At 38.7% G+C, this 144,179-nt stretch overlaps 2 protein-coding genes across 4 annotated transcripts; one reads left to right on the top strand and one right to left on the bottom strand.

Annotated features, from left to right (window-relative positions):
- Nucleotides 1–40,360: 40,360 nt before the first annotated feature.
- CCDC122 (coiled-coil domain containing 122) lies at nt 40,361–78,750 on the bottom strand. Of its 3 annotated transcripts, none has more exons than XM_082602154.1 (5): nt 78,667–78,750; nt 78,036–78,151; nt 68,671–69,069; nt 67,798–67,914; nt 40,361–40,382 (listed from the first exon to the last, which is right to left on the bottom strand). In XM_082602154.1, exons 1-5 carry the CDS (start codon nt 78,710–78,712, stop codon nt 40,368–40,370), a joined length of 693 nt encoding a protein of 230 aa, XP_082458280.1. In that variant the 5' UTR covers nt 78,713–78,750; the 3' UTR covers nt 40,361–40,367. The 3 variants fall into 3 exon arrangements, with proteins under 3 accessions (XP_082458280.1, XP_082458279.1, XP_082458278.1); XM_082602153.1 differs by lacking the exon at nt 40,361–40,382 and adding an exon at nt 43,339–43,419; XM_082602152.1 differs by lacking the exon at nt 40,361–40,382 and adding an exon at nt 53,270–53,747.
- Nucleotides 78,751–88,134: 9,384 nt separating this feature from the next.
- Nucleotides 88,135–101,029, top strand: LACC1 (laccase domain containing 1). Its single transcript, XM_082602501.1, has 7 exons — nt 88,135–88,834; nt 90,008–90,612; nt 91,211–91,389; nt 92,518–92,683; nt 95,443–95,668; nt 96,779–96,939; nt 98,196–101,029. Exons 2-6 carry the CDS (start codon nt 90,063–90,065, stop codon nt 96,936–96,938), a joined length of 1,281 nt encoding a protein of 426 aa, XP_082458627.1. The 5' UTR covers nt 88,135–88,834; nt 90,008–90,062; the 3' UTR covers nt 96,939; nt 98,196–101,029.
- Nucleotides 101,030–144,179: the final 43,150 nt, after the last annotated feature.

The following is a 144,179-nucleotide window of genomic DNA, read 5'->3' as shown; positions in this document are numbered from 1 at the left end:
GCTCACAGCTACTCACGGCGACTGCCAAATAGGGCAGGCCACAACTGCCTGGAGCCAAGGAGAGAAGAGTCTGGGCTACACGCTTCAGGAAGTTTTTAATGATCAGTGCAACTGGGCAATGGAGTTGATTCCCAGGAAAGATGACAAAGGAGCTACTCCAGCAGATATTCTATAATGGCTTCATTAGAGCATCAGTGGGAAAGGATGCGCTCAGCTCCCACCAAAGCACTAACGATGAGTGGGGTCTACCACGTACAGCTGGGCACTCGCCAAAGCCTTGCACACTCCCCCGTGGCTCTGAATCACCTTGTCCACTGGCAGACATCACAGACATGGGCTGTGCTCGGCAGCAGACAGGAGCCTGAGGACAGCAATTCGCTGGTTCCCAGTCGCAAGAGGAGACTTGCTGGGGCCACTCAACCTGCTGGTGCTCCCCGGCTCCATGTGGTATTATTTGACAGTGAGTTGGGGGGCATCAGGCAGAGACTCAGAGAGCTGGAGCCCTCCTTCTGACCCCCGATCAAAACAACTCTGCCTTATTCTAAATGTGAGAAGAACTGACCCTGTCTTATGTAATTCCATTCCTGTGAGTTTAAGCCATTACTTTTCTCCACGAAGCATGCTATACCCTAACGTTCTCTTTCCCGTATAAATGTGTTTGCACCCTGATACCGCTGTGCTTCATTTGTAAGTTGCCCTTTTTCTTCTTCTTCTTGATGAGGATATTATTTGACTTCATCGAGCCATATCCTTCTAGTGTTCTGAACCCAAATCAACAACATAGCAGCCAAGTTCACACATCTCCCAAACTCCGCCACTTCTCTACTTGGTGATAAAATGCTGTCCTGGAAATATGTTTCTGTGACAAACATATCTAATTTAACAATAATAATTTATATTTCTTTAGCCTATGCATAGCTTTGGAACATGCTCACGTATTTCATATGTTTTATCTTACCCACTTTTTTCCATTTGGCCCCTTTCTACACGTCTCATGCTCATGAAACTCCCACCTTGCAGTCAGTTCCTACAGGGAAGCCTGTCCTCTTTGTCACTGTTGATGCAACTCCTTTGCTTTCTGGGTCACACACCTCATTTGGGCCATTCGCACTTTCAGTCCCTTTTATCATTTACAATTCTCAGGTGAATCTCTTCGATGCCATATCTTAATACTAGACATTATATTCCTTCTTTTGCATCATCAGAAAAAACAAAGCATGTCGCTACTAATCATTTCTACTGGGAAGAGAAGGAGCATCACAGAACACAATGTGGTGGAGGACAGGGTTCAAAATTCCTACCTCTTCCACTTACCAGCTATGACAGTGGACCAGTTGCTCAATCTTTTTGAGCCTTGGTTTCCTCTTATTATTGGCATAACAAAAGGTTGCCATGAGGATCAAACAGGATGGCATCTGAAACTGTGCCTGAAAATACTCCAAAGATGCTAACTGTAATTCTCCTGCTAGGTTTCCACTCACGCACCATTCTCATTCACACTAACAAATGCTATCCCGGCAAATAGCATCTCACTGCCACTGGGTCCCTGAAAGTGTGTCTTCCCGTGAGCTTCCCCACTCACTTCCTCCAAAGGATGACCAAGTGTACGTACACAAGGTCCTACCATCCGAGAGATCACTGATTTCCAAGTTAGCTTTTTCCTACTAAATTCAACTGCAAGAAGTTCAGATGTACTACAGTTGAAAGTGCAGGGTATATGTATGAATGACCATCCTCTCCCAGCATTTCCAATCATGTCTGGCCTGTCTTCATATCACACTGAGATGTGAGATAGACAGTGACGGGGTGAATGCAGAGCACGTGCCAATGGCAGCCAAACAGCCCATCGCTGAGCCATTGCCCATCAAGCACTAGACTTGCAGCTGGTAGAATGCATTCTTCTCCATCCTTTTCTCTTTGCCTTCCTGGTGAAACATTTTACACCACAGAAGCTTTGATTAACCTTAAATTCTGTCACGTCAAATTTGTCTTGCTCAGAGAAACTGTGACATCTGAAAGTCTGCTGTAAGTCTGAAGTCTCTACTTAAAGATTCAAAAGCTAAAAAGTAAAAAAATAAAAACTCCCAACAGGCAGTTGAAAAATTTCAATGTATAATTGGCAAAAGGGTGGTCTTATAGCTTAGATGGCTTATGGCTATTAACTGTAAAATAGGCATGCCCTTTGAACCAGCAATTCTTCTAATAAGAATTTACCCAAAGGAGATTAGTGCACAAGTGTAAAATGATGTACCTACAAGCATACTTAGAGCAGTAATGATGTCTAGACTGAAAAACTGGAGACAAGTGTCTATCAGTAAGCCTAGAATAAAATCTAACAGACAGCCTGTTCAGCAAGCTGTTTCCCTTCTTTTCTACCAGTACTCTGAGTTTCCTACACACGAAGTTCAGAAGGATTAGCATGAACTTCTACCCAAATCTGAAGCAATCAGAACATTGCCCTGGTCACTTTTTTTTAACTAATTAATTGATTGATTTGGCTGTGACATGTGGGATATTTAGCTGCAGCATGCATGTGGAATCTAGTTCCCTGACCAGGGATCGAACCCGGGCCCCTTACACTGGGAGCATGGAGTCTTAACCACTGGACCACCAGGGAAGTCCCTGCCCTGGTCATTTTACCTAAAATGGTCCAAGTAGAAGGAAGCCAGGATTTTTTTTTTAATGATTTTTTTGTTTGATGATTAAGTGAAGCTCTCTTTCTCTGGACAGTGAATGGGCCCCTAGAACCACAGCTATTTTGCCACCATGAGGAGCATGAAAAAGAGCAGGAAAGAGAAAATTATAAAGAAAGAAATCCTAAATCCCAATTAAATCATGCCTGAAGACCCTACCTACTGGATTTTTCAGTATGTTCCTATTATCTAACCTAGTTTGCCCTGGGATTTGCATTACTTACAATGAAAAGCATCTAATACAACTATTCAGTCCTTAAAAAGATGAGATATAGGGCTTCCCTGGTGGCGCAGTGGTTGAGAGTCCACCTGCCGATGCAGGGGACATGGCTTCGTGCCCTGGTCCGGGAAGATCCCACATGCCGCGGAGCGGCTGGGCCCATGAGCCATGGCTGCTGAGCCTGCACGTCTGGAGCCTGTGCTCCGCAACGGGAGAGGCCACAGCAGTGAGAGGCCCGCGTACCGCAAAAAAAAAAAAAAAAAAAAAAAAGAGATATATTTGTTGACATGGAAAGATGCCCAACACATGTCATTAGAACAACATAGCAGATTACAGAATAGCATGTACAGCAAAATTCCATTTATTTAGAATTTTATCTGTATCTTGTGTGTGTATGTATATGTGTGTATGTACATGTGTATATGTAATATATATATGTGTGTGTCTAAATATACACACACACACACACACAGAGAGAGAGAGACAAAGACAGACAGAGACAGAGAGATATTCCTGGAAGAATTTTACTAAAATGTCAGCAATGGTTAACTGGATTATTTCTGAAGAATTTTCCTTTTCTTTTTGTATTCTTCTATAGTGTTTGCTCTTGTACAACAACATGCATTTTGGGGGGAGGGGGCACAGAAAAATCAAGCTTTAAAAAAAGCTGGCTATTTACTGATTCTGTTTCCCTTTAGTGTAAAATAAGTGGACGGCTTTGCCTCATATCCCTCTCCAAACTGAAGTGTTCCGAGGGGGGAAAAAAAATTGAAGATGCTACCCAGGCACTCAAAATATTATTTCATTATAAAATTCCATGACAAAGCAATGAAACTGCTTTAAGATCTGAATTTGTACATGCTGAAAAAGAAACACAGCCAGAGGTGCCTAAGTGTCTTTCTAGAAGAGTGGAAATAATATTAATCAAAAGGAAACATCTTAAAGAAGCTGAGCACTTCATTTTCCAAAAAGGGAAAGTGGCAGTGGCGGGAGGGCGGGAGGTAGAGAGAGGGTAACACACGGGACAATGAGCACAAAAAGTACCCAGGGGAGCTTCCCTGGTGGCGCAGTGGTTGGGAGTCCGCCTGCTGATGCAGGGGACACGGGTTCGTGCCCTGGTCCGGGAAGATCCCACATGCCACAGAGAGGCTGGGCCCGTGAGCCATGGCCGCTGAGCCTGCGCGTCCGGAGCCTGTGCTCCGCAACGGGAGAGGCCACAGCAGTGAGAGGCCTGTGTACCGCAAAAAAAAAAAAAAAAAAAAACCTCTCTCCTTGTGCCACTGCACATCGCTGAGTAATAAGGAAAGAAACGGAGGCTGTACCTTTGCAGAAAGATGCAACTGAACTGGGTAAAAGACCAGGCTTCAGATGGATGTCAGGAGAAACCGCAGGCTGCCCTCACATGGGCACCACTTTCTTGAAGGAAAGTGCATGGAGTCCAACCCAGGAAGAAAGGACCTTCAACTCAGTCTGTTCTGAGGGATTTTTTTTAAAGGGAAATAGAGGAGAAGCTCACATAAGAGCAGGCATAATTGATATTTTGTTACTAAACAAACTGTTCTTCAATGATTATAGGTGTGCAAGTGATTTATTCTTTCCAATCTTGCATTTGTATTAACTAGAACCCTAATTTGTCCAAGAGGCTGAAGTGTGTCTTAATTACTTGCCTTCAAAGCTTATGCCCATTTAAAATAAGCTTATTTCACTGTCAGCTAACCCAGAGCCACCTAATCCACAGTCCTCCCACCCAGCTCTCAACACTTGGGATTACCGTGCAGAGCAGAGGCCAGTGAGCGGCCCAGCTCCAAGGAGACCCATCTGTGCAAAATTCTGTGCACCAGCCCACAGAACATTCTCCAGCCCTGTTCCTCCTGCAAGGGCAGGAGAACGTCAAGACCTGAGCACATTTACTACCCATGCCATAGGCTATTTTTCAATACTTAAACTCTTCTTTAGCCGAAGCTTTGGGCTTTCCCAAGCCCCAGTCCTTAGACCTGGTGGTGGATTTAGAGTAACCCCATGTGTGCTGCAATGCCTGAAGGCACTGCTCCTGACATCTGAGGATGGGGCACCTACAACTGGGCTGTCTGTGCGACCTCTTGGCATCTTAGTCGGAGAGAGCTCGAAAGCCTTCTCCTTGCTCCAACTCCCAGCTCTCTGTGCTCGGCTGGGGACCCCCCGGAGAAGGGACAAAGCTGCCCAATGCGGCCAACTATGGGACCAATATGGGAGCAACCAACAAGACTACTCTCCGACAGGGGGAGGAGCCCGAGCACGGTCCTTAATGCAGTGCGCGAGGCCACCACACCAGCTGGCCACCAGCTCAGCTTCCTCTGACGTGGCTTCTAAATTAATTTGCTTTAGCCTCGAAGATGCTACTTGAGTCCTTGTTAACGCTCTTACCAATGATTTTGTTAGAGAACCACGTACACGTGTATTGCAGATGAGGTGGAGAAGCCTGATAACACATTTAGAAAGCACACTTGTGCAGGAAAGTGAAGTGCCAGCAAAACCAAATCCTTAGGTAGCAGAGGTATAACCTGTAAACCAGAGGACATTCAGGAGTGACTCATGAGACCCACATGTTAATACGGGCCTAAGGATATTACACACGGAGGTAAGGTCAGTAAGAACCACTGGCAGGAGATCAGGTAGAGATGGTTAGTAAAAGAGGAGCTCAAGGACACACTAACAAGGCCACCAGGAGAGGCTGCCCAAATGCCAAATACATTTGACAAAGGGAAATCAGCGCTTGGAAAACCAGAGACTAGGAGGGGATGAACAGTCAGTAAAAGGATGGAGGCTCCTGGTGGGAGGGGTGACATTCTAACTGCAGGTACTTTCTGCCACGACTGGAGCTGGCCAGACTTTTGCAGCGGAAGAAGCCAGAATGTCAGAAAGAGGGAAACGTCATCAGAGTGACACCATGCCCATGCTTTCAGGACCTGGGGACTGTCTAACTAGGAACATGGGAATCTCTTCAAGTATTTTTCACAGAGGAAATTTACGAGAGAGAATTGGTTACTCAGGTGATGGGGGAGCAGAGAGCCTACACGTGACGGTGAGATAATCCGGAGATCAGCAAGAGCAGGTAGCTGCCGCCTTGCCTAGGCTGGTAACAGACGACGGAAGGAGGGGCTGCTGCTGGAGTCCACGGGCCAAGGTCACTGGTGAGCAGCCAGAACCAGAGAAGGTCTGTCAAGCATGAGTGGTGCTACCGGGGAGGGATTCCCTCCGCCCGGGATGCCGCGCGAAGCTGGAGGAAAGAAACAACTACCCTCCCTTCCACGGGCTGAACACAGCAAGCCAGCTGACTCGGAAACCTGGGTGAACAGCCTGCAGGGGTGAGCCTCCGGCACACGGAGGGGAAGGCGGGGGAAGGCCAGGAAGCCTGGGGCGAGGACCAGGAGTCACAGCGAGCTGGAATAAGCAAGTCTCTTTCCCAACAGATACACTTTTAAAAGGTTTGTTTACTGCCATATCATGGTCACACAGGAATAAATTAAGTGGAAGCCATACCTGCCGGACTGGCCTATTGACCTTCCTGCTGCGTGCAGGTGACCCTGATCTATTCTGCACAGTCCCCGAGTTGCACGGGTTGGAGGATTTATTCTATAGTAATAGCCTTTCTTCAGTTACAATTAATCCAGGACTAGTCTTAAAAAGTGCATTTTTTCCCCAAAATCCTAGGGGGAAAAAAGGTGCTTTGAAAAAATTTTAAAATATAAATATTTAATAGGAGAAAATATACGCATGCACGCCTGGGCCCACACACCCACAAATGAGTACAGGTGAAACTGGGGAAACCTGACCAAGACTGGTGGACCGCAGCAATCCATGTCCTGGTTGTGATGTTGCCCTATAGGTCTGCAAGACATTACCACAGGGGGGAAATGGGTAAAGGGTACACAGGCTCTGACCATGTTATTTCTGACAACTGCACATGAATCTGTAATGATCTCCAAATAAAAAATTTAATTAAAAAATCTCATAAATATGTGCCTACTCTTCTAAATTAATAAGACCTCCTCCTTGCCACTGTATTTCACCCATGGTGTCTCCGGTCTGTACACTCACAAGCGCAGTGTTTCTACCGTCAGGACTCTGATCTCCCGGTGAAGCAAGGCCCAGTAAACTCTGTGTTGGCCCCCTCTACAACTTCTCAGAATTCCGTCTTCTCTTTGTCATTGGCTCAGTGCTACTTCTGCAGAAATATGATGGTGCTAGGTTGCTCTTGTTTGATTATTCAGCCTTTGCCTTTCTGACTGCAGACAGAGCCAGGACCTTAGTCTTCATGCACGGGACAATTAGGAGACTGCCTGATCTTATTTCAGATCAGCTAACAAGCCTTAACCTGCTCATTTCATGATTAAGAATTCACTTCAAAACCACTCTCTTTCTGGATGCATGCTTCCCTTCTCCCACCCTCCACGCCCTTTGATCTCCTTTGGGAGCTGGTGGCCTAAGAACCGGCAGGAGAAACGGCAGAAAAAAGCCTGGCACTTTGACAGACCAAGAGGAAAGAGCCAGCCCACTCCCAGCTACCGCTCATTCACTTAGCTAAAATATAGGCTACGGGAGAAGCGGGGAAAGCAATAGATAGAAGTGCCTGCTAGGTCTTCCAGAAACTGATGCTGGATGAAAATCCCTTCTTAGCCAAGAGTATGACAGGAAAAAAATCACTATTCATCGCAAAATGGACACGTGCCACAGACGTCTCTCCAACTCTCCTCTACCACTCCACGAATCCCGCCTGTAAAATATAACTTTCTTCCTTTAATGATCTGGTGGTAAATTATTTATATGCTTCAATTTATCTTTCTGTCTTCTTTTATTTATGCCCAGAACTGTACTACTTAACTCTAGAGAGCCTGACCACGATTACAGGCAAGGCAGAGGCGTCTCAGCCCTTTAGGGCGTATCGAGCTGGAGGAACAGCAGGCCGAGCCGCGGGTGGAGGACTGATGTCTCCGACTTGGGATGAGCTAAGTGAGCACGTGTCTCAGGCCTCTTGGTCCTGCTGACTTTTCCAGCCAGCTTTCCACCCAAATCATTCTTGCATCCTTTCCCCATCTCCAGCCTCCCAGCCACTATCTTCTCGGTTTGTCTAGGCACCGCCACCTCCTAGCTGGTCTCCATGCCCCCAACTCTTCCTCTATCAAGCCATTCCCCACACACCTGCCGGCAAGGTCGTTCTCAGCTGCAAATCACGAGTAACGATGCCCTCACCTTAATTCTTCAGTAGCTCTCTATCACCTGAGGCCAGAGTGCCCAAATTTGCCTCATGAAGAAAACCAGTGGGGGCATTATTTTAAAAATAAATGAAGCAGATTCTTCAGTATCTTACGTTGGGTTTCTCCAGAAACAGACCCTGAGACAGAATTTATTTACTTTTTTCCTTTTTTTTTTTTCTTTTGGCCATACTGCGTGGCATGCGGAACTTCCCTGACCAGGGATGGAACCCGTGCCCCCTGCAGTGGAAGCATGGAGTCTTAACTACTGGACCACCAGAGAAGTCCATGAAAGAATTTCAATGCAAGTTATTCATCTGGGAGGGGATCCTAGGAAGGACTAGTATGGGAAAGGAAGGCAGCCAACAAAGCCCAGATTATCTAGCAGACAGCCACCATGGGCAACATCATCAGTCTCACTAGGGGATCCTGGGACACAGCATAGGACACAGATCAGTCTCTGCACCTGATGGGCCAAGATGCTAGGGTACTGCCACCCAGCTCTCTTCAATCATTGGATGAGGTCCACTCCTGGGGCCATCTAACTTTGCTGCCCTACAGGTGACAGAGAAAGCCCTCAGGTGGAGAACGGTAGGTGCTTGCAGAAGAATTCTGCAGATGTGCAAGGGAGTGGTGAGCATCCGGGCATATGAATGTGTCTACTCGACTTGGCGTGTCCCTGAAGAGTCTGATTCGGGGGGCCAGGGTTGGGACCCAGGAATCAGTACTGTGGCAAGAACGGGGAGATTGTGAAACACTGACCCATATCATAAAGTTCAAAATCTGTGATGGGTCTTACTAGTTCTTCCATGGTCTGCCCCCTGCCCTGCTCTCCAAACCTCCTCCCCCTTCCCCCCCGCCCCGGCACAGTCACTTGTAAACCACACTGAATTTGTGTACTTCCTGCAAGTCTTCCCTGTAGGCAGCATATTCTCTGCTACAAGCAGGAACTGTGCCTTAATAATCTCTATGATCCCCAAAGCCAGATACTATGCCAGTCATATAGTAAGTGCTCAATAAATGTTTGTTAAAGAAATCATCCTAAAAGGAGATAGTATGGTATTACTTACATAGGTTATGTGGACATAACTATCTTCCCTATCTCTCAAAATAGTAGTAAAATGAAACAAATATCTATTGAGCACCTAATATACGGAAGACACTCAGGAATCCCTCCAGAAAAGCTCTATAACCTTTGATCAGCATACACCTTAACAGACACTTGCTGCTACAAAACTGTGAATTAAACCCTACAAGCGAGACAAACAACGGAGGTAGTGGTGGAAAGGTGAAAGATGCTTTACGGGGAATTGGAAGCCTGTCAGGCTTTACCCTACCTGGTGATTCTGCCAGGGCTGTCCCCACAGACACGGTCGCCCTTCACATACTTCACAAAGATGGAGCAGGATGAAGAAGAAAGTCTTATTTCAATGCCACTGATCTCTCAGGATTACGACTTCTTCCAATCACCAGAAAGTTGGTACCTGGGACCTCGATGGTAACTCTGGGCTCTATCCCTTAAATGCACAACAGCTTCTGTGGTTTTCAAGCTATTTAAGGTGCTCTCTTACAAACCAAAGCAGAGGTCTGGACAGTCGGAGTCACTGAAGACCTCATGGGCGGCTTTTCTCCCCGTCTGGGTTGTTAACCACAGTGCCCTGGCCACAGTCCAGTCTGGATAAGTACACTGGGGCGAACAGATTTCACCCTCCAGCTCCAGCTAAATGAAGTATTCCTTCGGCCCAGCTGCCGTTACCTTTGTTATGCTGCTGTGGGCTACTAAAGAGCTCTTCTGTACTTAGGATGGCTGTATTTGTGAAAAATCAATACCCTTGGTATAACTTTCTACACCGACAAGAAGTATATTCCAAAATATCACTGCTAAGTTAGTCGTTTTGACATGTTTTTACACAGGGCCAGAAACAATTAGAAAAGTACAGTCATTTCTCCTCCATTTCCCCAACATTTGCTATTCATGCAGATACAGACTGAAATATTTGCAGCATCACATAAAGGAGGCGGCAGGTGCATACTCCACAAAATACACACTAAGTGTCTACCACGTGGCAGGCTCTGTTGCGGGTACTGTTGTAAGGGCCATGGGTTATGTTCTCAGCATAAACTTGAAATGTTTCCAAAGGGAATAATTCAATTTAATTCTTCCTATGCTGCTACGTTTCTGAGAATCTGAATACATCAGCTTTACTTTAAATCTATCATACACAGGTCTCCCAATCAAATACTATTTCCGTCTACTCTTTAAAAAAAAAAGAATCTACAGGACCTTAAACTCAATGTGTATGTGGGTGGGTGTGGAAGTACATGTGTGTCTAAGAATGAGAAAATATGCTTTCTTGGCCAGCCTGGAGGGCAGCAAATGGGATGCTGCTTGGATAAATATTTGTTTGCTTGTTTAGCAATCATCCTATTTGTGTGGGTGAGAGTTTACAGGTTATAATAGCAGAAGCTGACATAAGGGAATGGAAAACGCAAATATCTCTTGTTTAAACCTTCTCTTTACTGTATGAAAAAAATACAAATCATGCCCTTTGGTACTCTATCATTAGGATGAAAACCATGAAAAGGAAAAGAATGCAAACACATATGCATACACACATTCTCTTGAACATGAAGATAGGAGAGGGAAGTTAATTAAATTTCAAGATTCCAGTGGAATAAATTAAATGTATGAACTACAGGACATTTAACATCATGCCACGCAAAGAGAAATGGTTCTGAATTTTTTAAAATAATAATAACCTTAAAATTCAGATTAATCCTAGAGGATCCAAAGCAAGCACTTGTCCTGAACCAACTACAACCAGACTGTGAAAAATGACTTTAAAAATCAGTGACGTTCACTTGAAATCTGCGAAATTATTATTCTGCTTGGAAATCCTTCTAGCTAGAACAGGTTAATAGCAGACTTCTAAAACTAGGTTAAACATGCTGTAAATCAATTTATTCCCCCCTACAAATCTGCTACAGTGCATGCTTTTCTGGTGAAAATGGCTCTGCAATGGTACTTAATACTGTCACTACACTGTTTCTCCAACCAGTCCAATCCCAGTTTTTCTTCCAGTTAAGGTGTATTAAAGTTAAACGACTACCTTTGTCATAAATAATAAATAACAGAATACAGATTCTTTAAAATAGCATAAAGAACCTCAAAATGTCTCACACATGCAACACATTGCCTCAGTTTAGAAAAAAGCCTTAATCACACACATGTGATCCAAGTTCGCCATCCAGTACTCCACTCATTATCATTTCAGAGTTCAGAAGCAATCTGCACTATTGCCATCTCTCACAGATAGATGAGTTGTCCTCCACAAGCAGGCTTCAGGTAATACCTTTGGCAAGACAGCTTTGATAAAAGACTGAAACGAAGATTATGCAGCTACACAGTCTGTCCCATGTACTCTATTTTTTTTATTTTATATTGGAGCATAGGTGATTAACGATGTTGTGTTAGTTTCAGGTGTACAGCCAAGTGATTCATTTATACATACACACGTATCTATTCTTTTTCAAATTCGTTTCCTATTTAGGTTATTACAAAATATTGAGCAGCGTTCCCTGTGCTATACAGTAGGTCCTTGTTGGTTATCTGCTTTAAATATAGCAGTGTGTACCTGTCAATCCCAAACTCCCAATCTATCCACCCTGCCACCCTTCACCCCTGGTAACCATAAATTCGTTCTCTGTGAGTCTGTTTCTGTTTTGTAAATAAGTTCGTTTGTATCTTTTTTTTTTTTTTTTGAGCCCAGATCACTAGATCAACAGTACGTCTATCACGTTGCAGACAGACCACAACACGTGCTTAATTAACTGCAATGGTTAAACTCTTGCAGGTATACAAGCTGACCAACACAATCCTCAATCTCATCCCCGTTTAAAATTCAGTTAGATAATAATAGATCATTAAAGGCCGTCCAAAGATGTAAACAATTACCAAAGCAAGGGACTGGGCTTCCCCAGTTTGAGGAAAGAGGTGGAGAGTCACAGGGCTTTCCGCGACTGAGGGCTGAATACACGATGCATATAAAACCACAATGTAGCCTGGTGTCAACACTGAATTTTGACTCCCAAATGTTACTGTATTTTCTAAGTATCTTTATTAGGATAAAAATCTTGGTTACAAATTCTGTGTAAAGAACAAAGAAAGAATAATTTGAGGGAGGAAACAGGAGAAAATTTTTCAAGTGTGACCCAAGGCAAGACATCCTGGAGATGACTCTGTAACCAGGCTCAAATCACACCTAACTGTGCCTCAGTGTCCCTTAAAACTAAAGGGTTAGGCGAAAGCATCAGTCTCTAACTCCCTTCTGGAAGTAAAATCCAGTCACCTATTTAGGTATCAGAGAGAACTCAAGTTTTTGTAAAATCCTAAGAGCATCTGACGGCGGCAGAAAATGTGCTTACGGTGCTTAACGACTATGAAGGGAAGAATGGGAAAGGTCTAAACAATCCTCCCAGTCTTGCATTTTTCAGTTTATACCAGGCTTAGGAGGGCAATTGAAATTAGATGCTTCATTTCATCCCACAATACCAATATAATTCTTATTATAATAAAAATTTTTAATGTACATTTTAAAAACATCCCCAAAAGGAAACCGCTTCAGCTTCCTCAAAGGAAAGTTAGTAGATCTGTCTCATTTGGAGGGTTGCGATGCTTGAGCTACAGTTATGAGTGTCAGGATGTGGAAGCAGCTGTCACTGCTTTGTTTTTCATTCACAGTAGGTGGTTGCCAAGCAACAAAATACTATTGTCTGTTTCCATGATCTATTGGCCAATTTTACTGGTGATAATGCTTTCCACAGTTTAAAACAGGGCCACCATTTGGACAAGGAGAAATGAGAAAAAATTCTAAGGATGACAATAACATATATATAACTAAACACACTGAATGTACCCCCAAATTATGTGTATAAATATATAGCTGTGTGCTGATATACATACATACATTTTGCGTGTGTGTGTGTGTGACTATATACATTTTTGTTCTAAGTACCTCCAACCCATCTCAATTTGATAGGCCAAAAACTAGAATCTAAATCCCTGAGGGCAAATCAAAGCATGACCTGGAGATATGAAAACATAGTAAGAATTATTTTCTCAACAATAGCAATAATTACCAATTTGCCAGATGTATCCAATTCTGTCCTTTGAATACAAAGTTCTTCAGTCAGAAAAGTAATTCTACTTATATAAAAATAATAAATGGAAAGCCTTTACTATCTAATTTGGAATCATCAAACATATTTAATATGTTGTTTTACTTCAAATCATCTGCTACCACTGCGTACAAAGATAATAATTCAAGTGGGAATATCCTGCTTTTCTTTACACCCAAGAATCTTAACATATATTCATTTTTTAAATAATTGAATTGTGCTCCCTGGAATAGCCTCATGTGATTCCCCACTTTGTTTTGATATTGGTCCCTAGGGAATAATAGCCATGTATGTTACTCTTGCATATTTCACTAGTTTACAAATAAAATAATGCACAGTGTACTCACTATAAAGTTTTCAACATTAGCTTGCATCAGTTGCTGTTTGTTTTCCACTGACAAGGCTTTTAAAGATAAGAATTACAATATTCTTAGATGTACAGACACAACATCAAAACAACCTGAAGGAATTAAAGCTGGAAAGTCCTAGAGGCAATCATGCTTTGAAATGAAGAGAAATCAGTGTCACTTACGCACACACATATATTTCTGCAAAGACCCTAAATAATGCCAGAACAGTCTTTGGATTTTATGCAATGCTCATCCGTCTCCCTTCACAATACTCCAAAGCACTTTAACTATTTAGTGCATTCCTCTAAAGGAGCCTTTGAAATTCACTTTTTGAAATTCATTACCACTTGCAAATCGATATATCTCAAGAAACTGGAATAAGCAAAACCCATTACGTGGATTGACATTATTACTATAAAATATATCAAAAGGGCAACGTTAGCAAAACAGAAACAAAGTGTGTTAAATAATGAACTGAATACTAGTCAAAATTACTTTTCCAGACAGAGCCATCTTCAGCAAAACGCTCCCGGGAGCGCCCATCCGGGTTTCTCCTTCACGTCTCAGCCCACACATGACCCACTTCCTTCTCCCTCAGCTTCTCAAGGTTGCTCACCTGTGTCTGGCCCTCACCAAGAAACAATTTCTTCTCACTTTCTCCACCCTCTTCATAACCATTAGGCACCCATTACTTTCTCCAAACTACCGGACTCAAATCTGCAGCCCAGTTTGCCAAGAACCTCCCCATAAGCACTTGTTTCCCTCATCTTTCTAGATCTGCTTTAAAAATCTCCACCACCGAGCAAATACAATATTAATAAAAATAAGGTTACAAGCCAGTTTTTTCTTTTAATGTCACAGCAGAAAAATGTTGAGAAAAAAACAGAAAAGGAGAAAAGCAGGAGCACATTTGGAGGAAGGCGGGTGAGAGTGTAGCTATACACAATGGGACGCCAGGATCCAACCGAGCCCCGCTTCCCCACCTGTCGACCCCACTTCCCCCATGTGCGCGCCGCGGGATGACAACCACAACACTCCAAACCGCCCACCCCCGGAAAGGAGGCGGGGTTACGCCTTCAGCCAATCAGGACCCGCAAGCCCCAGGTGTCCAACCTATGGGGTGGCCGTGGCAGTGCAGGGGGAGGACGTGGGGTGGTCGGGGAGGGGCGGCGTCCGTGGGAGGCGCGCACGTGTGGAGTCCGGAGAAGAGGGGAGGCGGCAGGCGTCCGGCTACCGAGGCGTAGGCTCTGCACCTGGCAGCCGCCGAGTCCTGCTGCCCAATGCCTCTTTTGCCTCGGGCTGGACCGGGCCTCCCGCCAAGGAAGACCGTTCCACTGTGTCTGAGTTCCCCGAGTACGGGGACAGTCACAAATAACAACAATAGTACCTAGTTCAGACAAGGCGGGGAGGAAAGTTTCCGGCCCGCACCCAGAGGAGTCCGCCAGGGCTGGAAGGAGAAGGGATGCAGGGCGGGAGGGTGTCAACCGGGAAAGAAGAGAGCAGTGGGAGGGCTGCGCGAGCAGGACGCGGACCCGGGTGCGGTTCAGGGGGCGGCGGGCAGCGGGGTGCGCTGTCCAAGGTGCACGGGAGGTGGGAGGCGCGCGGCGGTCTTGGAGCCCGCAGCCAACACTGGCTGGAGGCGCGGGGGAGAGCTGAGAATAGCTGGCTGGGGCCCCAGGCGCCCCCAGGCTCGTAAAAGTCACCCGGCTGGAGCTGAGGTAGGGAGGGGAAGGGCGCGGGGGTCTGCGGTGAAGCCCCCACGCTCCCCTGCCCCCCTCCCTACCGGCCTCACCTCTAGCTCCATTCCCCTCCCCCCGAGCCCACTCCCCTCCGAGCCTCTGTCCTGGTGCCGCGGCGGCGGCGGCGGGACCGTGGAACCCTCGCTCCGAACCTGGACGCCCCGGGGATGCTGCGGGCCCCGGAGCAGCTTACCTGGGGCTGCGGTACCGGTAGCGGAGGCAGCCAGCCGCGCGGACCCGGGCGCGGCGCGGCTCCTCCTCGCCTCGCCTCGGCGTCCTCCTCCTCCGCTTCTCCCCGGAGTCGGTCCAGGGCACGGAGCTCTGAGACCGCGCCGGGCTGCAGCTACCTTTCCCACCGCCGCCTCGGCCGCGCTACCGCAGACAGAGGACGCCCAGTGGCGGCTGGAAGCCTGTGTGAGTAGCGGCGCCGGAGAGAGTGGGATCTGCTGAGAGGCGCTGGAGACTCCGCGGCTCAGGGCGCGCGACCGTGCGCACGCGCGCCGGCGAGTGTGAGTGTGTGTGTGTGAGCGTGCGCGCGCGCCCACGGGAAGGGGGAGTCGCGAGGGGAGAGGGAGAGAGGCCGAGAGACACTCGCAGGGACCGAGGCGAAATTCTTCGCCCTCGGAAATCCGTAAACCAGGGAAAGGAGGATCGAACGTGCGTGTGGCCCGGGGGAGCTGCCCGCGGGGCGGTGGCAGAGGAGGAGGGGAAGGCAGCGCGGCGCGCGCGGGCTCCACATCCGAGCTGGGCTGGGCCGAGCGGAACGCGCAGCCACCGATGCAGCAGAGGCGGCGCCCGCAGCCCACTGTCGCGCTGCTCCCTCTAGGGAGGGGCCGGGCCGCTCGCTCCCGCCACCGCCGCTGTCCGGACTTCTCGGCTGGGCGCGAGGGGACGGGGATCGAGCCCCCACCGTGGCCACCGCAACCTTGGAGGCGCTCGGCCCGCTGAGGGGCCGAGCGGGGAACCCGGCGCACGTGTCCGATTACCGGCTGGAGCCGGCGCGTGCAAGAGCTGCGGGCGTGGAGTGGGCGGTGGAGCGCGGCCTGCCGCCTAGACTGGGTAGAGGAAGCCGGGCGGGGGGGCGAGGGTGAGGCCGGTCAAGGGTGCGGTCAGCAGGCACAGTCGAGGGTTGTGAGGGCTTCCACTCCGGGCGGAATGTTGCCTTTTTTCCTCCTCGGAGTCCACTTTTCCTCGAAGTTATCCACTTCCCAGGTAAAAGTGCCGGCTTCCTCTTTGTTCGGATTCAGCTAACTGTGCAGGCATCCGACTTCTTTGAAGTCCGGCTTCTCCAAGAACGGCCAGCCTGGCGCCGCTCTTGGCCCTTTAAACCTCTACTCTCTCATTCAGCCAAGCTACATTGTATACCATAGAAATAAAATTTTCAGGCACATTTACGTGCCCTTTCTCCTAAAAGACTTATTGTCCTAGCGGTATTCTTTTCTGTGCTTGTTTTAAATTCTGAATGCACTTTTATTCCCTCAAGGATTTCTTCAAGGGTCATAAGGTCTGGTTGATACTTGAAATACCCTTCCTGGCAAGAATCCTCGGGCAGGGGTGGGGGCAGGGTTTGTGTTTCGTACACTTTTGCATGACCTCCAGTACTGAGCCCAGTACCGTGTACTTTGTGCGTTCTCTATAAATGCTGAATGAATGACATTGTTTTCTAGCTTCACATGTCCTGAAGGCGAAGACTTGGATGCTGGGAAAGTCATTACCACCCCACCAGACTTGCTTGGTTTTAACTTATACCATTTCCCTGTGTGTGACTATTTTCCCCTCTGTCGGCCAGAGCCCCAGTGCAAAGAGAGTACTGACCCATTGTGCAGTCTCACCAACGTGCTGGCAGAGATCACTCTGCAGGGAACCCGATGGGGCACCTGGGTGTGAGAAGGCTAAAGCGTGCTTCATTTCAGTCCTGGGGGAATCCAGTTTCTCAACATGAAAGTCACATTTCATTAGCAGTTTATAATGTCTCTTCTAGAGTAGAAGGGCAGGAAAAGAGGTTTAAGAGAAATGCACGTTTCTAATAGCTTGTCGGGTACAAGATTTTCTCTTGTAAAGAGCATTACTTAATGGCTACTTGCCAATACATGCAGGGTCACCCCAGACTACTAATTCTGCTGTAGCACCAAGCCCACATCCTTCAACCTTGGTATTTCTACAGTCATCCTCTTAGAAGCAGAAGTCCTCGATTTTACATTCCATGCTAAATTTCAGTTCCTTTGAACTCAGGCTCTTCCTTGAGCTGCTTCTCTCTCCACTCATGATATCACAGCTTTGAAATAGAACTGAAATAAAGTGAAAATTAAAATGGATTTATTTGGGTGCTGCCGTCTGTTCTCTAGTGGGAGTCCCTTTAAATGATTCCTCTTCTGTCACTCAATTTACAATCTTCTGAGAAGCCACTTGTTGTGATACGGAATTCACGTGCTTTTTTGTTAGGTTGAAAGATTAGATATTTTAAATTTTTACTTGAAAGGAAGCTCTAGAACTTGCAGAAGGAGCAGAAAAACTCTTGACTCCCAAAATGGACTCTTGACAGCCAAACTTTAAAATGGCTATTAGAGTCTTCCAAAATAATTTTAAATAATTTTGTTTTGCTTAAAAAGTTGCCTTTATGGTTTCATTCAACAGCTTCCCAAGTGCTTGCTTACTTGGTGGGATGGAAGAATGGAAAAAAGCCATAACCTCTCTGATGAGCACCAAAGGGATTAGACTTGTGTTTGTAAAAACAAATACATTTACAAGAAGCCAACATTTAAAAATAAGAAGGTAGGCTTGGAGCAATCTTAATGTATGTTAATTTAAAAGATAAACCATAGAAAGAAAGACTAACAACATAAGAGAGAAAGTGTTTCTGACCCACTTAAAAGTTGAGAAGACTAGCTAGGATTAAAATGCTATAAACCATAGCTCTTCATGCTAGCTAAACACTAAATAATAATAAAATGTTCTACCGAGAAATTCATTTTCATATGTTATTATCAGTTGAACTGAGAATTAATAGCATAATTATAAAGGTTCTATTTTTCTTCCTAAAAAGGGAATGCTCCTTAGCATAACTGCTTTTTTCAATTTGAAGCAGTGCAATGAACTTGTCAAACATTAACTTCCTTAAAAATACTGGATTGGGAAAGGGTGGGGTGTGTAGAGAAACATTTTAAACTGATTTGACCACAATTAACTAATCTGCCCATCTAAAGTTATAACAAAAGCTTTCTGCCTCTGAAGACTGGTAAATTTAGGCTGTGAGATGTACCGTGAATTCCAAAGTCAACTGCTCACGCTGGGAGCAGATTGCTCCAAATTCTCTCAAGTGAGAAGGCAGGGACCGTTAGCTGAAATGCTGCTGTTGAGTTTAGTGGTTGTGAGCACGCATAAGGATACAGGTAATTTCCCCCATAATTAGGTCACAGATCACTTAGTGCGTTAGAGTTTTAAATGATAAAAAAAACACCTTGATTTGCACCTGGGCCCAAATGCCAGCTCAGTACAGAGTGTAGCATGGGAACAAGAAGAACTTTCAAGTTATCCTGTTTCTCTTCATGCTCTTATACATTGTTTTATTCCAGATATTACTTAGGGCAATTTAATTCTAACTGGAGATCAGGCATGTTTAGGGAAGTCAAAAATCAGAGGAAAAAGGTTACAGTGTATTCCAAGCAAATGTAGGTGGGCCTCCAGAGTTATCAGTGCTGACATTCCGGAGACAGGTGAAAATATTAAAGACCACAGGTTCTTAATAGTTTATGGAATGATGGATTTCCTGGAAGGTGAAGAAAGCTCTAGATCCTCTCCTCTGGAAAGTGAGCATATGAACACAAAAAAAATTTGAATAAAATTTCAGGAAGTTAAGGGAACACCCTCTGAAGCTCAGGTTAAGAACCCCTGTCTAACATAGATCCTTTGCACATTGATATTTATGGCTAAAGGGAAATGAATTGGTAGATATACTACTATCCTTACTTATGTTTTTAATCCAATAAGTTATTTGGTTGTCAATACCAAGAAGATGCATAAGCAAATCAGTAAACCCCACAAGTATTTATTGAGTACCTACTTCATAATCAGTACTATTCCTAATGCCATGATTGTTACAAATAAAGTATAAAGTGCAATCTATCTCTGCCTTTAAGGAGCCTACAATCTAGCTATCATTATTCTTGGGAACAAAAAAGTGAACATAAGCATAATTTATCACTTGACCAGGTACAAAAAACTTCAACTTGAATTACCAATGTGACTTAACGAGCCATTTGTTAAGTAAATAAACCATTCCATTGAAAATTGATTAGTGGCCAAGGTATATATGCATATTTTCATATTCATATTCCCTAGTAGTAATAACTTAAATTACCACACGATGTATAAGGTAAAAAGCTAGTCTGTTGCTGAATTCTGAATTTTAGATTGGGGATAAGAAGAAAATTACTGACAAGAAAAAAATCAGCCATATTGGCAATGGCAGCTGTGGATTAAGTATCCCTGGAGATTCCTGGGCAGAGTGGAGTTGATTAGAATATGCTAATCAATTTTATATAGTTTATATTTCAACTGATCCACAAATTAGTAGGACCACCCATGTATTTTGAAATTTCTGTATCTACAAAGACCCTTCCGTCTATTCTTGGATAATTTTAGTGTAATGTTTTATTATGACTCTCCTTAAAATTTCTTAATTTTTGCCCTCTGTTCTTTTCACTTATTAACGTTATTTATTTTTGGTTAATAGAACTTTTGAAACTACAACTCCTTCACTCAATTCATGACAAACTTATAAGAAGGAAAAGCAATAATCCAAGGAAACAAGAGGTTTTAGGGTAAAGGAAGTGTTACCATGAACTCCTCTCCCACTTATAGGGTGGCATGAACATAAAGCCAGTCACATAATTAGAGCTGTGGAAAGCTCAACCATCCATGTATTGACCACTTACATAGCCTGCCTCTCCAAGGGCCCCAGAGGCTTCATGTGGGGATACCGGGACTATCAGTCACATCTTTTTACTTCTCCAGAGGCAGTCTTAGTGTCATATAAAAATGGCACTGGACATCAAGTTGTAAGATCTGAGTTCAATCCCAGCCTGGCAAACAAGTTGCTATGAGACCTTGGGCAAGTCACTTTCTGAGCTTCAGTTGACCCTCCTGTGTAATGTGGACAATAATAACTACCTCATTGATTAAGAAAATTATAATGTGAGAAAGGGTTTCGAATGTTGTGGGAGCTAAGTAAGTCTACGCAATCTTGGATTTAAATCAAGTGTGTGGCAGAAAATTGGAACACGTACACAAATGGGAAGCTCCTGTAGAAATGCTGGAGCCTTTGTTAGACTATAACTTAAAGAACATTGAACTGATTTGATGATTTCTTGGAGTCCCTTCCAAGGATATTTTAAGAAAGCCACAGACAACCAGAAGTTGGCAGAAACAGGCACATGCAGGAAACTGTGGGTTCCATAATTCTAGAGGTGTTGTAATTCTGTAAATTCTGCTGCTCTCGCAAAACCCAAGCTTTTGTGTTCATTTGTTTTTAATTAGTCTCTGTTTTTCCTGTCACACAGATCCTGCTTCCCCAATGGTGTTTTGAGCTGCTAACTTAACTATAGGAACATTTATTTTACAGATTAAGACCAACTGTAAAATTTATTTTTTTTAAACAAAACTAATTCACTGTTTATTCTTCCTTAATTGTGAAAGCAGTGTGTGTACTCATTGGGGGAAAACAAGCAACACAGAAATGTATAAAAAAGAAAAAAAATGCTGTAACATCACCTCTCAGAGACCAACCAACATTCCTACTTTGGTGTATACCTTTCCAGACATTTTCTTTGCATCAGTTTATTGTTTTAAAATGTCATCCAAGTCAACGTATCAGCCATTTAAATACATACTAGCATTTTAGCAAAAACAGTTAAACTCTTTCACAAAAATTCAAAAGTGGTTTTGGGTTTTTTTTTCCTTTCATACTCTTCCTTTTCAGGATGGATTCTTTGCTCAGCAAGTCCTTTAAACAGGATTTTACCAAGTCATCCTTGAAACCTTCCCTTTTTACTTCCCCACTTTCACCACTTCTAACAGTGTGTACTTCTTAATGACCCTTTAAAAACTTAATCTCACCTTGAGCTGCCATGTTCTGGAGTCACAAGCCCTGCTCCTTGGCCTCTAGCCATTCTGTGGATGCTTTGCATTACTTAACCTCCACCCCCAAGATGAGGTCCGGCTCTGACCTTGGATCTGGTACTGAATTCCCTGATGGAGCAGGAAAGATTTTTGATTTCAATAAGTAACCAGAATGTTCACTGGAGTGACCATCTACCGGTTATACAGAAGGTTGGCCTGGAGGTGAATTATTTGCGTTCATGTTTTGTGTCAATTGCTGCAGGCAAAATTTGGGAAGTATGTTTTATTTTGTTTTAAGAGGCTATAAACAGTCCTTCAAGACGAAAATGCTGACTATAATTCCAAAAGAATCTCCTGCTTTTGCAATTGAGCATGCTCACTATTTCACCCAGGAAGCTATAATTATTAATGAAACATAATAACAATGTTTATAATTTTGTTGATTTGTTAGTTGTACAGAGCACAAGTTCCCAGAGTAAAACAACCCCAATCCAGGCTATCCCATTCTGCAAATCCAGAAGACCAGGACCTCTGGCATCACTCTTAAAATGAAAGCTAAAGAATTGACAGTAGGAAGGAAGGAAACAAAGAAAACAAGGTAGATTAATTATCTATAGGAGTTCTCTGAAGAATATACACCCTACCTTGTGAATTATGAAAGTTTTAAGGAAATAAGTTACCACCTTGTATGTGCAACTCATCTAAGAAAAGAATGAGATAAAATGCAACATATGATACAAGCTATAATCTTGGACATTGTATACATAGCATAGCAATATGCATTAAAAAGTTTTGGAGAATTGATAGCACGTCTCTAGCATTCATCAAAGAGAGCCATCATGTTTAGCAAATCAGAGAATTTCAGCAACTAGAAAGATGTACTTTTGTTGCACAGGATCATTTATCTTGATTCTTTCCTGTCCTAGATGCTGCAAGTTTATGTCTATAGGTCCACCTTGGGCTAAGAAGTGGCCTTGGGCAGGAAGAGGTACCAAGTTTATAGCATGGAATCTGAAAGGTGAGGTGAAAGAAGAAAGTCTGAAACTGGGAGACAGGATGAGGCCACTGCTCCAGAACCAAGTCCATGAGAGTTGAGTAGCCATGGAATGCCCCTCATATGTGGTACTTGGCTTGGCTGAAGCTCAGAGATGGATGTGTTCCACTTTTATTTCTTTTGACCCCATTATCAAAAGTCAGCCTTTATTTCAATTCATATAATAAGGCCATATTTGACCAGAATAATTAAGAAAAGGTAAGTACCAAAATATTTTTAAATTTTAATTACTTTGTGGCAGTTCTGCTAAAATATAGTATGTTGTATATCCTTTAATCGTCACAAATTAAAATCACTGGAATGAATATAATATTTAATAGTAAATAGAGAGCATAGAAAAGTAAAAATATTATGGGATTTAAGATCAGATTGACCTAAATTTAAACCATGGGTCTGTCACTCTCTGGGTGAACATAGGTAAGTTTCTCTTTTTTGTTTTAGAGATAAATAAAATTAACTATTAAAAAACCTGAAGTATAGTTGATTTACAATGTTGTGTTACTTTCAAGTGTACAGCAAAGTGATTCAGATATATATACACATATATATACATATACACACATATATATACATATATGTCTATGTATGTGTGTGTATATATATATTCTACCTCTCTGGTGAACCTGGACTAATACACCATCCTCCACCAACAAATGGACCTTTGAGTGCACATGTCTGCTTTCTCTGTATTCCTTCAAGGTGTCAGCCATCTCTTCTTGTTTCTTCAGTGTGACTGATTGTAGATTCTTCTCTGCTCAAAACAGAACTCCATTGCATAGACTTGGGGACACCTATTTTTCATTACAAACGGTCTCTTTTTACTTATTTCCCATGTCTAGGCTATGTTCTGAATACATAAAGTATTGATATCTTTAAAAAAAATGCCCAGCAGAAAAGGCATGCATCTGCCTACCCTCCTTCATGTTCAGCTCCCCACCCCTCATATCATACTACATGTTCACCCTTGTAAACCAGTTTCTTGTGATTTCAGCTAGCATGAATCATTTGCTCAGGACCAGACCAGTCACCAATTTTTTGAAACTGCAAAACTGGGGACCAAGCCTCACACCATGAAGATTTCGTTAAGGGTTACATCCTGTGTGACCCAGCCTGAACATTCAGTGATTTTCATATCATAACAATCACAAGTTTTTGGAAATACATGAACTCAAGTTTTTTTCCATATTTAAGACAGTCCAAGGGTCAAGTTTTCAAATGCAAAGATCCAGTCTGTATATTTATATTTATATTTCTTAATCTGTGATGTATAAGGGATTTAATCAAAGTATAAAGAAGAGTTTCCAGACAAAGAAAGTGATTACATCCAAACTGAGATAAGAAAGATGATGGGATTGTCCTCTCTGAAGATCTTTATAAATAGGTCTAAATAAAAGTATTTATACATAGTATTTCCTAAAGGCAGACATTGATAATCAATCAAGTACTCTTCTAGTCAGATGATTCTCCGATACTGTAACTTTCTATTCTCTGAATAGAAAATTCAGATTGGGATAATGTATTTTGATAGTTTTATTCCATTACAATTATAGAAGGAAAAATGAAAAGAAATGGAAGTTGGCCTTTAGCAGCCGTTTTAATGAGACAATCTTCATTTCAGATTGCTGGAAGGGAGACAACAGTCTGGGAGAGAAAAACAAGATTTTGTTCTTATTGTGGTAAAAGATATTTTGTTAAAGATCTTGTTCTTATTGTGTGCATGTGTGTGTCTGTGTGAGAGAGAGAGAGAGAGAGAGAGGGAGGGAGAGAGGGAGAGAGATCTAAGCTACCTGCTATGGACTGAATGTGTCCCCCCAAAATTCGTTATGTGGAAGACTGATCCCCAGTGATGGTATTGGTATTAGGCAGTGGGGCCTTTGGAGGTAATTAGGCCATGAGGGTGGAGCCCTCATGAATGGGATTAGTGGCCTTACAAGCCTTACAAGAAGCGACATGAGAGCTTGCTCTCTACCATGTGAGGATAAGACAAGAAGATGGCCATCTGCAAGCCAGGAAGAGAGTCTTCACCAGACCCTGGATCCGCCAACACCTTGATCTTGGACTTCCCAGCCTTCAGAACTGTGAGAGAGAAATACTGTTTAAGCTACCCAGTCTGTGGTATTCTCTTATATGAGCCTCAACTAAGGCACTACCCCAACTTATTGTAGTAGTTGTTGTCTTTTACCCTAACTTTGGCAAAGGGGCCATGTAGTAATCTGTTCTTGGACTAGAAGACTATTAGAATTTCCAGGAAATCAGTAAAGTTTTGCTAACAACCATACATAATTATGTGATTGTGTATGTGTTTTACTCATATAGGCTTCTCATTAATTAGACTTCTCATTAATTAGTTAACTAGAATCTTATTTCATTCTTAAAAAAGAAATGTCAATTATGACTTTGCATTTGGCTTATATTTCTTTAAAGCTATTTTCACTCTCTTTTTAGATTTCATGTTACACATGATTACCTATAACTAATGAAAATAAAATAAATGCTTTAAACTTTTCAGTGAATCTCACATCAGGTCTCCTTTTCTTTTTTTGAGCATTCTAACAATCTTATGAAAGAAATATATCCCATACCTATGCAGAACCACAATCCACAATTAAATCTTCACAGTGACAGTGACTTCCCTGGTGGCACAGTTGTTAAGAATCTGCCTACCAATGCAGGGGAAACAGGTTTGAGCCCTGGTGTGGGAAGGTCCCACATGCTGTGGAGCAACTAAGCCCATGCGCCACAACTACTGAAGCCCGTGTGCCTAGAGCCTGTGCTCCGCAACAAGAGAAACCAATGCTTCTTGCACCGCAACGAAGGGTAGCCCCCACTCGCTGCAACTAGAGAAAGCCCATGCGCAGCAACGAAGACCCAACGCAGCCAAAAATAAAATAAATAAATAAATATTTTAAAAAAAACAACTTCACAGTGACATTCCTTAAGAAGGCAGTGTTTGCCCCAAACAACCATTTCACGAAATTCTTCTAATAACTGCATTACTCTGGAAACCAATGGAATTGACTTGTAAATTCTACAAATGGAATAAGATGACAGTAAGGGCACAGTGCATCCAAATTCAGGCTTCATAGTGCTTTATTTTAGACTGTTGACTTATGTGACATGAAGATGGAAAACACATCTTAGAGTCAGAAAACCTGGGTCAAGCCATGGGTCTCCCAATTACTGTCTTACTTTCAGTAAGTTATTTTACCAACGCCTGCCCAACTTTTTCATCTGTAAATTAGAGATAATGGTGATGCCCATCTCACAAAATTATTATGAGGATTACATTAGATTGTTCACATAAAAATTTTGTAAAATCTAAGGCATTATATAGATGCTAAAATATCTGAGGGTATTACTACAATTGTTACTACTTAAAAATATTAATAATTTCAAAACTATAGGATCGCAGTCAACCATGAGTTGAACTACTTGGCATAGTTTCTAGAGCAAAATAAAGAACATGCTTGTTCACCTCATGCCAACATCAATGTTTCCCCCATCAAGGACACAGCATAGTATAAAGCATATAGTAAGGTGTTCAGTACATCTTGTTGGACTTAATTGCCCCACGTTATTTATTCCCTTCTTGTTTTTTTAATTGAAGTATAGTTGATTTACAAAGTTTCAGGTGTACAGCAAAGTGATTCAGTTATACGTACATATATATACATATGTATATTCTTTTTCAGATTCTTTTCCATTTTAGTTTATTACAAGATATTGAAAATAGTTCCCTGTGCTATACAGTAGATCCTTGTTGTTTATCTGTTTTGTATATTGTAGTATGTATCTGTTAATCCCAAGCTCTTAATTTATCCCTCCTCCTATCCTTTCCCCTTTGGTAACCATACGTTTGTTTTCTGTTTTGTAAATAAGTTCATTTGTATCATATTTTTATTATTTTTTAAATAAATTTATTTATTTTTATTTTATTATTTATTTATTTTTGGCTGCATTGGGTCTTCGTTGCTGCACGCAGGCTTTCTCTAGTTGTGGTGAGCGGGGGCTACTCTTTGTTGTGGTGCACAGGCTTCTCATTGTGGTGGCTTTTGTTGCAGAGCACAGGCTCTAGGCACGCAGGTTTCAGTAGTTGTGGTGCGCTGGCTCAGTAGTTGTGGCTCGTGGGCTCTAGAGTGCAGACTCAGTAGTTGTGGCGCACGGGCTTAGTTGCTCCACGGCATGTGGGATCTTCCCGGACCAGGGCTCAAACCCATGACCCCCGCATTGGCAGGCTGATTCTTAACCACTGTGCCACCAGGGAAGTCCTGTATCATATTTTTATTTTTATTTTTTTTTGCTGTACGCGGGCCTCTCACTGCTGTGGCCTCTCCCGTTGCGGAGCACAGGCTCCGGACACACAGGCTCCGCGGCCATGGCTCGCGGGCCCAGCCGCTCCGCAGCATGTGGGATCCTCCGGGATCGGGGCACGAACCCGTGTCCCCTGCATCGGCAGGCGGACTCTCAACCACTGCGCCACCAGGGAAGCCCCTATCATATTTTTAGATTCCACATATAAGTGATATCATATTTGTCTTTCTGTCTGACTTATTTCCTTCTTTTTACTCAACTTCTTTTCTTTTCAATCCTCCTGTAGCTTTCTTTTTATTTTACATTAGGTTAAAAAATATGTATTTTACATTATTTCACAAGAAGCAAACATCCTAAGGACTATGAAAAATGTCCATAGCACTTTCCATCTAAGAAATTCGTAGGCCTTTTATAAACACATTAATGTCTACCACAATACTGTCTACCTTGAATGTTTTCTCATCAGTTTATCATGCATGTCTGCCTAGTTTAAAACCACAGGGCAGGAACTCTGTCTAATTCTGTTTATAAATCAGGGAGTGAGCATTGTTGTTCAATACATGCCAAGAAGCAGCAGCTTGCATGTGAGGTGAATAGGTGGAAATTATTATTTCTGTCTATTGCAAGGTGAAAATAAAATGGGTACTTTACAGTTTTCAAAGCATCCTCATATCGATTATCTGGTTTGTCCATCACACCACCACTGCGAGGAAGTTTCACTAACTGCCCTATCTAGGCCCTATCTAGGCTAACTGTTGTTAGCCTCCTTGTATGAAAGCAGAGAGTGAGACTGCAAGGTTAAATGCCCTCGCTAATATCCCTCGGCAAGTCAGCAGCACAGCTAGGGAGGAATCCAAGCCTGCAGAATCTCTGCCCATGCTCTTCTTAACTGATACCCCAGGAACTTCATAGCCATAACCAGGACTGGTCTGTGAACATGTCAGGAAGCATATCTATTTTCTTTCCTTTGAATATGTGCACTTAACTCTGACTGGGGTCCACAGCAAGTGTTTAGTAAATAGTTGTTTAATTAATTAATTAATATGGATATCCTATCGGCAGGATTCAAGAAATAATCATTGAATTCATGGCAAGGCCTGACACCCCTGCCATCTAGGCTGCTGCTCAACCCATGGAAACCCGTTATATATTGAAAATTTTCTGTTTCATTAGCAAAACTTGTGATGCCAGCTTTCAGTCCTACTTTCCAATCACATCATTTGCCCAACAAGTTGCTATCCCTGATCAGTAGCTCAGGCACATAGCCAATTCTCTAATAGACTCAACTATAACTTGCAAAATACAGGAGAAGAGCCCTTAAAAGTTTAACTTTTCATTTCATTAAGAAAATGTGTGATGTGTTTATTGCCAGAATCTTCTGTGTTGTCCGGAAGTCAGGCCCTGATACCAGGACACACGTGACTTGTGATTGAGAGACTGCTATTAAGGTCCCCTATTTGTGCTAATGGCATATGAGAGTTCTGAGACATTGGTGTGCTTACATTGAGCTTTGAAAAGTGTTGGTCACACAAGCTGGATTGTGCAATAGGGGAGTTGGGAATTGTAGAGAGTAGGGAAGGGGAGGGTATGAGAATGGCTGTGCATTTCTCAGCGGCTGCTTTTCTTAGATGTGGCCAGAAATAGTGAGTAATCCTCTCACCTAGACTAGACTGAGCTGAAGGAACTGCTCGCTCACATATTAGTTGCTAGAGTCATCTTCAACCCTTGATGGTGCCAGAATCAAATGACAATGCACATGTTGGAATGTGCACTAGTTTAGGGACAAAATCGACATCCTCCACAGCCTTTATATATATATATATATATATATGCTTTCATTTTGCAGATGCATCTTAGTCTTTTAGTAGCATTTTGCCTAATTAGCTTTTCAAAATGGGTTCATCAAGGAAGTCAGTGGTTGAACTTACTGTCTTATTTCTCCAAATCATAATCAATTCTGATTATGAACCAAGAGACTACCAACCCTTTCTCAGCCATGCAGCCTCTGTTAGACACACATATTTGGTAAATTCAGCTAACTTTGTGTCCTCAGTTCAGTTTTTCAATTTCTAGTAAACTGACAAAACATCCATCAAACTATTTCTCTTGGAAGAAAATCTTATGTAAAATGAAGACTGTATGATAGAATGTTGTAATAACATTTTGAGAAATTGTAGAATATACAACCCTGGATTCATGACTGCATCCAATATCAACATGTGGTAGTTCAATTTTATTATCCTTTCAATAAAACCATCTGAGATTTTCAGTACTTTTCCAACTTTTCATATCAAATGAGAGATCTGAGAGACATGCAGAGAAAAGGACAGAAGATAGTGGGTCCCAACTCCCTACCCCATGACCCTTATGTCTTCTTTATGTTTATTTTGCTTAACCTTTAATTTCCATATCCTGATCAGGCATATATTAACTAATATTTATGAACAGCACAAAATAATATATACACACATACATGACACTAGCTAAATTAACAAACCTAAACATCTAAATATCAACTAGTCCTATTTAAAGTAAAACATAGACAAATACTTGTTAGGTGTTACTCAAGTAAGGAAGTTAATTTTCATCAATAGGAGTCAACAAATGAATGGCTCAGAAACAACATAATGTCTTCCTTTTGGTGTTCTGTTAATTCTACAGTTTATTTCATTGTACTTAATGTTTTGTACAGTGTTATTCTTGTTAAACTTTAAATGCACTAATAGAGGCTTTTAAAAATGGTTCTATTTTTATTTCTCTTAAAATTATGTTAAAAAATTATCAACAACTAATTTTTTGTAGTTGTAAATCCAGATTTTCATATATAAAGTTGTTTAAGGGCCCACCTATGTTCTGAGTTAATTTTTAAGGGAATATTGAGCTATTCCTATTTTTCAGGCACTGTGATAAAATACACCAGTCACTTCCTATAGGGCATGTATTATTATCCTCATTTTTTATAGATGACAAAGTTCTGCTTCAGAAAGTTTAAATAAGTTCCCAAGGTAAGAAAACAAATAAATGCTGGTATCTATCTAAGAATCCACATCCGTCTTTCTCCAAGGCCTATGCACTTTTCAGTATATCATGTGGCCTCTCAAATTTTAGAACCATCAAGGTTTATATAGATATAGCATGCAAACATACACACAGCACAGTAGGATTCTTTCCTTTTTAAAAATAGTCTTGGCATCCAGAAAACAATTGCATTGGAGAGACATGAGTATCAGTAGTGAACTTCTGACAGTTTGGTATATACCTGCCTTGGCTTTAACCTTTACAAAATCTTAAATAGCATTGGACCAACCTTGAGGAATCAACCTTGCACTTAGTAAATATGATTTGTGAAGGAGACAGTTTCTCATTTTCTGCACTTCTAAACAGTTGTGTCACCAGGTATAAAAACTAACAGTAGATTTAATAAGCTATTTATTTCAACAAAGAGAGAAACTCTTATTATTCACCAAGAATAGACTGCATTTTAGGGACACTATAATAGATGGCGGAAATAACAATTGAAATTCTGAATACATTAGAACCCCAGCATGCTGCAGACCAATTAAAATTGACAACCAAGTGGAGCAAATACACACAGATAAATATAGAAAATTCAAGTTGCTTTTAGGGTGATTTCCCCCCCTTTTCTCTTTACTAGTTGGTATTTTTCTTCCTTCTGAATATTCCAGTTCATTTTGTTAATCTTTTTCTGCTTGGCTTCTGAATTTTTATCAAATTGAATACCGACAGACATCAAATTTTAATTCGTAGTAGAATACCTTGGCACTTTGATGTCTTTAGTGCTCTGATGTTGGGAAACTATCACTAACTAGAAATACTAGCTTTTGTAGACAATATATAATTTTCATAATCTTAAACTGAGATGGCCAAAATAGACACTACACTAAATGTTTCAGCCATGTGTTCACCTCTCTGTATTAAATTAGTATTGGCAGCTGAGTAGGAGATTACAGGGTATGACTGCCTTAACCTTCAATTGTAAATGATGCTTGCTGAATTGCCTCTGTGTGCCTCTAAAGCCCAAGAAGCTTAAAAATATAGGTTTGATGCTAATGATGAGAAAACACAGTAAATTAGCATCCCATAGGTTGGGGGAGGGTTACGACTAAATATATTGCTAATGGAGATTATGGAATTTATTTTTCTGAAGTCTTTAGAAAGTTTTGTGTCAGGCATGACTGACTCTAGGAGATTGTTTGATATAACACCATAAACAACAGATACCACTACTTGAGTACCTCTTATGGATCATGCACTGTACTGGATGCTTCTACTATCAAGTTTCATTTTCATAATATTCCTATGGCATAGGCATTGTTATCACAATTATACACATGGTAAAAATGATGTTCAGACAAGTTAAATACTGGACCCAGGGTCCTATGATTAGACCTGGGACTGGAACCCCAGAGCTCACACCAGTGCCCCTTCTGATCTCAGTGACCTACACATATGGGTCACACATTAGTTCCTTCTCATGTCAAAAGACAAAATGAAGGGTTTTTTCATATATGTATTATAGCGTTTGAAAAAAAATGATGTTAGAGAACAGCTATAGGTATAATCCCAATACAAACATAATTTCATTTAAACACAAGTGCAGTTCTGGCCTGAAATTGATTTTTAACCTACATCTTTTTTGAAGAGGGAGCATCTGTAGAGTGTATGGGGGTGGGTGGAGGAGGGGAAATACAGCTGTCTCAGCAGCACTGAAGGAAAAGGAGCAAGTTAAATGCATTCTACACTCAAGATTAATAATCCTCAAGTACTTTTCTATTTAATAAATTGTGACAGAGTTACTCAGTGTAGGTCCAGAAAAGGACAGAATGATTGGGCTTCTTGTAAGAAATCCTTTTTAAAAATGGAGGTTGGATTTATATTATTGTAAAAACAAATAGATTTGGGGGTGAGGGGAATGTTTCCTTGCTGAATTACCTTGTAAAAAAGTAGCAAACAGTGCCATCTACTGGGCTTTAATTTTCTCTTTGTTAGAAGTTTTGCAGACAGAACAGTTGTGTATATTCAATACATATACACAACATAAATAACAAAACACATTAAATAAGAAAAACGTTTGTTACCCGTCATGAAGATTCCAAAATATTTTAAAGTGGCTGTTTGTTTCTTTAGGAATTCATTTAAAGTCACTTTACTCTTGGTATTAAAAGAAATAGTCAATAAAAACAAAATAATTGCCTTCACAATTATTGAATATTAAAAAAAATCTTTCTCGAAAGAAAGTTAAATTACCCTACATGGAAGCATCATCAAGTAAAAACTGAGCGAAATCTCCCCAGGTTTGCGAAATAACCCATCTGATCTGCTCAGCTGACAACTCTCCAACCTCAGTCTGATCCACCTCAGAGGCTAACACATTTCCTTCTTCACAAAGAAGAGGAGGAGAAAAGAAACACATAACGTAGGAAGGAGGCCAGGGCCTATGTAGTGTGAACAATGCTCATTCTATGAAGCCCACATGGTGTAAGAGAGCTGGGCTGGATGTGTTGTCCCCAACTCTTCCCAGGAGGACTCAAGGAGCTAGGTCACCTGGCTTCTCCACTGGTCAGTGTGCAAGGTGGTTCGTGATCCACGTCCTGGCAACACCCAGCACAGTGTTTCTCAAATTGAGGTCCTCGAACCACCTGCATCAGTATCATCTGGGGAGTTTGTTAAAGACTTCTGTTCCTGGCCTGAGTCGTAAGATGTGCTGAATCATAAACCTCTGGTCTGTCACCCAGACATCTTCATTTAACAGGCTATTCCTATGCACACTGGGGTTTGATATCTGTTGTTCAGCACCTTGGGATTGTTTACTCTGTAGCCTCTCTGGTGCCTAAGATCACACTGCAGGTGGACGAGCCTCCAATGATCCATCCCAGGCCTTTCCTGCCAGGTCTGTTCTAGAACACTGTGTGCCTGCACATCAGCACCATCTGTGGCATTTTAAAAGTTGTACATTACTCAGCCATGAAAAGGAATGAAATAATGCCATTTGCAGCAACACAGATGGACCTAGAGTTTATCATACAAAGTGAAGTAAGTCAGACAAAGACAAATATTATATGATATCACTTATGTGTGCACTCTAAAAAAATGATACAAATGAACTTACTTACAAAACAGAAATAGACTCACAGACATAGAAAACAAACTTATGGTTACCAAAGGGGGAAGCGGGGAGAGAGAAATTGGGAATTTGGGATTAACAGATACTACTATATATAAAATAGATAAACAACAAAGACCTACTGTATAGCACAGGGAACTATATTCAATATCTTGTAACAACTTATAATGGAAAAGAATCTGAAAAAGTATATATATATATATATATATATATATATATATATATATATATATGTACAAGTGAATCACTGCTGTACACCTGATATATTGTAAATCAACTATATTTCAATTTAAAAAATTGCTGATGGCATACCAAAAAAAAAAGAAAGAAAGAAAGAATAAAGCTTTCCACAACATTGATTTACTTAAAATAAAAATAAAAAATAAAAATTGTCCGTTCCTGGGTCCCATCTCAGTGATTCTGATTCACTGGGTAGGTCCCCAGGCCACACCAATGTACAGCCAGTCTTGGGAAGCTGCAGCTCTGGGGAAACTCCAGGACTACCCCGACAAAGACTGCCTTCAGGAAAACTATGGAGTGGACAGTGTTTGTTGGCTGTCTCCCACTGCCTTTTAAGTGTCCCCTCCTTCCTCTTGGCACCCTGCCTCTCCCTGTGGGCCGCTCCTCTCTCTCTATTCCCCATACTCGGATACCTTTCATTTATCCCATTCTTGATTAGTCTTGTTAATGGCAACTAACCTCTCCCAGAACTTTAGCTTTTAATGAACTTAAGTGACCATGAGGTGGCCTATAAAGTCTAGAAACATAAAATATGATTTTGTCATATATTGTAATATAATATCAATAAATCATTTATTTATTCTTTTTCCAACTATGCTCTCAGATTTGGTGCTCCTTCTTTAGATAAAATGCCAATTGCTTTGGCCTGGTAAAGGCTCCCGGGTGTGATGGTGATGCGTGTGTGTGGTTCACAGAGTGTGTGAATGGTGTGGCAGTGTGGACCGAGGTTCAGTTACGCAGCCTTTTGTGGAAGCTGGCTCGTGTGTGGTGTCACCTCTCCTGGAGATGCTGGTGCAGTGAGGCCGCCTGACTGTCAGCAAACCAAACCTGTCTCTGACTCCCCCAAAGGACAACAGTGACAGCAGGGAAACGCATCCCCAAGACCAACAACAGCCTCCTGTCACTTAACTACAGCCAGTTCAGCCTCAAACCCAGCTCGGGTATAAGCCCCCTGTGAAGCCTTCTCCTAGGTCAGCCCTGTCCACAGTGATCTCTTCTTGTTTAAAACCATAGCACGTACAATCTGACCCACTCCCTGACAACTAGTCACTGACTGTTTTTAAATAGTTCTTAAGTCGTGTTGAAGAAGTAAGGCGTGAAGAAAGATGATTTGAAAGTGAACATTTGCTATAATATGGAACATTTGCTATAATATGGAACATGAGATCAGTGCTACAGTTTCTTCCAACTCACTGGAAATATGCTCATAAGAGGCAGAGACCATGTATTTATTTATATCTTCCATAGTGTCTCATGCAGAGCTAATGCCCAATAAATAGTGGCTCATTTAATGCAAACTTTTCTTTCCTAACTGTCTTCAGGGCTAAGACATGAATAGCAATTTTTGGATTGCTCAAAAGTTCCTTTAATGCAGGATTTGTTGACTATTCTGCAGATTGGTGATTACAGTCAACAGAATAGGATTATATCTGAGATTGAGACCCTCTGAACATCACTGTCGTGAAATTTTGATTCAGCCTCTTCCCAGACCAAGTCCTTCTTCACGTGGTGATCGTAAAAGCCTACCTGCTTTATTCCATCAAGCCCTAATTGGCTCTCCAGCTCCTTTCTTCATGCAGAACTGCTCCCAGGGCAATTCCGTTATGCTCTAAGCAGTTTTTGCCCTACTCCCCAGCCTCCACCACAGCTAGAAGACACCTCCTCTTCTTACTGGTTGTCGGTTGACCTTTTCCAGCGGGTCTCAACTTCAGCTACATATCAGAAACATGTGAATAAGTTTGTAAGATCCTGATGCCCAGGTCTCTTAAGCAAGTCTGATTTAATTGCTTTGGAGTGGATCCAAGGATTCAGTATTTTTAAAAATCTCTCAGGTGATTTTAATATGAAAATTGGGAACACTTCGCTTTTCTTGTGCTCAAGCTAAGAAGTTCCTATTTTGCCTTTCTCCTCAAATTTAAGTCAAAATTCCTGACTTAAGATGTAACTATTAAAAATTAATATATGCAAATATTGACATTTACAAAAAGTAGGCAGATAGTGATATAGACTTATAAATCCTATTATAATTATATAAATACAATGTATTTGTATTCAGAGTGTTATATTCTACCTTACTTCCATCACCTTATGGAGGTAACAAAAATCCTCAGATATTTTAAAGGTTTTAAGGCTAGGGATTCCCCTAATGTGTTTAAGAACCACTTAGTTAATATATGAATTATAAATGGGTGTGAAATGGAAAGCTCTCATAAAACAAGACCTTGGGAATCCTCACCAATGTTCTCTCTTCCCAAGCATTTCTCCCAACCTTTAATGCTGGAGGAATTAAGGAGTTGAGAGATGTAATTTGCGTTCAGGAGAGGATGGCCTTGAATGGAATTCAGAAGCAATGTGCTGCCCAGTAGATGATGTTGCCAGCCGTCATATCTAAACCGGTTTACTGCCCACTCAGTGCACCGTTTCCAGGATTTAGATGTTAATTACCTTTGGGTACAATAGCATGGGATACTTCTCAGCCCATCACTATGTTTTGCATGGCTCATCAGTGCCTAGGAGATATGTGAATGGCTAATAAATATACGCGTGTAGTAGGTTTCACTAAAACAAGATGATTCGCATTAGGACAAAATGCCCTCCTCCATCCATTTGAAAGTGTTTAATTTAATTGTATTCCACACTATTGGATCGCTACTAATTCTGTCAGTAATCAATGGAGATGATGATGGGATAAAATCTGCACATCTAACATGTATTTTATCAGCAAAAATTAGCTGGTCTGAAATACATAATTAGTTTATAAAATGCATTTTTGAACACATTTAAAGAATGAGAGTTTTTAATCTGCCAATTTTGCTGAATAGGCATTTATGGGTTTACAGGGAACTCTGAGGACAATTATAAAAGAACTCATAACCAATTAAGGGATGAGCCTTAGAAGAGTAATATGAACTATTGACCTGAAATTGTTATGAAACCACGTCATCCTTCCAAAAACGTATTCTGTTTTGTGAGCTGAAAACAGCCATTTCTGTTTCTGTTCCACTTTCCTTGCTTTTTGTTTCTTTTTAAAGAATTTTAACAGATTTTCTAGGCTTAGGTATTGTTACCTTTCTAAGGATCCAGAGATGTGTAATTGAAAAATCAAAAGATTTGACAAGTCAGAAAGCCAGAGTGAGAAGCATTATACATAGGTGTGATTCTTGAGAGACCCCCCCAACCATGCTGCCTCCTTTTTTTAACTGCAGACCCATTATGTAGGTCTATTTTCTTTGTTCTCTTTTTCGCATTAACTAAGCATGTCAAAGTTGACCCAGCAGCATCTGGGTCTTTAGAGATAAAGTGGAATCCAGTGACACAGTAACATCACATATTTTTAAGTACGGAATTTTGTCCTTTTAGAATGGCTATTAATATTGGATAAACGCCCAGGTAATGGATATTTTTGCTAACTATTTTGTAAATTAACAGAGAAGATCAATAGAATAGCAAATTATCAAAACATGATGGTCCCCTGCTGCCACAACAAGGACAAGCTAAAATCTAGAAAGTAGAGGGTGAACAGAAGCCAACTTTGTGACAATTAGCAATTAGCAGTGACTGGTGGATGTTGAGCTACTATTGATCAACTGACAAAAGAAGAAAGAGGGAGGGTGAAGGGGAGGAGAGGAGGGGAAGGAAGCTCTTTCTTCACATTGTTCTATTAAAGAAGACTGTTGTTAAATCTTGAATGAGAAACCAGAAGGCACTCCTCATTGGATACCATGATTTACATGGTTACAAACTGATTAGAGAGTAACTCATTCCTCCGCCTCCTATAAGATAACGGCAACTGACAACTCCCTCTTCAACCATTCCTAGAAAGTCCAAGAAAATTTATTGCAATGCGCAAAAACTTGGCCTACGTTAATAGATGATTAGGGCCATGTGTTACACAGTTCCAGGGACAACGTTCTAGAGGAGACTTACTGTTTTAGCAGGTATGACTCTCAAACCACAAACATAACTGTGCAAAAAAAATATATCCATTTACTTTCTAAAACTCACCTTAATTTCTGACTCCGGACTTCCCATTACGCCTGCTTGGAGGAAATTTTAACTTCTGCTTCTTTTGGAAACTTCCTCCATGCTCAAAATGTGCCATTTTTCCAGGATTTTGCACATCACAAGTGGACACTGAGAGGAGCCAGGTTTGAGCCAGCTCAGGAGGCTGCCGGTTGAAGTGAAAGGACCCCAGCAGAAGGAGACTGTGGGTGCACCCCTAGAGGGCGGGCACTGCAGGGGACAGTAAGAGGTCATTTGGAAGGTATCCTACTAGAGAACAGTGCAGACTAGAGTGCCCTGACTAGGAGATATTTAAATCATCTGCACATACAACTTGGGAGAGAAAGAGAGTCTACATTTGACAGACTAGGAACGGCAAAGCTAAGTAAGTCGGGCTTTGCTCTTTGCTCTCGGCCCTCCTCCTTCACCTTGGGGGTGGGGAGAGGAGGTCATGGTATTGGGAGTTGGAGTTTAGAAGAAGACCGCAGTAGAAGCAGCCTGCACTTCCTAATCCTGGTACCCAAACAAAGGCAGGAGTCAGACCTCAGCTGAGAGAAGAGAAGTCTTATTGTAAGCAGGAAATTAGAGTTACATTTATGCTTACCTAAAGATGAGACTGTAGACATGGTTTGAAAATGACCAGAAATTCTATGGGATTTCTTGGAGATGTTGCCAAGTTGTAGAAAGGATACACCGACCAGGACATGGATGAAGACAGTGGTTTCCTGATGGTGTCCCACTGAATTCACACTCATTGTCTCTTTCCACATTCTTTGTCCCTCCAGGCTGGCGGCACTCTGATACTTCCATGTTGTCCTTCCTCCACAGTCACAGCCAGTGTTGGAAGCCGTCCTGCACTGGGTTCTTCTGCCTCCCCAGATATTTCCTGAAAGCTGCATCTGACTCCTGCCCCAGGACCTCCTTCCCTGCCGAAAGCCTTTTTCTTCCTCCTACTTTTTTCAAACTTGGTTTGCTCCTGCAAACATGTTCTCCCTTATGCATCCTCCATAAGGAATGTAAGTTCTTCTATGGGCTTAGTTTTATTTTTAGAAAGAAAAGCCAGAAAGGATAGGGGCTATTTTTACTTTCTACACCTGAAGTAGTAGAGCACAGAGGGCTACTGGCTTGAATATGGAAAAGAATAAGAGGAAAAATTAGGTGAGAGAAAATAAAAATTATATGTCAAAATATTACTCAGCTCCACTTTGATTTCTGGTGGAATTTAGTAATCCTTGATCTGACTGAATTTTCTACTGGATGCAGAAGACATATGTACTTAAGCTAATCTCAGTATATTTTATACCTTGGTGCACTTGCTTCTTCCCCTCTGCTATATGTGGGCTGAGAAGCAGCACAGTTTGGTGACTCAGATCACCAGGGTTCAAATCCCAGCTAAGCCATGATGTCACTATGGGACCAGGTACAACTTACTTCACCGCTCTGTGTCTCAATTTCTCCATATGCAAAATGGGAATGACGGTCATAATAGCACCTACCTCATGGGGAAATTATGAGGATAGAATTAATGTTTATAAAGTGCTTATGAGAAAATAAGAGACATAGCAATGCAAAAGAGGTGCTTGCTGATGATAATTTGCTTGTTCTTTTACATTCTAGAATCTCCATGGGGTGATAAATTTGCTACATGCATAGCATTCCTTAGCTAGACAGTCTTTCTTGAGACCACCCCCCAGGCTGGGTCATTCTCTCAAGAGTTCCCTGTATTACATCTTCAGAGCACTTACTATCTCTACAATTCAATAAATAACCTCATAATAATTTAACATCTGTCTTCCCTGCTCAGTTATGAGCTCTATAACTAAGTTGACTCCTGAGATCCCTTATAATTCATGCAACTGTCTGGGGCTTTCTGATTAGGAGTCAGCCTGGTATTATATCAGATCTGCTGTAAGTTTGGGGGTTATAGAATATATTCTAGCAGGTTTCGTTCAAGCATTTAAAAAAATTTTTTTACTTTCATTTTTTTAATCCAAGTATAGTTGATTTACAATATCGTGTTAGTTTCAAGTGTTAGATTCAGTTATACATAAATATGTATTTTTTCTGATTCTTTTCCATTATAGGTTATTATAAGATATTGAATATAGCTCCCTGTGCTATACAGTAAATCCTGGCTGTTTATCTATTTTATATATAGTGGTGTGTAACTGTTAATCCCATACTCCTAATGTATCCCTCCCCTGCCTCTTTCCCCTTTGGTAACCTAAATTTGTTTTCTATGTTAAGTCTTTTCCTGTTTTGTAAACATGTTCATTTGTATTATTTTTTAGATTCCACATATAAGTGATATATAAAAATTTTACTTTCCAGGGGAAGGGTAAAATGGCATCAACCCATTAGCTGCTTTTAGAGCTATAACCAATAAAAACATCTGGACTTAGTTTTTGGCTTTAAGAGAGAAATTTAAATTGCTACCTCTTCATATTTATTCTGCATATTTTAAGACTTTAAAAAGAAAAAAGTATAGGTTCCTTAAAGGCCTTGTGGCATGCTCCAAAATTGTTAGTTTCCAGTTTAACTTAGACTAATGGGTTGGTTGGCTGAGGATTGCTTGTGGGAGAGGGACTTACTTAATGATTACAGAGAACACTGATACGTGTAGACTTCATGTTTTGAAAACCATTAGAAAGGAATTATTATAAATAATAATATTCATAGAACACCATGTGGAAAAGCACACCATAGTTATGACTTCATAGCCAAAGCAACCTAGAAGAGTTAGATCCAGCAGATAAACCAATAATGTAGATACTCAGAGATGGGGTTCCCTTCTCTCCCTCCATGAAGCAGCCCTCCCAACCCCACCCGGCCTCAGTCTCAGTATATCTGATTCATTCTCCTTTACTCTTTCCCAAAAGTAATTAGACCTGCGTGCTGTGGGCATTCCAGCACATGATGGCTATAGTTTGAAATATCCAATTTTTTCCTTTCCTTTTCATCCAAATCCTGTCCATCATCCCCAGAATAGCTCATATTGTTCATTCCTTTGAAAACCTGTAAAATATGTTGGTACTTCATTATAATTGCTCTTTCAGTGTCGCTGAACTGATTCATCTGTTTCACATCTTACTGGAGGAACAACTGGGTATAAGATAAAGGAGAAAAAAAGACTATATATTGCACTTTATATTATGCTGCTGAGAGATGCAGTTAGTAGATGTACAACTAATAAATGATCCAGAACCCTGGAATACTTAATTAAATCAAGTTACATATTTGTGTGGTGCCCTAGCAAATGTCTAGCATGGGCATTTACGCTTCCATAAATATTAGCACTTCACTTGTGATCTGAGATGTTGAATTTAGTTTTAAAATAGACCAACAAGCCACACAAACTACTTCCCAGGTATGTTTTGAGTTCAACATTCTTTTTTACAACTTCTATATTTACCACTATACCACCAAATAGAGAGAATAGACACTTAAAATGGTAAAATTCCATAATTTAATTCCTATGGTAAAATTCCATAATTTAAAAAAAATATTTATTTACTTATTTATTTGGTTGCACCAGGTCTTGGTTGCAGCAGACAGGGTCCTTAGTTGTGGCATGCAAACTCTTAGTTGCGGCATGCATGTGGGATCTAGTTCCCTGACCAGGGAGCGAACCCGGGCCCCCTGCGTTGGCAGCACAGAGTCTCAGCCACTGCGCCACGAGGGGAGTCCCCATAATTTTTTTTAGGAAAGAAAAGGTAAAAAGTGTTTGACCTACTGAGTTTATTTAATCCAACTTCCATCCCACCTTTTGCTGTGCCTCCTGATCGTGGAAACAGAACACTGCTGAATAAACACTGCAAAGCTGAACTTAGTAGGTTCACCATGGATTTACACTAACCGCGGATTTACTCTAATTGGTTTCATTTAGATCATTAAAGCTCATCCCTTTTTTTAAGGCTTTATGGCAGTTCACACCATTTTCATTTTCCTCAAATGACTCACTCACACTACTAACGCTACACTGTCACCTTCAGCTGTTTTTCTTACACTCTATCTAATCAAGAACTCCTTTGATTTCCCTTTTCTTTAAATTGTCCTTTTCCTTTATTCAGTCTCTATTTTTTTCATCCTGACTCAGGAGTGCTCTTTCTTTTGAAGGTTACTCCCTTCCTCTCTGCCCTGAAGCCTGTCCCCTCCTGGGCTTCCAGGATGCACTCCATGAATAGCTCCCACTCTCTTGTATCTTCAATGCTGCCTTTTTCATGAGCCCTGCAAGCATGGTCAGATTTCCCAGGCCCTAGGAAATCCTTCTCTTAACCCTTCTAGCTACCCTACAAGTTATCTTGCATTTCTAGCCTTTCATTTACTATCTCATTTCTCAAAAGTGCAGTCAATATATGTTATCTCAATTTATCCACTTTTTTGTTTGGATGTACTGCATCCCACCAGTCCTCATACTGAAGGCCACAAATTCCAGTCCTAAGGGGTAAGCTTGTGCTTAGATTCTAGGACAAAACTACTCACAAGGAAGCAACTATCACCCCTTAGATTCAGTTTTGAATCTCTGTAGCTAGTGCTCCCACCTGGAACTAGATTCTGCCTATGTCACTGCTACTAGAACTTACTGAAGCTAACCACCTACCAGCTACATTTTCTGCCTACCACTAACCCCCATTGCACTCCTTTTTTCTCCCTTCACGTTTGGACAGATAGATATCAGAACATTAACTTTACTATTGATGAAGCTGATTGGTAAATGTTTCTTTACATGTTTGGCTGAATAATTTTATTAAATTGAACCTTCTCCTATAACAGCAGCCCAGAATGTGCCCTCTCTGCACTTGATTTGCAGTCTGGCTTACAAGAAAAAGAGTCGGGGGCTAAGCCTTCTTCCAAATCAACAAAAGGTAAGTCACTCATCTATTGGGACAAGTGGAAGTTCGGAGATTAGCTGAAAACATTCCTACCATAATTTTCCATTCCTGGAGAGTAGACTGGACATTCTCTTCCCTTTATGGAAATATGAGCCATGGGGAATAAATGTTTGGCACTATCCATCCTCTGCCTCCTTGCTAGGGCTTCCCCTAACTCCTGCACCAGAAAGCCTATCTAGTCTTAGCCACCAAGCCAACCCTGCTGCTGCTGGAATACACTCACTCCTTAACCTTACACACTGGTTTCTGGCTCAAAAATCAACCATAAGATCTTAACTACTCAATCCAGTGACACATTCCCAGTCCTAATCTTCTCTCACTTCTCAGCTCTAAAATTTGGATCACTTCCCATTTGACTGTGGAAAAAGAGGCAAAGATCATGGGGTCATACACTACAGTTTTGTACATTGTTTCTTATATGATTACCATTGTTTCCAATCAGAAGAGAGTTCTCTTAACAACAAGGTCCCTCTACTCTAGGCTTTTGTAAAATGAACATTCATGTTAAAATGACTTCCTACTGATGTCGTAGGGGAATAGGAGCTTTGAAGTAAATTCAGATCAGAGGTTAGGTTTGAGTCCAAATTCTGACACATACTAGTTATATGACTTTAACTTTCCACTGCTTCAGTAATTTCAATTATAAATTGAGAATTTTGTGAACTAATTAATACTAATTGTATTAATAGTAGTTAATATGCATGGAATATTTAATTCTAATCACTAAGGACTTTATCTGCATTATCTTATTTAATCTACAACTCCATGAAGTAAATCATATGATTATTCCCATTCTACAGATTTTAAAATGGAGACTTAATGAATGTAAGAAACTTGCCCCAAATCACACCACGAGTGAGCGATAGTTTGGAATGAATCTAGTGAAACAGGTATTAGAACTCAAGTTTATATAACTCTAAAGTTAAAGCTCTTGTGTTTTTCTTCTTTCCCTATACTTACTGTATGCAAAGACCTCGTATGGTGTATTGTACAGAAAATGAAGTCATTAGATAGTCAGCATTGTCATCATCATCATCATGATTGTCATCATTACTATTACACAAAAGATTACATTCTAACTTGGCCAGTGGTCTTTGTGTAGTCATTTCTCAATTTAGTTTATTATCATGTATTTGCTAAAAAGGGGTCTACTCTCTCTTTTTCTCTGAAAACCTTATAGTGTTACTCATGTACTAGAAGAAAACACGGGCATGTTCCTTTATAAGTTAGGTACAGGGAAAAGTTCCCTGTGACACAAAATACAGAAGCAATAAAGAAAAACATTGATAAATTTAACTACATAAAAATAAAACAACTTTGCATGGCAAAAGAAGTACTATAAACAAAGTAAAAAGACAAATGACAAACTGGAATAAATATGTGCTACTTTTATCACAAACAAAAGATTATTCTGGCATCAAGATAGATGTATTGACCAATGAAATAGAATACAGAGCCCCAAAATAAACCATCCCATATATGGTCAAATGATTTTTGACAAGGGTGCCAAGACCATCCAATGGGGAGAGGACAGTCTTTTCAACAAATAGTGCTAGAAAACTGGATGTCCACCTGCAAAGGAATGAAGTTGGACTCTTACCTTATGTCATACACAAAATTAACACAAAATGGATTAAAGACCTAAGTGTAAGAACCCAAACAATAAAACTCTTAGAAAAAAACATAGAGGAAAAGTTTCATGACATTGGATTTGGCAGGAATTTTTTGGATATGATACCAAAAGCACAGTCAAAAAGAAAAAATAAATAAACCGGATTTCATCAAAATTAAAATTTTCTGCACATCAAAGGACGCAATCAACAGAGTGAAGAGGAAATCCATGGAGTGGGGAAAATATTTGTAAATAACATATTTGATAAAGGATTAATATCTATAATATATCAAGAACTTCTACAGCTCAACAACAAAAATAAAAACAACCGAATTAAAAAATGGACAAAGGACTTGTCTCCAAAGAAGATATACAAATGGCCAATAAGCACATGAAATGATTCTCTACATCACTAAGGAAACATGGCTCAAAACCAAAGTGAGATATCACTTTATATCCATAAGGATGGTTATTATAAAAATAAAATAAGTGTTGGCGAAGATGTTGAGAAATTGGAACGCTTGTACATTGCTAGTATGCTAACATAATCTCTCAGGTTTGGGGAGTGAGCTCAACATGAGTGATCAACATGATATGGCTACCGTAAAAGCCTCTGTAAACTTAGGTTGCATTAATAGAAAACTGAGTCCCAAGTATGGAATGAAATAAGACTCTTCTACAGGTGGTTGATCAGACTAATACCTTAAGTGTTGTTTTCTGTTCTGCATCTTTCATAGGACAATACCAAGGCAGAACACATCCAGAGGGATGTGACTAGGATGGTGGAGGGATATGAACTAAAGTCACATGAGTTGTTATAAACTGGGAATATTTAGCTCAGAGAAAACAGTTCTTGGGCTGGACATGGGCTATATATTTCCGGCGCTTTGAAACAGAGTTCATAGTCACTTAAAAATATATATATAATTAAAATATACTGCTCCTAATGTTTTGCAACCTACTTTTCCTCTTAATTCATTCAACAAATTTATACTCTCAGTAATATGCATATTAATAAGGTCTTTTTTCTCATTATTTTTAATAAGGTATATTTGGCTTTTCTTTTTTTTTTAACACCTTTATTGGAGTATAATTGCTTTACAATGGCATGTTAGTTTCTGCTTTATAACAAAGTGAATCAGTTATACATATACATATGTCCCCATATCTCTTCCTTCTTGCATCTCCCTCCCTCCCACCCCTCTAGGTGGTCACAAAGCACCGAGCTGATGTCCCTGTGCTATGCGGCTGCTTCCCACTAGACCTACTAGAGAATGGACTTGAGGATATGGGGAGGGGGAAGGGTAAGCTGTGACAAAGTGAGAGAGTGGCATGGACATATATACACTACCAAACGTAAAATAGATGGCTTTTCATTTTTTTATTCACTCCACTCCAGGGCCCGCCATATTAAATAGTGCTGCAATTTTTATTCAGACTCAAAGAATGCTTACAATTTCAAGAACTTGGGCATTCTTTGAACTTATTTGCCTAAATTGTGATGCATTAGCAATTACAATAGTTAATATCACAGAATACACATTTTCCCTTTGGTATATGGGATGTTAAACTATGTTACAATGGTCATTTATTTATCAGCTACTCAGTGCTTTTTCTCAAATGGCCCTGGTTAAAGCAGCCATAATTATACTAAACTATATCTGAAATTAAAGCATTTGGGAAACATCCTAACGGAAGCTCAAAACTCCCTTTCTACCAGAAAATTAACACTCTCCAAGGCCTAATAAGCATGGTTAAGGAAACTTCTGATGCCAAAACTCTGAAAAGCACTTAAAACCCTTGTGCCATCAGCTAATGGAATATTGCCATTCTAGGGGAAAAAAGTAAAGAATATTTGAAAATGATTAAAAGAGAGGGCATTTTTAGTGGTGTAAAGAATAATATAATAATAGACATAGGAAGTTGGTTTCCTAAAAATGATTTTGCTACAGATGTAATTAGGAAAGATATAAAGTGTGTCACTGGAAAAAATTATATTAGAATTATAGTTAAACTCCACAATTATGCATAAACCATATAGAAACAACAAAAACAAAGTGAAATTGCCCTAAATTATCCTGAATAGGCATTACATTTATGATTAATGTACAATATTCTATTCAGAGAAATGTTATAGTTTCCATTTTTAATATTTTCTTTCTATTTCCATACAGTCCTCCTTGTTTAGTTGTATTTTCATGAAGCTTTCACAGCTTTCTTCCTTAAAAGATGGAATATTTTACATAATTTTTCAATATATAAAACTCTTTTAAAAGCATGGTTCAAACTGTTTATAATTGAAGAACACAAGAGCATATTTCTTTTGGCTTGTTAAACATGTTTACTTTCATTATAGTTACATAAAAGTTTCATTTCATTTTCTAAAAAACATTTAAAGAAAAGTTTTGGTCTTTATAAATATTCACATATTTTGGTTTAAAATCATAAAAGTAAATTTTGGAAGTAATTTTCATGTTCTTTTATAAATAATAAATGAATTGTCTGTTATTTGGTATCATCCTATGTCAATCAAATGATCCCATACCAGACTATCCATAATTAATCCCAATATATAAAAGCTTAAAGTTATTTTAACCTATTTTAAACAAGGAACTCTACATAAGTTCTCTAAATTGCAGCCAATATTTATTTTGATTCAGAAATCCTGGTATAGACTTCTTAGTACTTCTAAGCTACAGCATTGCAGAGAAACTGAGGCATTTTAAATGTAGTTCAGCTTTATAGTAGTTGTAACTGTTGAACTTGGTTCTGAGGCTGTGTTAGAGTTGACTCCTGAATGTAGGAGAGAGAACTTGAAGCAAATTTGTGAAAATACATGCCTACAGAAGAACTAGAATTTTGTTTTGGCTGGTGGAAAGGGTTTATTGTTAAATCGAACAGGAAAAAAATGGAAAAAAAGGCAGTGTTTACTGTTTAGTCCTGAAATGGATTTTGTGTCTTTGGAAAGTTTTTCTTTTTTCTTTTTTTCCCAGAAAAGGCATTTCATGCTCAGTTTTTACTCAAAGAAGATAACTCAAGAAATAGTATTAATAATAAAATTAGAGGTAGGAGAGACTGACGACAGGGATGTTGGGAGATATTGACAAGAAGAGCAATGGTTATCTTATTCACTAATTCATTCAACATACACCAGAGCACCTATTATGTATGCCAGGTATCTGCTTGCTGATGGCAATGCAAAAGGGAATATAATAGAAATTTTCAGAGTCTGATGAGTGAAAACAATCATGAGAAAATAATTGCTTTGCAGCCCACCTCAAATGTCACCTCTTCTTTTAAACTCTCTTCCACCCTCGTCTGGAATTAATTGCACCTTATTTTGTGTTTCCACAGGGTTTGGTTTATGCTTCTATTACAGGATGTTTTATGTTGTATTTGAACCTATTATATACGTGTCTCTCTTGCCAACTAAATTAATCTCCTGAATGGAAAGAACCATGACATGTTTATTTTTGCAATTACCTAACAAAGAAGGTAGAACGTGAAATTTGTTTCTTTGCCATCATCAGCTCACTGTGTTGGGCTTTAATGCATACCAGTCAGCTTCCTTTTTAGATTATGTTACAAAATGAAAGCGGATATTCAAATTTTGTTCCTATTGCTGGGCCCTACTTCCATAAATGTAGGACATTTTGCAGAATTTTAACTTATTTATTTATCAGCTTGAAGTTTTGAGGACTAGCAACACTAATGTTTTCAAGTGTTTGGAGGCCAAGAGCAAGAAGTCTTAATAACTTTAGCCTAGGTTAAAACCATTTTCACAACACTAATAATTTTTTATAACTGTTACCAATTTTATATTTTTTGATGCTGTTAATGTAAAAAATCACAAAGATATTATAAAATACCCTTAGCAATACTTTTAAAGTGACTGTAGATTTTCTGAAACCATGATGACAGATGCTATGATTTTGATGTTTTACAATGTTCTGTCTTCTAGATCCACATTTCTTTGTAATATTCTGAGTTAATTACTCTTGATCTGCAACAGACTGTTACTCTAGGGTTTTGAGTTGTAGGTGGAATAATGAATGATTAAAAGGGAGAATTGCTAATTTAAAAAAAATGGAAAAGATGGGAAAGGATGGTTTGAAAGAAGCAGGATGATTTTATGAGGCCATAGGATCTGAGGATGTGCACACATGATTTTTTCCCGTCCCTGTCTTTGCCATTTAGTTGGAATGAGAGCAACCAAAATGTTTTCCTTAAATATCACCCTTTTTGTCTGGTTGCATGAGTCTTTTAATAAGCCTGTCTAAAAATCACATGACCTCAGCACAGTCGAAAAAATTTTAAATTAAAAAATTGTTAAATTCAAAATCAAGATTTATTTAACAAATTTATAGTATGTAGCAACATGGTAGTTCCTAAGAATACTAATGTCAAAAAAAGATTAATACAAAATAGTGATTGATTTATTATACTTGAAAGCTCATAGTGTACTTTTATTGTTGTACTAAATAAATGGAATAAAGTTTGTGTCTTTTGGCTTGCCTTTTTAACTTAAAGCAAATAAAAATATCAAAATTATACTAAATGGGATAGTAATTAGATTTCAAAGGTGCTAAGTTTCTTGCTTTTTTTTTTTTTTTTTTTTTTCCCTGTTGCTGCTGCTGCTGGAAGCAGAATTGATCTGGAATGAGGAACCAGAGTAGAGTAAGTCATATCTTGAAAATAGAGATTTCAATGTGTAATTATTTTTGCAAGGTGACTTGGTTTGGGATTCCCAGAAGCAGACTCCGAGCAAGTGATTTATTAGTGAAGTCCTCCCAGGAGAAACTGGTGAGGGAAGCAAGACTGGAAAGAAAAAAAAAGCCAAGCAAGGCTGTAATAGCAGGTAAAGTCCTTCTGAGGGTAGCAGGACTCCCACAGACAGTGTTGGTGAGAGCCAGTGGAGGTGAAAGCATAGCTCACTTGGGAGAGGGGTGCTCAAAAAGGATAAAAAAGAGATCTGAGAGGGTCTGGGCAGAGCACTGACTGTGTCAGTGTTTCTGAGAAAGTTTATCTCTGGGATGCAGTTCAAAATAAAGATGGAGTCTCTTGCATAAGACAGTTATAAATGAAGAGATTGTTTTCAATGTTCGGGATCTAAATTTAGGCAAGTGAATTAAACTTTGGAGTTACACCAAAAATGAGAATTGGAGTCTGAAGATGATACAACTGGGGCTCTGCAGAGACTGAGAAAAGGAAAGCTCTGAAGAGGAAGTGGTATTTTTTGCTGGAAAGAAATGGAAGAAAAATGAGAGAATTAGACTAATTATTAGGAAACTGTGCCTGAGTAAATTACATTGACAGATTAATTGAGATTGAAAGGCTTAGAAGATGAATAATCTAAATTAGTGAAAGATTAGAAAAAGAATGGACTCTTCTGAGAATTGAGTGCTTTGTACAAATTTGTATGAACCACAAATTAAAATAATATCAACATTATCTAACTTCCCAGCCAAGTCAATATTACATCCAAGGGATGGAGGTGTCCTCAAAACAGTCTCCCTCTAAGGAATGACAGACACTTGACAATGGCTGTACACAGTCTCTGTGGGAAAGGTGGATGAGGAGAAAACTGTGTAATATTTTCAGCCAAGTATATGTGCTGACATCTGGCTGGCTAACTGGGCATGAATTAGTTAACACTAGTCATTGAAGACAAAACAACTCATTTTTGCAGGATTGTTATATTTTTCCCATATCACATACATAAAGAAGCACTAAGGAATCAAGGAGAAATAGTTTTGAAAGCACCTTGAGGAAGCTTCTCCAACACAAGCACGGGGATTACAAATTTCTATTCTATGTAAAATACTGTCATGGGGAGTAATAAGTAATACATAATAGATAAGGTGGATGATATGTCTTGACTTAAACGTTTTGGACAAAAAAGAAATTTGAAGGTCTATTTAGACTGGTAGTGTATTACCATTGCCTCTAAATTACCTTGTGCTATGTGACTGAGCAACACTGGCAAATATCTGTAACTTAAGTGTTTTATTCTAATTCTGACATGATTGTTATGCCAGAGAGCTTTTTAAGTAAGGAGCCTTTTAAAACTATTTATCACATGAACTCTGGTTTTGCTTTTGGAATACATCATCTCATTAATTAAAAGACTGAAGTTTCATTATTTCATGTCTGTCTTTACTGGGTTATGTAAACAGCAACTCTGTCATTACTAAATCATATGCTATTTTAATTTTTCTAAAAATGTAGACCTCATAGCCATCACTGAAATAGAACATTACAGAAGAGAAAAAGCAATTTGGAGCATCCCATTCTTAGATATGTATTGAATAAATCTATTCTGTTATTAGTATCTGTTTCAATTTATTTTTCCTGGTTTCGGTCATAGTTCAGTAACATTCAGGAGAAAGTGCTATATGGTAGCTAATGTGATATAGAAGACCCATTACTTATACTGCCAAATTTATCAGGAAAGTAAAAGAACAAAAACCATTCCCTTAGAAATACATTATAAATTCAAGTAAACAAATATAGCATAGGTTATTTGTGACAGGCACACAACTTTTAGCTACTGATCATTAGCTTTACTAATCATTAGCTTAGTTAATGAAAAGTAAAATATAATATTGAAAATATGAGCAACTAGTAAATCAAATAGTTTTTAGTTGAAAAACCGTAAGTTCTTCTTAGCCTACTGACTCCCCACCAAAAAATAGTCCTAAATTTCCACATTATTGATATAGGCCTTAATGATTTGTATGGATGAACAAGGGATTCCATGTTCAATGCAAGATGATACAGGAACTTCAAGTATTAATTGTAATCACCTATGTGAACTTTACAAGGTTCCAAAGCAATTTTTATAAGCACAATTTCACTTTCCTTAGCCAAAATGTTTTACTAATACTGACTTTCATGTACTGATGTCATACAGAGTGAAGCAAGTCAGAAAGAGAAAAACAAATACCATATGCTAACACATATATATGGAATCTAAAAAAAAAAAATTGTTCTGATGAACCTAGGGGCAGGACAGGAATAAAGATCAGTTGTAGAGAATGGACTTGAGGACACAGGGAGGGGGAAGGGTAAGCTGGGACGAAGTGAGAGAGTAGCATTGACATATATACAATACCAAACGTAAAATAGATAGCTAGTGGGAAGCAGCCGCATAGCACAGGGAGATCAGGTGCTTTGTGACCACATAGAGGGGTGGGATAGGGAGGGTGGGAGGGAGACGCAAGAGGGAGGGGATATGGGGATATATGTATACGTATAGCTGATTCACTTTGTTATACAGCAGAAACTAACACGACGTTGTAAAGCAATTATACTCCAATAAAGATGTTAAAAAAATAACAAATTTTTAAAGCAGTTCTGGGTTTATAACAAAATTGAGAGAAAGTCACAGAGGTTTCCCATATATTCCCTGGTCCCACACATGCACAGCCTTCCCATTTATTAACGTTACTCACCAGAATGGTACATCTTTTTAAACCAAGGATGAACCTACACTGACACATCATAATCACCCAAAGTCCACAGTTTACCTTAGGATTCACCCATGGTATTGTACATTCTATGCATTTGGACAAATGTATAATGACATATATCCATCATTACAGCATCATACAAAATATTTTCACCGCCCTAAAAAAATCCCCTATGCTCCACCTATTCATCTCTCCTCCAACCCCCCACCCTCAGCCTGGCAACCAATGATATTTTTACTGCTTCCATAGTTTTTCTTTTTCCAGAATGTCATATAGTTGGACTTATGTAACTTTTTCAGATTGGCTTCTCTCACTTAGTAATATACATTGAAGTTTCCTCATATCATTTCATGGCTTGATAACATTTCTTTTTTAGCACTAAATAATATTCCATTGTCTGGATATACCACAATTTATTTATCCATTCACCTACCAAAGGTCATTTTAGTTGCTTCTGAGTTTTGACAATTATGAAAAAAGCTGCTATCATCATCTGTGTTTTTGTGTGGACATCAGTTTTCTACTACTTTGGATAAATACCACGGAGTGTGACTGCAGGATCATATGTTAAGGGTACGTTTAGTTCTGTAAGAAACTACCAAACTATCTTGTAAAATGGTTGTACCATTTTGCATTCCCAGCAGCAATGAATGGGAGGGTTTCTGTTGCTCCACATTCTCATCAGCATTTGGTGTTGTCAGTGTTACAGATTTTGGCCATTCTAATAGGTGTGTAGTGGCATCTCATTGTTTTAATTCTCATTTCCCTGATGACATATCATGTGGAGCATATTTTCATATGCTTATTTGCCATCTGTGTATCTTCTTTGGTGAGGTGTCTGTTAGGTCTTTGGCCCATTTTTTAATCTGGTTATTTGTTTTCTTATTGTTGAGTTTTAAGAGTTTATTTTATATTTTGAATAACAGTTCTTTATCAGGTTTGCCTTTTGCAAGTATTTCTTTCAGTCTATAGCTTGTCTTATCATTCTCTTGACAGTGTCTATTACAGAGCAGACATTTTAAATTTTAATGAAGTCTAGCTTATCAATTATTTCTTTCATGGGTTGTGCCTTTGGTGTTGTATCTAAAAAAGACATCACCATACTGATGGTTAGCTAGGCTTTCTCCTATGTTATCTTCTAGCAGTTTTATAACTTCGCATTTTGCATTTATGTCTGTGATCTACTAACTCTAACCCTAACCCTAATCCTAAAAAAAAGCAGAAAGAAAGAAAATAACCTAGTTCTGAGTCATGGGCCAACGCTGACTGTGTTACAGCATAAGCCACTTGAAGTGTTAGCCATAATAAGCCATGCAAATTCCTAATAGGACTACTAATATTAGGCAAACAAGATTATCAGGTTTTATGTCAGCTATACTCTTACTGAATCTTATGCACATAGAAAGGTGAGGAGAAAATGCACCTAAGATACCTTTTTGATGTTATTGCTTTGAACTCATTAAATCCTAAAAGTGAATATTTAAAAAACATATCTTCAATAATTAATGTTCTGTTTCTGCTTCTAGAAATTTGATGCAATGGAGCCACAAGAAGGAGCGCTTTTATTCTAAAAGGCACAAGTTTGTTGCTGTGGACATAGTATATGACTTTCAATGAGAAAAAAATATGTTAGTCTACATTGGTTAATATTAAGAGCTGGTATGTTTGCCTTACATGATGCTATAAATTCAACTTAGCTATAGAATAGTAAGAAAGAACATACAGACAGAAAAGTGAACAAAAAATTGTATACATTGCAACACTCTAAAAATATGTTATCCAACAGCAAAGAAAAATGATTGTTACCTTCTGGATAAAAGAGAAAAACTAAGTAAATATCTGAAGCCTTGAACACATAACAACCTTATTATAAATGTCAACATTTATGGACTGACTGCTTTGAAGCCAGGGGTAAAAAAGCAGGTAGTTTGAAACAGACAACCATTTAAAATATCTTAACAATTTAAATCATTGTAAATTCAAATGCTTCTTTTCTTCTAAATTTTTGCTTCATGTGCTAGTGAAGGCAACATGTTTATAAACAGGCATTCATGAGTACAATATATCTTATGCACTCAAAATATTCATACAGAGTCTTTCACTATTCTTCTGTGAGCCTTCCTATTGTCTCTCTATTGCTATCAATTATCAGGTTGGAAGGCATTTCAGCAAACAGATGACTGATTCAAAGAAAAGAAAACATATCTGTCATTAAGAGAGCTCTCTGATAGTGGATGTCAGTTGTTAAGATCCAATGGATTTTCTCACCTTTCTATCCCATAATTTTTGTGGCATAGTCTGTGCTCAGCATTACCCTATACTACATTACCCTATGGCCATGTTAATCTTTCGTTCCAATGCATTTTCTCAGTTCAGCTGCAGTTTTTTGCAGCTGTTGAATGTTCCATTGCCATTGTCTTCTATCTGACTGAAGCTTGTTCACCTGACAGTGCAAACGCTTAAGAATTGCACCGTATCTCTTATGTTGTACCTATTAAAAGAAGAGCACATGTCAATGGGCCTTGAGAAGGAAAAATAGTAAACAGCCATAAAGGATATTTTGACTACTCTAAAGAGGAAAGCACTTGATTAAAAATTAATCACTGTAAATAATAATGATAATAAAAATAAACAGTAATTATAAGTATTCAACACATTACATGCTAGATACTGTGATGAGAGCTTTTTACATATAATTAAATTCTCATAACACCTTATGATGTAAATATTACTGTCTCCACTTTTGTATAAACTGAAGATCAAAGAGTTTAAGTAATGTACTCAAGGTTTCACAGCTAGCAAGTGATGGTGTTTGGGATTTGAACACAAGGGAAGCATCTGTGATGGAGGGCCTTCTACTTATCAAAGCAGGTTCTGGTTAAGAGAAATGGTTTCATTTCCTGTATCTAGTGGTTCACTGAAACATAGACCCATTGATCTAAAAGATCCAGGAGATCATGTAGGCCATTTTCCTGCCATGAAGTAGATCAGTATTTATGCTGAGACAGACAAGGCTACAGCAGAGGGCAGTGAGGCACAGTGGAAAGTGCATGGGTTAAGGCTGAAGAATATTTCATTGTGTGTATACACCACAGTTTGTTTATCCATTCATCCATTGATGGACACTTGGGTTGTTCCTACTTTTGGCTATTGTGACTAACACTGCTATGAATATGGATATAAATATATCTTCGAGACTCTGCTTTCAATTCTTTTAGGTATATACCCAGAAGTAGAATTGCTGGATCATTCAGTAATTCTGTTTTTAATTTTTCGCTGAACTGCCATGCCGTTTTCTACTCTGGCTACACGAGTTTACATTCTCACCAGCATGTGGGAGGGTTCCAATTCTTCACACACTGAAAGTATCTGATATTACCTGTCTTTTTGATCATAATCATAGCCATCTTAGTGTGTGTGAAGTGGTACTTCCAGTGAGTGTGACAGTGGTATTGTAGTAAAACACCCACTTTAAAATGAACTGATTAGTGGGGCTGGGAAAGTTACTTCTTCATTCCCATGTCTATTTAAGAGAGAGCTCTAGTCAGTCAGGAAGGTGATTCTAGGTCAATACAAAGAATCAATTTGTCAAAACACCAATTCACCAAATTTGTCAAAATAACCAATTTGCCAAAATAAGTTTATAGCTTAAGATGGCTGTAGGGAGACAAGACTGTGGGTTTCTGGGGCCTTAAGACTCTGTCCCCGACCTGTCTCCCCTTCTCTCTGTAACTCAGCTCTCCTTTTTACTGGGACCCTCAGTACAGTTTCCCCTCTGTCTTTCCCAGCTCACAGTTTCCCCTCTGTCTTTCCCAGCTCCTCCCTTAACTTGGAGCTTCTTCACCTTTATTATGCCATGGCTCATTCTGATAGTATATGAGGACTATGGACTTCTTCTTAGAATGTCTTTAAATGCATAAAATAAAACATACAGGTTTACAAAAGAAACCAATTATATGGAAACACAGTTCTGCAGAGCATCAGGGGAACTAGAACAGAAACACTGTAAGCATTCCAAAATACTGGTATAAAAACAAAGTGAAAACCTGTCAACTAACACTTCACATAAATTGCTATAAACTTTAAACATCCTTTTAAGTTTTCAGTTTTGTTAATTCTTCAAAGTCAGATAGTTCATTCAAATTGGTGAACTAGGCCTTCTGATATATTGGCAAAACAGAAAGTGACTTTAAAAGAATTATAAATAAATCAGTAAACAGAAACATCATATTAATGAAACTATATTCAAAAGAAGATTTTTAATATATCAAGTATATTCAAAGGGATATATATCAACTTATATGTATATATGTAATACATATCACTGCATATATTTATTAATATGTAATAAATACATCCACTGATATATCCAATAGCATACATTCATAAGGAGAATATAGTCACTGAATATGCTTATATATATGTTCATAGAATATACTAATAGAAATCAAATAACTAGAGCAAAATTTTGGTTACTCCATAAATCATATTAGCCTGCTTCTAAAATTATTCTTCAGCAGTGAAGCTGTGAAACTAATACACCATGGATCAGAGTAGAGACATGCAAAGTCCCCTTAGTGGGACTCTAGATCACCAGCCTCAGCTAGATATCACAGGTATTAATATAAACTAAAGAAAGAATATATCATCAGAAGGGATTATGTGAAGAACGTAGCACAAAAATAGGCAAGTGAAGGAGGCATGTGTTGGTAGTTCTCATCCAGTGACTATCTGATAAGAATAACGCTGTTATGGAGATTGGCTCCTTGAGTGTCCAGAGCCAGAGGTCAAGAACACTCCAACTCAAATGACTGACTTGATTTCCATGCTCAGTAACCAGCTTTATGATAATTTGGCTTCCAGTGTAGTTTCCTTACAGGGAGAAGAAGCACTGATGATTGATAGGTTTTCCGATTTCCTTGAGAGTTTTATTATTGTAAATTAATAAACTGGCATTTGTGTTTTATACATCAGGTTCTTGTGAACTCTACTAGCACTTCTCCATGTCTACCCAACCCTGGGATACTTAAAAGGTTAATTTTCTAAGCCCACAAGGCTAAAAGGTTTTGGCCAAGAAGTGACTTCATAAAGGTGAAGGTCACATTGAGAGCCTTCTTGAAGGCCAGCCAATTGTTCAGCCTCTATTGGTGTAATTCTGCCTTTGGTATGTGTTGATATTCAAACTTGAATACCATTACCCAGCTAAGGATGTAGTGGTTCTGGAGAGAATACAGCTTTTTTTGTCTCTAAGAAATGGAGGGGTTACTATTCTTATTTAGTTATTGTTACACTCAAGGCAGAAATAAGAATAATAATGAAGCAGGGGTGGTGCTCAGAAAACACAGTGGCAAAAAGAGTGGCCTCTTCATTCCCTTCACTCTAGACACACTTCACTTCTAGGATCTGAGTCCAAGTACGTTCTCATCTTAAAATTTTTGCACTTTTTTTTCCATTGCCTGGAAAGCTATTCCTCAGATCTACATGACTAGCTCCTTCACTTCTTTACATTGTTTGTGTTTTGAAGTTAAACCAACTCTGCATTCCTGAGATAAACTTTGCTTGGTCATGAGTTACTAACCTTTTTATACATACCAGCGGATGTCAATTTGAAAATATTTTGCATCTACGTTCATGAGGAACATTGGTCTGTAATTACTTTTCTGGTAATGTTCCTGTTCATTCTTTGTGTCAGGGTAATGCTGGCCTCCTAAAATAAGCTGGGAAGAGTTCCACCCTCCATTTTCTGAAAAAATTGGTATAGGCTGGGTATTATTTCTTCCTTAAATGTGTGATAGAATTTACCAGTGAAGCCATGTCAGTCTGAAGCTTTCCTTGTGGGGAGGGTGTTAATTATGAGTTCAATTTCATTGATTCCTACTTCACACCATTTATATAGCCTAATTTTAAATGGATCATAGGTCTAAACATAAAAGTAATTTCTTCCTGTGTTACTGATGGTATGTGCACTTTTCAAGGAATTTGCCCATTTCATCTAAGTTGTTAAATTTATTGTTGTTTATAATAGGGCTTTATCATCCTTTTAAGTCTACAGGACCTAAAGTAGTGTCCCCACAATCCTCATTTTTTTGATCAGTATTGTTATGGTTTATCAATTTTATTAGTCTTTTCAACTTTTGGCTTTGCTGATTTTCTCTGATTTTCCATTTTCTATTTCACTGATTTCTACTATTTATTATGTCATTTCTTCCTATTTGCTGAATTTATTCTTATTTTCTAGTCTCTTAAGATGGAAGCTTAGATAATTGCTTTTAAACCTTTTTTCTCTTCTAATACGCACATTAAAAGCTGTAAATTTTCCTCTAAATACTGTTCTAGCTATACCCTATGATTTTTTATATGCTGTGTTTTCATTATCATTCAATTTCAAATATTTTCTAATAATTCTCATGATTTCTTCTTTTTTTGTGATTTCTTCTTTGACTCATGGATTATTTATCATTGTGATGCTCAATTTCAAAATGTTTATGTATTTTCTAGCTTTCTTATTGTTACTGATTTCTAATTAAATTCTGCTGTTATCAAAGAATATCAAATTCTTTGAAATTTATCATCCAGTGTATTGTCTATCTTGGTGAATGTTCCATGTGCATTTGAAAATAAAGTATAATCAACAGTTATTAGGTGTAGTATTTTATATATGGTAATTAAGTTTAGTTGGTAGATAAGTTGTTCAAATTTTCTATATGCTTGCTTACTGATTTTGCATATTATTCTATCAAATATTCAAAAAAGTTGTTAATCTCTCCAATATGATTATAGATTTGTGTCTTTTTCTTTTTTCTTTTGTCAGTTTTTGCTTATGTATTTTGAAGCTTTATGATTAGGTAAATACACATTTAGTATTATTATTTGTTTCTGGTGAATTGACTGGCCCTCTTCAACTTTGATGGTAGTCCATATTTTAAAATCTACTTGATATTAATACAGACATGACCAGCTTTCTTAGGACTGATGTCTTCATAGTTTATCTTTTTCTATCTTTCAACCTGTCTGTGTCTTTATATTCAAAGTACATCTCTTGTGAAAAAGTTATGTTTGCAAATTGTTTTTTCAATCCAATCTGATCATTTTTACCTTTTAATTGGAATGTTTAGTCCATTTACATTTGATGTAACCACTGATATGTTTGGGTTTAAGTCTACCATTTCAATATTTGTGTTCTATTAGTCTCTTTTGCCTTTTTTATTTATTTCTTTTCTGTCTACACCAGAGTGGATCACAGACCTAAATATAGAATGCAAAACTATAGAACTCCTAGAAGATAACACAGGAGAAAGCCTAGATGACCCTGGGTTTGGTGATGTCTTTTTACATACAACATTGAAGGCACAATCCATGAAAGAAATGATTGATAAGCTGGACCTCATAAAAATTAAACCTTCTGCTCTGTAAAAGACACTGTCAAGAAAATAAGACAAGCCACAGACTGGGAGAAAATATTTGCAAAAGACACATCTGATAAAGAACTGTTATTCAAAATATACAACAAACTTTTAAAATGCAACAATAAGAAAACAAATAACCAGATTAAAAAATAGGCCAGAAACCTGAATAGACATCACACCAGAGAAGATATACAAATGGAAAATAAGCATATGAAAACATGCTCCACATGAAATGTCATCAGGGAAATGAGAATTAAAACAACGAGATACCACTACACACCTATTAGAATGACCAAAATCTGCAACATTGACGACACCAAATGCTGCTGAGGATGTGGAGCAAGAGGAACTCTCTCATTCATTGCTGGTGGGAATGCAAAATGGTACAGCCACTTTGGAAGACAGTTTGGTGGTTTCTTACAAAACTAAACATACTCTACCGCATGATCCAGCAATCACACCCTTTGGCATTTACCCAAAGGAGTTGAAAATCGATATCCACACAAAAATACAGATGTTTATAGCAGCTTTATTCATAATTGCCAAAACTTGGAAGCAATCAAGATGTCCCTCAGTAGGTGAAAGAATAAACTGTTGTACATCCAGACAACAGAATATTATTTAGTACTAAAAAGATAAATAAATAAAACAAAAAATGAGCTATCAAGCCATGAAATGTCACAAGGAACCTTAAATGCATATTACTAAGTGGAAGAAGCCAATCTGAAAAGGCCACAAACTGTATGATTCTAAGTATATGATATTCTGGAAAAGGTAAAACCATGGAGACAGTAAAAAGATCTGTGGCTGACAGAGGTTGGGGGAGGGAGGGATGAATACATAGAGCATAGAGGATTTTTAGGACAGTGAAACTCTTCTTTTTTTTTTAATTAGTTATTTTATACATATTAGTGTATATATGTCAATCCCAATCTCCCAATTCATCCCACCACCACCACCACCCTGAAACTCTTCTGTATGATATTATAATGGTGGATACATGTCATTATACATCTGTCAAAATTCATAGAAGGTGCAATACCATGAGTAAACCCTAATGTAAACTATGAACTCTGGGTGATAATGATGTGTCAATATAGGTTTATCAGTTGTAACAAAAGTATCACCCTGGTGGGAGCTGTTGATAGCTTGGGAGGCTGCCAGGGGAAAGGGAGTATGAGGGAACACCGTACCTTCTGCTCAATTTTGCTGTGAACCTAAAACTGCTCTGAAACAATACAGTCTATTGAAAAAATCAACAACTATCACTGTTTTTGTATATTTAATGTGACTTTTTTTCTGGCTGCTTTTAAGATTTTTTTCTTTGTATTTGGTTTTCAGTAGCTTGACTATAATTTCCTTAGATACAGTTTTCTCTGTATTTATCCTGCTTTGGGTTTGGTTAATTTCTTGAATCTATGAGTTATTTTTTTAGTCAAGTTTGGAAAATTGTTGGCCAGTATTTCTTAATATTTCTGTTCCCTTTTCTCTCTCTCTCCTCACCTCCTGGAACTCTAATTACCCATATGTCACATTGCTTAACAGGGTCTCACAAGTCACTGAGGCTCTATGCATTTTCTTCAGTTTTTTTTCTTTTTCTCTGTATGCTTGCTTTGATGACTTCTACTGATCTGTCTTCAAGTTTAAGAAAGATCTTGCTTCTGTTGTGTCTAACCTGCTATTAATTACTTACACCCAATAAAGTTTTTCAACTTTTTCTTCAGTTCTAAGATGTCCATTTGGTTCTTTTGTATGATTAATATTCTTTCTCTTTACCCATTACTGTGTATCCATCTTTCATGTAGAACAGGGGTCCCCAACCCTGGGGCCATGGACAGGGCTGCGGCCTGTTAGGAACCAGGCCGCACAGCAGGAGGTGAGCGGTAGGCGAGTGAGCAAAGCTTCATCTGCAGCTCCCCATCTCTCCCCATCACTCGCGCTACCACCTGAACCATTGCCCTACTCCCCCAATCCCTGTCCGTGGAAAAATTGTCTGCCGCGAAACTGGTCCCTGGTGCCAAAAAGTTTGGGGACCGCTGCTGTAGAATATTTAACATATTTAATCATAATTTTCCGTCCTTGCCGAACAACTGCTGAGTCAACTGTGACTTGATTAATTATTCAACTGTTTTTCTTGATTAATTATTCTCTTAATTATTGGTAATACTTCTCTATTTGTTTACATATGTAAGAATGCTTTTTATTAACTGAACAGTGTACATATATTATAAACTCTGGATTATGTTATTTTCTTCTGAAAAGTTTTGAATTTTGTTCTAACAGTTAAGTTATTGGCGGATCATCTTGAACTTGTGAGACTTTACTTTATAGTTTGGCTAGAGAGTGTCCATTTCAGTTTTGTTCTTAGATCTAGGCCTTGTCTTTAGTCTAGTTTTGTGTTAGTTCTTAGTTCTGAGTATGGTCTTTACTCCTAAAGTGTGGCAGTAGTAGCAGTGGGCAGATGCTAAAATCTCAGGTCAGTTCTTCAGCATTGTAGCTGTTTTTCCCCACTGTGATCCTTGAGATTTTACCCCTGCCCCCAATGCAACTGCAGTTCAAGTTAAAGCCAAGGATTTGAAGGGAGATAACACAGAAGTTGGGAGCTCCAAATAAGGCCAAATTTAATATTTACTCAATCAACCTCATGATGAGGGGTAGGAATCCCTAAAACAGTATAAAATGATTTCAAACATAAGTTATTATTATTATTATTTGTGGTGATAATTATTAAGAGAACATATTAAATATGAGTAAGATCATGGAACTTATCTTATGACCCAGTAATTCTACTTCTTGATCAAAGGGTGTGTGTACTATGTTCACTACAACACTACTTTTAATAGTGAAACGCTGGAAATAACTTAATGTCTATCAGTTGTGGCATGTTTATATAAATTAAGGTATAGTCATACTGTGAGATATTTTGCAGCAGTTAAAAAGAATAATGTAGGCCCATAGGTATTAATATGAAAAAAAACTATGATATAGGTTATTGAGTAAGTAAAGTAGTTGCAAAATTATATGTATGGTACTTTATGTAATCTTCCCCTATGCAAAGATGTGTGTTCATGTGTGTGTGTACATGCACATGTGTATATATACATACATACATACATACTCATGCTTACCCAAGTGCACACACCAAACAGCGGTTGCCATTAGGAAGAGGTGAGTGTGATAAGAGAGCAATGTAATGGGAGGCAGTGGTCAAAGGAACTTTAGCCTTCCCTCTAAAATTTTAATCTTTTCCAAGGAGAATATATTTCCACAGAAGTGAAAACCATTTTTTAAAAAGTTTGGGAGTACAGTCCAAAAGACGTGGACTCATATTCTATTCTGTTCCTTATCACTAGCTATATAACCTTGTACAAGTTATTTAAATTTTCTGAAATTCTGTAAAATATGCTACTGTGAGAATTTAAATGGGATAGCCTACACAAAGTGCTTGAAAAATACCAGGCACTCAATAAACAGCAATAGATTTAATAATACTGAACATTTCTTCTTGTACCTTTTGTAAGACAATAATTTGTTACCATGTTATCTAGCTATCTGAATCATTCTTACCCTGCCATTAGTTTACCTTTTAACCTTTGCTTCTTTGGGTTTTTCGTGTAGGACCGGCTTTCTAGTTGTGTAATCATTTCTGTGGCTGACCTCAGTAAATGAATGGATGAGTTAATTGTGTAACCTGCATGTTGCATTGTAACAAGTGAAACGTATTTTGTTCCTGATCCCTAGTAGCTCCAAAAGCACTCTAAATTTTTCCCTGTCCTTTAAATTTGGAGCTCAAATTGAACAAAATTTAGGCAAGAGTAACTGTTAATAAATCTTAAAATGCTTTACACAATACCTGTTTATCACAAAATGTTACCTGCAGCACTCATCATTTGCTAAAAACTTCTTAACTGCTCTAGTTTCCCTTCCCTGAAAACTCCTGGATGTGACAAATAACATGTTTTTAAAAATGATTGTTGCTTAATGCTTTGTATTTGAAGCTTTCTGTTTGTATGCCTTGTATTTTGCTTCCCCACTTTTCTTCGTCAGTGACTCATAACTTATCTTTATTTTCCTCTCTTTAGTTCCTTTCTTCTAAAATATATATAAGGACAGACAATAGACAGGGAAAAAAGGCATTTTGGGGTAATTATTTGGAAATACTTCTTTCATTCAGACATGGCCTAAAATTACCAAAAACATTCATTTGACTAAAAAAAAAATGTAAAATTCAAAAACCATTTTCAGTTTTTCTTAATCAAAAATGTAAAAAGCAACATTAATATCAAGATTAAACATGCAAAGCACAAAATATTGAAAGAATTAAACATTAGAACAAAAGAATGCTATAATCCAGGCAAAAGATGACCATGAACTGTACCAAGACCATGGCTAAAAACATCCAGAAGGAATAGAAAAAAAAAAAAAAAGACTCAAAAAAGAAAAAAGTAATAAAGATATTCTGGTATTTAAATTTATACTCTTAAAAAACTAGTTGTTTTGAGAAAGAAGTTACCTGTGTCAATGATAAATTCTCATCAAGCAATAAATGAAATTGTTGGGAAAAAAACGCAGTGTTCTCAAGACAATGCTGTGGCTGTGGTATTTGTCCTTCAGTGTTATAGTTTATTACAGATAATCTCTAATTTCTTAGATTTTCATTTTTTCAACCATAACATTGTGATAGAATTGAGGACTACATTTTTAATGCATTAGAGTTAATAAAACTAAAATTAAAAAGCCTAAAAGGATCTTTAGTAACCCTATTATGAAAGCTTAAAAAAGAGTTTATTAAATTTCACGACAAGAAATATACTGATGAAAACATTAAAAACTGAAGTCTCAAGCTCAGTGACATTCCATCTAAATCTATCATTAGTAGACATTTACATCACCCTTTACCACTAAAAATACCTATGTACACTTCTGCTTCTGTCACAATAAAGTAGATGCATTTCATATACCTATTACTCATGCTAAGTACAACTAAAATCCCTGGACACTGTATATAATATTAGCATAAGAAGCTTCTGAAGGTGGAGAGAAGAAGGCAGACTGGCTGGAGACCTTAGGATCCTAGGAATGACTTGGTAATGAGTTCCCTGGGTTTTCATTTTGCATCATATATCCTAGACTGGATATGGGGAAGACAGCAAGCTGGAAATGCTAATAGGTGCAGACAAAAACAAAACAAAACAAAACAAAACAAAAAACTCCAAGAAAAGCCTGTTATCTAGCCAAAGGACCAGGGAAAAGGCAGACTATGCAAGACTGAAAACTTTTAGGTAGTAACTACTCAAGTCAAACACCACAGAAAAAACCACGGCCCCACCACCACCCACACTAGCAAAGCCTACACTTTCACCATTGCTGGGCTATAACAAGGTGCCCTGGTCCTCCTGCTGGGGCGGTGTCAGAGAAGGCTGAGTGGGGAGCCAGGACTTTTCATTCCCTCTGGAAAGTAACAAACCACATCCTCTGGTGTGAGTGGAGCCCATCTGGGGAGGCTGGACTTCTACTCCCATCTAGTGGTAACAAGGCATTCTTCCCCCTCCTCACTGGGAGAATGTCAGAGGAGGCCTAGTGGAGAGTCAGGGCTTTTACCACCGCTCAGCATAGCAAGGCCACATCTACACGGGAGCAGTAAAGAGGTGCTCCTGCCCTTCCCAGCCACGGGCTTATCAACAGAAGCCTAGTGGGCAGCCAGAACTCCCACTTTTGACTATCAGTAACAAGAAGCCCTTCTTCCCTCCACGAGTGTCCATGGAGACTCTGAACTTCCAGTACTACCTGGAAGCAACAATGACCCAGAGTCTTAAAACATAATACCCAACATGTCCAGATCTCAATAGAAAATCTCTCATCAAAGCAAGAACCAGGAAGACCTCAAACTGAGTAAGAAATAACAATCAACATGTGCCAACACCAAGAAAATGCAGAAGTTAGCATTATCTGACAAGCATTTTAAAGCTGATCATCATAAAAATGCTTCAATGAGTAATTATGAATTGCCTGAAACAAATGAAAATTATAAAAAGTCTCAGCAAAGGAAAAAAGGATACAAAGAACCAAATGGAAAAAACACAGTAACTGAAATAAAAAATTTCATGGGATGGTTCAATAGCAGAATGGAGGGGATAAAGGAAAGAATCAGTGAATGGAAGATAGAACTCTAAGGATTACTCAATCTGAAAAACTGAGAGACAAAAGACTGAAAAAAAGAAACGAAGAGAGCCTCAGGGGCCTGTAGGGCTATATCAAAAAAAGACCTATGATTTGTGTCATCAGAGTCCTGGAAGGATAGGAGAAAAGAGGGCAGACCTGCAAAAGTATTCAAAAAAATCAGAGCTGAAAATTTCTCAAATTTGGCAAAAGACATAAGCCTACAGAAACAAGAAGCAGAGAATTTTCCAGATAGTATAAATCCAAAGAAATTAGTTCCAAAACATATAACAGTAAAACTTCTGAAAACTAATGACAGGAAAGCTTGAAAGCAGCAAGAAACAAATTCCTTATCTGTAGAGAGAAAGACAATTCAAATGACAGTGGATTATCTGTTAGAAATCATAGAGACCAGAAAGAAGTGGCACAGCATTTTTCAACTGAAAAGAACTGTCAACCCAGAATTCTATATCCACCAAAATATCTTTCAGAGTTGAAAGGGAAATGAAGACATTCTCAGATGAAAAAAAAAGAAAAAACCCAGAGACTGCCACCAGCTGCCTTCTCCTAAAAGAATGAATTTAGAAATTTTCTAAAGAGAAAGGAAATGATAAAAGAGGAAATCTTAGAACATCAGGAAGGAAAAAAGAATATGGTGGAGTAAAAATATGGGTAAATACAATAGACAAATGGAGAGGGCACAGCTAAAGGGTATGGGGTTTCTTTTGAGGTGATGAAAATTTCTAAAATTGACTATGGTAATGGTTACAAATGATCTGTATTCATACTAAAACCCATTGAATTATGCAGTTTAAATGGGTGAATTGTATGGTATGTGAATTATATCTCAATAAAGCTGTTTTCAAAATCAGCATAGTAGTAGCCTGAGGAAAAGGGACAAGAAAACTTTCCAGGCACGATGCAAAAGTTTTATATCTTGATCTAGGTCTTGGTAACCCAGGTGTATGTATAAATTGTCAAAATTAATCAAGCTAAACCCTTATAGTGTACCTACTCTTACGACAATTATACCTTAATAAAAATTACTAAGAATCTCAAATTTCTCTCCAATATGCTTTTACCAATTTATACTCATACCAATAGTATTTTAGAATTCAGATGGTCCACATCTTACAAATTGTAATATTGATAACTGACAGGCTAAATATGGTGCCTTATTGTGGTTTGAATTATCAACCCCTTATTGTTAGCGAGGTTGTTCATCATTTCCACTGGGTTTTTTTTTTTGATATTCATGTTTTGAAAGGTAAGACTTTTCATACCATTTTACCAATGTTCTATGGCTTGTTTGAAATTTTCTTATCTCTTAGTCACTTATATATGTTACAAATACCCTCTCTCAAAATGAGTCTTGTCTTCTTTATTGTTATGCTGCATCTCAATAATCTAGAAATTTATAGTATAGTCAAAAGTAACATTTAATCATGCAGTTTGCATATATGTCTGTGTGTCTTTTAAAATAAATACTTCTGTAACACAAATGGTTAAGTTTGTCTCCTATATTGTCTTCAATCCTCGTGGAAGCATGTGCACGTATGTATTAAGAGGTAGGAATCTAATTTTATTACAAAATTGTCTTTATTTTTTCATATGGCTAACTTATTTTTGTTTGTACCATTTATGATGGATTATTTCTGGATTCTTTTTTTCTGTTTCATTAATCATTTTTTCTATTTCTATGCCACTTATATACTCTTACTATTATAGTTTTATAATAAATCTTGATATCTAGAAGGGTAAAAAAGATACCCATTTATTTAGATTGCTAGTAAAATATAAGATAAAATCATGGTGTTTCTTTTTTTTTTTTTTTTTTGCGGTATGTGGGCCTCTCACTGTTGTGGCCTCTCCCGTTGCGGAGCACAGGCTCCGGACGCGCAGGCTCAACGGCCATGGCTCACGGGTCCAGGCGCTCCGCGGCATGTGGGATCTTCCCAGACCGGGGCACGAACCCGTGTCCCCTGCATCGGCAGGCAGACTCTCAACCACTGCGCCACCAGGGAAGCCCCATGGTGTTTCTTGAAGAGAATGTTTTGTAAAGGTGAGGGGTTTTGTCTTCAAATTCCTCAGGTTTTTTTTTATTGTGTCAAATTAGACACAAACAAGTTAAAAATATACATCTTTTTATTTTCCAAAGTAATTTTTAAGGGTGAAAATTATTTTTTTGCCCTTAACAACGTACACTTTTCCATTTTTGTTCTGCCCTCATCTAAACAATGGTGACTGTAGAGGTCTGCCAGTGGCACCTCAAATTTAGTTTCACTTTTAATTTTACATATCAGTTTGTTGTTTTTAATTGGACAGTTGAAAATTACAAATAGGAAGTCAGAAGGGTTTAGAATACCAATACTTCCATTGTCTTTACTTTACTTTGAAGAGTCTTTAATTTCTGTCTAGGAATGGTCATATTTTTCACTGGATAGCTTCTACTTCCTTTTTTTTTTATGTTTATAGCAACTTTATTCATAATGGCCTAAACCTGGAAGCAAGAAAGATGTCCTCTAGCAGGTGAATGGATAAACAGTGGTACATCTAGAGAATGGAATTATCACTCAGCTCACTATCAAGACATGAAAACACATGGAAGGATTTTAAATGCATATTGCTAGGTGAAAGAAGCCAATCTGAAAAAGCCACATACAGTATTAGCCTCTGCTTTCTAGCCATTAATTGGATACAAAATTGGTGGAATGCAACCTGGAAGAATTCTAGACCAGATTTAAATAAGAGTGAGTACTTGCTTTCTTTGAATGTATTAATATATTTGAATATTTTTGAATGAAGGAGTCTTTATACTTATCTATTAATGGTTTAGACTTATCAACTGCTTTTTGTAGTTCTTTTTTGTTCTCTAGTTGTTTTGGGAATTGAGAGTAAACTATGGAAATTATGACTATAGTAAAAGTTTAAAAAATGGTCCCATAAAACATTGAAATCCAGATAATTAAGACTTACCTCTATTTCTTTTCTTAATTTTTCATGTGTCTTTTTTTCTTCCTCAAGAAAACAAGTTTTTTCAATGATGGATTCTTTTACAGTTATAATTTTATCCTTTAGGTTTGCAATGTCTTCCTGTATTTTTATAGAATTTAAAATATACACATCAAACAATGAATGGTCAATATAAATCCAAGATTTTCAGTGTTTCTGTAATTTAAGAAAACTAGCCATCACATTTAATTTTGATAAACAGGATTAGAATATTACTTCTATAGGTACGAGGAACAAAGAATGGTTATTCAAACAAGCAAACCTTAGATTTGAAAATATAGAAGTAAAAACCAAATGAAAATAAGAAATAAAGGAAAGTGGTAGTCACAGGGGCAACTGCCCAGCTACGATATAAAGGATATTTTAAAATTCTTTATCAAGAAATAATAGATATTTTAAGTTTTTATCTCCCAATGTCTTCAAAGAATATTAAGAAAAAGATGCTTACGGTACAATTATTAATTCATATTGTTTGTGTGACAGCATTAAGCACACTAAATTGATTTTAATTGGTCTGGATCCATTAGCCTGGAAGCTAGAGTTTCAACATCTTTGTGAGTCACACCTTCTGTAACAAATGGATTAATTGTTCACTGTGATTTTGTTTGCTATATATTTTTATTAATCCATAAGGGATTTGGGGATGTTTCCTTTATGCATTTGCACATATGGCATAGTTGTTACATAACTCATGCACTTATAGAAGTTTTCAAATTTGTGAATCGAGTTAGAGCACCCATGGGTATTTTATTAAGTTAATGATAAGTTTATCACTTAGTAAGTGTACTTGCAATAAAAGGAATAGTAGAAAACATTTTAATAAGTGATATTTCAAACCTGTACTTGTTTCATCAGGTTTCCTTCTGGATTCTGGAGATCCTGCATAAGTTCCTCTTTCATTGTCTTTAGTTTTTTAACAAGGTCTCGTTTCTCATTGAGTTCAGTCATGAATGACCATTTGCTCTCTACCTCTCTCAAACTATCTTTATGTGCTTTTATTTTTGCATAGTATTCATTATATCTTATCATTTGTTCCTCAAAATCTTCTTGTGCTGCCTCTATGTCAAATTTAAGCTTCACATTTTCTGTATGTATGGATTTGATTTGATTTTCCAGGTTTCCACACTGAAGTTTGGTATTCTGTATGGCAGCATCTTGCTGATAAATTTGCCTTTCTGTTTCTTTAGTTTCTGCAGAGACAGATGCTATTTGTGTTTTAAGCTCATGAAGTTCATTCTGTAAGATATTTCAACATTATTATTATTAGTTCATGATATTCAACATGAAAGAAAAGTCATTGTTTTGATCCATAGTGTGTGTAGAAAAATCACTTAACAAAAAATATATATTTATCAGATATAGAAAAATTGATGCATAACAGAAGACGTAATAAAGTAACAAAATTATTTTATAATCAGAGGGAGCCCAGGGTTATATATTTCTTATTTTTAATGTTCATCTAATTCTAAATATTAAAATTTTATCCTTTGTCTTAACATTTTATATGTAAAAGATACTTTACAATCATTTTAATAATATATTTGTGGGCTAAAGAAAAACTATATGATAAAAATGATAAAACCCTGAATTGAAAACACAAAAGATCTAGGTTCTAGTGTCCTTACTACTATTTACTAGTTGGGGTGATCATACATAGCAAACTTAATTACCCTATTCAAACCTCACTGTCTTCACTTGTAAGATGAGTTTAAAGGTATATTTAGCTTTGCCTCTCTGAGGCATTTGGCATTTCTAACCAGCACCTCCTTTTTAAAACCTACCAGCACTCTTCTCTGCTTCTCCTCAGATATCTCTGAGCATTGCTTTTCAATCTCGATGGTTCCTTCAAATACAGGTTTTCCTCAGGGTGCAGTCATCATAATTTCCTCCTCTCATTCTGTATATACTCCTTGGGTAATCTTATCCATACTTAGATCTTGAGATACATATATGCTAATGATTCACAGAATATAAGTGGCTGTTAAGTCCTATACCCAGTTGCCACTGGCCATCTCAAATTCATCGTGTCCAAAAATCAGTCTAATCCTCCCCTCCCCGATCCCATCCTGCTCTCCCTTGTATCAGTCACTTATTGTCAGAACCACAAAACCTCGGTGACATATAACTAGTGTTTATTGCTCACGTGATGAGAAGCAACTGGGCGTGGCTAGGTGGTTCTGTTGACTTTGGTTGGATTTCCTCAAATGTCTGGAGGTTGGCTGGCTGTAAGATGATTTAGGTTGGCTTCAACTGGGTCAACCGGGGTGTCTTGGCTTTGCTTCACATGTATCTTATCCTCCAGTGGGCCAGGCCAGGCATGTCCTTCTCATGACGATAGCAGATGCAGAAGAATGGAAGCCCAATTATGGAACTTTTTCAAACTTCTGTTTGAATAACATCCCAGCTGGTCACATGATCAAATCTCAGTGGAGGGGTAGAAAGTATGTTCACCCATTATGGGAGGGCATTATAATGATAAATGGCAAAGGGTGTGGATATACACAAGGATGAAGATTTGGGACTAAAAATGCAAATTACCACACCCCTATGTTCCCAAACTTAGTTAATGGTATTCCTTTGGGAGCCATATTTAATTCCTCCCTTCTCTTTTTTTTTTTTTTTTTTTTTGCAGTACGTGGGCCTCTCACTGTTGTGGCCTCTCCCGTTGCGGAGCACAGGCTCCGGACGCTCAGGCTCAGTGGCCATGGCTCACGGGCCCAGCCGCTCCTCCACATGTGGGATCTTCCCGGACTGGGGCACGAACCCTTCTCCCCTGCATCGGCAGGCGGACTCTCAACCACTGCGCCACCAGGGAAGCCCCTCTCTTCTCTTTATATTTAACTATTCATCAAATTCTGTAGATCCTCCCACCAATACAACTGTAGGCCTTTATCCTTTTTCTTCTATCCAGTATGGTCATCCTCTTTAAATGAATTTATAATTTTGGGAGGGAAGCACTTCACTAAAAAGGCAGACCCAGCCTATCCTTTTCTTGGCAGAGACAAGAGAGGGAAGTACACTGAAAAATACATCGTGCTGATTAACTTCAATCTTTATCTCCAGCTCTAATATTTAAAATGTCCACTCGACAGTTCTATTTGGACATGTAATAGATGTCTCAACTACACAGGTTCAGGAAAGAACTTTTAATTTGCACACCCAACATGTTCCTCTTCCAGCTTTCCTGATTTCAATAAACTGTACCACTTCCCACCTGGACACTTAAAAACCTAGTAGTCGTTCTTGATTCTTCCCTTTACCTTAACCCCCACAATCTATTTACCAACAAATCTTGATGGTTGGGCCTCCAAAATATATAAAATCCCAGCTCACTTCTGACCAGTCTTTGTAGCATAGTCCAGCTTCCAACTGGTCTCCCTGTTTCCATGCTTCCTCCTCTCCCCCAACTAGACTCCATTTTTCAGGCAGAAGAATCCTTTAAAAACATAAATCATATCATGCTACTTCCCTGCTCAAGATTCTCCAGTGGTTTTCCATTGCACTAATAATAAAATTCAAATTCTGTAATATGGCTTTTTGTTTTGTTTGTTTTTTTTTTGTTTTGCAGAACGTGGGCCTCTCACTGTTGAGGCCTCTCCCGCTGCGGAGCACAGGCTCCGGACGCGCAGGCTCAGCGGCCGTGGCTCACGGGCCCAGTCGCTCCACGGCATGTGGGATCTTCCCGGACCGGGGCACGAACCCATGTCCCCTGCATCGGCAGGCGGACTCTCAACCACTGCACCACCAGGGAAGCCCCTGTAATATGGCTTTTAAGGCCATACATGCTCTAATCCCTATCCACTTTGTCATCCCTCTCGTGTACTACTCTCCCCACTTCCAGCTTCCTTTTGTTTATGAAATACGCCTAGTTCCTTCTCTCCTAAGGGCACTTGTAATTGTTCCCTGCACCTTAGAATTCTCAATCCCTAGCTATTACCTGCTGGGGTCTTTGTCTTTCACAATTCAGCTTTATTATTACTCCTCAGAACAGTCTTCCCTGAATCAAAATATAAATTAATTACCCACCTTCCTCTCCGTTATTCTCTACACATCATCCTATTGTATTTCCTTTGTAACACCTCAACCAATGGAATAACTTTGTATCTTTATTGCTTGCCTGCCTTAACTAGAAAGTAAACTCCATGGGTACAGTAAACTGGTCTAACTTCTTTACCACCATCTTCCCTGTAGTTAAAATAGTACCTGGCACAAAGTAGGTGCTCTATAAATATTTAATAAATTAGTGAATGAGTGATGTACATGGAATGGTCAGGAAAGGGACACATGACCTGTCAACTAGATCAGGCTGTTGACCCTATTGATCAATATAGGGAGATGACATTTACACTAATTTGGTCATCATCTCTTCTCTTTCTTAGACTAACATAACTAATAGACTGTTGACTTTTCTCCCTGGCTTTATTCAATTCCTCCTCCGATCCACTTCTACTCTTTCACTAGAATTTATGTCTTCTTGCTGTTGTTGCCTCTCCCCCTCCTCCTGCTTTTCCTCCTCTTCTTCCTCCTCCCTCTCATTCTTTCTTCCCTCTTTCCTTCCTCTTTCTCATCTCCCTCCCCCTCTTCTCTTTCTTTGTTAATAGATTTATTGAAATATAACTGATATAAATAAACTGCACATATTTAAACTTTACAATTTGACAAGTTTTTTTTTTTTTTTTTTTTTTTTTTTTTTTTTTTTTTTTTTTTTTGCGGTACGCGGGTCTCTCGCTGTTGTGGCCCCTCCCGCTGCGGAGCACAGGCTCCGGACGCGCAGGCTCAGCGGCCATGGCTCACGGACCCAGCCGCTCCGCGGCACGTGGGATCCTCCCGGACCGGGGCACGAACCCGTGTCCCCTGCATCGGCAGGCGGACTCTCAACCACTGCGCCACCAGGGAAGCCCAATTTGACAAGTTTTGACTTACTTTTATGATCATGAGACTGTCACAATTAAGACAGTGAACTTATTCATTACCCACATGTCCAAATATCAGACATGTCCAAAAAAGGTTCCTCCTGATCCCTCGTGATCTATCCTTCCCTCCTCAGCTGTTTCCAGGCAAACATTCATCTGCTCTGTCACCAAAAATTAGTTTGCATCTTCAAGAATTTTATGTGAAAAGAATCATACAATATATACAATTTTAGTCTCACTCCTTTCACTCAGCCTAATTAGAGACTCATCCATGTTGTCAGATATATCAGTAACTCTTTCTTTTTATTGCTGAGCAATATTTCTTGTATGAATATACCACACTTTGTTTACTCATTCATCTGGTAGACATTTGTGTTGTTCCTGGTTTTCCAGTGCGTATACACTTTTATTTCTCTTGGGTAAATGAATAGCTAGAAATTGAATGTATGGGTTATATGGTAGATATATTTTAAACTTTTAAGAAACTGTAAACTATTTTCTCAAATGGTGCATCACTTACATTCCAAAATAATTGGGTCTGAGAATTCCAGTTCTTTTATATCTGTACCAGCACTTGGTATGGTCAGTCTTTCTAAATTTACCCATTCTAGTGGGTACAGAATGAAATCTCATTATGATTTCAATTTGTATTTCTTTAATAATTGATGATACTGAGTATCTTTTCATGTGCTTGTCTTTTGCAATATCTTTTTGCATGAAATGACCATTGAAATCTTTTGCCCATTTTTAAACTGGGTTGTTTGCCTTCTTGAATTGTAAGAGTTCTTTATACAGTATAAATAAATTCAAGTACATTGTCAGGTATGTTTTCAAGTGTTTTCTCCCAGTCTATGACAACCCAAATGCCCATAGGGCCCCAGCAGGTATACGTCACATTCATTTTCATAACAGTGCCTTTTGAACAGAAATAAAAACTTTTTTTAATGAAGTCCAATTTCTAAAATTTTTGTGTACTATTTAAGAAACCTTTGCTAAACCCAGCATCACTAAGTTTTTCTCCTATATTTTCTTCTAGATACTTTGTACTTTCAATTCTTGTATTTAGCCCTATGATCCATTTTGAGTTAATTTTCATATACAGTATGAGGTGGAAATTGAAGTTCAGTTTTTTTGCATGTAGCTGTCCTCCACCACTTGTTGAAAGATTATTCTTTCTCTAATGAAGTGCCTTGGCATTCATCCTAATCAGCTCGAGCTTCTATAAAAAAAAAACAACAAAACCCCAAAAAAAACAAAAAACACCATAGACTGGGTGGCATAAACAACAGACTTGATTTCTTACAACTCTGGAGGCTAGGAAGTCCAAGATCGAGGTGCAGCAGATTTGGTTACTGGTGAGAGGCCTATTCCTGGCTTGCAGACAAATGCCTTTTTGCTGTGTCCTCATATGGCAGGGGGAGAGGGAGAGGGAGAGGGGGAGGGAGAGGGGGAGAGAGGGGGAGAGAGGGGGAGAGAGGGGGAGAGGGGGAAGAGAGGGAGAGGGAGAGGGAGAGGGAGAGAGAGAGGGAGAAAAGCTCTCGGGTCTCTTTCTCTTCCTATAATCCCATCATAGGGCCCCCACCCTCACAACCTCATCTAAACCTATTTGCCTCCTAAAAGCCTCATCTCCAAATACCATCACATTGGAAGGAACACAAACATTCTGTCCATGAGAGCACCTCTGAAATCAATTGTTATGTGTGGGGCTATTTCTGGATACTACTCTCTTCTGTTCCATGGATCTATATGTCTGTCTCTACGCCATGTTACACTGTCCTGATTACTGTACTCTGTAATAAATCTCAAAGTCAGGTAATATTATGGGAGTTCCCTGGTGGCCTAGTGGTTAGTATTCTGGGCTCTCACTGCCGAGGGCCCGGGTTCAATCCCTGGTCGGGGAACTGAGATCCTGCAAGCTGTGTGGCGCGGCCAAAAAAAAAAACAACAACAAAGTAATAGTACTACTTCCAACATTGTTCTTCACAGTTGTTTTGGCTACTATAGGTTCTTTGTGTTTCCATAGGACTTTTAGAATCAGCCTGTCAATTTCTCTAAAAAATGCCTGCTGGGCTTTGATTGGAGCTGCTTTTAAACAATAGGTAAAAGAGAAAGAACTCACATGTTAACAATACTGAGCCTTATGATTCATGAAAATGGTATATCTCTCTATTTTGGTCCTTAATTTCTCTCAGCAGTGTTTCACAGTATTCAGTATACAGGTCTTACATATTGTCTTAGGCTGATGAGGCTGCCATAACAAAATACCATAGACTTAGTGGCTAAAACAACAGAAATTTATTTCTCACAGTTCTGTAGGCTGGAAAGGGTGTCAGCATAGTCAGGTTCTGGTGAGAACTCTTCCTGGCTTGCAGAGGGCCACCTTCTCACTGTGTCCTCACACGGCAGAAAGCATGCTCTCTGGCGTCTCTTTTTATAAGGGCACTAATCCTACCACCAGGACCCCATTCTCATGACCTCATCTAAGCCTAATTACCTCCCAAAGTCCTCACCTCCAAATACAATCACATTGGTGACTAAGGCTTCAACATATGAATTTTGGGGAGATATAAACATTCAGTCTATAACACAAAACTTTCGTCAAATTTACCCCTAAGTATTTCATATTTTTGATGTTACTGTAAATGATAATGCTTTAAAATTTTTAATTTCTGATAGTTTCTTTCAATATATGTAAATACAACTGATTTTTATAATTAATCTTATCTTGCAACCTTTCTAAACTCCCTTATTAGTCCTAATAGCTTTTTAAAATAATAGATTCCTTAGGATTTTCCAGAAATAATCATGCTATCTGTGAATAAAAACAGTTTTACTCCCTCCTTCCCAATCTGGGAATTTCTTTTTCTTGCAAGGAGTGGCTTGAATTATCAGTACCGTAGAATGAATAGAAGTGATGAGAAGACACATGCTTGCCTTATCCCTGATCTTAGGAGAGAAATATTCAGTCTCTCCCTATTAGGTATGCTGTTGGCTGTAGGATTTATGTAGATGCCCTTTTTTAGTTGGCTGGAGTTCTCTTCTATTCCTAATTTGCTGGAAGTTTTTATCTTAAATTGATATTGGATTATAACAAGTATCTTTCATGCATCTAGAATTCTCTTTCTAAAACGTAATTTAATCATTCACTCTTTTGCTTGAAGTCCATCAAAACCCTCCCATCACCTCTAGAATAAAATTCAAGTTTTTTATCATGCCATACATCTCTTGTTGCTTCTCAAAATACATTCTATGTTATCCCACTACCAAACTACTTATAGTTCTATAAATGTACCAATTTTATTTCAGGACTCTGTGAATTTTTTTCAGGTTCTTTTTGTCTGGAATATTGTCCTCCTCACCCCCTAACCCTCAAACCTATCCCAGACACCTAATCATTCAAGTGAACTCCAGATATTTTTTAAAACTCAACCGATAACTCCTCTTTCAGTGTTAAATCTGTGTTTACGCTTCTACTGTTGACATCACTTCCCTGCATGTAATTATTTGTTTACTTATTTGTCTCCCTCTTTAATAGATGGTGAGTAGTGTAAGAGTGAGGACAATATTCAGCAAAATGCTTAATAGAAATTAGGCCCTCAACATAAATGAAATAACATCTGTAAAACTCTTTGAAGATTGACAATTTTTATAGAAAATGTCTTTATAGAAATCTAAGACATTATTATCTTTGTATTATATCCTATTGTCAACATGTATTGTTTTCTGAAAGTGACTAATGCAATGCAAATACTTATAAGAAATCTATATTACCACAAAGGTATAATTATTATCATCATATCTCTGTTGATGCATTAATACCTAAAGCCATTATCAAAATCTGGTCCCATACTGCCTACCAGGGCCCCAGCAAGTATATCTTACATAATGTTTACAAGTATTATTTCATTTAATTGTCATGAAAACCTTACAGGCAGGTCTTATTATTATCTCCATTTTACAAATGAGAAAACAGAAGCATGGAGAGATTAAACCATGGAACCGGAAGTAGCAAATCTCTTCTTTCAAACTAGGCAGTTCAGCTCTAGAGCAGCAGTCCCCAACCTTTTTGGCACCAGGGACAGGTTTCATGGAAGACAGTTTTTCCTCGGCCTAGGGTGGGGGACTGGGGGGAGATGGTTTCGGGATGATTCAAGCGCATCACATTTATTGTGCACTTCATTTCTATTATCATTACATTGTGATATATAATGAAATAATTATACAACTCACCATAATGCAGAATCAGTGGGAGCCCTGAGCTTGTTTTCACTTGTCATTCACTGAGAGGGTTTTGATATGAATCTGCAAGCAACTGATTTATTATGGTCTCTGTGCAGTCAAACCTCTCTGCTAATGATAATCTGTATTTACAGATGCTCCCTAGTGCCTCAGCTCCACCTCAGATCATCAGGCATTAGATTCTCATGAGGAGCGTGCAACCTAGATCCCTCGCATGCGCAGTTCACAGTAGGGTTCGCGCTCCTATGGGAATCTAATGCCACCACTGATCTGACAGGAGGCAGAGAGGTAATGTGAGCAATGGGGAGCGGCTGTAAATATAGATGAAGCTTCGCTCGTTCGTCTGCTGCTCACCTCCTGCTGTGTGGCCCAGTTCCTAACAGGCCACAGATCGGTGCCTGTCCGTGGCCCAGGGGCTGGGGACCCCTGCTCTAGAGCATATTCTTTTCATTTCTATGTTATACTTAATTAAAAAAACCTTTAAAAATTAAATACACAGGTTTCATTTTTGCTCCTTTAGCTATATTAACAGAGAACAGTTATGTCTAATTATGCTGAATACAAAAACAAGTATGGCTTCCAGATGCCTGTGGTGGAATTATGAACATATTTTTAAATTTAAGGAACACAGAAATGTTCCTTATCTACCTGAAATATTCACTGGCAACTTGTAATTCATGAGCCATAGCTTTAAGAACACAGGCTTAAAAACTTAACCTTCTTTCAATTCAGAATTTTAGGAAAAACTATCAAATAGAGTGAATTTAAAATAATTCTATGTGACATATTTTTTATGCTTATTTATAGTCACAGTGACATTGTTGAATGTTTGCACACTGGATGTGTAAAACGTTCCATGAAACTGGAATACTCATGTAGACTTTACTTAGGGATACCAGAATAATTTAGAAGGTGTAAATATGAAAAACAGACATTTTAAGTTGCCTCCTCAGAGTTATTAAGTTATGCTTAATAATTTCCCTGTTACAAATTTAATATAGCTTTGAAGAACATAAAGACTCATTTAAAAGACTGTGTGAAACAGGTTACCTGCAAATGGAACAGAACTTTTTTGTTTTTTTCTATTTCTGATGTTTGTGATTGTTGTTGCTGTGCAACTTGCTCGACAGCATCAGTTAATGAAGATGTGTCTTGTTTAGCCAGAGCTAGACAAAATAAAGTACATAATAAAAATCTAAATGCAAACATTCTAAGAAACATGTTTCTTCACTCAAAGTCATGAAAATTGTTGTGTTTTCTCAAAAATAAACTAAATTTAGGGTTGGTACTCTTCCTTTTTGACTATAAACAAAACCAAAATCAAAGGCCATAAAAACAGACAATTCAAAGTCACCTACTGCAATATTATATCTGTTACTTTATGGAACAGTATAAATATTTTGATTGTCCTAAAAATTTGTATCTAGACCATTTGCACATATACTACAATTATAGTGGTACCATAACCATTTCTCAATTGCAGTTGATGAATTTTCATTATAGGCTTGAATTTTCAGGTTGTTATACTTTTTCTAAACATTCTATAAGTTTTCTCCTGGTAAACAGCAACAGCTTCCCTCTATTCTAATTTGCTACTAATTTTAACACAATTATCCTATCATACTACTTTTTTGTTACCGCTCATCTTTTAGTTATATATTTCTGAAGATAGCTTCATTACCTTCTTCAGGAACTCCTTGACTCTTCCCTTCTTTGTTGCCTGACATTCTTGTGTCTCTTTTCCCCTTTTTAGTTCACCTTCTTTACTCCTACAAAATAATCAGCGTAGATAATCTTTCACTTTTCTTTTTTTTCCCGTCATGTATTAGTGATCCTGAAGGTAAATTAACTGTCAAATATCTCACAAGGATGACGATGACATTCGTCATCAGTTCCAAGAATTAAAATACAATGACTAAGTGAGAGATTTGGGGGAAAAAAGTAGAACTGTCTTTCCATCTTGGTTGTCCTGCTTTTCAGCTGTTATGACCCTGAGAAGTTTCTTAATTTCTTTGCTCATCAGTGTCCTCATCTGTAAAACCTCATAGGGCTGTTGTAATAATTAATGTATGTAACATGCTTAGCACAGTAACTGACATAGAGTGAGTAACTAATTATTCTGGATTAGTAGCTAGTACCTCTAGAACTATTATGAAATGGATTCTAAAACTGTAACCAGAATCTGTGAAAAAGAGTGCTAATATGAATTAGCAACTTCTGTCATGGGTATAGGATGCAGGGAATATGGCACTCCTGTGTAAGGCCAGGGTAAGCCTTACACAAGTTTAAAATCACCGTTCAATCTCTTCTATACGTAGGAGAAACTGATGAGATAAAAGGGCAGTTTTTTCCTCCCCTGTAAGATGGAGAGAAAGAGTTCTTTCCTGTACCAGCGCAACAAATGAATGCTGAGTTGGCAGAGTTAAAGGCAGTACCAGTCTTTGGAAAAAGAGTATCTGATTTTGCCCGTCCATTCCTATACAAAAGAAATCATACAATTTTGCATGATTAATAAAAGGAATGTAGTGTTCCTGCTTAACATTTGAACATATGGATTTTTCTTTTTAGATGACATCCTTTTAGAAACACCTCCTCCCTAAAACCACGTAGTTTCTCTGAAGTTCATGCCATCATGAACTTCAGATGAGTAAAGTAAGAAAAAGTAAAAAGTAAAGTAAGCTTTACTCTTCCTTATTGTTATCAGTTGACTTCTAAATCTCTACCCTTCACTCCTAGATTATAGTATCTGACTTACTGTGTCTCTATTACTACTTTTAAAATATTTCTTTGGAATTTCAACATCCACACAGGTAGTACTTTTAATACCCTGACTTCTCAGTTCTTTTTCCTTATCCATCCTCCCCAGCCACCCACAGAGTATCACTACACCTCATCCATAATCTCAGATTCAAACACTTATTTTTCAGCTCATCCCTCCTAGTATTTTGACCGTAAGAGCTATTCAACCACATTGACTCTTCTACCTTTTCATGGTCCCTTAGCCTTTCACGTACTCACGTCACTTACCCAGTTTAGATTCCTTTGCATTCAATCTCAGTTTTTTTGTACCGCTCTCTCCCTGTCCTACTTCCCTGGAAAAATTCCCACCAGTTGCTTTGCTTACATACTAGTAGCTGAATACACCTCAAGAAAAGCACACACCTGTCCTGTGGTCTCACTTAAAATTCAAGACACTTTATGTCAAGTGGGCCCTTGCTAGGCCCCTAGGATTCATCAAGTTTCATGGATGATTATTTCACTCCTTCTTCTCTGTCTTCAAACCTCCCACGTCTCTTTCCCCCTCTCTTTCAGTTGATAACCCATCTTCTTATTTAACTGAGATAGTAGGAAAATATCAGAGAGGGTGGTAAATCACCCCATCTACCAGTCTTCCTGGACCTATACCTATATACTAGTCTATTCTTTTCTTGCAGTGAATAAAGTGTACTTGCTCTGACCTAGGGCCAACCCTCTACTTCTGTACCCCTTCCTCTCCTACTCAAGGACATTGCTCCTTCAAACGTCCCATCAATAGAATTTCCTCCTTTATTTGGTCAAACATATTATCCTGGACAGCCTATTGTATAATCATCAACAACAATAACCACTTTGGCTTGACACTTTAATCTCTTTCAGCTATTGACCCCTTTCTTTGCTCTCCTTTATAGCCAAGATCCTTGCTGTCTACTTCCTCTCCACCTATTCTTCTTGAACCCACCAGAATTAACCATTTACAACTCTAAAGTTCTTATCAAGGTATCTATGACATCCACATTGCCAATTCAATGGCAAGTTTGGTCCTCATCTTCCTTAATGTATCCATGTTATTTGACACATTTGATCATGCCTTCCTCCTTGAAACAACAGACTTCTTTGTTTCCTTTGCTGGCTCCTCCTCACCTTTCTCATTTACGTTAGAGTGCCCTAGCACTCAGTCCTCAGGCCTCTTCTTTTCTCTAAACTTACTCTGCAGGTAATGCCATCCAGTTCTATGGCTTTAAACTCCCCTTATAGGCTCACAACTCCCAAATTCATATCCCTAACCTGACATCCCTCTTGAGCTCCAGACTCATACACAATTTCCTACCTGATATCTCCACTTGAATTTCTTATAGGCATTTCAACTTACTATGTTCCAAACCGAACCCTTTATGTCTCTGTCCACTCCATCACTACCCCTAAACCTGCTCCTTCATGGTCTCTCCATCCCAGTAAATTATAAGTTCATTTTTCTTATTCACACTCAAAACTCTAGAACATTAGCAGGGAGGTATCTAGAAGGGTACAGAGCCCAAGGCAATTTAATCAGCTTTGCCCAAGATAAGCATAAATGAGAGCTCATTGTTGATGTTCCATAGACCCTTTGGGAAATCATTTGAGATAGTCCCCAAGTATGTGGCCCAAGACTGCTGCCCCAATTGTTTTACTCAATAGACAAATCAGAATCTTGACTCTTTTCTTTCTCTTACATGCTGCATGCAATTCTTTTGGCAAAACTCACTGGTTCCACCTTTAAATTATATTGGAATCCAACCACTCCTTACCTCTTCCAAATACTGTCTTAGCTAAGAAGGCTTCCCTGATAATCCCTCTAAAACATGACCTTCATCCCCCATTTCCTTACCCTGCCTCATTTTTCTTAACAGCATTTATCACTTTTATCACTTTTCTTTTTTATTTCCTTTTACAAATGTAAGCTCCATGAGGAAAGAGACCTAGAACAGTGCCTGGAACATAACAGGTGTCTAACTATAGTCTATCTCCACTTCAATTGACCCTGTTCTACTGACAGAATAATGCTTCTGAAACACTGTTCTGATCACATCAAATAGCAACCAATCTTTCAACTCCACCTTAGATGCATCTTCTTTAAGAAGTTTTTCTTGATCTTTCTGGGTAGATATGATCTCTCTCTCTCTCTTTTTAGTACAATTGTTTCTATATCTCTATTATACCAAGATAGATAACAGTCTAGGTCTCAGGGTAAGATAGGGCTAATCTTGAATCTAGGTTGTGCCACTTACTAGTTTATTAGGTAAATTCTTTCCAACCTGAGCCTCAGATTCCTTGTCAATGATAGTACCTTCCTCATTAGATTTTTGTGAGGATGAAGTGAAATAATGAATATAAAGCATTTAGCAAATTCCTGCCACTCAACAATTTCTATTCCTACTGTTTACACTATTTTATATTATATTTCCTTATTAGACTATAAGTTCCAGGAAGTCTTACTCATTTTTGTATTTTTTAAAGTATTTGATGAAGAAACCAACAACAACAAAAAAAATTAAGAAAATTAGATTTATACAATAAAAAATAAACTGGTACTTCTTGATATCTATTTCTGAAGCAGCATAAACTGAAGAACTCTTGGGTGATATTTATTTAAACCAGCTATTCATGAAAGGATATCTGGCTTAAAATTGAGGAAGTTTTCATTTTTTCTGGATCTCTACTGTAGAATAGACAAAAAATAAAATGAAAACAAACTACTGCCATCTACTGATAATTCATTACAATTGCATAAATCAATAAAAACAAGAGTTTAGAGACTAGACAGCATTAATTATTCTTTCATTCAAACCATGTATGTCGGTACATATTATATACAAAGCATTGTGGGAAATATAAATATGAATTAAGTGATTTAAAAAACAATAACACCTTATAATACCTACAGTATTTGATAGTAAATATCCAAATATTACTTATCAAAAAACATTTAGGCAAAACACTCTCAACTAAAAAAGTAGCCTTAGGGCTTCCCTGGTGGCGCAGTGGTTGGGAGTTCACCTGCCAATGGAGGGGACACGGGTTCGATCCCCGGTCCGGGAGGATCCCACATGCCACGGAGCGGCTAGGCCCGTGAGCCATGGCTGCTGAGTCTGTGCATCCAGAGCCTGTGCTCCGCAACGGGAGAGGCCACAACAGTGAGAGGCCCGCATACCACAAAAAAAAAAAAAAAAAAAAAAAAAAAAAAAGTAGCTTTACAGAAAACAGTGCAATGGAAATACTATAAACCACCATGTTCTATATTAACTATAGCCAACATTTACTAATTACCATAAGTACTTTCACATAGATTATCTGTTTTATCCTTCAGAGCAATCCTATAAGCTAGACATGATTTTTACCTGTTTTTTGTAAATGAGGAGACTAAGACTTCAAGAAATAAGGAAATTCGCCAAAGGTCATACATCCAAGCAGGAAGGATGAAATTTGAAGTAATTAGGATCCAAATTTACATTTATTAGGTATTTAGTATGTACTAAAGCATTGTGATGAGCATGATTTTTGTGCACCATCTCATCTGAATTCAAGAGGCGAGTGCCTGTAATTGGCCCTTGGGAGGAGATTTTTAAAAGGCCATGGTTTGAGTTTTTAGAAACTCATCGTCTGGTACCTCCCTTCAAGTTAATGAGCAAAATAAAGCAAGGCTGTCAAACTCCCCTAGGGTTTTGAGAGCTTCTGGCTTAAAAGAATCAAGACGAGGCAACTGTCTATGTGCGCCCATGTCACATAAGCACCATTTTTCATGCTGAATGGAAAAAGCTGCTATGTGGACCTGTCAGGCAGTTTAAGTAGTTAAGTTTATAATTACCTCCTACCCCCTTTAGAACATACATTTTATTAGAAAACAAGGAAAGAAAAATTACTTAGTTAATTTTCACATAAGTGTGAAATTGCTTTTGTTTTTGTTTTCCAAGTGGGAGGGAGAGTTTAATATCTGAAGCTGACGTTTAACTGGGGAAGCTAAAAAAACTGACCTGGGGAAGAGAGAAAAGTTTTCCTGGAATTGAGAGTTTAAAATTATGTCTATATTTGTCATAAGCATTATGGAATCAGTTCTGGATGGTTCAATTCCAACAATAAATTAAAGAGGAATCATGGGGAAAATGTAACAAACTGCACAAATGAGTAAGAATCAATAATACATACTTCAGGTAAAAAAGAGGACAAGTCTTTTCAACCACATGTTTTCAAGAGAAGTTACATCATCAGTGTCATCCAAAAAGAATAAATTAATTGAATCATTAAAAATGTATTGCATACCTATTATATACCAGAGTCTTAGGATCTGCTGAAACTAGGGACTTTTCTCTTCCCTGGCTAGGTAATGAGATTAAAGTTTCAGGATGCTGAAAATAGAAAAAACCAGAGGATTGGTACTGTTCCTTAACTTTCTTTCAAAGACAATTTAGAGAACATTCAGATATTACTCATTGATAGCTTTAAGTCAAAGGTGGGATTTCTCTGAAGGTACACATAGTACTGGACTACAAAAACATCTCATTTTGGGGTGTAGACATACAAGGGTTGGTCTGCAGCTAAAATCTAAGTTTTAAGGGATGCCCAGTCAACTGTTTGAAAAAGAAATTATAGGTCTTTGGTGAAATCCAGTCATAACCTCCCTGCTTGTCTCATTCAGGACAGTAAGGGGAAAAGTCTTTTATTTTTACTCTGTAAACAAGCAAACATGATTTCTAAACCAATTGTGGTCCCTCAGACAGATGTCTGTGTCCTCACTCCCAGAAACTGTGAATATGAGCTTATTTGGAAAAAGGATGTTTGCAGGTGTAATTAAGTTAAAGACCTCGAGACGAGACCATCCTGGATTTAGGGTGGGCCCTAAATTCAGTGACAGGTGAGAGGCTGAGCACGCAAACAGACAGTGACTAGGCCATATATAAAAACAGGACTCTGACCCACAACCTGCAGCAACCAACCCAGGAAACCAACCATCATCTACAGTAACCAGCTAGCCTGCCATCTGAAGTCAGACCACTAACTCTAATAACAATTCAGGAGCCAAACATTAACCCCTGTAACAAATGGCCCCAAAATGGCCAGTGCTTGATTAATAAATAACAGCTTCCCTAGTTTTTGTCCCTACTTCCAACTTAGGACCAACCAGAGAAAGCCAAATATGCACCCCTTACCAATCACATAGGTTGCACAACTTCTAGTGAGCCCACCTACAGCTTCCCCAGGCCAACAGCCTGCAATCAGGGCATACTTGAAGATTTCCCTTTTTTCCACTATAAGCTTTCCCACCCCTCTGCCTGCCTTTGAGTCTCTGCCAAAACACAAGTAATGTGGCTGACTCCCTTATTCTAGCAAGCTCTGAATAAATAGCCTTTGCTTACTCTATGATTGGCCTTTTCTTTATTTCCACTCAGGTGTCTTTATGTGAGAAAGGTACAGGGAGATTTGAGACTCAGACACACAGGAAAGTAGACCACGTGAGGACAGAGGCATAGAGCCCCAAGTCATGCACCCCAACGCAAGGAACACGTGGAGCCAACAGAAGCTGGAAGAGGCAAGGAAAGCTTTGAAGGGAGCAGGTCCTGACACACCTTGATTTAAGACTTCTGCCTCCATTACTATAAGACAACACATTTTTGTTGTTTTAAGCCATCCAGTTTGTGGTCATTTGTTATGGAAAACTTAGGAAACTAACATAATCTTTTAACAAGGAAATTTGCATGTTACATGTCCTTTTCTAGAAGGACTCATAAACCCTAGTGTGAATGGTTTAAAGACAACTGTTCCCAGTTTTATTCTAATCTTTCTCCTGATAAGGATTTACATGGTGATTAAGAATGCCTGGGGATTTTCCCAATGGTTCCCCTCAACAGCCAGGCACTCTCTCTGCCCCCCAAATGCTCTAAGTCTCTATGGGGGAAATAGATGCAAAGTCAAATAATGAAAATGTAGAGGAACAGTAGGTGTTCTCTTAGTCTACCTACACTTAACCTCTAACCAACTGACTCATTTTGTTTCCTTTTAAATCATAAGCTGCTAATTCCCACATCATGCTGAATGCGCATGCTGAATGCTAAAGGGTTAGAAAGCTACTCTCCAGTGAGTCTGCCCACTTCTGCTCCTACCAGTGGAACTGTACATCTGACAATGTCACTTGTGTTTGTTCCTGAGCCTGTTTACGCCAGTTGTACTTGTCATTGTGCTTTCATAATTTAATTAAATATTATGTAAACCAACGAAATAGTGTGGAAATAAAGTTTGTTGTTTCTTTAAAAGCTATGTTTAATATTTTGCAAAGACCCAATTAAGGTGAGTTGTTTGAATGTGTGAGATAACTATAAATGATTATAAAGAAGAAATCTGCACTCAGCTTCACAAGTGCCTCTAGGTTATTTTCTTCTTAAAGGAACCGAATCTTGGGAAAGCTTAGCTGATGGTTGAGAAGTGTAGTTTATGGAAGAGATATGAGGCAGAACTCTAATCAGGAGACCATGTGCAAAGAAAAGGCCTTGGACTTTCTCAACAGATTGGCAAACAAGCATATAGTTGTTATAGGTTAAAAAATGTTTAAGGTATTATGGTATACTTTTTATAACTCTCTGGTTTAAATGACTTTCCTTTGAAACAGTTTTATTTAGATATAATTTATATACTACCATGTTCATCTTTATGAGGTATACAATTTAATGTTTAATTGACTTTTTCAATGTACTGCTTGGTTATGGATACAGACTGCATCTATGAGAGAGCTTCTCCTATACAAACAAAATGCTAAAAGAAGCAGTTAATTCTGCTTAGCGAGGGGAGGGGGATTCAAGGTGATGTTTGAGCTTGAAGGGTCTTGAACAAGCAACAGCTTAAAAAAGCATATAAAGAGAAGAGTGTTCTAAGCAGAAGGGATAGCTTATGCAAAGGATGAAATCATATGGTGTTCCAAGGAACAGCCTTTAGTTTGAGTGGCTTGGGAATAGGGAAGTTGTTTTTTCAAATCTAATTATGCATCTGAATCATCTGTAGAGATTATAACAAAACAAAAAGCAAAGCAAAACAGGCCGAGACTTGACTCCCCGAGAGTTTCTGATTCAAATGTATATCTGGAGGTGGTGGAGGGGGGAGTTCCCTGGATTTATATTGTTTTAAGTTCTACCTGTAGTTCTGAGGTGTAGCCAGGATTGAGAGCCACTGGAGTGGAGGGAATGGGGATGAGGTAAGAGAGTGCTAGGAGATGAGGCCACAGCCCGGTACCAGATGGTGAAAGGAAATGGTATATAAATACAACATAACAGCAAACTTTCTCTTCCCTGACAGCTTCCCTATCCTGAAATATTTCTTTTTTAACTTTTTTTACTGTTACCGTTGCATGACAGAAAATGAATTCCCACCATTGTCTATAAAAACAGATAAATGTTTTCACCCAGCTTTGTAACTAAAGACCTCTATTTTGCTTACAGTAATATTTAACATAAAGCAAGCTCAGGGCAGAGTGGATCAGGTGCACCACATAGCACTCAGTGCTCTTAATAAATGTCCAGCAAAAATGATGAAAGTACAATTTTTTTTTTTTTTTTTTTTTTTTTTTTTTTGCGGTACACGGGCCTCTCACTGCTGTGGCCTCTCCCGTTGCGGAGCACAGGCTCCGGACGCGCAGGCTCAGCGGCCATGGCTCACGGGCCCAGCCGCTCCTCAGCATGTGGGATCTTCCCGGACCAGGGCACGAACCCGTGTCCCCTGCATCGGCAGGCGGACTCTCAACCACTGCGCCACCAGGGAAGCCCTGAAAGTACAATTTTTGACAGAAACATCTGCCAGATACCGAACAGTGGGTTCCTATTCTAGGTTGGTGACGCCATAGAATAGCAGCACCTGCCCACTTCAGGTGCTCTTCTAAACTCCCAGATGGCTGAGATTCTTCCTATCAGGGGCAGGTTCTTCAGCACTTATCGTCTGAGCGACTGTCAGAAGAAAGGGACCCCCTCCTTCCGTCATAACCAGTTCCACAGGAAGCATCCTTTCTCCTCCTCTTTGAAGGTTGGAGACATTCCCCTTGGCCAGAGCGTCTGCCTTCCATATACGTAGGAGCTCAATATTTTTAAATAAATGAATGTTATGCTCTTTCAGGGCAGAGAAAGGATGCTAATTTACATCTTTATCACAACTCTAAGGGTCAGTGCCTTCTAATTTTCTACTCCTGGCGCGTATTTTTCAAAGGGCACCTAGGACCTCCGTTTATCCACACGCGTGCAGGAGCTGCAAAGTTTAGTCAGCAAGTTAGGCAGGATCAGCAAAAAGGCAAGGGGGGGGCGGCGTTCAGCCAACTCGTTTCTGGAAACAACTAAAGCAAAACCGTTAAAAAATTTTTTTAAAAAGTCTACCTCAGAAAAAAAAAAAAAAAAAAAAGTCTACCTCAGGAGGCACGTTACTTGAACTTGCATGGGACAGAGTGCCAAGTGGCTAACGCAAGGAGGTCCTCAGGCCTGGGCTCTGCCGACTGGGAGCGCGGACGCCGGCAAAGGGCTTCATCGCCCCCGGGCGGGGTGAGGCGGTCATCGACCCGAGGCCGCTTGGCCGCGCGCCCAGTCGGGAGGCCCACCCCGCTCCCTCGCGCCCCGCCCACCGGCCCGCGGACCCGCCTGGCTCCGGTCACTCGGTCGGTGCGTTGCTCCGGTTCCCGTTCCTCCGGTTCCCGTTCCTCCTCCTGGCGCCCTCCTGACCCGGAAGTGCTGACGGTTCCCCCGCGGTCTGGCGCGTCCGACCCGAGGGTCGCTCCCTGGATCGCTCCCGCCTCCCCGCACCCAGCCCCCCGGCCCGGCCTCCGCGGCTGTCAGGGGGCTGCGGGCCGGGGCTCCGTCAGTCCGCGGTCAGGCGGGTGAGGCGGGACGGGCGCCGCCCGCCCAGCGCCCGGGCACACGCTCGCGGCCTCCCGGTCTCGTTCAGGCGGAGGACTGGGGGCGGCAGACGCCTCAGAGCTCGCCGCCCACCGAGTGTGCAGCGGAAGGCGACGCGCGACGGGCGAGGACGGAGAACGGCCTCGGGTGTGCGTCCGGCCGTCGGAAAATCTCGAAGGGGCGGGAGGAGTCCGGCAGGTGAGGATCGGCGCCCCCCCCGCCCCAGCGCGGACCGGGCGGGTGGCAGAGGCGTCGTGGGGCTTTTCACGGTCCAGAGGGAGGGGGTTAGGAGTAGCGGCAGGAGAAAACCATCCGGGGCAAAGGGGGTCACTGAAGGGGTCACCAAAGAGAGACCGGCAGCCTGGGGTGGGGGAGGGCAGGGGCTGGGGTGAGAAGATCTGTGCGCGGGGAGTGAAGAGGAGAGCAGGTGGGACGCACACCTGATCCAAGTTGCCGTTGCTTCTGAGATAATTGCCATACCTGAGTCCTGCGTGAATCCTGGAGTCTGCTTTTATCTCCTTAAAAACACATTTAAAAAAATTGAAGTATAGTTGATTTACAATATTAGTTTCAGGTGTACAACATAGTGAGTCAATATTTTTATAGATTATATGCCGTTTAAAGTTATTATCAAATATTGGCTATATTCTCTGTGCTGCTGTACAATATATCCTTGTAGCTTATTTATTTTATACATAGTAGTTTGTACCTCTTAATCCCCGACCCCTATCTTGCCCCTCCCTCCTTCCCTCTCCCCGCTGGTAACCACTAGTTTGTCCTCTGTATCTGTGAGTCTGCTTCTGAAAAACAATAACAAAATGCAATTTTTCTGAAGGAAAAAAAAAAAGCTATTAAGAATTTAAAAATTTTTAATTTTTAGGTGCAGCTCCATTTAACCTATTGAACTCGAGACCCTGGTATTTCATATGAAGGGATTGTAAATTAGCAAACCAGTCGTATCCGGATTAATGATATATCAATAAGTTGACACCCTGTAATTAAAAAACAGGACTTTGTTTAAGTCAACAAGTAATTCCCTGCTTAAAATTTGCTACCTGCACCATTGTAAAGCAATTACACTCCAATAAAGATATTAAAAAAAATTTGCTATCTGAAAACAAAACAAAAACTGTTGTTCTGCTGGAAAGATGTAAAGTACTTTCACAAAATGAATTAAGAGATGGCTTTGCTTTTCATTGTCCTGGTTCTGACAAATAGTGGACTAGCTTTTCTGGGAGGAATCTGGATTCACTATTTTGGTTACATTTTTAAGTCAATGCAATTCTTTTTACCCATCCACAAGTTTCTGTTGTAACTATAAGAAAATTGATATAACTTTGTATTCTTACTTATGCTAATTTTTCTTTACAGGTGATTTTGGGGGGCACAAAAACCTTCTTTGAAGAACTTTGTACAGTGTTGAAGGATGGCAGAAGCAGTGTTGATAGATCTCTTTGGTTTGAAATTAAACTCTCAGAAAAACTGTCATCAGGCATTACTAAAGACATTGAATGCTGTCCGATACCACCATGGTGCCAAGGCCAAGTTCCTTTGCATAATGTGTTGCAGTAACATCAGCTGTGACCATGATAATTGTGAATTAGAAGCAAGCAATGGATTATCTGCTTTCCTGAGAGAATTTGAGACTGTTAGCAATCCCAGCATGGCTGCCTCATTGTATACCATTAAACAAAAAATTGATGAAAAAAATTTGAGCAGCATTAAGGTAATTGTGCCTGTGCACCGGAAGACATTAATGAAGGCTTTTATTGGTCAACTCTTCACTGATGTTTACAATTTTGAGTTTGAAGATTTACAGATGACTTTGAGGGGAGGTCTTTTGAAACAGCCTACTGAAATAAACATAATCACAGCTCAAGAACTAGAAGCAATCCAGAATGAAATAGAAACATATTTGAGAAGTTTGCCAGCACTGAAAGGAGAATTAACCATTATCACATCTCCTTTGATCACAGGTACGTTAAATACTATCCGTTGTTTTTACTGGATGTGAAAAACCAGTCTTTCTTTACAGGTTGTTCACCTCTTTTTGCTTCTTTCTTTTGTAGACTGTTGTGAATTTATGTATTCATTAGCATCAGTTACAACATGGGAGTGTCATGCATGGCCTTGTAGTGTCAGGGGTGTCAAGGGATAGCCACCCTAAATAAATAAATTCTCTTTATGCAAATTCAGCTTTAAGACAAATCCCCCAGCCTTCCTTTTAAATGAGATTTATGACTGTAAGCATTTCCTACTTAGAAATTCTGAAACGTTAACTCATTGGTGCTTTCACAGAAGAATGAAGTTTACTGTGAGCTATATGCTATTGGGATAACAAAGACAAAAGGGACAAAAGATACCCTTTGAAGAGCAATAATCCCACAGAGAAGGTAAAACAAACTCAAAGCATTATGTCATAAGATGGAGGTATAAAGAGCTGTAGAAATTAGAAGGCAGATAAACAAATGCAGGATGAGGTGATTAGGGAAATTCTTAATGAGAGACTGGGTTTGTAATGCTTATCGTCTTTTGTATGTCATGTTTTTAATCTTCATTGTTTATCTTCAGCAGATATTTTCATACATGGATTTACTACAAGAACAGGTGGGATATCTTACATACCAACTCTCAGCTCATTCAATCTCTTCAGTAGTTCCAAACGGAGAGATCCCAAGGCTGTTGTTCAAGAAAATCTGCGTAGGCTGGGGAGTGCAGCAGGATTTAATGTGAAGAAATTTTACCGAATAAAGGTACAATTTTGTTTCCCATTTTGGAAGATGTAAAGTATATTCTTATTTATTTATTTATTTGTTTGTTTGTTTATTGCTATGTTGGGTCTTCATTGCTGCATGTGGGCTTTCTCTAGTTGTGACGAGCAAGGTCTACTCTTCCTTGTGGTGCACGGGCTTCTCATTGTGGTGGCTTCTCTTGTGGAGCACAGGCTGTAGGCGTGCAGGCTTCTGTAGTTGTGGTGTGCAGGCTCAGTAGTTGTGGCTTGCAGGCTCTAGAACGCAGGCTCAGTAGTTGTGGCGCATGGGCTTAGTTGCTCCGTGGCATGTGGGATCTTCCAGGACCAGGGATCGAACCTGTGTCTCCTGCATTGGCAGGTGGATTCCTAACCACAGCGCCACCGGGGAAGTCCCTAAAGTATATTCTTGACTCTGCTAATGACTACGTGGACTTTAAATAAGTTATTTAACATTTTGCATCTAGTGTTTTATCTAAGATTTAGGATAATGTTTGTGATTATTTTTCTTAGAGCTGTATACCATAACCTAAAGATCAATTCTATGACGATATATATATATATTTCACCTGGAGCTCCTCACATCTAAAAGTACAGTGAATTCTCAGAGTATAGTACCACTGCCCTTCTTGATTTAGAAGGAAGGTTCCTGCGTGGTGGGAGAGAAAAGCCATTATTAATCAACACTAGGAGGAACTAGGGTACAACTGATGAGATAATTGTTTCTTACAGAATTCTAGTGTTACTTGACTTCAGGAAAAGTAAAAATATCATTGATTTGGAAATTTAATTTCTTTCAGTAAATTAGTACTTTGTGGAAAGTACTGCAATTAGAGATTTACCCATCTCTAGTGGGAGGTATTCATGACGGGTGGACTATTTTGAATTTTTTTTAATGTTTGTTAAATGTAAAAGTCTGCTTTCCTTTGAGGAAAATATGCAGAGATTATCATATCATAAAGTTAAATAAGTAAATTTGTTATTTTATCATATATGGACCTGATATATTTAATGAATGGTTGTAACCTTAAACTGGTTATATAATTTTATACAAGATGTGTACTTTTAGAAAAGCTTATGGTATGAGAAACTCTATCTTCAAAACATTTTTTTCTCACATGTTTGGTATCAGACTGATCATGCCAATGATGTCTGGATTATGGGAAGGAAGGAGCCTGAATCTTATGATGGGATCACCACAAATCAAAGAGGAGTCACAATAGCGGCTCTTGGTGCTGACTGTATACCTATAGTTTTTGCCGATCCTGTCAGGAAAGCATGTGGGGTTGCTCACTCTGGTAAGTGTACTTAATTAAACATCTAGGATTTTACCAATTGTTTTGGTACAGGAAAAGTTATAATTTCTTTCTGATGGACATTACAAATAGTTAATTACTACCCATGGTGATAAGTGTAAAGATAGGGAAGAGCTAGCAGACTCTTAGGACAGAAGCAGATAAAAGGAGTCCCTAAGTCAAATTACATGAACCAGAGTATAATTCCCAAAGAAAACTGTACTTAGGCTGATTCCTCAGGGATTTGTAGGATTGGCTAGGTGACAGTGTTTCTCAGCAGGGGTGCTATTAACATTTGGGGCAAGATAGTCTTACACTGACTGCAGACCAAGTTTACTTGGCTTTTGAAATTCTTCATGCCAGTAGCACTCTGAGCTGTAAGAACCAAAAAATAATAATAATAAAGCCTCCATGCTTTTCAAAACACTCCCAGGGAGTTGTACTGCCTCTAGTCGAGAACCCTTGAAGTCCAGGTAATAGGGAATAGGAAGTTGAGACATGTCGGGTCACAGAAGGTGTTTATGAAAATTCAGCAGCATGTGTAGAGGTGTAGAGGTAAGAAAAAGCAAGATATGTTTGGAAAACCGCCTTTAGTTTAATATGCTGTAGTCTAGTGGCTTTAACTATTCTCTAAAGATAAGAACAAAGAATTTTTAGGTTCTGTGTTGTGTTAAGGTTATGGAATTTTGTTTTCTGGTGATTTAAAAAAAAAATACTGTTTAGATTATCCAGTGGTTATGAGTCTATGTGAAATGAAGAATGATCTTTTAGATTTTCTTCTGCTTGTAAATCAACTACTTTGCATTTTAGACTATAGATAAATAAGAAAGTGGTGCATTTTTCTTTTGATCTAGCTAAAGTAATGAATGACTAGAAGTCAGTAACGTTGTCAAAAGTTACTTATAATTTGAGTTTTAGTTCCTGGATATAAAACAGGAATATTATTCGCTACTTCCTGGGTTTTGAAACATTAAATTCAAAAATATCAAAGATAAAAGAAACAGTCTTGAAAAGGAACAAAGTTAGATGTCTCACACGTCTTGATTTCAAAACTTGTTATAAAGCTACAGTAATCAAAACAGTATGTATGGTGCTGGTATAAAGACAGACGTATAGAGCAATGGAATAGAATAGACATCCCAGAAATAAACCCTTGCATATATGGTCAAATGATTTTTCACAAGGTACCTAGACCATACAATGGGGAAAGGACAGTTTCTTTAACAAATGGTACTGGGAAAACTGGATAGTCATATGCAAAAAAATAATGTTAGACCCTTATCTTATGTCATATATAAAAATTAACTCAAAATGGTTCAAAGATCTAAATGTAAGAGCTAAAACTCTAAAACTCATAGAAGAAAGTGTAAATCCTTGTGATCTTGGATTAAACAATGGTTTCTTAGATATGATGCCAAAAGCACAAGCAACAGAAGTAAAAATAGATAAATTAGATTTTCTCAAAAGTAAAAACTTCTGTGCATCAAAGGACACAGTAAACAAAGTGAAAAGCCAACCCAACTGATTGAGAGTAAATATTTGCAATTTATATATCTACTAAGGAGCTAATATTCAGAATATATAAAGAACACCTACAGTTCAACAACAACAACAAAAACCAACTTGATTGAAAAATGGGTAAAGGACTTCAATAGAACATTCTCCAAAGATGATATGCAAATGTCCAAAAAGCATGTGAAAAGATGCCCAACATCGCTAATAATTTGGGAAAAGCAAATCAAAACCACAGGATATCACCTCACACCCATTAGGATGGCTAATATTATTTAAAAAAAAGTGTTGGTGAAGAGAAATGGAAACCATAATGCACTATTGGTGGGAGTATAAAATGGTGCAGCTCCTATAGAAAACAGTATGATGGTTCCTCAAAAATTTTTAAATAGAATTATCATATTACCCAGCAATTCCACTTCTGAATATATATCCAAAAGAATTGAAAGCAGGATGTTGGCAGGATATTTGCACACCCATGCTCATAGCAGAATTATTCACAATAGCTAAGAGGTGAAAGTAACCCAAGTGTCCATCCACGATTGAGTGGATAAGCAAAATTCATACAATGGAATATTATCCAGCCTTAAAAAGGAATGAATCTTGAGCATATTATGCTAAGTGAAATAAGCCAGTCACAAAAAGACAAATACTATATGATTCCACTTATAGGAGGTACCTAGCATAGTCAAATTCATAGGAACAGAAAGAAGACGGGTGGTTGCCAGAGGCTGGGGAAGGTGGAAAGGCCAAGTTCTTATTTAATGGGCATAGAGTTTTAGTTTGCAAAATGAGAAAGTTCTGGAGATTGGTTGCACAACAATGTGAATAGACTTAACGTTACTGAAGAGTACACTTGTAAACAGTTAAAATGGTAAATTTTATGTTATGTGTTTTTTCCCATGATTTTTAAAAGTGTGCATAAAAAGTGAAGGAGAGAGAAGACTAAGAAGATATAATTCCAGTGGAAACTGAAAGTATAGAACATTTTAAAAAGGAAGTGGAAGGGACCTCCCATTAAATGTCTCTTCTGTGTCAGGTGCTTTGTATAATATACCTCATCTAAAAACCAGTATTTTAATTAATTAGTTGATTATTTGGCTTAATTAATTAATCTTGTGATTTATTTACTGTTTCTGGACTTTGAAAATACATAAACTGACTCTGCTCATTTTTAACTTAGATATAAATTATGATGAAATTTTCTTATGTTTTAACTTTGCTTATCTCTTTTTCTTCTTATTTACTAGGTTGGAGAGGTACTTTGTTAGGTGTTGCTATGGCTACAGTGAATGCTATGATAGCAGAATACGGCTGTACTTTGGAAGACATTATTGTTGTGCTGGGGCCTTCAGTAGGACCTTGCTGTTTTACTCTTCCAAGGGAATCAGCAAAGGCATTCCACAGTCTTGATCCTGGATGTGTACGGCTCTTTGGCTCACCAAATCCCTATGTTGACATCCGTAAAGCCACGAGGTATGCTTGATTTCAGTCCAGAACTGCAAGTTTGATTATTGCTTATTGCTTCTAAAATGAAGATAATTTTAGAAAACAATTAGTAACTCCAAGAAAAATTCAGCTGGCAGGTTTTTAAGTAGCTGACATATACACTTACACAAAAACTAATTTTAAATATGAAATCTTTTCTCATTTAAGTTTGAATAACAGCAGTCTTTTGATCTGGTATCTCTTATTGATTTAAAAGTGAAGGAAGAAACAGTTGGCATTTAGTTTTAAGAGATCTACTTAAACTTCATATAGAAAAGTTGGCACTTCTTATAGAAGAGAATGGCACTTCACAGACATTCCTCAGCTAAATTCTCCTAAATATAATAAACTATCAGGAAACTGATATTTTTAAATTATTCTTATTCTCTAATTAGCTGGAGGAATATATTTTTCAGCAAAAATACTAGATAATATAAACACATAGATAGTTTCAAGTTTTTTATGGTCCCTTACATTTTTGAATTTATGAAATTTTGCTATTAATAGATAATAAAAATTATTTGTCATTTCTACAAAGGAAAATTGATGTCTGATTTGAATCGTGTTTCAAGTCAGTAAAACCTTACCCAGATTCTGCCTCATTTAGTACATAAGTAGAAAGGATTGAAATTGATTCTTAAACATGACCTGTGAAATAAGTGTCACTAATTTATAGTCATATTTCCTACCATGAAGTGTTTAAGGAGAAGCAAGTTTTCTGTGAAAAATCTGGTTAATAGAAGGAAAGGAGGCGGGAGAGCCAGATGACTACAAAGCATGCTCTGTCTAAATCAATTGAATCTTGTCTTCAAGATTCTTCTTAAATAAGTACTTGATTTTGCTTATAGAATCCTATACCCAGATCATGTCTGCAGGACAATATGGAGGTTATACAGTTCACATATGAACTTAGGTGATTAATGATGGTGAAATCTACCATTTCCTGACTTGTCCCTGTTCTGTAACTGAATAACAATTTGCATTGTTCCAAGCAGATCTTTCCCAGAATTCTTTTACACCAATATCCATACTTTTTCCATATTGCTTTGGCTGTTGGTAAAGTAAACTTTCTGTCTTTTGAAAAATCTTTATCCTAAGGATTCTTCTAGAACAGGGAGGAATTCTGCCACAGAATATTCAGGACCAGAACCAAGATCTCAACCTCTGTACCTCCTGTCATCCTGACAAGTTTTTCTCCCATGTCCGAGATGGCCTTAACTTTGGTACACAGATTGGCTTCATATCAATTAGAGAATGAGGTATAGTAGCTTCTCTCTCCCTGCTCCCCCTCCCTTCTCCTCCCTCTTTCCACCTTTCCCTCCCCTCATTTGAAAAAATAATTAATTATATTTAAGTTTACTTATTTATTCCTATAGGAAGAATTAATTCTCTACTTTTTAGTGAAGCAGTAGTAGTAGAACAGTTAATTTTCTGTGACATACTCTAATATAAAGAGCAGCTACTTCTTTTCCTAGTTAATGAAGAATATATTATAAGTATATATAAAAGTATAAAAATAAAATAATTTTTTCATTAAAAAATCATGTTATGGGGCTTCCCTGGTGGCGCAGTGGTTGAGAGTCCGCCTGCCGATGCAGGGGATGCGGGTTCGTGCCCCGGTTCAGGAAGATCCCACATGCCGCGGAGTGGCTGGGCCTGTGAGCCATGGCTGCTGAGCCTGCACGTCCGGAGCCTGTGCTCTGCAACGGGAGAGGCCACAACAGTGAGAGGCCCGCGTAACACACACACACAAAAAAAAGAAATCATGTTATGTATGCCATTAACTCTCCTATGTACTTGACATCTGTATATTTTCTTTTTTTTGACATCTGTATATATATTTTTGACATCCGTATATTTTCTATCATAACATCTTTATATCTTTCTTTTTTAAATTCTTTTGATTTTTGAGAAGAAATCTTTACGTAAAAATTCTAAATTCTATAATAATAATACATACACAGACCAGCCTGGTTTTACAACCAAATTTCCAGCTGATTATCTATAGTAGGAGTTGGTCAGTTTTCTTTAAAGGGCTAGATAGTACATATTTTAGGCTTTGTGCAACATGTAGTCTCTGCTCAGCTATTCAACTCTGCTTTTGTAGAGCAAAAGCAGACAGGAGCACAAATGAATGAGTATGTCTTTGCTTCAGTAAAACTTTATTTACAAAATAAAGATTTGGTCCACAGGGTATAGTTTGCTGACACTTGAGCTACAATCATACAGCAAGATTTAGCGTAATTTCATTAAATTAGTATTTCTTAGAGATGGATTTTTTTTTTTTTGGTTATACAAAAAATATTTTGTGACAGTGATTTGGCACTGACCCTTTAGCATGCACCTGATTTTCTTTAAGGTTACTTTTAATTGAATTAATATTGTTTTTAGGCTTTACAATGTCTTTAACTCTTTAATATACAAAAGGCGTTGATAGATTTAGTGATTCTTACATTGATATTTTAATAACACTACTAATGCCCTCCTCATATTTGATTTCTATGTATTTTTACAGATACTTGACTGGATTTTTGCATAACTATTTCCTGCTTCCTTCAAAACCAACTGTAAGAGAGAAATTTAGCTGTCTGATATACTTAAAATCAAAAGGATTATAATGAATAATTCATCTTTCAGATATATTTTCATTATTATCCAAAGCCAAATGATTTCATTGATTCTAACAATAACTGACACAAAATCAGTATGATGTATTGGGTTGGCCAAAAGGTTTGCTCAGTTAATGAATACGTTGTTCAATAACATTCCTGGTGAAAATGAAAAATGTGTCTTTTATTTTTACTTAAACCCAAATGAACTTTTTGGCCAACCCAGTAGTTTATATGTTACACAGATAAGGATTATTCTTAAAGTTTGTACTCTGTATTTGTTATGTAAATCAGGAATAGGTCTATTCAGTTTAGTATTTATTGGGTAGCCTCTATTTGTCAAGTGTTGTGTGAATCAGATGAAATCAAGATGAGTAATACTTTTTCCCTTTGAGTCTAATGCAGTGGAAGAGATAAACACTTCTAACACTTTAATTTTAATAGCCAAAGAGTACAGGAGAAGGGGGGATTAATTCTATGCAAAAGGCAGAATAGAGAAGGTATTACAGAAAAAATAACTTACCACATGCGCCCAAAAGATGATGTATAGGCTTTTGACAAATAAAGAACAACCATAACAGGTAGAGGGAATACCGTAAACTAGGGCATGAAACTGTACGTGTATAACATGTTCTGGAAAGTGAAAGGTGTGGGCAGGAGTTACTGGAAAAGCAGGTTAGGAACAGATTAGTTCGGGTCTCAAATGCCATGTCAGAGAGGTTGGAGTTTATTTTCCAGGCAAAGAGTAGGCATAGAAAGTAGAGTGTTTTTATGTCCTTGGCATTATATTTAACAGGATGGATTTAACTTGTGAGAGACTAAAGCAGAGAGATTAGTTAAGAGGCAGTCATGATACTTTTAAAAAGAAATAATGAAACCTGAATGCAGTGGAAATTAAAACAGAGGCAAGAGTAGATGAATTAGTGAGACATTTCAGAGATGGAATCTGCAGATCCTGTTCCTAGATCATGGAGGTAAGAGGTGAGGAAGAGTGGAGAAGTCCCTGATGCCTCCACAATCTCTGCTTGGCTGACTACCTAGAGTGGCAGCAAAGATGGGGAGGAGGTTTGGGGCAAGGGGGAGGAATAATGAGATTGACACACAGGCTGAAGTACATCCAGATGGAAATATGTGGTCAACAATTAGAAATAGAGACCAGGAACCTGGGAGGGAGTCGCAAAAAAGACAGCAATTTGGGAGTTGGCTATGCAGAGGCAATGCCCGAGTCTGCTGGAATAGGCTGGATCATCTCTGTAGAAACATAGAGTGAGAAGAAGGGAGGTCCAAGGATGAAACCTCATGCAACACTTGCATTTGGAGAGCCAGAAGCTGAACCAGTCAAAAAGATTAATCCTAGAAGAAAAAAATATATATAGTCATTTTGGAGAAAGAAGCCAACATAGATATGAGAGGTACTCAAAAAGAAATCTTCAGGGAGTTCCCTGGTGGCCTAATGGTTAGGATTTGGCGCTTTCATTATGGAGACCCGGATTTGATCCCTGGTCAGCATCCTGCATGCCGTGCAGCGTGGCCAAAATACAAAAATAAATAAGTAAGTAAAAAAAAAAAAAAAGAAAAAGAAATCTTCAGAGAGAAGATAAAATGAGAAGAAACCAATGGATTAACCATGTTGAAGCTGTTCTATAGGTCATGGTGGTGGAGTCAGATTTCAGTTCTTTGAGGAAGAGGATGCACCAGTGTCAACCCTTCTTTGCTAGTATTTATTGGAGAAAATAAAGCACCGAGGGCTGTATTTTGAAGCATGGTGTGTGTGTGTGTGTGTGTGTGTGTGTGTGTGTGTGTGTGTGTGTGTGTGTGTGTGTGTGTGTGTGTGTGTGTGTGTGTGTGTGTGTGTGTGTGTGTATATTTGGGAGGGGGAATTAGTAGTGTATTTGTAGGCTGAAGAGAGGAGTTAGGCTGTTTTCACTTGGGAAAAAATGGTATGTATGGTATGTACTTTTAATGTGAATTGTCACATTGTACCTTAAAAAGATTTCTTATTTCATACATATATTTCTTCCCTGAATATGCAGAAAATTACATTTGTTTGGTACTTATAAAGGACTTTCAAGTCCGTTACCTCATTTTACCTTTACAGGTACCCTGAAGTACATGTCAGGTGCTATTCCTTTAATTCAGATGAGAAAACTGAGCCTCATTCAGGTAGAGCCTAAAATCACATAATTTGTGATAAAGTAAGATTTGAACCCACATCTTGTGACTCCAAATATCATTTCAGATTTTACAGTTAATCAGAGCTATCTAAATTAAATTTTTGCAACTTTTTGTTAATATCACATATTCATCCACTCAGTCAAAATTTTGTTGAGATGCTAGGGTAGGTTAAAAATTATAGTTATGGCCCTCAATATATTTAATATTCAGTGAAAGGTGACATTCAGTAAAGCAACAATTTTAATACTGTTATATGTGTTGTACGGTGGTTTAATTCTTTTATGTAACTCATAGCTCAGTGTGAAATTTATATAAAATACCTCATTTCTTCCAATTTAGGGAAGGCATTAAATGCAAATCATAGGACAAACTCATGCAATCAAACTCATGTAAAATACTCTTGTTTCATGATAACAATAAGATTAAGAAATAATTCCATTGAGAAAGATGGATAATTTTCCAGTTCTTCACTGTATATTATTTTGTTGAATGCAGAGTATTCGCAGCCATGTTTTACTTTATGTACCAAAATACTCCTAAACCAAATAAAAATTATGTTTCATTATCTATGATTTTGCATTATCTGTGTCAAAGCATAGAATGAAAAGTTGTCTCCTTGCTGTTTTACTGAGTGAAAAGTATTGATTCAGTAACTCAAAAACAGAATGTTGGTTGTTAAATAGCCATATCTTATTGCCTTTACAAGATCTCTCTCACTTTTAAGCATTTGTATATAGGTTTCTGGGACTTTCAGGGTATAACTACAATGATGACTTTTAATAAGTTTTGTTCTGTTTTCAATCTAAGCACTACTAACTACACATAGAAAATAATAAGTTGTCGTTTTAGTAAGACGATAAATTAAGTTTGTAAATCAGAGTTCATGACATGATTTTTTAGAGGTACTAATTAGCAAACTAAAATTTATCTAATTGTAATTTTAAATTCTGAAGAGTAGCATAGTGATTAAATATGCTATACTCCATTGCTTTATAAAGCAAAGGAAAAAATGGTCTTTCCACTAGGAGGTAGTATTTCTCCAAGTAGCTCTGCTCGTTTTGTTGAACCAATCTTAATCTCTGTATTTATTTGTACAAAACACATATATGGCTCTTACTTTAGATGCAACTTATTATAGTTCAAGTAGGTAACATTTAGGAATCCTCACCTACCTGGGTGTCACTTCTACAGAATCTCCAGTCACTGCTTTTCTGTAAGTAGATTGGGGGGTGGGGGTGGGGGTGGGGATTCAAAGAAGCTTATTCTGTGTCACATGACAAAAACATAAATGATACCCATGGATTCAGAAGCTGGAAATAAGAGGACAGTGATATATGAACTCATTTTATATCTCAAAGTGGGATTTGATATTTGTTTTCACTCAGTTGTCCTAAAGTTGTACTTCCAATGTATCCATCCTTTTATGTGAACTCTGAGAGAGTGCCACCAATCTTAGACATGGATCTGTGTGTGCTAAATGGTAAACAAGAAATACGTGCCATGTATGGTACATAGCCTCTTTGCCCCAGCTAACGTAAAGTCACACAAAATACATTGGATGCAGTGGAGTCATAGATTTCCCTCTATAAAAATTTTGTAAATCGGGCAGTAAAGAATGGAAGCATGGTCCTTATGCTCACTGTGTTTATGGGAGCTCTGGTCTAGAGCACGTCCATTTCCATTGTAGGCAGTGTTTTTAAACTTGTGATTTCAAAGATGAGGCAGCTGCTGTAAGTAATGCATTGTTCTGTGCGAGGTCATTGCTTAATGAAGGAAAAAGAAATCTGCCAGTACTGCTTTTTCTGGATTAATGCATTTGGTTTGGACTCACAATGACCACATGTCAGTTGTGTGGAGACAAACTTCTCATACTCTCCGTAGACGCATTTTCTTTGTAGAGGAAGAAATGCTTAAATCACGCTCCCTGTGTCTGTGCCAGTTGCCTGAGGTGAGCTATGTCCTTTCTGTATCTGGAGCAGGCTTTTTGTTTTATGTAGTTCTCAAAAGGCTGGGGTGTCCAGTGACTGTATCTTATTAAACAATTAAAATTTCTAGCAGATTCAGTAGCTCAAAATACCACATTCTTTTCTAACAACAACAAAAAGGGTACTCTCATTCCATGAGAAACATCTGTAGAAAATAGACCTGTTCATGGTGACAATTGAGTTTTGAATTTTTATTATCCTTTATTTTCTTCTTATTTATTTTTGCATCACACATTGCTACAGTTTACATCTTACCAGTGCTTCCCTATTATTTCACTTAAGTACTTGTTTTAGCCTGAATCTAATCAAGCTCTAGAGCTAATTATCAATGTATAAGACATATGGGGGAGGGAGGATTAAGTTAAAGGATACCACAAATTTGGGGTGGTAAAAAAGTGATCCACTTTGAAACTGGTCAAGAATTTTAAAAAGGATGAGAGATACAGCTGAAACCAATATGTCAAGTATACCTCAATAAAATTTTTTTAAGTAAAAAAGTGGCTATATCATTTTACCAAAGAAAAGACAGGAGGGGGACTATCCTGGATTAAAATAGATTTATTAGACCTAACAGTCCCATGAAATGAGTGGGCCTAGTTTGGATTCCAATGAGAAGAAATAAACTATAGAACATATTTTTGAGACAATTGGGAAAAATTTGAATATGATCTAGGTATTAAATGATGCCAGGAACTATCATTAGTTTTTCTAGAGGTTAATGATATTGAAGTTCTGTAAAAAAATATCTATGTTGATCTGTACTGAACTATGTAGCAATAAACTGATGTGTTACATGCCAGTTGCTACCAAATGTTTCAATAATAATGATAGTAATAATAAGGATATGATGCAAACATGGCAAAATCTTGAATTGTTAAACCCGAGCGATGGTTATCTGGGGGTTCATTGTACTGTTTTCTCTACTTTTCGTGAATGTTTGAAATTTAGCCATAATTTTTAAAAATTTAAACTTCTTGCACTGCTAGTAATATTTAAAGTAACATTTTTGTTTAGAAAAAGTACACATTTCAGTTTTCTTTATTAAAGCAGAAGATGAACATTGTCAACTCATTCTTTTATATGCATGGTGTGGGGAATGGAGAGGAGAAAGCAAACATATCTGACTGTTGGATTCTTGTTTAAATGAAGAACATGAGAATTATATGCCATTTATATTAACACAGGAGGTCTATAATTCACAGAATAGGAAACAATAAGGAGACACACTTATCTGCTAAATGACTATCCTAAAATAATAAGCTTACTTTTACATTTTCTATTATATTAAGTGGAATCTGATTGGTATGATGATTCCTTTAATGAAAAACTACATGGAACTTCCATCCTCTGGCATAAGAATAGTCTAGAATAGAATAAAAGTGTATGGCTTAATAGCAGTTTATAGTAAAAGTTAGTGTTTTTCAATGAGAATTAATGGGACTGCCAAAAAACCTCATGGGATCCCAGGTTGCCATATAGAAGTATACTTCTAGAATGAGCAAAGCAATGTTTCTATTCTGTTCTAAATTGATTAGACCATACTTGGGGTATTGTAGTACATTTTGGGAAGTACCCCTTAAACAAGGTCAGAGAAAAGCAATACTAATGGTGAGGGGGCCCAAAGCCAGATTATGGGAGGGATGGTCAAAGGGACTAGAAATGATTAACTTGGAGAAAAGAAATCTCAGTGGAATTTAAACAACACACCATAGATATTTGAAGTACAGAATGCTGACAGAATAGAAAAAAATAGAACAAATTAGTGGAAATTATAGGAAGACTGATTTTGGCTCAGTATGAATGTTGAGAAAGGCTATCTGCCATGGGCCTTAAGTACTCCAGCAAGGCCCTGTTTTCTTTTTTTTTTTTTCCAGGACATTTATCAGGGTTGTGTTTGCAGCAAGCAATCTTGAGGGATAGGTTAATATACCATATTGGAGAAAAGGCAGACTTGCTTACCACTTATTATAAAAGTGAATTCCCCAAGCTCAGTGTTCTTAACCTAGGACAAAAACCTACCGTGTGCATAGAATACACCTGAGCCCCTCTTTGGTGCCCCCATGGGACTTGGAGGGAAGGGAACTAACTCAGATAAGATGTTTATCCTACTTGTTAACTATGAATAATGAAATCTTTTGTCTCTAACTCAGTCATCTTACATCTTCTGCCAACACTGGTGAAACAGTGATAGACTAATTTATTAGCTCATAAGTAGGATTAGATCAATAAATCCCAGATGCAACAAAGGAGAAGCACATTAGTTCGTGGGTTCCCTGTTGAGAGGCGTTTAAAAGTGAATGGATAAACCCCTATTTAGGATACTGCATAAACATAGCAAAAACCAAAGCCCCAGACTAGTTTTCCTTAGACATTCAATGTCATGCCAATTGCATAAATTTTATTTTTCTTTTTAGGAAAGTATATAAGTTTAGATTTGTCTGTAGAATACCAGAAGATTCTTACTGAGTTACTCCAAGAGAATATTGCTATGCCCCTCCAAGTTGAACCACTAGGAAATCCCTATATAAACATGGCCTCAATACCTATTTAAATGACCCAACTTCACCCATTGTCTCTATGTATCCCTAATCTCATATTCTTTATTTGCCTTCAGATGAAGGGAGACTCAAATTTTTTATGCCAAAGATGTAATTCATCTCTGATTTCGTGTCAAAGCTTTTAGCACCCTGGGGAGTCAAGACTGGAATCTCGAATCTCTGCCTTGACAGCCCTCTTTCTGCCCTATGACAAGTTAAGTATCTCTGACTTGTCCTATTGGAAATTCATGAACATAAGTTTTATTAGCATTAATGAAACTTTAGTATCTAATGTGGTGGTAAGCACACTCAATTTTTTTCTTTCACTGCTGAAAGCCTTTCATAATATTTACCAGAATACTTTGAAAAATGTGTATTAAAATCTAGTCTGGCTTTCTGAATGAGTGGTGTGATTCAGGTTTGGATCACATATGATAACACTGAACATAAAGTTTTAACACTAGCATCATGGTGATAACCTCTCACAGTCTTCCTTTGTCTTTTCCTTTGCATATGATTTGTGCATCATACACATTCATCCACTGGGTGGCGATGTGTACTCAAGAATGTTTACTGTTCCTAGTTCCCTCAGTCTAACTGAAGTTAAGGCATCAAATTTTATTTGGAAAATTGTGATTGTATAAAATCTTAAGAAACAATATTGCCTGAATTCAAGCTCCTACCTACAGAGATTTTAATAATGTTAATACTTCCTACCATTTACTCTCAACCACATTCTTCTCCCAGTATGTTCACGGGCCACACATTTGCAAAATAGGTGATCCCTCGTGCTCTTCTCAATCCACGCCATTTTATAATTATTCATACCTCACTCCTTAAACACACACATGCCCCTTCTATATTCCCCTAAACTATTTTCTGACCCCAACACTCTTAGTTCCCCACCTCTCATTTCTGTGGCTCTTGTCTGACAATGAATTTTCCCCTTTTCTATTTTGTTTCTTAAATGCCACATCTCCTTCACAGTGAAATCAAGAGACACATCATTAAGCTCCTATATAACATAGTATACATGCTCTCTGGTTCTGTGCTACATCCTAGATAAGGAGAGCAGATTCAGGAGATTCATTTAGTCTTGGGAAGTCCTATAGTTCCCTTTCATTTGACTTAATTGTCCAAAATGCAGAATAATACTAATTAACTAGCTCTATGTAAGATTTATCTTTTCAAGTTAAGAGAGGGAAAAACTTCCAAGAAATTAAATTGTATATCAAGTGTGATTACAACATGAGAAAACCCACAAAACTTTATATATTTTTTAAAAATTGAAAATAAAATAGATGGTGAGATTATGAAAACTTTTGTTTCCCCTTCTTTTCTGTATTTTTCTATATTTTCTATTTTTTTCTATATATTTTAATGAACTATACTTTTTTCAAAAGAAAAAATTATATCTAACTGTGCCTAAACCATATTTTTTCTTTCTCTTTCCTGGATTGAAAACCTCCTTTTTCTTTCACATATCCTTGCCTGATTTCCAAAAGGTACTTAATAATATTTTGATGTTTCCTTGAATCTCCACATGCTGCTGAGTGTGATGGGAGGTTTGGCTCATGCTTTCTTTTTTTAAAAAACAATATCTTAGCATAGTTTTTAGACTTACAGAGAATTGTAAAAACCGCTGTACCCCACATCCACTTTTCCCTAATACTAACATCTTACATTAGTTTGGTACATTTGTTGCAATTAATGAACCAATATTGATACAATATTGTTAACTAAAGTTCATACCTCATTCAGATTTCCTTTGTTTTCATTTCCTTTTTTTCTGTTCCAGGATCCTATCCAGGACACCACATTACATTTAGCCATCATATCTCCTTAGGCTCCTCTTGGGTGTGACAGTTTCTCAAGCTTTCCTTATTTTTTCATAACCTCAGGAGCTTTGAGGAATACTGGTTAAGTATTTTGTAGAATACCCCTCAACTGGGATTTCTCTGATGTGTTTCTATTGAATAGACTTGAATTATGGATACTGGGGAAGAAGACCACAGAGGTGAAGTCATATCAAGGGTAAGTACTATCAGCATGACTTAGCACCATTGATCACCTTGCTGAGGTAGTGTTTGTCAGGTTTCTCCATGATAAAGTCACTCTTTCATTCCTCCTTTCCATGCTTTACTCTTTGGTGGTGTGTACACAGCTACACTTAGCAGGGAATTATGTTCCACCTCTGTGAAGGGAGAGTATCTACATAAATAATTTGAAAAATTTCTGCACAGACTTATCTACTCTCCTCCCTTTATTATTTATTCAATAATTTATTTATATCCAAAGGAAACAAAAACACTAATTCGAAAACATACATGCACCCCAATGTGCATAGCAGCACTATTCACAATAGCCAAGATATGGAAGCAACCTAGGTGTCCATCCATGAATGGATAAAGGAGATGTGGTACATATATACAATGGAATATTTTATCCATGAATGGATAAAGGAGATGTGGTACATATATACAATGGAATACTACTCAGCCATAAAAAAGAATGAGATAATGTCATTAACAGCAATATAGGTGGATTTAGAGATTATCATACTAAGTGAAGTAAGACAAAGACAAATATCATACGATATCAGTCATATGTGGAATCTAAAAAATAAAGTAAATGAATGAATATAACAAAAGAGACAGACTCATAGATAAAGAGAACAAACTAGTGGTTACTGGTGGGGAGGGGGGCAAGATAGGGGTAGGGGATTAAGAGGTACAAACTACTATGTATAAAATAAATAAGCTACAGGATATATTGTACAACACAGGGAATATAGTCAATATTTTATAATAACTTTAAGTGGAGTATAATCTGTAAAAATTTTGAATCACTGTGTTGTACACTTGAAACTAAAATATTGTAAATGAACTAAATATTTCAATTAAAAACAAAACAAAATTCAGTCATGCCCAATGAATCTTTCTGTACTTTTAGTATTGATGTGTAGCTTCTCTTCTGGCCCTACTTAGAGGTTCTACATACACCAACACTGAGACCCAGAGATCTGGTGACTTTCTTAGGTCACCCCTAGGTTAATAGTATGGAACTGGATGCCTATTCACTTGACCTTCAACCTTCAGATCAGAGCTCTTTTCACCACAAAGCTTTGCCTCATTTAATAATTGATTTATACATTTAGCTCATTCATTTGTTCAACAAAAAATGCCTGAGTAACTGCTTCATACCTGACACTGTGCTAGGATTTGCAGGTACCTACAAATTTGGAGAGTTTATACCACTTTAAATAGAACCTAAAATTGGGTAAACTGCCACCAGGTGGCGTAAACCCTCAGACTGGCAAGGATATTTGTAAGTAATTTGTAGGTAACCATTCAGTTTTTCCTCTTAGACATTTTTTCAGATTCAGATGGTGAGAACCGGTCTGAATGTGTAATCCAGGTTTATCATGTTCTGCGAAGGTGCAGCCAATCTTCCAGCCTCCCAGGCAGAAATCTTTGAGTTATTTTTGTTTCATTTCATGTTTTACTTATTGAGTCACTGCTTGTTCAAACTGGCTTCTTCCCTTACATATAGCCCCTTCATAAAAATCTCCAATTTAGAAGTGTCAGGGTAAAAACACCCTGGTCTGGTCTCAGCCTCCTGCAATTTCACTGCTGCTTCTGAGCCTTTGCTCCTGATGTTCTCTTTCCCTGAAATTCCTCCTTTAAACTCTTTCATCACTGACTCACCCGTGTTCAGCAAACATTTGAGTAGTCATTATGGTGATTGGTAATATATGAAGTCCCAAACTACATACTCTCTCCACATACTGCTGTGTTCCTCCCTACCCTTCTGAGGGTAGAGGATATCTAGTTGGTAAAATGGGTGTATGAACAAATATATTGAAAGCATTTACCAGGCACAGTGGTGACAAAAGTATCAGGCTTGTAGAGATGGTCAAGAAAGGAATTGGCCCCTGGGTTAGGACTGAAGTTAACTTAAACAGTGTAAATGGATACAGAATTAAAGATGGTTTTACATAGCGAGATGAAATGGCATGGTATTTCAAAGTCTGACAATTTTAGCATAGGTAGAAGGTACAATGTATGTAGGCAAATGCTTAAAGTTGGTATGAAAAAGAAAGGCAGGGATCAGATTATGAGGCCCTTTGAATGACATGCAAAAAAGTTAGGACTTTATGCTTTAGACATTAAGAGTCATTATAATATTTAGAAAGAGGAGGGCTTCCCTGGTGGCGCCGTGGTTGAGAGTCCGCCTGCCAATGCAGGGGACGCGGGTTCGTGCCCCGGTCCGGGAGGATCCCGCATGCCGCGGAGAGGCTGGGCCCATGAGCCAAGGCCGCTGAGCCTGCGTGTCCGGAGCCTGTGCTCTGCAACGGGAGAGGCCACAACAGTGAGAGGCCCGTGTACAGAAAAAAAAAAAATTTTAGAAAGGGGGATGACACAAACATTTGCATTTTAGAAAGATCATCTGCAGCTGTATGTGGCATGGATTGGAGAGAGGTGAGACCAGATATAAGGTAACCAGTTAGGAAATGACCATAGAGCCTGGGTGGAGAATCTAAGGCCTGAATCAAGGAATAAACTGTCTGAAGGAGATGCAGGGATGAATCGGAGAGATTCAACAGAATTTGATGAGGAATCAAATATGAGAGTAAGAAGAGTGCTGGGTAACCGCCGGTATCCTGATTTAGGTCACTGGGTGAGTGGTGATATCATTAAGCAGGATAGAGGATACAGGAGGCTGAGCAGTTTTTAGGTGGTGGTGGTAATGAATGTCTTGAGTCTACTTTGGGACATATTATCTGATTATTTGCACTAGTCAACTTCATACATTATTAACACACAGGTTAGAACGAAAAGTCTCCATTCTCCTACTACCACTCATCAATCTAATCAATATGCAGTCAAAAATATTTTAGGAGTTAAGTGAATGGGTCTTGTGGAACACATATTCCAAACTTTCCAAGACAGTTTCACTTCCTACAGTAATTTTCTTTTTAATAAACACAAGTCATTAAATATATAAATTTAAGATAATTTAATTTTTTTATCTCTTGTAAGACTTTTCTCATACGTAAGTTCATAAATTATTAAAAAGTTTAAGGTATGAGTCCTGCTAGTTAGGAATCTGCAGACTAATCCAGACAAAGAACTCAACACCCAGTGAAGAACCGCTTAGTGGTAAACTGTGTTGGTGTAAGGGTTCGTGGTGCATCCAGAAAGTGGCTGTCATTTTGGACAGAGAGGGCTGTGCTGAGAAGAGGCTGGAACTGCAGCAAAGCTCTGAAGAATGAACAGTATCTGAAAGTCAGACATTGAGTGAGGAGAGCAGCCTTAGGAAAGGAATCAAATTGGAAATAACTTCAACGTGTCCAAGGGAGATGGAGGACCATGGCCTGTCTTGATTAGTCTTTCAACTCAGCCACAGAGAGAGGCTGCTAGGTGGTGTGACTCCTATTTCTGCCTTCCTATATCCAGCTCCTCTTCACTTTGTGATCATTTTTCTAAGGTATAATGAAAATTTCTAGTTGAGTGGTTTCCAAGTTTTTTTTTTTCATTCCCTTCCTGACTTTTTCCCATTTCCATCTCATTCTGAATTTTAGCTTTTCTTTTTTTTTAATTATTTTTATTTTTATTATTTATTATTATTTTTAACATCTTTACTGGAGTATAATTGCTTTACAATGGTGTGTTAGTTTCTGCTTTATAACAAAGTGAATCAGCTATACATATACATATATCCCCATATCTCCTCCCTCTTGCGTCTCCCTCCCACCTTCGCCATCCTACCCCTCTAGGTGGTCACAAAGCACGGAGCTGATCTCCCTGTGCTATGCGGCTGTTTCCCACTAGCTATCTATTTTACATTTGGCAGTGTATATATGTCCATGCCGCTCTCTCACTTCGTCCCAGCTTTTCTGACCTTAGTCCTAAAAGCTTTTGCTAAGTTTTAGGATTCCCTAGTCACCTTACTTTCTATTTTGGGTAAGATTCCCATTTTTCTGTGAGGTATACATGCAGTCTTTTGAGGCAATGTTATTGGAATTCCCATTAGAGGTAACTGTACAATAGTGAGATATTCTTCTAGCATACTTTCAAGAACTGTGGATAGATAAACGCATGGTACTGAAAAATCCATAATGTAAGGTGGATATATAATCATGCCTCCTGCATAGTAGCCATCTGATAAATCTTTATAAATGAATAAATTTTATGTAATAACCTATTAAAAAAAGAATACATCTTTTCTATTACACATTTTTCACAAGGACTTTTTACTACCAGAGCAAGAAGTACAGTAGAGACTCCAGGGATAAGTGGTGAGGTCACGTTTCTTCTGAGATAATTCCTTTGGCTTCTCCTTTAAGTGAAGTCAAGCTCTGACTCCTGATGCTCTGAGGTGAGGTGAGGGTCAGGGACCTTGTGTGTCAACCCCCTTCTCTCCAGGGGGCCCGAGCTCAGGGATCTGTAAGAAGTGTACCAAAACATTAGTCCAAGTGTCTGACTCCACTTCAGCTCATTGTGTTTGAAATTTTGTATTTGAAAACAGTTTGCTCTTTAAGGTTGGTGAACATTCCTTTTATAATTTGTTTACACTGTTTGTTGGACGAGCTACTAATATTACTGATAAAGCAAAATTAAAATTAAACTAGCCTCACTCCGATGATTGATTATAAATCCCAAGTTAGCAAAGTCCAATTAATGAGGTTTTATTATCTATGTATATATGTGTATGTATACAGGGTTACATGTGTGTGAATTAAGAATGATAGCAATTTAGAAATGGACACAGAGAAATGAATTCTATTTAAAGCCTACAGTTTTGCAGATGAAGAGATTTGCAACTGGTAAATTGTTCTTCTTTTACCCAAGAGACTAGTTCTATATTTAAACACAATCCAGAAATAGCCTCCTTTACAGACGTAACTTGCTATGACTCCACGGCTTCACTGAGCACATACATATTATGTAATGCTCTTACTTCTCTTAGCTGTGTCTTATCATCTCCCATAAGTCTCCAGCCACTTTGAAGATAGAGATTTTATTTGTCTTCGCACAATCCCCACAATACCTGTCCCAGCCCATCCCCATGCCTGATACTTGATTGAGCATCAGTCAAACCAGTAGGCAGCCATGATCCTGCACTGAAATCAAGGAAACAACCATTAAGGTGACAGATCTCTTGTGAGCTTTGCAAATTTTCCTCTGTTCCAGTACATCTGACAGTTTCCCCAGATAACCTTGTTTGCTATTTGGAGTCCTGTGGTCTCTCCTCTTCTCCTGATAGTAGGAAGCTGTGCCCTTATGCTAAGGCTCTCCCATCCCGTTGTTTCCCTACTCTAATACCAACAACTGCAGTGGGCTGCACTGGGCTTGCCATTCTCTGGTTTGGATGCAATTTAGAATTGCCGCCACTCCCCAGCCCCCCTTTTGTGGTGCCCCTCGGCTCAACCTCCTCCATCCCGGCATGCTGGGTGGTAAGTAATGCAGGCAGCATGTGTAATCTCGCCCTGAGATCTAAAGCTGTAGCTGGCCTGGTACTGTTACGTAAAATAAATGGATATTGAATAATTCAAAAGAGTGAATTTTGACATTAATTATTCACTCAACAAATATTTATTGAGTACCTAATATATACCATACCAGACTTTTTCCTGGGTGCTGGAGATGCAGCAGGTAACAAGATCAAATTTCTGCCCTCATGAAGGGCATTCTAGTCAAGAGGGATACAATAAACAAATTAATAGATATATAATATAAAGTCACTGCTAAAGAGTAAGTGCTGTGAAAAAATAAGAAGCAGGGAAAGGGAATAGGAAATGACATCACTAATCAACATCACTAATCATCAGGGAAATACAAATCAAAACCTCAATGAGCTATCACCTCACACTGTCAAAATGGCTATTATCAAAAAGACAAGAAATAACAGGTGTTGGCGAGGATGTGGAAAAAAGGGAACCCCTGTGTATTGTTGGTGAGATTGTAAATTGGTGCAGGGACTATGGAAAACAGTGTGGAGGTTTCTCAAAAAATTAAAAATAAAAAAGGGGCATTGCCGCTGAACGGGAAGTCATTATTATTGTGACAAGTGTTTCTGAGAGGTCATAGTTCATTTATTGAGTGTCTTTCATTTGCTGGGTATTTGTTGGGCATTTAAGATTTAGAGATGGATAAGACACAGTCCCTGCCCTCAAGAAGCCCCAGGACAGAACTGTGAACAAATCAAAATGTCATGGAATGAATGCAACAAAAGTATTTACAACTCTCCAAGCTTGCTTTATTGTTCCCACTTCATACATTAGAAACCAAGACTCAGGATTAAATGATTTGTTCAGTATTATACCACAGACAAAACTGAAATCCAACACGGGGATAGCGAGTTAAAACCTAAACCCATCCTGTCATTCTATACAACCTTTCTCAGAAAGTGAATGCAGAGGTGATCCAGTCCAATACCTCACTGGAGGCTGGAATCCTTATAACCTTAAGTAGCAAAAAGCCAGCATCTTGGTGAATTGGGCCCCACGATAATGGATGTAAAATGGATTACATATGCTTTGTCCTGCTTTATAATTCTACTCTTTTTACCCATTGACTTAGATTGCCCATCAAAATAACATTTATAATATTAAATAGTGAGTTAGATTTGCATACCTATCCTGGGCTAGTAGAGATCTGAGATGTCCACTGGATGATACTTTGGTCAGTTTTTAAAATATCTGAGTCACAGGCCATAGCCTTTTAGTGGATTGAATTTTTGTTAATATAAACTATTTTGATGATAAAGGCAAAACCGAATGGATCATTAGGTCGTCCATCCCTGAGAAGTTAAAAGGATTGTGGACAGTAATATGGTATCCCGAGGGCTGGAGTGTATGTATAATTACAAATTTCAGCTCTGTTAGCCACTATGAAGCTATTACTATAATCTTCTATATCAGTATTTATTAAGTGTGTCATAACAGTTCCAATATGAAATGGCTCTTCATATTTGTTCAGAAAAAATATCTGTGAGCTAATTTTTGCAGAACATTTACCATAACTCTGTTAAGACAAATTATAGGTACCCTACTATTGTTCCCATGTTAAGAAAGAGAAACTAAACTAGAGCAGGAAATTAAAAATATGCGCTTCACTTGGGTATAGTATTAAGTCATTTGAAGAGTCCAAGATAGGACAGGATTCTAGTGGCTACTAGTGTGGATTAATAGAGTTTTAGATTTTGAAACAAAACTTTTGGGAAATGTTAAGGGCACAAAAACAAACCCACCCACTAAGGATTAATTTTCTGTAGCCTATCAGAGAGAAATTTAATGAGCACATTTAATGCTCAGGCAAGAACTGAGATAATTATGAAAACTAAAAAGGATTAGAAAGCTTGGTGAATCAGAACAATGTTTCTGTGCCATCATTTTACACTGGAGGATGTTTGCATTTTGTTCATTTCTTATAGTGAGTTTCATATTGGCTACCTGAGGTCTGGTATTTTGGTTTACTTCAGTTCCAGTTAGCATAATACTGAAGGCCAATGTTTTGTTACTTCAGTTTTCCCTCCTTTCCTGATTCCCAAGCTTGTCAGCACTAGAGGAAGACCTTCCATGGAAGCTCAGTATTGCAAGTCTGTCTCAGTATTGAGAGTTTCTTACACCAACAGAGACCCTGCAGCAAAGCTGCAGATGTTGCTTTCCCACCTTGATGGTGGAGCATTGGAGCTGAGTTGGGCCTAGTCTTCAGGTAGCCTTCACTGCTGAATCTGCTAGAAAACACTTTCAATAGACCTCTGGTGGAAGCTGGAAAATAATGACAAGAAAAAAAAGTCACTCAACTTCAGGTCTAGATACTCAGAAAATGTTTTATTTACAGTGGGCAAATATCCTTAGAGAGTTTTAGGAGCTATTCCCACATGTGTGTTTGATATAGAAACAGGATCTCAGTTATTTCTGTCTCTGGAGGGGATATTTGTTTACACAACAGAAGGGTGAGGTTTTAGAATGTTTTGTCTATGAACCTATGTGAGCAGGCCCCTAGTATAAGGAATTAGGATTATTATTATTAGTATCTATTATTAGGATCTATCCATTATTACTATCTAGCTATTAGGGTTTATTAGGAATTGATACATTTTCTTTTTATTATTTTTCTTTTTTGTCTTATTTTTAAAAAGACAAGTGGATGGAAAAATGTATTGGCCCTCTTCCTTTGGATCAGAAGGTAAACATTCTCTTATTATGGAATAAATTATTTGGAAAAGGGTAAATTGAAGAGTTAGAACAATTTGAGATGGGAACACCCAGCCTATTTCTCTGCCAATAATGGACATTACCTCATGACTAGGTTTGAAGTTTTCCTCAGCCTGCTTGTAAGGGCTGGAATTGATCAATTCAAGTATTTCCATGACACCAACTTGATTTTTCTCCATCTGAATTTCACACAGTTTTCTTCTAGCTAGAAGGTAATTTGTTTGGCTTATTATAAAAAATGTTGAAATGGCAAAAGTTTCCAAGATTATGTCTATTTTTTTCTTTATTTTGGTAAAACCAAACTGCTTCAATAGTCAATTACTTAGTTAAATGATTAAATTCTTAACTATTCCCATGGCTTGCAGGATTATGGTTGTAAAAACATTAAGTCCTACAGAAAACTTATGTAACTTGTACTAACATCTTTTGGAAATGAGATCCTTTCTTCTTTAAAAATTCTGCCATTTCCCTTTTCCATAGAGATTGAATTACTTGTTTACCCTTTTTGTTTAAAGGCAGACTATTCGATTTCTCTCAATTATTACATCCTTTATTATAAGTATGACTCAGCTGAACATTATTGTGACCTGTTTTTTAAAAATATCTTTCTTCCCTTTATTTTGGGGAATTGAGTTGGTGTGCTAGTGCTTTTCTTTCCCGTGAAGGAGCCTTATTGTTCTTGTGGTGAAGGCTTCTAATTTACTTGGACATCTTTAGACATAATTTGATTATTTTATAGTGGTTGGACTTTTCTTTCCTTTGGACCAACACCTATTCTGTACCTTTCCCTTTTTGTACTTTTTTCTACTCATTATTCAGATGGTCTTTCTCTTCTAGTGTCATATTATTTTAATGATTGTAGCTTTGTAATATATATTTTTAAGCATCTTTATTGGAGTATAATTGCTTTACAATGTTGTGTTAGTTTCTGCTGTATAACAAAGTGAATCAGCTGCATGTACACATATATCCCCATATCCCCTCCCTCTTGCACCTCCCTCCCACCCTCCCTATCCCACCTCTCTAGGTGGTCACAAAGCACTGAGTTTATCTCCCTGTGCTATGCAGCTGCTTCCCACTAGCTATCTACTTTACATTTGGTATTGTATATATGTCAATGCTACTCTCACACTTCATCCCAGCTTACCCTTCCCCCTCTCCGTGTCCTCAAGTCCATTCTCTACGTCTGCATCTTTATTCCTGTCCTTCCCCTAGGTTCATCAGAATCTTTTTTTTTTTTTTTTTAGGTTCCATATATATGTGTTAGCATACGGTATTTGTTTTTCCCTTTGTGACTTACTTCACTCTGTATGACAGACTCTAGGTCCATCCACCTCACTACAAATAGTTCAGTTTCACTTCTTTTTATGGCTGAGTAATAATCCATTGTATAAACGTGCCACATCTTCATTATCCATTCATCTGTTGATGGACACTTAGGTTGCTACCATGTCCTGGCTATTGTAAATAGTGCTTTAATGAACATTGTGGTACGTCTCTTTTTGAATTATGGTGTTCTCAGGGTATATGCCCAGTAGTGGGATTGCTGGGTCATATGGTAGTTCTATTTTTAGTTTTTTAAGGAAACTCCATAATGTTCTCTGTAGTGGCTGTATAAATTTACATTCCCACCAACAGTTCCCTTTTCTCCACACCCTCTCCAGCATTGATTGTAGATTTTTTGATGATGGCCATTCTGACCAGTGTGAGGTGATACCTCACTGTAGTTTTGATTTGCATTTCTCTAATGATTACTGACGTTGAGCATCCTTTCATGTGTTTGTTTGCAATCTGTATATCTTCTTTGGAGAAATGGCTATTTAGGTCTTCTGCCCATTTTTGGATTGGGTTGTTTGTTTTTTTGATATTGAACTGCATGAACTGCTTCTATATTTTGGAGATTAATCCTTTGTCAGTTGATTCATTTACGAATATTTTCTCCCATTCTGAGGGTTGTCTTTTTGTCTTGTTTCCGGTTTCCTTTGCTGTGCAAAAGCTTTGAAGTTTCATTAGGTCCCATTTGTTTATTTTTCTTTTTATTTCCATTTCTCCAGGAGGTGGGTCAAAAAGAATCTTGCTGTGATTTATGTCATAGAGTGTTCTGCCTATGTTTTCCTCTAAGAGATTTATAGTGTCTGGCCTTATATTTAGGTCTTTAGGCCATTTTGAGTTTATTTTTGTGTATGGTGTTAGGGACTATTCTAATTTCGTTCTTTTACATGTAGCTGTCCAGTTTTCCCAGCACCACTTATTGAAGAGGCTGTCTTTTCTCCATTGTATATTCTTGCCTCCTTTATCAAAAATATGGTGACCATATGTGTGTGGGTTTATCTCTGGGCTTTCTATCCTGTTCCATTGATCTATATTTCTGTTTTTGTGCCAGTATCATATTGTCTTGATTACTGTAGCTTTGTAGTATAGTCTGAAGTCAGAGAGCCTGATTCCTCCAGCTCCGTTTTTCTTTCTCAAGATTACTTTGGCTATTCGGGGTCTTTTGTGTTTCCATACAAATTGTGAAATTTTTTGTTCTAGTTCTGTGAAAAATGCCATTGGTAGTTTGATAAGGATTGTATTGAATCTATAGAATGCTTTGGGTAGTATAGTCATTTTCACAATATTGATTCTTCCAATCCAAGAACATGGTATATCTCTCCATCTGTTTGTATTATCTTTAATTTCATTCATCAATGTCTTATAGTTTTCTGCATACAGGTCTTTTGTCTCCCTAGGTAGGTTTATTCCTAGGTATTTTATTCTTTTTGTTGCAATGGTAAATGGGAGTGTTTCCTTAATTTCTGTTTCAGATTATTCATCATTAGTGTATAGGAATGCCAGAGATTTCTGTGCATTAATTTTGTATCCTGCTACTTTACCAAATTCATTGCTTAGCTCTAGTAGTTTTCTGGTAATATCTTTAGGATTTTCTATGTATAGTATCATGTCATCTGCAAAGAGTGACAGTTTTACTTCTTCTTTTCCAACTTAGATTCCTTTTATTTCTTTTTCTTCTGTGATTGCTATGGCTAAAACTTCAAAAACTATGTTGAATAATAGTGGTGAGAGTAGGCAACCTTGTCTTGTTCCTGATCTTAGAGGAAATGGTTTCAGTTTTTCACCATTGAGAATGATGTTGGCTGTAGGTTTGTCATATATGGCCTTTATTATGTTGAGGTAAGTTCCCTCTATGCCCACTTTCTGGAGAGTTTTTATCATAAATACGTGTTGAACTTTGTCAAAAGCTTTTTCTGCATCTATTGAGATGATCATATGGTTTTTATCCATCAATTTGTTATCCATCAACTTGTCGTATATCACATTGATTGATCTTCATATATTGAAGAATCCTTGCATTCCTGGGATAAACCTCACGTGATCATGGTATATGATCCTTTTGATGTGCTGTTGGATTCTGTTTGCTCGTATTTTGTTGAGGATTTTTGCATCTATGCTCATCAGTGATATTGGGCTGGAGTTTTCTTTTTTTGTAACATCTTTGTCTGGTTTTAGTATCAGGGTGATGCTGGCCTCGTAGAATGATTTCGCAAGTGTTCCTCCCTCTGCTATATTTTGAAAGAGTTTGAGAAGGATAGGTGTTAGCTCTTCTCTAAATGTTTGATAGAATTCACCTGTGAAGCCATCTAGTCCTGGACTTTTGTTTGTTGTAAGATTTTTAATCACAGTTTCAATTTCATTACTTGTGATTGGTCTGTTCATATTTTCTATTTCTTCCTGGTTCAGTCTCGGAAGTTGTGCTTTTCTAAGAATTTGTCCATTTCTTCCAGGTTGTCCATCTTATTAGCATAGAGTTGCTTATAATAATCTCTCATGATCCTTTGTATTTCTGCAGTGTCAGATGTTACTTCTCCTTTTTCATTTCTAATTCTGTTGATTTGAGTCTTCTCCCTGTTTTTCTTGATGAGTCTGGCTAATGGTTTATCAATTTTGTTTATCTTCTTGAAGAACCAGCTTTTAGTTTTATTGATCTCTGCTATTGTTTCCTTCATTTCTTTTTCATTTATATCTGATCTGATCTTTATGGTTTCTTTCCTTCTGCTAACTTTGGGGTTTTTTTGTTTTTCTTTCTCTAATTGCTTTTGGCTAGGCTCTTTATTTGAGATGCTTCTTGTTTTTTGAGTTAGGATTTGTATTGCTATAAACTTCCCTCTTAGAACTGCTTTTGCTGTGTCCCGTAGGTTTTGGGTCATTGTGTTTTCATTGTTATTTGTTTCTGGGTATTTTTTGATTTCCTCTTTCATTTCTTCAGTGATCTCTTGGTTATTTAGTAGTGTATTGTTTAGCCTCCATGTGTTTGTATTTTTTACAGATTTTTTCCTGTAATTGATATCTAGTCTCATAGCATTGTGGTCAGAAAATATACTTGATATGATTTCAATTTTCTTAAATTTACCATGGCTTGATTTGTGGCCCAAGATATGATCTATCCTGGAGAATGTTCCTTGAGCACTTGAGAAGAAATATCATTCTGTTGTTTTTGCATAGAATGTCCTGTAAGTATCAATTTAGTCCATCTTGTTTAATGTGTCATTTAAAGCTTGTGTTTCCTTATTTATTTTCATTTTGAATGATCTGTCCATTGGTGAAAGTGGGGTGTTACAGTCCCCTTATGTTACTGTCGATTTCCCCTTTTATGGATGTTAGCATTTGCCTTATGTATTGAGGTGCTTCTATGTTGGGTGCATAAATATTTACAATTATTATATCTTCATCTTGGATTGAACCTTTATCATTATGTAGTGTCCTTTTTTTTTTTTTTTGCGGTATGTGGGCCTCTCACTGCTGTGGCCTCTCCCATTGTGGAGCACAGGCTCCGGACGCACAGGCCCATTGGCCACGGCCCATGGGCCCAGCCACTCTGCAGCATGTGGGATCCTCCCAGACCGGGGCATGAGCCCATGTCCGCTGCATCGGCAGGTGGACTCTCAACCACTGTGCCACCAGGGAAGCCCTGTAGTGTCCTTCTTTGTCTTTTTTAATAGTCTTTATTTTAAAGTGTATTTTGTCTGATATGAGAATTGATACTCCAGCTTTCTTTTGATTTCCATTTGCATGGAATATCTTTTTCCATCCCTTCACCTTCAGTCTGTATGTATCCCTAGGTCTGAAGTGGGTCTCTTGTAGACAGCATATATACGGGTCTTGTTTTTGTGTCCATTCAGCCAGTCTATGTCTTTTGGTTGGAGCATTTAATCCATTTACACTTAAGATAATTATCAATATGTATGTTCCTATTACCATTTTCTTAATTGTTTTGGGTTTGTTTTTGTAGGTCTTTTCCTTCTCTTGTGTTTCCTGCCTAGAGAAGTTCCTTTAGTATTTGTTGTATAGCTGCTTTGGTGGTGTTGAATTCTCTTAACTTTTGCTTGTCTCTAAAGGTTTTAATTTCTCTGTCAAATCTGAATGAGTTCCTTGCTGGGTAGAGTAATCTTGGTTGTAGTTTCTTCCCTGTCATCACTTTAAATATGTCCAGCCACTCCCCTCTGGCTTGCAGGGTTTCTGCCAAAAGTTCAGCTCTTAACCTTATGGGGATTCCCTTGTATGTTATTTGTCACTTTTCCCTTGCTGCTTTTAATACTTTTTCATTTTATTTAATATTTGATAGTTTGATTAATATGTGTCTTGGTGTGTTTCTCCTTTGATTTATCCTGTATGGGACTCTGTGCACTTCTTGGACTTGATTGGCTATTTCCTTTCCCATGTTTTGGAAGTTTTCAACTATAATCTCTTCAAATATTTTCTCAGTCCCCTTCTTTTTCTCCTCTTCTTCTGGGACCCCTATAATTCGAATGTTGGTGCATTTAATGTTGTTCCAGATGTCTCTGAGACTGTCTTTATTCTTTTCATTCTTTTTTCTTTATTCTGCTCTGCATTAGATATTTCCACTATTTTATCTTCCGGGTCACTTATCAGTTCTTCTGCCTCAGTTATTCTCCTATTGATTCCTTCCAGAGAATCTTTAATTTCATTTATTGTGTTGTTCATCATTGTTTGTTTGCTCTTTAGTTCTTCTAGGTCCATGTTACACGTTTCTTGTATGTTCTCCATTCTATTTCCAAGATGTTGGATCAACTTAACTATCATTACCCTGAATTCTTTTTCAGGTAGACTGCCTATATCCTGTTCATTTATTTGGTCTGGTGGGTTTTTACCTTGCTCCTTCATCTGCTGTGTGTTTCTCTATCTTCTCATTTTGCTTACCTTACTGTGTTTGGGGTCTCCTTTTCACAGGCTGCACGTTCATAGTTCTCGTTGTTTTTGGTGCCTGCCCCCAGTGGGTGAGGTTGGTTCAGTGGGTTGTGTAGGCTTCCTGGTGGAGGGGACTGGTGTCTGTGTTCTGGTGGATGAGGCTGGATATTGTCTTTCTGGTGGTCAGGGCTGTGTCCGGTGGTGTGTTTTGGGGTGTCTGTGAACTTAGTATGATTTTAGGCAGCCTCTCTGCTAATGGGTGGGATTCGTTCCTGTCTTGCTAGTTGACTGGCATGGGGCATCCAGCACTGGAGCTTGCTGGCCGTCAGGTGGATCTGGGTCTTAGTGTTGAGATGGAGATCTCTGGGAGAGCTCGCACCAATTGATATTACATGGGACTGGGATGTCTCTGGTGGTCCAATGTCCTGATCTCGGCTCTCCCACCTCAGAGGCTCAGGCCTGACACCAGGCCAGAGCACCAAGACCCTGTCAGCCACATGGCTCAGAAGGAAAGGGAGAAAACAGAAAGAAAAAAATTTATTAAATTTAAAAAAAGAAAGAAAGAGAGCAACCAAACCAATAAACAAATCCACCAATGATAACAGGCGCTAAAACAATACTAAGATTAAATATAAAAATCAGAAACAAATCAATCATTGACAGCTGACCCCAAGTCTACAGTTGCTTCCAAATTCCACCACCTCAATTTTGGACGATTCATTGCCCTTTCGGGTATTTCACAGATGCAGGTTACATCAAGTTTATTGTGGGGATTTAATCGGCTGCTCCTGAGGCTGCTGGGAGAGATTTCCCTTTCTCTTCTTTGTTCGCACAGCTACTGGGGCTCAGTTTTGGTTTTGGCTCCACCTCTGCATATAGGTTGCCCTCAGGCATCTGTTCCCACCCAGCGAGGATGGGGTTAAAGCAGCGGCTGATTAGGGGGCTCTGGTTCACTCATGCTGTGGGGGGGGAGGGGTATGGTAGTTATAATTGGAATGCGGGGTGAGCCTCCCGTGGCAGAGGCCAGCATGACGTTCCAACAGCCTGAGACGCACTGTGTGTTCTCCCGGGGAAGTTGTCCCTGGACCACGGGACCCTGGCAGTGGCGGGCTGCACAGGCTCCCCAGGGTGGGGGCTGTGGATAGTGACCCATGCTTGCACACAGGATTCTTGGTGGCAGCAGCAGCAGCAGCATTAGCATTTCATGCTCGTCTCTGGTGTCTGGGCTGACAGCCGTGGCTTGCGCCTGTCTCTGGAGCTTGTTTAGGTGGTGCTCTGCCTCTTCTGGGCAGGCAGGGAAGGAATCCCCTCTCCTCACGCACCCCGAAACAATGGTCTGTTGCCTCTTCCACAGCTCCAGAATTTTTCCCGGACTCCCTCCCGTCTAGCTGTGGTGCACTAGCCCCCTTCAGGCTGTGTTCACACAGCCAATCCCAGTCCTCTCCCTGGGATCTGACCTCTGAAGCCCAAGCCTCAGCTCCCACCCCCCATCTGCCCCGGCGGGTGAGCAGACAAGCCTCTCAGGCTGTTAGGTGCTGGTCGGCACCAATCCTCTGTGCAGGAATCTCTCCGCTTTGCCCTCTGCACCCCTATTGTTGTGCTCTCCTCCGTGGCTCTGAACCGTCCCTCCCAACCACCCCCCATCTCTGTCCATGAACGGTCTTCCTAGTGTGTGGGAACTTTTCCTCCTTCACAACTCCCTCTCAGAGGTGCAGGTCCTGTCCCTATTCTTTTGTCTCTGTTTTTTCTTTTTTCTTTTGCCCTACCCAGGTACGTGGGGAGTTTCTTGCCTTTTGGGAAGTCTGAGGTCTTCTGCTAGTGTTCAGTAGGAGTTGTTCCACATGTAGATTTATTTTTGATGTATTTGTGGGGATTAAGGTGATCTCCACATCTTACTCCTCTGCTATCTTGAAGGTCCTCTCTGTAATATATTTTGAAATTAGGATGCCTCCAGCTTTATTCTTCTTTCTCAAGATCAAAGTAGCTTTTGGCTATTCAAAGTCTTTTGTGATTTCATATGAATTTTAGAATTTTTTTTTCCATAAAAAATGCCATTGGGATTTTGATGGGAATAGTATTAAGCCCTGTAGATTGCTTTGGGTAGTATGGGCATCTTAACAATATTAAGTCTTCCAATCCATGAACATGGGATGTTTTCCATTTACTTGCATTTTTTATTTCTTCTTTAATTTCTTTCTTCAGTGTATTACAGTTTTCAGTGTACAAGTTTTTCCAACTACTTGGTGAAGTTTATTTTAAGTATTTTATGCTTTTTGATGTTACTGCAAATGGGATTGTTTTCTTACCTTCCTTTTTGCATGGTTCATTGTTAGTATATAGAAAAGCAACTGGTTTCTGTATGTTTTTCTATCCTGCAAATTTACTGAATTCATTATTAGTTCTAAGATTTTTTTGGTGAAATCTTTAGATTTGCTGTGTATAGGAACATGTTTTCTGTAAACAGAGATCATTTTACTTTTCTCTTTCTGATTTGGCTGCCTTTTCTTTGTTGGCTAATTGCTCTAAGACCTTCAGTACTATGTTGTATAGAAGTTCACCACTAAATTTCAATCATTACAAGTCACAGTGATTCAATCTCTGAAATATATTTTCCTTTTCTCTCTTTCATTCCAACACTGCTGCTACTCTGGTTTTTGTCACTTCTTTCTCTGCAATAGCCTAACTGATCTCTTCTTGATCCTAGGTTGCTCCTTCCAATTCTTTTTCCACCTGCCAGCAGAGTGAACTTTCAGCAACAAAAACGCTCCCTTTCTTAAACACATTAATGGCATGTATTCCTATAACTTTTGGGACAAAAATACATTTTCTTTTTTAGCTTAGCATGTAAGACCCTTCACAATCTGATTTCCACACACCTCTCTAGTTTCATCTTTTACCAGTCCTTCATACAAACTATTTACCAAAAAGAACGCCTATCATCATCTAAATACTGTGCACTTTCCTACTTCTGGGCTGTGGTGCAAGCTCTGGACATCATAAGATCTTTTCTAGAATATCTTCTCTGAATCTACCTCTTATCCTTCTACTCATTCATCATCAGTCAGCTCAGTGTCATTGCCACCCAATTTCATTCAGTGTCCTTCTTTTGTGCTCTTATAGTGTGCATATCATACATTCATCTTTTTAACTAGACCACATGCTTCTAGAGTTGTTACTCTATGCTTTAATATATTTTCTAGTATAGTCATTGATTATTTTTACATTCTAACAAAATAAAAGAATTGAGGGGATATCTATTGAGGGAATTGGTGATGTTGAGCTGCAGAAGAGAATGGTGTGGAAGGGTGAGGTGGGCAACAGAGGGGTGGTGGATCATGATACCTATTTCTACATCTGAAGTCTTTCATAATGAAGGGTTTATATGTCCATCTGGGGGAGATTGCAGGGGAGCAGATTTTCTCTTGATGTAAGAAAAATGAACAGTTTTCTGAAGAAAGAATAGGCTACTGGGTCAGGAGGAAGTGAATAAATCACTTCTGGGTCTGTTTAGAGAAATGTTGGACTGCCTCTCCTGATTGAGTAATGTTTCTGTTGAAGGAAGGAATTCAGCCTCTTCTGGAGGGTTTGGTCACATGGCCTGTGACATCTCTTCCAAATTTTACATTCCACCATTATTTTCTTAAAAAAAATAAATAAAAATTACAGCTTCTTTTAAAAGAACAACGAGATACCACTATGTATCCAATAGAATGGCCAAAATCTGGAACACTGACAATACCAAATGCTGACAAGGATTTGAAGCAACAGGAATTCTAATACATTGCTGGTGGGAATACAAAGTGGTACAACCACTTTGGAAGACAGTTTGGTGGTTTCTTACAAAAATAAACATACATCTCCAGTAAACGTATAATCCAGCAGTTGTGTTCCTTGGTATTTACCCAAATGATTTGAAAACATAGGTCCATATAAAAAACTTCCACACAGATGTCTATAGTAGCTTTATTTATAAGTTCCCAAACTTGGAAGCAACCAAGATTTCCTTTAGTAGGTCAATGGATAAATAAATTATGGTACACCCAATCAAATATTATTCAGTTCTACAAAGAAATGAGCTATTAAGCCATGAAAGATATGGAGGAAGCTTAAATGCATATTACTAAGTGAAAGAAGCCAATATGAAAGGGTGACATACTGTATGATTCCAACCTAATGACATTCTGGAAAAGGTAAAACTATGTAGACCATAAAATGAAAAGTGGTTGGGAGGAATGAATAGGCAGAGCATAGTTTGGTTTTTTTTAAGGTAGTGAAAGTACTCTGTGTAATATTATAGTGATGGATGTATGTCCTTATACATTTGTCCAAATCCATAGAAGGTATAACACCAAGAGTGAAACCTAAGGTAAACTATGGACTGTGGGCGATTATGATGTGTCAATGTAGGTTCATCCTTGGTTAAAAAAAAAAGTACCATTCTGGTGAGTGATGTTGATATTGAGGGAGGCTGTGCCTATGTTGGGCAGGGAACATAGGGGAAATCTCTGTACCTTCCTTTCAATTTTGTTGTAAACCTAAAGCTGCTCTAAAAGATAAAGTCTTTAAAAAACTAAATAACAGCTTCTTGATACTTAAACCTTGAAAACAGATTGACCCACATAGTACTACTTAGAAGGTTTCAGTGAAGCCAAAGGAGCACAGGCCCCTCTCAGAATTCAGGTTTGAACTTATTTATTGCAAAGGTGTTTGATAGTGCGGCTTCCTGATTTCTGTTGTTCACCCTTTCCCTCATCAGTATCCCATTCCTGATGGCCAACATCTAACAGTACAATGATCAAGGAACAATGTTTTATGTATCCTAAGATACCTATCTTACTCTATCTTGTGTTACATTCCTTTTTGTGCGTGAATATCTACCCAATTAGATTGTGAACGATGTCTTAACTTTTTATGTACCCTCTGTAGCTTTTATATCTGTCCTTAGCGAGGATTCCACAAATGATTGTTAAGCTGAATTGAATTTAGGCTACAGGATGAAACAGATTCTAAAACATTGTAGTAGTCTACCAGAGGGATAAAAATAGGAAAAAAACAAAACAAAAACCATGGACATGGGACCTCAGGATACTTTGGCATTTCAGTTTCTGAAATGTGGCAATTTGGTAGTACTGGCAAGTCGGGAAGAGGGGTATGCCAATTACAGGGTGAGGAGGTGAACAGTACAGCTGAGAGTCAAGAGGAGTGACACGGACTGAGCACCTATGTCCTGACTTAGCCTCCAGTGATCCTCAGTAGAATCTAACAGGTGGACCCTCCTGGGGATCCAGGAAATACTGCAAACACAGGGAATTCAGTCCATTGTTAATGTTGGCCAGATCACAGACAGTATGAGTTAGGAAATACCAGAATTCACAAAGCAAGAATGTTTCTGTCTTTTTCATAGGCATCTAAAAATGGAATTAGCTACCAAAGAGAAAGAAAGAAACAACCAGATTTTTCAAGAGGAGGAGGAGAGGTTTTAATTCCTCTTTTTTTTCTTACAGATTTTTCTATGGTTAACAAAACTATGCTCGTCAATCCTTTGGTGTTGACAGCAAAGTATCCCACAGTATCTGCCAGGTAGCTGTTGATATGTAAATCATCCACCTTCTCCCAGACTTATTGCCTCTGGAGGGCCCCTGTGAGGCGGCATCCTGATTGGAGCTGAAAATAATTGCTGATCTTTATAGAGGCAGAGAGAGGCCTGAGGGAAGGAATACTGGACATAGAGACTAGTGGCATTGGGGAAAGGGGAGCTGACTAGTTTGCAAAGTAAACTTTGCCTCAAAAATTCAATTGAAAGCATTCACAAGTCTGCACACCCAGCCTTGTTGGCTGGTCATCTGCGGCAGCAGAGTTCAGATATGATGACAGAGCTATGTGAATCCTGGGTGGAGACACGTTCCCGTGATGTGCCCTGTAGGACCTTCTGCCTTCCTGCTGACACCATCATCTGTTCAAAAAAAAAAAAAAAATTATGCTTCTAATTAAGACTGAAGCTGAGAAATTTTCCTGACAGGTGTGGAAGTTGTAGTATGCGTGGTCCATTAGATTTGCATTCGTTTTTCAGTGGGACATAAAGTCACTACTTAACCAACAAATTGCAACACCGAGGATATTCCCTCTCTCTGACTTTCCTACATACAATCACTACACCGCCCCACACGCATGCATGAGACACACACATCCAGTTACTACTTTAGAGTAAGCTCTTTTTTTCTTTTATAGTTTCAGGTGGAATCAATCAGTCAATCAATTTCTCTGTGTGTCTCTGTCTCTTTCTCTCTTTCTTCAATACTTCCCAGACTTGTGGGGGACATTCCCTCCAGATTTGGTGGTTTTAAATTCAGGACAACCCTGATAGAATAAAGACTTTTTACCACTAAGAAGATTTGAGAAAAATATGCCTCTGACCCTAAAGGAAATAGCGAAAGTTCATTCCTAACAATTTTTTGAATGGGCATTAACTGCTGAAATAAGTGAAATAAGTTGACAGTTTCCCACAGTGGCTAATTTGAAGGGGACAAGAGGTACCTAGAAGTACAGAGTTTGGTGCATTTGGTAAAAATAAAACAGCCTCCTTACTTTATAATGACAGCTTGTGTTATAGGTTTCTTCCTAAAGTGGAAATGTTGCCAAGGCAATACCTTGGCAATCTTCTACATGGCTGCTTTTTATATTAATCCACACAGGCTTCACGGATGTTAATCTTTATAACACACCTATGCAGTCCAGAAAGGCAGAATATATTGTTTTAGTCTGTTTTTCATGAAGGAAAAGAATAATAGAAGACAAATGTTTCTGGTCTCCACTTGCCTTTCCAGGACACACTGTCAATGACCAGACCTGGGATTTTGAAATGGCCTCAGGCCCTCAGCCCAGGACTGTGGAGAAAAGAGAGCAGGAGACCTAAAGAGAATGAATGCAACAAGCCAGATCAAGGACGCAGCTGATGATCAGAGCTGGAAGGTCTGCCACTGAGACAACGTGGAGGCCAGGGGGCAGAAGCCCAAAAGGAACCAGAGCCAAAAGTCACAGTTAGCAAAGCTCAGAGCCAAAGCACAAGACAGGAACCAAAGAAGCAATCAACACTGAGCAAGAATGTCCAGTGTCAGCATTCAGAAAGTGCCCTCGTGACCTCCCTTGGTGCAGTAGCGCTTCCTTATCCCCAGGGTGGACAGCCCCTCTGGAAAGCAGCCCCTACAGCTGGGCTTGAGGAATGATTAATCTTGGAGTCAGGGTGTGCTGTTTCAATTTTTACTAGGCCTTCCACTATGAGGAGACAGAGACAAGATCTTTATGCCCAAGATGTCTCTGGAGTCATAAAGTTCACCAAAGTGGTATCATAGGGGCAGGGCTTGGACTAGGGTGGGCGAGTGAGGTGCCTAGGGTGCCAGCCTTAAGGAGGCATTCACTCGTAGTGTCAGACAAAGTCAGGTCACTGAGGCTCAGAGAGGGGAAGGATGCTTCCCTACCCAAGGCTGGGCAGCACTGGCCCTGACACCCGATGGCCTCTGTTTCCCTTTGACATTGGGCCACGAGTCCATTCTGAATCAGAGTCTGGGGACCCCATGGTGTTTCTTGAAACAAAATATATGATTAATATTTAGCTTCTCCCTGGCATTTAATAATGTAGGATGGATGAAAATAAACTTCTAAATCAATGTAACAGAAAAATGTTGGTTAACACCATGGTAAAGACATTTTCTCTTATCCATTGGCTGGCCAGGAAGTTCTAAATATTTTCCCAAGAGTATTTGCTTTAAAAAGAACAGAGAGAAAGTTACTGAGAGACCCCAGCAAATGTTTGCTGAATGAATAGGTAATGAATTAGAACTGACAACAGGGAGAATAGGACTCACATGAACCCCATGAAAATACTCAGTATTCTTCCTTTTAGTTCCATCTGGTGATTAACAGGCTTGGTTTATTTTATATACTAAATTTTTTCAAGCGATATCTATATTAAGTGCCCAAAAGCTTTACCTCTGAAACTTATCATTTAAATCACTTTAGTTGACTCTGATCCCAACCAAGTAAGATGTTAAGGAAAGAACAAGTACAAGAGAAATAGTATCAAACTTTATCCAAGAAGACTTGTTGGCTAATTTTGATTTGGGGTGTTTGTGAAGAGCTCCCTCAATCCATATTCTAAATCTAAATAGGAGTATCTTCAGTTTTCCAGTCAAGAGTGATTTTCTTTCTTTCTTTTTTTCCACTGGGCTCCATAGATTGGGCTATCTTTTGTCTGCTTCTGAGGCCATCATCCATCTCCAGGGTTTATAGTTGCTGACAACGTGCTTCAATAATTCACAAGGAACAGGACCCATTTTGTGTTCCCTCTTTTTTCAGTTGGCTCAGTGATGCAAAGCAGATTAAAAGCATGCTTTTTGTCAGTGAAGTAAGTCGAGAGGTATCAGAGATACCCTACGAGGAGTAATAACTGAAGGAGTTACTGCTATTAAATGTTTTCCACCAAAGCACAACTGGATAAAACCAGAAACGCACTGGGGTCTGCCCGGCACCCTTGAATCCTGCTCGCCCGGTGACTGTACTCAAGAATCTCCTGTCTAGCCTCCAAAATGTGGAGTTGATTTATTCCGGCTCTCAAGGTTTAAGGAAGGGAAATCTAAGGACAAAATGAAATTCTAAATTCACTCACTCAATTTATATAACCTGTGGCAGTTGTTTGCTAATTATATTGGTAAGATGTTTAAGTAGCAACTATTATGCATTCTTTCCATAACTCTCTTCAGAAGAAGATGCCTTTTATTTCTGCGCAGCCTCAGACAACAGAGCAGGAACGAGAAGGCCACACAGCCATGACTTTCACTCTTCAGAGAAGGAGCCTCCTGGGGACGTGCCGTTGCTCGTGTGTCTTTAATATTAGATGTAAAAACTTCTGTGTCAGGCTGAAGTCCCCAGACTGGCCTCATCTCAGAGGAGGCCGGAGCCTGTCACGGCTCCCATGTCAGGGCTCCCATGTCCTGACTTTGTTGACTGATTTCTGCTTATTGAAATTCAGCCACAGCAGCAGCAGAAGCTGCCTCCTCCCTGTAGCTAGCTCCTATCCCTGTGCAAATAAGACTGTGGCTCAAAGGCTTTGTAAACCACGATTTCCAGGGCCAATTTCAATACTCTGGTTCCTCTCTGAAGCCAATAACCAGACCCACACCAGAAGGTGGACACACCCCTCCAGATAAAGAATGGACTTATTTAGGTTCATGCAGAAACCAAAGAGGAAAGAACAGGGTGGATGACACAGTCCGATACTGGCCCTTGCAACTGAGCTGAGGGCTGCTTCGTGGAGCCTGACTGACTACCTCAGCTGCTCGTGTACACATAGCACGCCCTCTGCACGACCCTGGCATGCCTTGCATCTTCAGTTTGATTTTGGCATTAGTGGTTTTCATAGATTTTTCTCCCTCATATTTTCCACATATCTCATATCATTATTAAAAGTGTATTTTGGATAGACTGGTCCTAGCCATGGAGTAAAAAATTCTGCTTTTGAAAAGTATATTTGTAATGGAATATTGCAAGGCTCACGATCTGGAAATCAGCTGACATCTGCTATGTCCTTATATGTCAATATACATAAATGTACACAGATATACAGATAGATAGTTCTACACATAAAATATTAACTATATTTACATGCGGTTTTCTTTAGGTAAGTAAATACAAAACTTAACCTCAGTTCCACTTGGCTTTTGGCAAGAAGTTGGCACCTAGTTTTTCATCCAATTGGCAAATGCACATAATTAATAAATGAGTTTAAAGGGTACAATTCTTCCTTTTGTTTTCTTTAAAATGCAATTTGAGATTGGAGTAAAACAGAATAAATATCAATGGAGGCCCAAAACCTTACAAAAACTTTAATAGGATAGGCCTGTGGTAGCTGGAACCATAGCCCTTGAGGTCTACACTGATCCAGAAATTCCAGTCATCAAAACCTGACTTTTTTTTTGCTTCTCCATCATATTCTGAAGCTTGTGGTAGCCCTAACACGGTTGCCAGTTCACTCTTCCAACTTTGCCCCAGGCTGAGGAAAGAACTGACTCCAAAATGTGTTCTGACAATGACGTCGTCACAAAGGTGAGTCTTCTTGGTGTTAAAACTATCATGGCTGCAGACACAGGGGATGTGCTCTTAGGCTTCACTGCAGGGATTCTGGGAGCAACTAGCTTCCCCAGGTGGATGCCACATAGACACACCAAAACGCAAGAGTGGGTACATGACTGTGAGATGCACTAGTCCTATCACGTACTGCACCATCAGAGACTCTGGCTCAGCAGAGCACTGGAATGGTACATTCAAGGCATAGCTGAGGCAACAGCTTTGAGATTAGGGTAAGGAGGTGGGGGTCATCATCTAGGGTGCACTGTGTACTTGATATCAACGAATATTATACGGTGTGACATCCTCAGTAGGTAGAATACATACTTCCAGGAGTTAGGGGTCGGGGCAGAACGGCCCTGCTTACCATCACTCCATTACCTGCTTGGAGAATTTCTCTTCCTCTCCTTGTTTCTCTGGGTTCTGTCCTGGTTTCTTGTCCTGGTTCCCTCTGGTCCTTCCACCAGAGGACACAGAGTCCTATTAAACTATAATCGACAGCTCGGCACTTTGGGTTCCTTGTGCCAAGGGACCAACAGGCAAGAAGGGGGTGACTTGTGGCATCAGAAGGAGATTGGGAGACTGTCATACAGCGGAAGCAGGGGAGAATATATTTGGCACCCAAGTGACTTTTTTAGGTGCCTCTTGGTACTACTTTGCCCAGTGTTGACAGTAATAGGCAAGTTCAGAAACCTTAGTCAGAGAAGGATGTGGTGACTGGGAGCTCAGACCCCTCTGGTCAGGTTCATGCCACCAGGTAAGACACCCAGACCTGTGGAGGTGCTAGGTGAGCTTAAGGAGACTATAGAATGGAGGTGGAGGAGGAGACAATGAGTTTCACTTGTGATCCCAAGACTGGCTGCTCAGCTGGGGCTGTGTTTCTTGCCACTAAACCTCAGTAAGTTTACCTGAGGAAGAATACACCACCGTCTTAACAAAGCTGCCTCCAGAATGTATAAAGAGCAGTGGATTCAAAGGGTGGACTCGTGAACTCCATGAAGTGCTACCTAGACCCTCATTCAGTACCAAAAAACTTGCTCCCCAAGCTGCTGGGAGTGCTGCAGACAGATAGCTTTTGCTGTCAGCTTACTTTGGGAATTGTCTCAACTGAAGAGAGCCCCTGGCATCCAGGAACTGGTTGACCTGGGGATGTCAAACTTGTTGCCTCTTGCTAAAATGGTATATCTCTACATCTTGCAGCTTCAGAACTCAACTGTGCGGTTTGCTGAGGTTTTTGTTAAGACTGCAGTTGTGGCCCGACATCTCCCTTCATCCACTCCTCTTATTTTCCTTCTTTCCTCAGGTGTTGATCAAGAGAACCTCTAATAAACTTCCTACATGCAAACCACTCCTCAGTCTCTGGTTCCTGGGGAACGTAACTTGCAGCAGTGTTAAGAAAAAAATGAAACAGGGAAATGGAATAAATATCAGATATCAGGAGAGGCTGCTCTAGTTAAGATGGTCGGGTAGGACTCCTCCAAGAAGTTGATATTTGAGCCGACGTGTGAATGATGAGAAGGGGCACAGAAAGATCTGGGGGGAGTAGCCTCCCAGACAGAGGAAAGTATGAAGACCCTGAGGGGAGAATGAGTTGGACATGTTCCAGAAGAAAAGGAAGGCCAGCGTTACGTGTGATAAATGAAAAACAGGCCGGTAGAAAAAGCTGCTGGATCATGGAGTTTGAACTTTATTCTAAATACAATAAGGAATTATTAACAATAATTTAAAGTATGACTTTGACTTCTGTGTAGTGAATGACTTGCAGGTGTTGAAAGTAGAATCGGGATGAATGGTGAGTTATAAGGTCACCCAGGAAAGAAATGGGGTGTTTTGGACGACAGTGGTGATGGTGGAGTGTGATTGATCTTTGCTATTTATTTTGGAGGTGAATCTAAAAGAAGTTGTGATGGGTTACGTGCAGGACAATGAAAAAAGAATAACTAAAGATGACCCCTAGGATAGGCCTGAGCAACTGGGGGCTCGTCACTAATTGGGATCTGAAAGACTAGCAGAGGAGAATGTTTGAAAGGAGAAATCTAAAGCAACCTGAGGATGGGGTACAAAGTTCCCAGAGAAAAGAACAGATTCAAAGTTTATATTACCTAATGAAGTAGTGAATTCAACTTTGTCAATCTTTTCCATCCTTCTGTGCTTCAGTTTCTTAGGTTTCCAGTCTTTCCTAGGCAGTTATGAGATTTTGTAGGCCTCAATCTATAATTATCTATAAACTGGTTTAAGTTTCTCAGAGATTTTGCATTTTCAGCCACCTCCCAAGTGACACTGATGCTGTGGTCAGAGGACATTTTGAGCATCAAGGTTCCAGTCAGACAGACCCAGTTTTGAATTATTTCCCAGTCAGTTATTAGTTGTATAATATTGGGGAAGTTTAAATCTTCTCAGAACTTTCATTTCTTTTCAAATAGGAACAATATACCTACTTCATAATGTTACTGAGAGAATTAAATGATGTCATGTCTGTAGGGCATAAAGCAAGCAACCCAGCTCCTCACAACAGCGTTCACTAATTTAGTCTCCCTCCCACTCCGTCTCAAAAAGGGTGTCTATTCACAAATTATATTAGAATTTAAAAAATCATTATAAGGCCATTGGCATTCAGAGAATTAAGATGTGTGGTTTTGACTACAGCTAAGTAACTCCAATGGTCCACAGAATGTAGTCTTTTGAATTTTGCTGAACTACATATTTAAGTCCTATACACTGAGGTGATGGTCACTGGCAGTAGTGACTCACTTTCTGGGGGTGAAACCTATCCAAGGTCAAGCATCCTCATCTCAGACCAACTTTATGGTTCTTAGCTCATCGTCCCATCCATGCACCTTTTGTGAAGCAAGAAACTCTCTGTATTTTATGGAAAATGCCCCTGCTAAACAAAGGCACAAACAGAAAAAAACAAACAATTCCAACCAACCAGTGAAGAGTGTTGGCATGAAAGTGAGGAGAAAGCTAAGAAATCTAGGAAATAGATGATGCTTATACAGCAAAATAGGAGTTTGGGATAAATTATGGAATGGGAATGCTACATTGGCAGTGGTTTGGATTCACGATATGAATGCTTTTACCATGTGCCCCATAAGGAAATAAGGAAAGGTAATTCACAAAATATTTCAATAAATTTTCCAGACAGAATTCATACTATTTGCTTTATAAATGAGTCTACTCCTCTATTTATAGAATTATGAAGGTCTTAAGGGGTCAATTAAAAGTTTTTAATGATGCTTGACTGAACTTTATGGAAAAAATTCTATGCTACAATGGTATCTGTGATTTGGGGAATTTGGAAATTGTAAAGTGGAAATGGTTAACCATCGGATTGGTAATCACATTGTAAAGAGAGAATTGGCATCTTTAATTTCTTGATTTACAATAAGACCATGGTGTTTGTCAATAGATATTCAGCACCATGTACACAAAGTACAGGGGCAAATAAGACATGGATACTGCCCTCTTTTGAGGAAGGGAAAACACTGGATCCATGATGCAAATATAATCCTGAAAATTAGGAGGGTAAATTGTCTTGGGGAAAGAATTTTGGGATCTATGACTGGCAGATGCTTATAACATAGGTGCATTTAAAACAGCTGTTAATCCCCTGGTAATCAAAGAGACAAAAGGGAGATATAATTTATTATGATACTAAAGCACTGAGCTAGCTCTAAGAAATCTGACACATCCTAGAAGTGATCAGCAAATCTCAACACTTTTGCTTTCTGTCAAGTCACTTAACTTTGACTGGATACTCTCTGTGGTAGCTAGGGCTAAAACATGCCTAAAGATAGATATATTTCCACAAAAAAATAATTTTTATACTCACATCCATTAAAAAAAAAACAACCCAGCAGTCTCACTTTCACAAGGCTCCGATCAGTCTCAACACCATGGTGTTCCTTTCATTTGAACCCTGTAATCCTTGTAGGATGGATGATCCCACATTCCATGGTTGTTTGAAGAGTCTTGAGTTGAATTCTGTGGACATGTTGGTCTGTGTGGCAGAAAGACTGGTATTTCCTAGGTCAGGTTAAAGGGAGTGAACCATAGGATTGATTAAAATTCCATTGGGCACCAATTCCTTTGTATTATCTTCTGGAATCCTCACTTAAAATGCAGATGCTCTAGGGAGGGTAATACATTAAAGAGCATTAAGGAGTAACACTATCAAGAGAGCTGCCAAGGTCAGTTTCCATCCTAATAACTTCCACAGAATGTCACTCATTCTTAGAAGGCTGTTCAAGACTTTTTCAAGAATTCACTTGAAAGTCTTATCAGAGAGCTCCTGGTCTCCTGAGTGGAGATAGGCTAACCATTTGTATTGTCCCAGTGAAATGGGAGGGAAAAATATAGTATGGCATACAAGCAGTCTTAATTAAAGGGGGGAAATAAACTCTTGTGAGTGTCTCCCATTTCCTGGGCTGTGTCCTATGAGCTTTAGATATGGCATCTCATCAAATCCTTTCTCCAGTGTCATTATGCTCTTATTTCTATCACCATTTTACGGATGGGAAACTGAAGCTATGGGAGGTTAAGTAGCTGCCATGAGGAGCTGATCTTGGAGTCAAGGTTGCCCTATCTCCTTTCAAAGCTCATTAACCCAGGAAAAGAGATCTTACCTAGGAAATTTGGTCTAAGGCATTTTGTTTCTCTCCCTTACCACCCAGGTCCATATAATTCTGACCTGTACAGAGGCTCTTCAAGAGAAGGAATGTAGAGGATAAAAGGTTAACATGTTAAGTATTATGAGACTTATTATTGAGCAGGACTGGAGTAGCAATGGAAGGAAGGCTATTTCCCATGTCCTATTTTGAAGAAGTGCCTCATTTCTTTATTTTTAGAATGTTTAGAAAATTATTCTGTGGCAAAGCTAAACATAATCTTACCATATGATCCAGCGATCGTGCTCCTAAATGAGCCAAAACTTAGGTCCACATAAAACATTGTGCACACATTTTTACAGCTGCTTTGTTCAAAACTGCCAAAATTGGAAGCAACCAAGATGTAATTCAATAGGTGAATGGATAAACAAATTGTGGTACATTCAGACAATGGAAAATTATTTAGTGATAAAAAGAAATGAGCTAGTGAAAAAGACATGGAGGAAACTTAGCGCATATGGCAAATGAAAGAAGCCAGTCTGAAAGGCTACTACATACTGTATGATTCTCAGTATATGACATTCTGGAAAACAACTTTAAACAGAGTAGAAATATCAGAGGTTGACAGGGGTTCAGTGGGGTTGGTGGTGTGGCGGAGGGAGCTGAACATTGGCACACAAAGCATTTTTAGGGCAGGGAACTATTCTGTATAATACTAATGGTGGATACATGACTATGCATTTGTCAAAACCACAGAATGGTAGAACACGAAGAATGAACCCTGATGTAAACTATGGACTTTAGTTAATAATAATGTGTCAGTATTGGTCCATCGATTGTACCCACCAATGTAAGATGTTAGTAATAGGGAAACTGTGGGCAAAAGATGGGGTGTCTTGGAAAGAGAGTATAAGGGAACTCTCTGTACTTTCTGTTCCATTTTTCTATAAACCTAACACTGCTCTAAAAAGTACATTAATTTAGAAAAATCATTCTAAGTCTAGACAATAATATTGCACTATAATTATGTGATGTGATAAATAGTGCTACAGTGGCAATCATATTACAATACAAAAGCGTATCAAAGAACATGTTGTACATCTTAAGTTTATACAGTGTTATGTGCCAAATATATTCAATAAAAAAAAATCATTCCAGGACTTCCCTGGTGGTCCAGTAGTTAAGACTCTGTGCTTCCACTGCAGGGGAAGTTGTTGGGGAACTAAGATCCCACATACTGTGTGGCATGGCCAAAAAATTTTTTAAAAATTCAAATATTTAAAAGCAAAACTTCAGGTGGATACAGTCTACGGACCACCACTTTGTGATCTCTACTGAAAATGTTTAGCTTGGTTTCCAGCACTCAATAAATGCTAGTGTTCAACAAATTAAAAAAAAAAAAAAAGAAAGTAAAAAATTAAAAAAAAATTCCAGAACTATTTCATTCTTCAAATGTCTTATTAAACTATAACAGATATAGGTAGAGAGAAAAGAAGGAATAAGAATAGTGTAAAGGAAAGGAAGAAGCAGAAAAAATATGAGAATTATAGTAAGCTAAAAAGAAATTTGTGCCAGCAGAGGGGGAAAAAGGAGATTAGAAATTTACAGAGCCATTTCTTTGTAATCTTTTTTCTTCTTTTCTTCCTTTGTTCTTTTCTGGGGTATGGGCTGGGTAGAAAGACTTCAGCAAGCTTAGAATGTGGAATACGATGACAGCATGGACTCGTAAAAATAGTCTATGCACATTCTCCCAGGCAGGCATTTTACTTAGGGCTGACGGAAGCCTAGGATATCTGGAACAGTCTATATTTATGAGATGATTAAACTTGAGATGGTTAAACTCTAACTTCTGGGTGGTTGGGGGAAGAGAATGTATAACGTGCTGCCACTGGAAGAATCATGGGGCTGAACAGTTGGGAACCAGCTTTCAGCTTGGACTCCAAGTGTAAATAGGGCAGATGGGGGGGAGGGGTGCAGGGTGCTGGAAATCAGCGGTAGGGGTGATACGGAGGCTCAGAGTGAGTGCGAAGAAGGAGCTTAGAGGATTGAAGAGGTTCTCTTCCAAACAACTTTTCTTTTCTGTTGAGGAATAATATTGCTACAATGGCATATATATATATATATTATATATATTATAATTATACATATATGTATAATTACATATATTACATACATGTATACATACATGTATAATATATATTATACATATATTAAAGTGCATGAATCTTAGGCATATAGTTGGTTGAATTTTTATCTGTGAGCATACTCATGATCCACAAACCATATCAAGATACAGAGTATTTCCAGTATTTCAAAGAGCTTCTTTGTGCTCCTTTCCAGTCAATACCTCTGTCCTCAGAGGTAATCACTCTGATTTTTATTATTAAAAATAGTGCTACTATGAACACTGGGGTGCATATATCTTTTCAAATTAGAATTTTTGTCTCTTCTGGTTATATGCCCAGGAGTGGAATTGCTGGATCATATGGTAACTCTATTTTTAGCTTTTTAAGGAACCTTCATATTGTTCTCCATAGTGGCTGCACAAATTTACATTCCCACCAACAGTGGGAAGGTTCCTTTTTCTCCACATCCTCTCCAGCATTTACTATTTGTAGACTTTTTGACGATAGCCATTCTGACTGGTGTGAGTTGATACCTCATTGTAGTTTTGATTTTCAGTTCTCTAATAATTAGCAGTGTTGAGCATCTTTTTGTGTTGGCCATCTGTGTGTCTTCTCTGGAGAAATGTTTAGATCTTCTGCCCATTTTTTGAGTGGGTTGTTTGTTTTTTTGATATTGAGTTGTATGAGCTCCTTTTCTTCATTTGTTTAGTTCTATATACTGTTTACTATCATTGATTAATTCTTGAACTGTGCCAGAAATACAAATCTCTTTAAATATATTCAATTACAACAGGTAACTATCACATCATTTTTTTCTTTTTTTTTTTTTTAAAGACATCTCTCTATTCCCCTTCTAGTCCGGACTGGCTGACCTCTAGGCCTGCCACACCAATGTTGCCAAAGAATTTTTGGTCATTACCATTTTGGGGATTCCCTTTGCCTCTCTCCTATGTTGGATCCATAGCATTGCTCCAGCATCTTCTAGATTCTGATATTTCACTTTATGTTATTTTGCAGTAGTTGTAACAACATGATGTAATCAGTGTTAGTTTGATTCCTGATCTTTGTATGTTTTTCACTCCCTGGAAGGTTTTAGGATTTCCTATTTGTCCTTCGGCTCCTGAAATTTCCTGACTATAGGAATTGATGTGGATCTTCGCTCAAGTATTGTGCTGGGCATTCTGTGGGTCTTTCCATTTGCAAGCTTTTTTTTTTTTTTTTTTTTTTAGTTCTGACACATTTTCAAGTTATTGCTTTAATAATTTCTCCCTGTTTTATTTTTTCCTCTCTTTCTGAATATTCCATTAAAAGGATGATGGACCTCCAGGTTGATTCTCTAATTTTCTTATCATCCTTCCTATTTTCTATCTCATGAACAGATATGTCATACTTTGTACTTGATTTACTAAACTTTATCTTCAATCCCTTCTATTAAAATGTTCATTTTTGCTCTTTTTTTCCTAGTTCCCCAAAATTTGTTTTTGTTCAATGAATGTTGCTTTTCTATAGACTCCTCTTATCTATTTTATTTTTATGAGGATTAGTTACAGTTTTTTTTTTTGAAGTTTTCTTCTGTTTCATTCAATGCCTCTCTTTTCTCTGTTTTGTTTTGGTCTGCGTCTTTCATATTGTAGGTCTTTCTCAGATTTACTGTTATTATTGGCTGTGTGTTCATTATTATTATTGATGAAAAAGGTTGCTGCTAAGTTCTGAATGAGTAGGGGGCCTTGCTGAGTAGTGGGCTTCACTCTAAGATAATCTGGCTGAGTGTTTTCTTAGAGGAACCCCAACTGTCAAGATCTGCAGATCTTTTTGCTGAGTCAGTTTCCCTAGATATGAATCTTCCAGTTTCACGCCTGAGGGTTATGAGTTCTTGCAGCATTCTGGGACTGATTGGGAGAAAGTGCTGCGATGGGAGTTCACCTTTCAGAAATTTCACATTTGGCCTGTTTTCCCTGTGTTTAGTAGAGCTCTCTAGCGAGGTGAGGCTGTAGCTCACCAGTGAGCAAACCTTTTGTTTCCTTTTACAGTGGGGGAAGAGGTGGTTTGAGGAGGGAGATCTATGAGGTTAATTTTTTCTTATACAGATTTTCAACTAAGCTTCTGGTTTTCAGCCTCACCTGAACACCCCACCTTCAGAGGTAATTGATACCCCAACTACTGAGGCTTTCGGTGGTTTTGTCACATGCACCTGCTTATTTCTGGAGTTACCTTGAGGCTTCTCCAGCTCAAACCACTTCCAGGCTTTCTCTAGTTTCCTAAGTTAGTAACTAGTCATCCATAAGGCTTTCAGCTTTCAAACTTTTATTGTCATTTCTTTTCCTGTTCTCTTTACACTTGTGGATTTATATGTTTTATTGCCTTTACTGCCTCCTTAGTGAGGTTTCTGAAGGGAAAAGAGTGAACATTTGTGTTCAATCTACATTTTAACTGAAAGCTGGTTAGTCAATATGTAAGAATTTAAAGTCAGTTCTGGATGTCTCTGAAACATAAGTAGTGCTACCTTTTCACCATTGTTCTAAAAGCAGACTGATAAATAAAAGTGCCCATACTCAGTATGTCCCTTGGGGAATGTTATAGAATGAAATGGGAACCAAGAAATGGATCATTGCCAAGGAGACATTTTGGGACTGACTTTTCTGGTCATATTTAGGATCAAATCCCCACCAAAAGCTGGCAACATTATAATATAAAACTGCTGTTCTGGATCTGTTGGCTTGATTATTACAGGAAAAGAACAAAAGAAATAACAGAATATAATAATTATCAAACATGTGATATATTTTTAGGAATGATTTATTTTACTCATTTGATGCAAAGACTAGAAACCTAATTTAAGATTCCAATGGAACGTTCAGATTTTATTTACCAGAAATCCTCCAAGTATGTGAGCATATTTTAAATACATTCTACTTAGGCTTTTTAGTCTTCATGGAATTATTTCTATATTTTACAGATAAATGTCCCTTGTGTTACAACCAGTCATAGGTGGTGATTCTGGTTATTCAAAAAAATACACATCTGTTAAGAAACCTGACACCAATTTGTGATAGTGGTTTCTTTCTTCCATTTTGCTTTGTGCAGCTGGAAAATGAGGCTACTTTTTTTTTTTTTTTAAAAGAAGGAAATAAACTCCAGCAATTGAGGGAGTTTAGTGACATGTTCCTCACATGCCATCATTAGTGACTTCCAGAGCCTGATCTTGGATAACTACTTTATTAGCCTCCAACACTATGAACGAAGATTTATTTAGCATCAATAGTTGATAGTTTGCCACTGCCAGATTTAGATGCTGCTATAATATTACATGACCAGGAAAAGTACGAGATAGGAAGAAAATAGGGAAAAGTATGTTAGGGTAGATAGAAAACTCCTCTAAAGGGACTTCAGGAGTTTTGAGTTTTTCAGACTATCCAATTACATGGAGCATTTAAAGGTGAGGAATGTGGAGAGAAGCTGAATGGAAATTATTTCAGACATGTGAGGCTGTATGCAGGAGTTGGGAGTGAGAGAAAAGAATGAAGGGAGTGAAGATTAAGTAGAGGAAGGAGACACGTAAAGTGTGCTGAGTTGGGTGGGGAAGAGCCTAGACACCGAGAGTGTCTTGCGCGTTATGTATGAACTGTAAGCTCTTTAGTGAATGGCTGCTGACGCTGTAGCAGAAAAACTGACAAAGTGCTGTAGAATTTAGAGTATGGAGCTGGTGTAATACTTAGAAAGCTGTGACGCATGTGATCCAATCCCTAAGCCGTGTCACTTTACAAAAGTACAGTAGAAACAGGCAATCCAAGCTTTAATATAGTTCTCAAAAATATTTGAGGAAGCGCAAGTATGTGACCCAGAACACATTTTACTAAAGTCTTTTCTAACCTGCAGTCCCCAATTCCCAGACGGTTATGTGTGCAGGGCTATTGACTCATCTGTCTTTATTGAGCAAATTGCCTAATAAATGAGAATAGAATCTGGTTTCCAATATTATTAGCAGGCTTTTGAGAAAGGCATTGGTATAAATATTGTTCAAATAGCTTCTGGATTACAGAAGGCTTTCTGCTGGCTATCCTTTTCTTTGCATCTAACCAAGTTTAAGGGGAAAATGAGCCACCTATGTTTCTTGACCTTCCCACAAATAGTCAGAATTTCATTGGTTGCCACAGCATAGCCTGTGCCTTTGTGATAGAAGCTTTACTGGAGTGATAACCGTTGTTACTGAGAGAACCATGACGCTCCAAGTCCTTCTCCTTGAGTTATTATCTGCTCAGGAAGGATGCTGAGTGGAGGATTTAAAGAAAAAAAAATGCTTTTTTGAAGGATCCACAAATCCCTGTTGTGTATGCCCATGTGAACACCAATCCAATGGAAAAAATTTACCATGTTGCCCTTTTTAGCAATAAGGGCTTTTGTAAAGTGTTAATTGAAGGATTAAAATCTGTACTAAAAGTATATGATTAGAAAAATTCCTCTAAAAATCAGTACATCTGAAACAAAATAATTGATTTAGTAATTCAGCCTAAGGAAATTTTATCTTGATAAGTTACAATTGTGAGAAAAGTTCAAATTTGTTTATCACAACAGACTAATGGGCAGATCCATTTCATTTTTATATTAAAGAATATTTTCCCAAACCCAGTCTATAAAGTCATGTATAATTAAAACATAAAATATGGCTGAAAAGTCTACAACAAAAATTATCCTTTGTTTTTCCACCCTTGAGAAATCCTAGAGTAGATTTATAACTCTTTATAAAATCAAATCAGAAGAATAAATATTCAGTAAGCACATATGATGGGTCAGGCTTTGCCTTAAATCCTATGGGAGAAACAAAGAAAGTTCCTGTCTTCTAAAAATCTGGTAGAAGAATATCGTTAAGAACTGAAAGTTTAAATAACATCATAATATATAAGTAATAGTTTAAGACAACAATGGAAAAGCACATACAAGGCTAACTGTGAATACAAGTCAGATGTTAAAATTCCTTTGGGAATCAGTAGTTCAGCTCTTTGGCTAAAGAATAGAGTTTCTAAAATGGTAGAGGAGACAGGCCCAGAAAGTAAAATTGTGTTAAAATTATGGGCCTTAGATGCCACGCTAAGATTTTAGAACTTGATTTTGTAGGGAAACCATTGAAAGATTTTAATTCTAAACTTAAATGGAGAAGCAACAAAATCAGAGCAGCACGTTGGAGTGGTGTGCAGATGGGACAGAGAAACTTCAGACACCGAGATGGCTTAGAAGGTACTACCATTGGGACTTCCCTTGTGGTCCAGTCGTTAAGACTCTGCGCTCCCAATGCAGGGGGCCCGGGTCCAATCCCTGGTCGGGGAACTAGATCCTGCATGCCGCAACTAAGGGCCCACGTGCTTCAACTAAAAGATCCTGCATGTGGCAATGAAGATCCTGCGTGCCGCAACTAAGACCCTTTGCAGAAGGAAGGAAGAAAGGAAAGAAGGGAGGGAGGGAGAGAGGGAGGGAGGGAGGAAAGGAGGGAGGGAGGGAGGAAGGGAGGAAGGAAGGAAGGAAGGAAGGAAGGAAGGAAGGAAGGAAGAAACTGCCATTTCCCAGGTTGTTTAGGTCCCTCTGTGGAAATGGGATGGACCTGCCACCACCACAAGTTTAGTTCAGGGGTCTAGACTGATGATGCCACACACACACACTATGAGAGCTTGAGAAGCTTTATTACTCACATAATGAGACTTTTAAAGGAGAGCAGGACAAATTTCCAAGCAGGTCCAAAGGCTTGGGAGATCCGGAAAGGGTGACTGGCTTGGCTTTTTATGGTGGTTAGAGTGTAGGGATGGAGTGAGTGTCCCCTCACATGTGCTGAGGCTTGTGTGACCTGAATTTCCTGCTGGTACCAAAGGAGGGAGCACCCAGGCGTCTTATCGTCTGGCTGTGGGGCAGCAGGAGAAGAGGAA

This window comes from Mesoplodon mirus, assembly GCF_964341445.2.
Source record: "Mesoplodon mirus genome assembly, chromosome: 17".
NCBI classification, from domain to species: domain Eukaryota; kingdom Metazoa; phylum Chordata; class Mammalia; order Artiodactyla; family Ziphiidae; genus Mesoplodon; species Mesoplodon mirus.
Note: the sequence above shows the minus strand (reverse complement) of the source record. Positions and strands in the feature narration are given on the sequence as shown.

Coding starts and splice junctions, on each gene's coding strand:
- CCDC122 (XM_082602152.1), bottom strand. CDS start 78,712: ATGTCAGGCAACAAAGAAGGGAAGAGTCAAGGAGTTCCTGAAGAAG. Junction 78,152..78,666: donor TCAAGGAGTTCCTGAAGAAG/GTAATGAAGCTA, acceptor TATTTTGTCTAG/CTCTGGCTAAACAAGACACA. Junction 69,070..78,035: donor AAGTTCTGTTCCATTTGCAG/GTAACCTGTTTC, acceptor AATATCTTACAG/AATGAACTTCATGAGCTTAA.
- LACC1 (XM_082602501.1), top strand. CDS start 90,063: ATGGCAGAAGCAGTGTTGATAGATCTCTTTGGTTTGAAATTAAACTCT. Junction 90,613..91,210: donor CACATCTCCTTTGATCACAG/GTACGTTAAATA, acceptor TATCTTCAGCAG/ATATTTTCATACATGGATTT. Junction 91,390..92,517: donor AGAAATTTTACCGAATAAAG/GTACAATTTTGT, acceptor GTTTGGTATCAG/ACTGATCATGCCAATGATGT.